Genomic DNA, 144179 nt, shown 5'->3' with positions numbered 1-144179 from the left:
TGCCCCTGGTCATGTGACTTGTGCTCTGATAAACTTCAGTCACTCTTTACTGCTGTACTGCAAGTTGGAGTGATATCACCCCCCTCCCGTTCCCCCCCCCCCCAGCAGCCAAACAAAAGAACAATGGGAAGGTAACCAGATAGCAGCTCCCTAACACAAGATAACAGCTGCCTGACAGATCTAAGAACAACACTCAATAGTAAAAACCCATGTCCCACTGAGACACATTCAGTTACATTGAGAAGGAAAAACAGCAGCCTGCCAGAAAGCATTTCTCTCCTAAAGTGCAGGCACAAGTCACATGACTTGGGGGCAGCTGGGAAATTGACAAAATGTCTAGCCCCGTGTCAGATTTTAAAACTGAATATAAAAAAATCTGTTTGCTCTTTTGAGAAATGGATTTCAGTGCAGAATTCTGCTGGAGCAGCACTATTAACTGATTCATTTTGAAAAAAAATATTTTTCCCATGACAGTATCCCTTTAATGTAGAGAGTGATATTCTGAGTCAATCTGCAATTGGTTTTCATTGTTTATTATTTGTTGTTTTCGGGTTATTTGGCTTTTTATTCAGCAGCTCTCTAGTTTGCAATATCAGCAATCTGGTTTATAGGGTCCAAATTACCCTAGCGACCCTGCATTGATTTGAATATGAATAGGAGAGGCCTGAATTGAAAGATGGGTCAACAAAAGTAGCAATAACAATAAATGTGTAGCTTCACAGAGCATTTGTTTTTAGATGGGGTCAGTGACCCCATATGAAAGATGGAAAGAGTCAGTTGCGAATAATTTAAAAAAACTATAAAATAAAACTAAATTTTGAAGACCAATTGGTAAGTTGCTTAGAATAGGTCATTCTACAACATACTAAAAGTTAACTTAAAGGTTAATCACCCCTTTAAAGGAGACATATAGGATAAATGAAAAAACCCTAATTTTGTAGGCAATTATGAGTAATATATGGTGTTGCTTTTACACAGTGCTAAAAATTTACATTATCTTTATAAATAGCTCCCTTTATTGGAGGTCCCTATAGATGTTCACTGGTCCCTTTCCCTGTTTCAAATGAGGGGTCGGCGTGTCCTAACGGTCCCTGCCAGAAGTACAGTAGGAGGGGGACAACCAATCACAGCCCTGCAGTCACACAAGCACAGACAGGCTTCAGTTTCCTATTAGGTCCTGCTAGCTGCTGATTGGTTCCTGTCCTACAGTGCAGTGAGCTGAGTGCCATCGGCTCCCCTGCACAGTCTGGGAATTCAGGGAGCAGGAAGTGGAAGGAAAGGGAGGGATTATTAGGGTTTTTGCAGAAATATTCAATAAATCAGCCTGAAACATTACTGTTTTAAGCACAGTTCTTTTATATCGAAATGAATATAATGCACTGGTAAATTCTTATTATTTACACAAAATGTCTCCTTTAAGGTATTAACAATAGTCATTGGGATATTATGAGGGCTGCACTGAAGAATTCTATAGAAGGGAAAATACACCCTTATTATTATAGGACGGGTATAATTATTCACAACTCACATATTGGTACAGCCCATTCTACAAAGGGAGACTTTTCTTATAAGACAAATTGATGCAAAAAATTCAAGTGTTACAGTATGTGTGAATTGAGATATACTGGTCAATTTTGTATATTAACTTAAAAAAACACTACTACTACACTTTATAGAAATAAGCTGGCCATGTGGTGGAAGCTAGGCTTTAGGACATACGTTTACATAGGAAACAAATTGTTTCCTATTCAGGAATACAGTGGGGATCATTTACTGTAACCCCGGGCTGCTGTAACTGGCTACTGTATGCACCTTGCGCTGGATAAAATAATCTGGTATGATGTAGAAGATGCAGCTCCTGCGGGCGCAAGGCATTCCTGTCCTTACTGTCATCAGACAGGCAGTGAGTACAGGGTTCCAATGTAGCTTGTGTCAACATCTAAGAGCTGTGGCACAGATTTTTGTTGCCCATGCTTAATCTCTCCCAGAGTGAGCAACAAAACAACTGAATCGCTGGTGTGAAAACATATGTATGACATATGATTCCTATAGTTACTCACAGTTGCCTCACAGTGCAACTAGTAGCTACTACAGGATGCCTATGTTTACATGAAAGCTGTTGGGTTGAGAACTTGAGAACTTTGACACCAGCGCCCGAATTTTTTCAGGCAAATTTTCGCGGGCGTTAGGCGAATTTATTCGCTGGCCGCGAATCGTGCTAATAATAAATTCGCCCATCACTATTATAAATCTATTTGAAGAAAGTGAAAACATTCTGATAAATCTGGAAATCATGCAGCTCAAGGTAAATTGCAAACTGCAAAAGCAAACGGCTCTGTATCTAATATTTGGTGTGAATTATTTCAAGATGCTTTTCAAATCACAAACATAAAGTTTGCATGCATACATATAATAATATCTTACTGAAGTAGATGATTACAATTGCATAGTGTTTAGAGACATTAGGGATGAGGGGCCTGCACTCAAGCCTTATCTAAAAGGTAAGGGAAGAGAGACATAGAAATGTGACCTGTGTTGTGGCAGAAGTCCTGTCTTTCTAGAGTCTAGTGATACCCAACCAGTGGCTCGTGATCAACATGTTGCTCACAGTGGCTTCAAAGCAGGTGCTTATTTTTGAATTCCAGGCTTGGAGGCAAGTTTTGGTTGTATAAAACCAGGTGTACTGCCAAACAGAGTCTCCTGTAGGCTGCCAGTCCACATATTGGCTACCATTTATTTTGCACCTTCCAAGAACATTTTACATGCTTGCGTTGCTCCCCAACTCTTTTTGGGGAGCATCTAAATTTCTTATCTTATCTTATATTGTCTATATTTTAGTCCTTTTAAAATTTTACAAAATGTGTTTCTGTTCCGCCCACTTTTGATGATGTCACTTCCGGTTTGCAGCAACATCACTTCCTGTTTGATGGTGGTCACCAGGTTGTGGATTAGGCAGTTGTGGGCCTGTGTTGGCTAGCAGATGAAAATGGGTAAATTTTGCAGTTGCGGTTAGGGTCGCGGGCTGCGGGTTCGGGTCTTAGAAATTGGTTCCGCGCAGGACTCTAGTTTAGCGAACATTTGCTACATTTGGAGGGCTGTTTCAGCATATTGAGGATGGAGATAATATTGTAGTGGGTCAAATAGAGAGTTAGATTAAAAAAATGGGACAATGAACTGTGTACATTTTGTGACAATGAGATGTTCCACTCATTTTGAGGAGAACTAAGGAAGGGACACTTGCCTTTGACTAGAAAAGGATTGAGAATCCAGTGAAGGGATTTCAAGGATACTATAAATGGTAATGGAAATATGCCAGTAGAAAAAGAAAGATTAAAAAGTGAGGCGAAGATTGAGAAAATATGGATAAAAGAGAAGGAATGAGATAGGAAGAAACAGGATCAATAGAGACAGTGGTTAGATGGGAGTTAGAGGAAAGATGTGATGGACAAGTGATGGAATATGATTGTTCACCAACCCTTGGGTTTGGTCTTATTAAATGATGGACTTTCTCAATTTTATCTTGAGAGTAGTTTGCCAGGATCTATAAATAATAGGGTTTTATCTAATAGGAAGGGGTAGAAGGTGGTGTAAGACAATGGAGGAGACTGAAGAGAGTAGAAACTATTAAATACTTGATTGAAAATGCAGCACTGACTGGGTACAAGGCAAGAGAAGTCTTGTTACAAGTTTGCATTGTGTGGTACCTTACATCCATATGGATTCTGACCACTTTATTTTTGAAAAGAGGCTGTAAGACAAGTAATGTACAGTAGTTTGTAGATCAGTCAGCAATAAACTTTGTTAAAGCAACTTAGTGGTGTAACTAGAGACTAATAGGCCACACAGCAAAATGGTTTTGAGGGTCATGCAAAGCTCTAGAAAGTTCATCTCTTCTACAAACATACAAATAGTTCCTATCTTCTTCTTCACTTGAATATCATAAATATCATCACTAATTGCAACCTTGCACCTTTCTTCCTGGTTTGCTTTCCCTTGACTTGACGTTGCATGTGGGTTAAATAAGTCTTTGTTGTAAAGACTGAAACAAAGCATTCACCGTGCTTAAATGGGAATACCAGCTTTAAATCTTGTATTTCTTCTCTCCGAAGAGATTTCTATTCTCTGAAAAAAACAAAGAACGAGAATCAGATGTGATTAGCAATTTTCTTTCTACAGGTTGCATTGTGTTCTAAGCAATTACATCTTGCCTTCCATAAATCAGTGGGAGAAGTTCATTTTCATTTCTCCTTTATTGCGAATCAGCATCCTGACAAAATCAATGGTTATAATACAGCCCAAAGCACTGAAAGAAAGGCCACATGTTAACTGTGACAATATTAAATGTTGAATCCTAACAGATATTTATTGCACATTATTATTTATTACAATGGGAAATGTAAAACGCCCATCAACATCATAAACGATAAAATTATTTTCATGAACAAAAAAAAAAAAAATACAGAGATAAAAAAAAACAATAAAGGGACTGTAGAATTGCAGCAGATTTATTTTTCTCTGGAAAGGTGGCGCTAGTGAAGTGTTATGCTAATGAGACCCAAAATGCTTTATGTTAACATAAAATGGTATAGGATAAATAATATGGGTTTTGAACATTGTCAAAGGAAAGATTTTTTTAACTTCATTCTCTGCCAGGTGAGGCTGAGTTAACTGAGAAAGGTTTGGTTTGTGTAAGCAGGGCATGCAGTGTATCAAGAATTACAAGTGTAATGCAGCCCACTTTTATTCTCCATGCATGCTTCTCCTAAGGAATGTGCCGGATATGTCCATTTAGTTTGCTCAGTAAAGAGCAGTGTGTTTCAAATCTACATGTTGCATGTAGGAATGGACTAAACAGAGCTTTAGGATAGAATTTGCAGTTGGCCTTAAGCGTATGGGAAGTTATATTTTACCTCCTGGAAAAGCAAGAATTGAGAAGTGTTTGTACTTTGCAGCTCTTCCTCTATCCTTTTTCCAGCAGTTTGCACTATTTATAATGGCATTCTGCCTTTCCCTGTGATGGAGGCAGCTTCTTCTCTTCATTTTTTCTTTTTGAGTTCCAGCTCATTTTCTTTATTGTCGTTATTTTCATTTATCATGTTAAACCTTCCCCTCTTTTCATGCTTTTTGGCAAAGCCTCTGACCCTTTACCTGTTGTAATGTGTCTCCTTGAGTGTGGCTTGCACCGTGGTTATGTATGGATGTAAAACAGTTAATTTTACTCTTTGAAAGGATGTGACATGGGGATGACCTGTGCCCTGTAGAAGGGAGGTAAATGCCCATTGGATCTGTGATATTATAAGAAGCCCATTTCCATATTTGATAAAAGAAGTGGGATCACCATGCGCTAGAGCTAGACTCTAGGAAGCATGTAGGAGCGATAAGGGTCCAGAGGCTAAAACTGGCCTCATCGTCTGGATTAAGTCAGGGCATCAAGAGCCGATGAATTAGTAATTGTTATTCAGACTCTGCCATACAACAGTAAGACAGGCAGTATAACCGAGCAAGGGTAGTTTAGTGCCTCAGCGTAGAATAAGTAGAACGGACAGTGCTCCCTAGGCAATACTCCCTAGTGCAGGGACCACAGTGGAAAGGGACCCAGGATATTCTCCCTACACATGGACAGTATTCACTGTGGGTATCTTTGAAGGTAGCAAGCTTTAACCTGTGAGAGAGATTCTACCCATTGTATGTGTTCTGCCTTATGTGAGTTCTGGGCGTTGTCATTTTGCATTGTTGTCTCCCCTCTCATGTGATCAACTGTATAAAGGCGTTAAATGATAAGCTGGCATCATTATCCTAAATCCAGATATTCCATAAAGCTCCAGTTAATTGTTTAAGAAACACTGATACTCAACTGAGTTATTCAAAAATTCTACTAACCCCTTCCTCCAACAAGGGCCCATCTGAGTACAAGAGTCACATGTAACGCCTGCTCTACTAGGAGTTGCTCCTCACTCAGCTGGGTTGAGGGTAGGTAAATACAAAGATACAGTGTCCTCTGTCCAGAACATCACAGAGTATGGCATTGTACTGTATTTACCAGTAGTGGTACAGCTACATATCCCTCTGTCTGTGCTTCCACTAATGACTTCTTTCTGTGTCTGTCTGTGCCTTGAATATTTCCTAATCCCTACTCCACCTTGTATCCTCCATGTGGTACAATTTATGCCCCATATGTCATGTAATCAGGGCTTCTGCGGTGGGTTTGTCAGTATTACACTGTCACAAGCCAATATTTTGCCTCCTCGTTGAACATACACTTGTTATCACTTGTATCTCACTAACCACTGGCAGCAAAGCTGAACCAACTTGCTGAGACTGTGTGCCACTGTGGTAGGTTGGAAAAAAAGTGATCTGTTCCACTTGTTTACAAAACACTTTTCCATAGTGAATTTAATCACTTAGATCCATCCACACGAGTGATCCATGTTTATTAAATATATAAGGACTTTGTTTTAGACATTAGGAGAGTCTATACTAAGTACTAAATGATTTAAAGCCCAATAAAATCTATCCAGCAGTGATATTTCATCCGCTGGGGATCGTTGCCAACACTGTGAAACACCTGAAGGCTGAAGTTAGAAGGCTGTACAGAATATTTTTTTAAAAATGAAATGAGTTTTAGCCTTACAAATGATTTGTACTTTTGCTGTGACAATACAAGACAGAAAGCTACAAATTCTTAGTCATTATCAAAACGGGTGGCTCATGGGGACAGTGGTCGCCAGTGCTGACTTGAAACAAAACCAGGGCACTATCCTTTCCAAAATCCACAACTCTCTGGAAAGGGTCGGCTCTTTTCATGCTTCATAATTTGAAACTGTCCAATTGAAATAAGAATAATTTACTTGACCATCACTGCACTCCTATTACAAGGGCTGCAAGGCTATAACTACAACACGAAACCTGCACCAGACATACACATGTAGCTTTGCCTTCTTGGTGCAGGTTAATTATTTCATTAAATCCTGTTTCTAGTAGACCTTCCATCGTCAAGGACTATTTCTCATGACACAAACAGAGCATAGCAGGAAAGTTGTAGCTTCTCACTTATCATGATTTCACTGTGGATTAGCATTATATAATGCCTCTGACCCTTTTATTTTAAAAATAGATTTAAAAAAAATTCCAAATAGTTAAAGGGATACTGTCATGAAAAAAAAAATTTTTTTCAAAATGAATCAGTTAATAGTGCTGCTCCAGCAGAATTCTGCACTGAAATTCATTTCTCAAAAGAGCAAACAGATTTTTTTATATTTTATATTTTGAAATCCGACATGGGGCTAGACATATTGTCAATTTCCCAGATGCCCCAAGTCAGACTTGTGCTCTGATAAACTTCAATCACTCTTTACTGCTGTACTGCAAGTTAGAGTGATATCACCCCCCTCCCTTTTCACCCCAGCAGCCAAACAAAAGAACAATGGGAAGGTAACCAGATAACAGCTCCCTAACACAAGATAACAACTGCCTGGTAGATCTAAGAACAACACTCAATAGTAAAAACCCATGTCCTACTGAGACTCCTTCATTTACATTGAGAAGGAAAAACAGCAGCCTGCCAGAAAGCATTTCTCTCCTAAAGTGCAGGCACAAGTCACATGACCAGGGGCAGCTGGGAAACTGACAAAATGTCTAGCCCCATGTCAGATTTCAAAATTGAATATAAAAAAAAAAAATCTGTTTGCTCTTTTGAGAAATGGATTTCAATGCAATATTCTGCTGGAGTAGCACTATTAACTGATGCGTTTTGAAAAAAACATGTTTTCAGATGACAGTATCCCTTTAATTTATAAATTAAAATCTGTACCACAGGTCATAAAAAACTTATGATAAGGAACAATGATTTCTATAATTATCGCCCATGCATTCCACCTCTGAAATATAACAGCATGGAAAGATATGTTTCTTATCTTTGGTATTAAATATCACATTTCATTTAGAAAACTGTTTCATAAGAATTTAAATAAAGGATAATGATCTTTACTATGTGTTCTATGCTGAACTCCCAAGTTGAAATTGATCTTGATCTATATAGTGTACTGGGGTGACCCTTGAGTCTATAAAGATTCACAAAAGAACAAAAAGCTAAATATGTACACAGATTTCGTCTAAGCATCTGTTTTAGTGTTGTTTGTTTGATGGCAAATACGTGTTCTTGGCACCATGTCGATTTAAGAACGAACATACAGTAAGTGTAGCTGCAATAACCATGATGCAGTTGATAGATCAAGCATTTGTGGTGTTTCAGATAAAACAAATTGTTTAAAGAGGTTTGCAGACTCATTAAAAGTTCCAGGCTTTTTTTTTTTTGACATCTGCCTTATCTATAAAGGTTTTTTTATTTTTAAGAGATTTTCCCGCCTTTTAAGATAGAGGTTATACAATATCATTTACTGGTCTCCACAGATGCCTTTAAAACCACCAAAAAGATGGCTTGTCATGTATGTACTGTATATATATGTTGTGTTATATCAAACCAGACATAAATGAGTTATTGTATCGGTGGAAACTACATGAATGAAACAAGTTATGGTTATTTCGTTAAATACCCATCTGTTTACATACTCTAACTTTAACCTGTAACAGTGCACCACAAAGTAACACAAAACAGATGTTTATGTATACACAGAGTGTTTAAATATTCCAGAAAACAGGAGAGGAAAACCAGCTGTCCTCCTGTTCTGACTGCCAGAGGGCATGTAACAGATTGGTAAATTGCTAAGATGGACAATGTTTTGAGATCCACACTAAATCAGGGATGTCAAAATCTCAGCTCTATCTACAGCTGTTCCCAACTACACTTCCAGCTCCGGGGCCAAGAGATAATCATGGCAGTGTACATTTACTCTGCAGTAAAAAGGGCACAGGGTTCTACAAGCAAGGCAATGGCTCCTTCCCCGTGTTCTTCTTCATCCTACCATCTAGCAACTTGGTGTAAATCTGCTTAATGGGAGTGCTCATTAAGGTAAGTGCTCTAGTTAAGGAAATATGTTTCCTGAGATGACTAAGTGGGACATATTGCTTATGTTTTCTACTTAGTGGTCTCAGCAACCACATAGGGGCAAATTCACTAAGCGCCGAAGCGCCTAACGCTAGCGTCAATTCGCTAGCGTTGGTCATTTTCGTTACTTCGCAAATTCACTAACGAACGCTGGCGTAAATTCGCTAGTGTTACTTCGCACCCTTACGCCTGGCGAATTTTCGCAACGGACGTAACTACGCAAATTCACTAACGCGCGCAGTGTACTGAACGCTACCTTTTACGCTAGACTTCCTTCGCCACCTCCGACCAGGCGAAGCGCAATAGAGTAGATAGGGATTGCTTCAAAAAAAGTTCACATTTTTTCTAAGTCCCAAAAAACGCTGGCGTTTTTTCTATATTATGGGTGATAGGCTGAAAAAGATCGAAAAAAATTTTGGGGTTCCCTCCTTCCCCCCTACATTTCCTAACTCATGGCAACTTAACTATACAGTGGGCACATGTGTAGGGCAAAAAAAAATTTTATTTGATGTTTTGAAGGTATTCCCAGGCATTTGTAATGATTGTACATATTCCTCCATTGAAATTTGAATTTGGCGCCGTATGCAAATTAACCATCGCTAGCATAACTTCGCTTAGCTTAGCGAATCAACGCTAGCGCAACTTCGCAACCTTACGCTACCCCTGAGCGCAACTTCGGATTTTAGTGAATTTGCAGAGCGCTGGCGAAACTACGCCTGGTGAAGGGTGGCGAAGTGCGGTGAAGTTACGCCTGGCGCAACTACGAATCTTAGTGAATTTGCCCCATAGAGAGGGAAGCGACAGCCGTTGACTAGGGTGGGTGGTTCATACACCAGGCTGGGCTATGAGATGCCTATTGTACCTTCTCCAAACTCCAACCATGTTTTGTAAGTGTCGTTTGTTGCCTACAGAGGGAGCAGACTTTAACTAAAACATCAGTCAACAAGACATCTGTCCCAGATGGATAAGATATTCTCCATCTGTATCTAAATATAAACTTCCATTGGACGTTCATTGACTCAAAATGAAAAGCTTCAGTTAAACAACTCCCTTAGTTACAGATTTTATTGAACCAAGTACATAACCATTAATAAAGCAAAGGACAGCAAATAAAAATAGCCGGTATGCTTACCCCATCCCCCATAGTCTTCATCCAGGTTAATAACATCCTAATGTTTGAACACCTGGTTCTATAATGGGTATGTATGGGGGTTGACTGAGCATTAATTTATTCCCCTAGACTTTGAGACATGCGTTATGCCATTAAATCCGCAGAATACACGCTCTAAAATTCAAAAGTCCAACGCAAATATGGTTTATATAATTTATATAGCTTGATGCCGCCCAAGAAATATTACTTTTATATAAAATATAAATATATATTTATGCAACTTTGAAAATAAAATTAAGGGAGCAACCATACATTGGCCAGCAAAACAGGCCTGATCCACCCTTATTTACTTCCTCTTACAAAAGTTAACAAAATCCTTTGGTCCTCAGATGTGCTTTTTTTTTATGTAAATGAGAGGAAAAAAAGTTACTCCCTTCATTGTTCAATCCCTTCTGCAATGCATGGGACCACTGCATGATAGATTGCAGCCATCCAAATTCAGATGTGGTGTCTGGAATCTCGCTACGTCATGTTCTACCACGAATAATGCACATTTCACGGCGACCGATACACATTTTTAAGAGGAAACCCATAAAATTGAAAAATTCGTTCCTTGATCATGGGCAATTTGGTTGATCCTCCCACGTACACAATCAAGGGAAACGGATATCTTTGTCCCATTCTGAACATCAAAGGAAAAGCGAAAGGACACACTCGTCCAAAGGCTTCCCTCCGGCATCTGCCCACCGATTTGTTGTGTGACTGCTGCTGAAGGACCTTGGTCACCAACCAGTTTATTTAAGGTCAATTTTAAGATATTGCAGGAATGAATTAACTTCAGGTGAAGCGAAATACTAACTGTACCCCGTTCAGCAAACATGAAATATTTATGGGCAAACTGGCCAGAGGTCACAAGCTTTATAATTCGGTCTTTTGAGGGATCCTGGAAGTGCAAGAGTTTATTTCTGACGGCACCTGTAGGCAGACCAGTACTGGACACTTTGGCTGTCACAGCAGTAGAAATTGCTGTTGGGATCCAAATCAGACTCAGAATACTTATGCCAGAATTTTCTCCAAAATAGCGGACGTTGCACTGTGCCGGAGATGTTATCTCAAAGCTTATGACATCTCCGGCGCTGACTTTTCCAGCTCCAGAAGCAGAAATCGAAGTGTCTCTGTAGTTTACGCCAGACTTGAAGATGTGCATTAGCTCAGAATTCGTGCCATTTCTATTTATGTAAGAGATCAGCGAAAAGCCTTCTCGGACGCAGGTTGGACCCATAGAATAGAGGGCTTGCTGGAAAACAAATTTTACAACTCCGGATTCGGTGAATTTGATGCTTCTTCCGTCATGCGACAAGCTTATCATATACGGGTCTGAAACGGAAATGATTTTAAAAGTAGGCCTATAGTTGGTCTGATAATGCATGGCAGTGGACATCTGAGCAGTCATTGCAACAGCTCCGGTGTCGTGGGACAACCAGAAGACGCTCAAGGGGGTGTTTAGATCGTAGATGTGTAAGTCTTTACTTTGATTACAGAACTGGTTGGGGCTCTTTAGAAAAACCGATAACTTGTGACCGGGTTCCACCTCAGCTGCACAACTGATACTGGTGCTCTGAAAGTATTTCCCATCAGGCTGTTCTATACGGGAGCCGCTTAACTCATACCCCTCCTCGCTATTGTTCATTTTCAGAGACAGTTGGAGGAAATTCCTGCAGTTATGCTTCACTGCAAAATTGAGGTCGGCCCATAGTAATCCATGTTGTTTGAATATTAACTTATTATCATCAGGGGAGAGAATTTCACATTGTTGCTTCTCCTTGATTTTCAGGTTCAGGCCCGGATAAACCTGGGAATTGGTCAGCTTTGCCGAGGGCAGGGATATATTTGCCGACCATGACTCTGATAACTTGCTCTCACTGGCATCGCTACAGACAGTATCACTGTCAGCCGTGCATGGGAAAGATACAACTCCTTCTTCACACTCTGAGCAAGCCTGACATTCCTGAAGTTCCTTGTTAAAAAAGTACTGTTCCCCACAAAGTCCCAGAGCTGCGTCCTTCTCTGCAACTCCAAGACATCGGAAGCCACCTGCAGATAGGATTAAAACAAAAAAGAATTAAATAGGAGAGAGAATTTAGGAGACAGAGAATAGAGAATTTGTAGAAGATGTGGATGGAAAGATCATCAAAACATGAAAAGCACTGGTAGGACTGGGAAAGTTCTACATAGATTACTATAGTTCAGCTAAATATTACCTGGGTCGCTCTGAAAATGAAAACTTAGTTAATGATTGACCAGAACTCTAATGAGAAAGACTGAAATCCCTGGTCTTTAACTGACCCATGATGATTCACCTAGAACCAGCCTTTGAAGCTGCCACTATAGCAACAAGTAACTTGAATAACTAAGTCAGTCAGAGGGAAAGGTGCAGTTAACCATTTTGCACCTTTTTTATGTTACAGCTGCCTGGATGTCTCACTCTACTGTGCACCTTTGAATACAAAAAAGGCAGGAGGTTTTCATGGTCATCAATACGGCATGCATGCAGTTCTTATAGCAAATGGTTACTGTTTCTCCATATCTTACCTGGAGTATTCAAGCACTTTATCTTTTCTCCACAGATGCTTGGGGAATCCATGCACTCATCTCTGTCCTGTAGATCAACAAAATCAAACTCAATGTTTTTATTTTAGAACATGCCACATTTCTAGCAAAATCTTAGGGTTGCCAGCAGTGGCGTAACTACATGTTACTGGGCCCCACAGCAAATTCAGTTAAGGGCCCCAAAAAATTGATAAGATGGATTATTCTAGCAAGATATATTAAAACTGCTCATTAATTAGGGCTTCATTGGGCCATCTACACTCCCAGGTCCCCCTGCAACCGCAGGGTCTGCTTCCTTTGTAGTTACGCCCCTGGTAGCCAGCATTTCTTCAATCTAGCCCTGGCTTGTGAAAAAGCACTGGTTGCACTGGATTCTGTGCAATTAACTTTTTTACTTTTGTAGGGAACAGGTAAAAAAAAAAGTTGCCCTTTATTTAGGCACTCCTCTAAGGTTTGGACAGCTAGGCAGGCTCTAGTCTAAAGTATAGACAGCTAATGGGAGTCCTTAGCATAGTTGGGAAGTAGTTTTAATTTTCTAGTTTGACCTTTATAGTTCCATAGATGGCCAGAGGGTGTCACTGTTCAAGAGTATTATAAGCTGGAGCACATGTGCTCTGGGTTCTTTCTGAGAGATTTCCACCTGAGCAAGAAAAGAGGAACAAGATTGGAACCTAGGTTGGGCTTAGTAAACTTTAGGATATACAGTACATAGGAGTAGGGTTATCTATCTGAGCAGTCTGAAGCTCCACTGAGGAGAATCAGAAGGATTATAGTGTCGAGTATACTACTGCCCAGAGCAGGGCCCATGTGTACAGACCTAGCGACTAGAGGAGTTCAACTAGGTTCCACTTGAGAGGAATCCTGCAAGTTGGGGGTGACTTGAGTTGAAATAATCTTCTGTTCATTGAGTGCTGAATTCTTGAAGCTGTTTTTGTGTGTATATATATATACCTAACCATTGCAAACTTCCCAACATTTTGGAAATGAAAAACAAAAAAAGTTGTCGTGTGCAGTGCAGCGAAAAAATTTTGACCACACGTTTTTGTGGCCACACCCCCTAATTAGCATGTTAATTTTTCAAAATTTGGCAGGTTATGAAAGTTTGAACATATTTCTGTGGTTTTTTTTCAGTTATTACAATTTTGTTAATGAAAGTGAATTGCCCTTTAAGCCGTGAGTCTAACTTTTCCCAGTGGACCTCCTAATCTAAATTGTTACAATTACTTATTTGTTTATCTCAACATTGTTATAAAAGTATCTTAATTGCACCTGGTGGCTGTTCTGGGCTCTCTGCCAAAAGCCAATTAAGTTAGAAACATTGTATCCTTTTTCTGGCTGTTCAGTGCAGAGAAAGTATGGATTTTTCAGTACAAATGCGGGACTGCGGGTTAAGCTGTCAAAAGCGGGACTGTCCTGCTGAAAACGGGACAGTTGGGAGGTATTGTATCTTGTTCTCCTGCATAGTTCTTTCAAGAGTCCTATGTGCATTTAGTTAATTAAGTCTTTACAGTTTAAGTTCAAGAACCATTGGTGCCCATTCTTTCTGTCTACACCTGGGGCACATAGTCCAGCAACACCCTGTCTCCAACATAATCAAGGTCCACACCTGAAGCTGGAAAGTCACATGCATGGTTTATTGAATAAGCTTATAGTCTCTCGAGAAGTGAGCGTCTCCATTTAACTATAGCCTTACACTTTTTTAATGTAGCTGACCCCAGCCCTGTCTTTCTTTTTTTTTCTTTTCTGTCTTTCCAGGTGTTGTGCTCTGTAGGGTGAGGGGCTTTGGCTTGTTGATTGCCTAAGAACACAATTCATTTCTGACAGTTAGAGCCTTGGCACATGGGACATTTTGGTGCCCGTGATAAATCTGCACTACCGTGGGCTGCAAAAGGTCCCTAATTTTACAGGTGGGAAAACATATATATCTCTTTGTCCAGGGCCCACCAAGGGGTATCATCTCAGAGGCCTCATCCCTCCACCAAGCCCCCAGCCCCGGCCATGAGGTCCACCCAACACTGCAACCCCCCTCCCTTCCCCTGGGTTTCAGGCAGGGAGCAAGGCCCCCTGCCTGAGGACAATTAGAAAGCCAAAATTGGCAGATCTATATGTAATGAGACCACTTGGAATGGGTATAAGGAATTCTAATTGGTACTGAGACATGCCAACTGCTTAAGCACTGACTGCCTCTCCCAGCACTAGTTAGCAAGATGCTTGGCAAATGCATAAATTGAATCTGAATCGCATTCAAGAAATGACAGAAATCAAGAAAAAAACCAACAACTGCCAAACAATGATAGTGTGCCTAGAAATTTCAGATGTTGGCAACTTTGCATTTCAGTGTAGTTTTCACTGGGCATCCTATGTTACAGTTGATTGTGATTGATACAGCTTATGCCTACATACAACGGAGCAATTTATTACAGTTGAGCAGATATACAAAGGGGCTATTATTTCTAAAGAGACCTCAGCGCGGGCTTTGGTTTTAATTACCTGGCAAATGCGATCGACGGTTTCAGAGCATTCGGAAAGCTGAAAAAATCCAGCGGGGCACAACGTGCATTTCTCACATTGGGGTGGCGTCTTCTGGATATTGCAAAATTCATCACTTTCACATTGGTCACAAGCCAGTAAAGGCCCTCCGACATCTATGACCTTTGCGTCCACGTCGACCTTGTGCACAGAGTAGGTCTTCTGCAGATGGTTCCTCACCTGGTTCTGTAATCCTTGAAGATGTGCTTCAAAATAATTCTGGATGTCCTCCTGCAGACTCTGAAAGGACATTTGCTTGACTGTATCAAACAAGATGCTGTACTGGACCTTAATCATATCCATTTGTTCATACATTTTCCTTTGCTGCTCTATTATTTCCCTTTGCTGGTTAACAAGAAGGACCTGTTGCTCGGAAAGCTTTTGCTGCAGGTCGGTGATGGTCTTCTGCTGACTCTTCAGCAACTCCACAAACTTCTCTTGCCCCTTGGCAAGCTGCAGTTGTAGAATAAGAGCATCTTCTGAAGGCACCTCATTTTCTCCTGAAATATAAGCCAATATAAGACAATTAATAGGCACCACAGTGTAAATCTTTCTAAAGGTTGTGTTTTGTTGGATATCTTCTTCAGAATGCTACAGCTTAAAAGCTTTTAAATGGAAAATGTATTTCCCATTTCTTATATATGCTCGGTCAGTTGGGCATTTTTAGAACAGGTACATAAACACTTTCCAAAAATAAATATAAATGTATTTAACTACACAGAATTACCTGATTACACAGATTAAAGGGAAACCATGACACTTGTGTGAACCATTCCCTCCCTTAGGCTCACAGTGTGATCCAATGCCCTACCTTGTTCCACTGTGAAGTGACTGGTTTTGGACACTGAAATCCCTTTACATTGCATAGTGGGTGGTTCACAGATTCTCTGGAAAGCTGAGGAACTTCAAGTCCCAGAATCCACAACCTCACAATGGAACAAGGTGACAAAGGGGCTGCATGATATTGAGAGCTTAAGGGGGGTTGGGAAATGTTTTGCACTAGTCAGTGATAGATTATACTAGCTTCCTTCCATCTGTGTAAAACAAAAATACATTTCTTTTGGAAGTTCACCTTTTTTACATATTTTAATTTCAATATCCTTACATGGTGCTTTCAGCCATACAGGTCTGCTTATAGACATGGAGATACAGTATGCCAGTCCAGTATAGGGTGAAGTCCTACAAAAGTCCTTAGGGGGTGTGTCTGTGCTGAGCATGAACTGTGCCTGTTGGGCCACCATAGGGTTAGCATTTCACATGAGCCAGAGCATGTGAAGGTGTCATTCATCATACCCAGAAAGAGAGAGGAGGCTAGGAGGTAATAAGGCCACTGTATATTCTGTAAGTGGGTTCATAAAGCATCTCTATGTGATGGGAAAGCCTTTGAAGAATCAATGCCCTTCATTGTTAGGTAACTGAGAAATGTATTTTAATGAGATATTAATGGGAAAATCCAACTTACATTAAGGGCTTTTCCTATTGCCATAAATTTTCTCTGATCCTCGTGTTATTATATGTTGTTTAACTCATCATGTCTTAAAATGCTATACCAGGGATAAAAGTCTATTGCGCTATTTGTAGTTTTTGGCCATGGGATAGTTTGGGTTTTATGGAATTTTGACAATGTCCATGCAGATATGATTAATTTATGGAATGCCGGCAAAACACATTCATCCCATGGTACAAAGGAAGATATCTTGGCTCATACGTGTGCACCATCATCTCAGCTCCTGCCATATGTATTTACACTCATTCACTAATACTCTCACTGTCTATTGTGCACAACTACATTCCTGCAGGAGGTGACTGGCCCTACTACCAGGAGTTAACAACATCAGACAGAACCATGCTGAGAGACCCGGTCACCCTAAAGAAGCAGTAACAGTATAGTATTACTGAACTGCGATCCTGCCCTTATCCGATACCAGTCCAGAACTAAAGAGAAACATTAAACAAACAGCCACTCAGTGAATCAGACAAGAAAAGGCAACTGGATACATCTGAAACAAATTTTTCCCTTCGGACAAGGTTTGATTCCAGTAGAAATTCACCACTGGGCCATGTAGGCAGCGTAATGCAGAACAGACGGGTATGCCAGGAATGGAATAACAACCATAGAAAATGCAGCCGCCACAGACGTGCGCCAGATGAAATCCAATCCAAGCACTTTCCCTTTTTTTACCAACATTATGTCATTGTGTTGTGCATTCACACCAGTGTTCACTGCTTACACTGGATGCTTGATTTGCACAATTCAAATGTTAATCATTTGTATATCTGACCTTATAACTGGTACAGCTGAAGGCAAAATGGAAACATGCATAATGAGATACCTCTTACTGGCATCCAGGGGGAACCTAGGAAATCACTTTGCACTGGGGCAAAAATACTGCTATAATGGGTATAGGTAGGAATATTGGGGAATGTATATCAGGGAGAGCAGGTCAAGAAGGCAACAGTACAATATACAGTGTAAATCAATGTAGCCCAACCAATGGCACAACTCCAAGGGGCAGATTTATTAAAGAGCGAACGCTAGCGACTTTTTGTCAGCGTTGCCATCCGCAGGGACATTGCCAATTCGCTAGCGAAACAAACTGTCACTAGCGATCATTTGCACTCTATCGCCAGGCGACTTTTCGCTCTGTCGAACGGACGTTACTCCGCAAGATTTACTAAAATGCGGATTTTACTGAACATGAGCTCTTTTTCCAGAGTTGCCTTCGCCACCTCAGACCAGGCCAAGTGCTATAAAGCAGCTCCTCTTCCTCAATCTTCTGTCACTTAAATTATATCCCATGTGCCGAAAATGCATCAAAGTTCAAAAAACCCTGGTGACTTTTCCTTTTTTCAGCAGGATTGCCTGCAAAAGTCCTAACAAACTTTTTTTGGGTAAGCGGTTTTCTCCAGACATTTCATAACATAAGGAACATTCATTTTACAGTGGGCTCATGTGTAGGGCATTATAATAACTTTCTTGTCTTTATTAAGGTTCCCTGGAAATGTGTTTTTAAAAGTATTTGCACCAACATTTAACATAAAGAAGTCCATACAACTTTAAATTACTGGCCGTATGCAAATTGACCTAAGCGCAAGATCACTAGCGAATTTTCGATCGGCACAAATGAACGCTAGCGCATCTTCACTATGAAATTCTCGCATTACCGAAGTACCGCTAGCGAAAAGTCACCAGTGTTCGGCGCCCAGGACGAAACTCTGCATACTAGTGAATTGGTCTGATCGTATTTGCGCCTGGCGAAGTGTTGCGAAGGCTGCGAAGCTGACGCTGGGGAAAATTCGCTGGTTAGTAAATCTGCCCCCAAGTATCCTTCAATAACTATTGGTTAGATCCCTCCTCCCCCAAAACAACCAGCATCAAATATGGCAATACTCCATTCAAAGCAAAGGAATACTTAGGGGGTTATTTACTAAAACTCTATTTTTCTGGTCGGGCTTTTTGGGAAAAAAGGGAAAAAACTGTCTTACTGAGAATTATTATACCCCGATGCTGCAAAAAGCCAGAATCTGAAAATCTGCCATCTCAGACCTGTCGAGGTCATGTATAAGTCAATGGGAGATGTCCCTATCCCAATTTGGTTTGCGCTGCATTTAGCCAGAAAAAGCATAAAAAGACTGGAAAAAAACAAGCCATTCAGGAGAAAAGTCTGCAAAAATCGTACGCTTTGGGTTTTTGCTTGCTCTCCGTTAGGGTTGCCACCTTTATTAAAAAAATTTATTGGCCAGTGGGGGGGCGGGTACCAAAATGGGGCGGTCCGTGGTGCTAAAAAGGGGCGGAGCTACACGTGTGACACAAAAAGGGCAGAGCAACATCGCACAGCGCTGGAAAAAAGGTAAGTTCTTTGCGAATTGGGGGCAGGCCAGGGGCTTTTTTTTAAATGGTATCACAAATTACCGGCAATTGCATTGCCGGTAAATTTGTAATACCGGCCCCGGCCTTGGCAGGTGTTTTACCGGCTAGGCCGGTAAAATACCGGCCGGGTGGCAACTCTACTCTCCGTCCGATTTTATTTTTGTTATTTTAATGATAAATATGGCAACATCGTGGATGGGAGTTTAGTCAAGCATTTTATTTTTTTTCATTTTATTTTTTTTGAAACAATGAGAAAAAAACGATTTTAGTAGATAACCCCCTTAGTGGTTAATATGCAACTAACCAAAAATACTTGCTCTATCCCCATTTGCTCCCATTTGCCACCTACTGGCTGTGACTGTGCATACATAATTCTTGCAGCAGTATCCAGACCAGTATGCACACACTATCGCAAGCTTTTGGTAATGTTCTTGTTTTAACTACCACAGAAGGAATTAAAAACCCTCCTACAGCAGTAAAGGATAGAAAGTCTCCCTGTGTATGGGAATCCTCATGCCAACTGTGTATGCAATACATGGAGGAACATCCTTTCTGTATATCTTATTTTCAGCAGCTCTCCAGTTTGCAATTTCAGCAATCTGGTTGCTATGGTCCAAATTACCCTAGCAACCATTCATTGATTTGCATAACAAACTGGGATATGAATAAAAGAGGCCTGATGAATGATTAAAATTAGCAATATCAATAAATTTGTAGCATTACAGAGCATTTCTTTTTTAGACTGGGTCAGTGACCCCTATTTGAAAGCTGGAAAGAGTCAGAAGAAGAAGGCAAATGATTCAAAAACTACAAAATGAAGACCAATTTAAGTTTGCTTAGAATTTCTATAACATACTAAAAGTTAACTTAAATAGAACCGCCGCTTTAATTCGTAGCAATGCCTGTCAGTCTATCATGATCTGACCTCTTTTTCCAGTTGAAACAAGTCTACTAGAGTGCTGGCAGATACGATAACGCCTGTATGCGCTCGGTTTATAATCCCTCCCCTGAGGAACACACATAATTCAAGTACCTGGTTTGATGTCGCAGGTGAGCTGGACTCCTAGGGGGGCTGCTCCCAGTTCCGACGTCCCGTGCTGAAAGTCCGGCACCTCCCCAATGAAATGAGCAGCTCTGTCAGACAGACGCACCATACCCTGAGAGTCTCGCTGCCCCTCCACCGCTGGGCACCCTTCCCCAACGCAGGGAGCCCTGCCACGTGACTTCAAGCGGATCCTCAGGGGCAGTTTGCACTCTATGCCCTTGCAGTCTCTGCTGTTATTTCCACTCGAGGGCTGGTGTACTCCCCAGGTGTCTGTAGGTCCTTGCCCGGTGCCCAGTGACTCCTCCCGGGCAGGGTGCAACAGATGAACTCTGCCACTGCTGCTGCTCGGGTGATGTGAGGGCCGGGAGTTTCTACTTGTCCTGGCCGGGCATCTGGCTCCCACACAGTGCTTGTTGGAATCGCTCTCAGGGGGGCTGTTGGTGCAGGAGGTGCCCTCTGGACATCCCTCTGGGGCAACCGTACAGAAGAACAGCAACAAAAGCAGCCACCTCAGCCAAGAGCCAGAGCCCAGCATGGTAAAAAAAAAACAATGTCAGGATCAGACAAACTCCAAAGTTTCTCGTTGGCACCCTAATTCTGTGCTGTATTTCCTATGCAACAACTGATGCCTGTGTGCAAAGCAAAACAATTCCCAGAGAGCAAGCTGCTGCCCTGCCTACAGGACCTATCCCTTCTAATCATCCACTTTCATGTGTCTATGAAAAGCATTCCAGCATGTGTTTGCAATTCCACAGCAGTTCTAGTGCCGGAGTTGCTGAAGAGACAGATTATGGTGGGTGCACCTTAAAGGCTTACAACTCCTCTGCGCCGCTAGGTCCCATTAATGGCTTGTCTGCAGTTCAGAGAGCTCAGACTCTCTCCTAGTTAGGGGACCTAAGCAAAAAAACTGCCAGCCAGGGGTGTAATGTGTAACATTCCTCAGACTTCATTAGCTTCAAATTTCTCAGGGACCTCCCCTTAACCCCCTGCTTGCCAGACAGTAATGCTATGTTTTTGTCTTTCTTATAGCACATAGCATGGAAGCCATATACACATATGTATGTGTGTGTATAGAATAATATTGTATGTATGCATGTGTACAGTATATACAGAATATATACCTTACTAGTTAAAGGAGAACTAATCCCTTGAATTTTAAGGGGTTAGTTCTCCTTTAACTAATAAGGTATATGAATAGGGCTAAAAATGTCACATTTTATATACTGAATTTATTGCACCAGCCTAAAGTTTCAGCTTGTCAATAGCAGCAATGATCCAGGACTTCAAACTTGTCACAGGGGGTCACCATCTTGGAAAGTGTCTGTGACACTCACATGCTCAGTGGGCTCTGAGCAGCTGTTGAGAAGCCAAGTTTAGGGGTCGTCACTAATTATCCAGCAGAAAATGAGGTTGGCCTGTAATATAAGCTGATGCTACAGGGCTGATTATTAAATTCTGATGCTAATTGCACTGGTTTCTGTGCTGCCATGTAGTAATTATCTGTATTAATTACTAATCAGCCTTATATTGTGACATTTCTATTCTATGTGTACTGTATATTGTGAGTGGGTCCCTAAGCTCAGTAAGTGACAGCAGCACAGAGCATGTGCAATGAATCAGCAGAAAAGAAGATGGGGAGCTACTGGGGCATCGTTGGAGACACAGATCTTTACTGCTAAAGGGCTGTGGTTGTCTTGGGCTGGTACAGAAACGCAAAACATAATATACAATATGTCTGGCTACTTCTTTAGTTAGGCTTAAGTTCTCCTTTAAGGACATGATTATGAAGCCTGGTGGTTCAGGGGTGGTTCACCTTTAAGTTAACTTTAAGTATGTTATAGAATGACTAATTATAAGCAACTTTTCAATTGGCCTTCATTATTTATTTTTTATAGTTTTTTTTAATTATTTTACTTTTTCTCCTGACTCTTTCCGATATTCAAATAGGGGTCACTGACCCCATCTAAAAAACAAATGCTCTGTAAGTCTGCACATTTATTGTTATTGCTACTTTTTATTACTCATCTTTCTATTTAGGTCCTCTCCTATTCATATTCCAGTCTCTTATTTAATTTAATACATGGTTGTTAGGGTAATTTGCATCCTAGAAACCAGATTGCTGAAACTGCAAGCTGGAGAGATGCTGAATAAAACGCTAAATAACTCAAAAACCACAAATAATAAAAAATGAAAACCAATTGCAAATTGTCTCAGAATATCACTCTCTATTTCATACAAAAAGTTAACTCCAAGAAGGATAACCCCTTTAAATACCACTAGAAATGACGAGATTCTGCTCCAGGTAAAATCCTAGGTACAGGGGAGCCCTTGGGACATTTCAGGGTTTTTTTTCTTTCTAGCCAGTGGAAGCTCTAATTTGCACTTACAATTGCTCAATTGTGACATCATTTTTACAGATTAATTTCTTCAAATTGAAGTGTGGCCAAAGATTCAGGGGGTGCTGCCACGTCAACTTTGCTCTCGGGGCTTAGTTTTTAAGTAACCATCATATATATTGGTGCAAATTTTAGCACAGTAGCAATAAAGTATATAAATAGATTTTCTACAGGTTTGGGACCTATTATCCAGAATGCGCAGGACCAGGGGTTTTCCATAATTTGGAACGTCATACCTAAAGTCTACTGAAAAATTATTTAAATGTTAATTAAACCTAATAGGATTGTTTTGCCTCTAATAAGGATTCATTATATTTTATCGGGGATCAAATACAAGTAACTGAATTATTATAACAGAGAAAAAGGACATTCTGTAATTCAGAGCATTCTGGATAATGGGTTTCCGGATAATGGATCATATGCAGCAAAATTGAGGTGATATTAGATATGACAAGTCCTCAGGCAATGCAGAATTTCTGGCTCCATACTATGAGATGGAAAGCAATACTTAAATCAGGGCTCTCTAACCTATGACTTTCAATTGCGATAGGGATGTGAGAGCTGAAGTTCAACATTAGCAGTCTGAGCACCCCTGAGGTGTATAGGATTAGACTGGCAGAGTACCAAGGGATTTCCTGATGGGCCCAGGCCCTAGTGGATCATCAGCCCATCCTTATTTCCACCATGCACCTATATAAAAAGCTATACCATTTGATACTTTCTATATCTAATTTCTGTGTGAGTGGGCCAAATTTGTCATGTTCTCTGATGGGTCCCAGAGTGTATATTGAAAATATATGTTTAAAAAATACATATATAATTTGTATTAAAAGATATACAGGTATATGATCCATTATCCGGAAAAGCGTTTTCTGGACACCCGTTATCCAGAAAGCTCCGGATTACAGGAAAGCCGTCTCCCATGGATTCCATTTTAATCAAATATTTACATTTTTTTTATTTCCCTTTTTCGCCGTACAGGTATGGATACCGGACAACGGATCTTTCTGCAATTTGGATCTTCATGACTTATGTCTACTAGAAAATCATTAAATAAACCCAATAGACTGGTTTTGCTTCCAATAAGGATTAATTATATCTTAGTTTGGATCAATGTACAATCTACTTGTTTTATTATTACAGAGAAAAAGGAAATCATTTTTTAAAGAAGTGGATTATTTGGATAAAATGCAGTCTATGGGAGATGGCCTTTCCGTAATTCAGAGCTTTCTGGATAACGGGTTTCCCAGATAAGGGATCTTTCCGTAATTTGGATCTTCATACCTTTTCTCTACTACAAAACCATGTAAACATCAAATAAACCCAATAGGCTGGTTTTGCTTCCAATAAGGATTAATTATATATAAGTTTGGATCAAGCACAAGGTATTATTTTATTACTACAGTAATAAAGGAAATAGTTTATAAAAATCTGGATTACTTTAATAAAATGCAGTCTATGGGAAAAAAGATTTACCGTAATTCGGAACTTTTTGGATAGACACCTTATCTTGAAAAAACTCAGGTCCCGGCATTGTGGATAACAGGTCCCATACCTAAAACTTGTGTCCCCTTTAATGCTGGGAAGCCATGGCAAGTGCCTGCTTTGTGCTAAATTTGTCTGAAATGTAAAAAAAACACAGCTTTTGAGCAATTCTTTTTTTTATTCTAAATATGCAGCTTGGATAACAATAATGGATTTTGCATTCAAAGCAGAATATCCTAGATCTTTGCATTACTCTGTCTCCAGGGAATCCCCCTCAGTGAATAGCTGGGAATGAGGTTAAGGGCAGTGACAAACGTGGAGATTCGGGGAGATTAGTCGCCGGCGACAGATCGCCTCTTCTTCGGGCGACTAATCTCCCCGAACTGCCTTCCTGCCAACTAGAATCTAAATCGGCAGCAGATCGATTTATTTTCCAAAGTCGCCCGAAGTTTCCTTGTGAGGCAACTTTGGGCACCTTTAAAAAACTAAGCGCTCCGAGTGCCATCCTGCAGGCAATTTAGATTCTAGCCAGCGGGAAGGCAGTTCAGGGAAATTAGTCGCCCGAAGAAGAGACGATTTGTCGCCAGGCGACTAAATCTCCCCGAATCTCCACGTGTGTCTCTGCCCTTAATGTGAAGGACCTGCACAGCTGAAGTCTTAATTTTTCCTAATTATAGTAAAAAAGGATGAAAAATGTTTTCAACCCTCTGCCTGGCCGATGATCCGTGCTGGAATTATTACAATTCGGTTCTGGAATTTTGATAGTCCTGATATTTAAATGTGATTGAATTCCAAGGCCGCTTCCTGCATTTTTTGCAATGAGATAGGTCACTTACTTACCAAAACAAAAACAGAAGCCAAGAATAGGTTCATGGAAAAGGCTCCGATGGCTTTGCATGTAAATGAAAACACGTTTCAGACGGGAAACATGCCGACAGATCTGCCCCTGGAAACACAGAGAATTTCCATTGTGTTTGCTTAAGGCTGAACTACGGAGCATTCGAATATTTCCAAGTATCATATAATCTGATTTGTTTAGTAAGTCTATGGCATTGAATGTAGTCTATTGCTCAGCATGGGTTTTTCTAAACATACCCAGCCAGGGGGTGGTCATCCTTCTTATAGAAAAGTACATTCCTTTATACACATTCTGGTAAGGAGCTGGTTAAAAGGATGTAGAATATGTTAAACTGCTCCTATAGAGCTTCTATCTTCCCTAAGTGTTTATCTAATGCAGTGCTGTCCAACTGTCAGTCCCCACATGGAAGTCTGCCTGCTGTGACTGCTAACCTTGTGCAAGCTTTAAAAGGTATCAGTACTGAGATTAACTGGCCCTGCATATAAATTGCTATATCCCTTATATTTAAAACCATAGCCCCATGATAGAATTTTTCCATCAAAGTACGTTAGCCAAGGTTGATAGTTCTACAGATGGAGCAAAATCTAAAATACAGCTACTCACAGAAGAAAAGTCTTCCATAATGATATATTTAAAGGAGAAGGAAAGGTTAAAAGCAAGTAAGCTTTATCAGAAAGGTCTATATAAATACACCAGTAAACCCTCAAAGTAATGCTGCTCTGAGTCCTCTGTCAAAATAAACACTGCATTTCTTTCCTTCTATTGTGTACTCATGGGCTTCTGTATCAGACTCCTGCCTTCAGCTTAAACCTCCTTGCCCCAGGCTAGAGCATGCTCAGTTTGTTCCTCTTCCCCCCCCCCCTTCCTTCTCTGCTGTAATCTGAGCCCAGAGCTATAAGTGAGCAGGAAGAGACTCAGGCAGGAAGTGATGTCACACCAAGCTAATACTGCAGCTGCTATCCTAAACAAACAGAGAGCTTTTAGAGATTTTAGGTATGGTAAAACATTCTACAGAATAAATATAGCATTCTAGCTTGCACTATTGCAGCTAATCTATTGGCAAAAAAATGCCTCGGTAGTTTTCCTTCTCCTTTAAATGGAGTGTTACGGTCTCAATAGAGATTGCTCTGTCTACAGTAGGGCTGTTGATTCTTGGTGCATTCCATCCAGTGGAGATCCTGTTTGAAGGGAAATGTCTCTGTAAAGCACTAGTCTATTGAGTTTATTTAATGTTTACATGATTTTCTCGTGGATTTAAGGTATGGAGATCCAAATTATGGAAAAATCCCTTATCCACAAAACCCCAAGTCATAAGCAGTCTGGATAACAGGTCCCATACCTGTGTAGGGATGTGAAAATCTTAGACACCCTTACACATTACAGACAGGCACATCCCTAGTAATATGGACACCTCAGTGGGTCCTTATGGGGACCTTGTGCTTATGTAACCCCTGTAGTTCACACAGTGTACACCAGATGGCACTGTGCCAGAGTATAAAAGGTTTAGGAACCATGAGGTCTGGGTCCATTGCTTTAGCCCAACCAAGCAGGCTGGAAGGGAATGGGTAGTGTCAACCCTAGGCGCCTTGGCCCTAGTAATTAGACAGCTATACTCAATTATAGATCACTCTAGGAGTGATAGAGAGGTTATTTAGTTGAGCAGCTCAAGGCTCCGCCGAGGAGATTAGAGGGATTAAGATCCCAGGGTTTTACTGACCCGGAGTAAGCACTAAAGTGTTGAGATAGGGATGATAGGAATTCCCCTAGTCTGCCACTGGAAGATATCCTGAAAACTGGGCAATACCCCTCACACGCTGCCAACTTACTCTCTGCTGTAAATTCCCTAGCCTGTGGGGATTCAGCCTATACGTGCTGTGAGTATACGCTTCCTTTATGCTGCTGTGTATGTTCTATACTCCATTGTGGATCAATGTGCTGAATGATCTATGTGCTATTGTTTAATAAATACAGTTCTATGTTCAACCGTTAAAGAACTACTGGCGCCCATTATTGTGCTATTGCATCTAGTTACAGTTACACTACACCCTGCCTCCACCGCAATGCGAGGGCTTGCCCCTGAGAAAGAGAGCTCATCTGTGGTATCAGCCCACAAAGGAAAGTAGCAAGAACTGCTAAATGCGAAGCAGTTTACTATAGCGCTACACCTGTAATCAGATGCTAACACAGTTACTAACACTGCCAGTAGTGAGCGAATCTGTCCTGTTTAGCTGTGCTGAACAAATTCACCAAACTGCAAAAAAATCTTGCGAAACACATTGAAGTCAATGGGCGTCTTTACGATTGACGATTTTTTACAATTGCTCTCGCTCAATGGGCGTTTTTTTTTTATGGCAACTTTTTTTGTCCTAATGCATTAAAGTGAATGGGCTTTTTTTCTTATGGTGACTTTTTTCTCCAAATGCATTAAAGTCAATGGGTGTTTTTTTCATGGGCATTTTTTCGCTGCAAATTTTCCGTGGCAGTTTCATGAAAAAAAAATCACACATGGTGAAATTTCGGAATTTCGCCGCAAATCCATAGCTGGTGAATAAATTCGCTCATCAGTAACTGCAGATATTCTGAGTCCCAAAGATTCCAAGCAGCGGGGTAACAGTAATGGAAGCAGAGCCTGTGACTCCTGGGGGGCCCAGGAGTGTAGGGAGTCAACTAATGGACCATTTTGTTATATATTAAGGAGAAAGGTCCAGGGCATTCTGGTATCTCTAGGCACATTCTTTGGAGAAATCACTTCACACTGAACATTAAACATTTGCGTAAAACCACATCCTCCCTCCTAAATTGTTATTTAGAATGTGTAAACAACTGGGTCCCAAAGCAATGACAGCAGCAACTCTTTGTTAACATGTAACAGACAGACCCAAACAAACATACTGAGCTCTCAGGGGTACGTATGCAACACGGCAAAGGAAATTAGCTAAATAATGGGACAATGAAGGTACTGAACATTTCCACTGTTTCAGGCTGGGAGAAAGTTGAGCAGATAATGAAATAGCAGCAGATGTAGAATTAAACATATGTAATGGGGGCTCCTTTAAATCCCCACGACCTGGCTATATACTGTGTTACTTTCCCTTTGGGTATTCTAAGAATGAAGCTTAACCATAGACACAAGACAAACCCGAGTTTTTCCATTATTTTACAGTGGACTTATGTGTAGGGCATTATAACAACTGTATTGATTTTATTAAGGTTCCCTTGGCATGTGTAGTTATCAGTGTAAATGTAATGTATTAGATGCACCATGTAACATAAAGAAGTGCATTCAACTTTAAATTTCCCGCCATATGCAAATTAGCCTGAGCGCAAGACCTCTAACGAAGTTGCGATAGGCAGAATTGAACTCTAGCACGCTTTGATTAGCTCACATTGGCGATGGAACGCCCAGCATTCGTTGGCTGCGACAAAACTTTGCATCTAAGTAAATTTGCTCAGACAATTGTCTAAGCAAATTTTCGCCTGGCGAAGTGTTTCAATGGCTGGCGAATTTTCACCGCTTAGTAAATTTACCTCCTTAAAATATGCTTATATTGGTGTTATCATGAGCTTATATATAAACACTTATTGCTTATAAGATATTCACAATTACCTTTTTTGCTGGGCTAGTGGAAAGGCAAAGTGGACTGTATTTTTTGAGTCCAATAATTAAAATGGAAAAACATATTTATAGCGTAGTAGATTCTGTACTAAACCACTAGCTAGGTGCTAGGATGTATTTTAGAGAGGGAATAATGTCCCACCTTTGGTACAGTTGAAGTCACCAATCAAAATCCCAACAAACGGCAATAAACTACAGATATAAGACAACATTGTCAAGTACTAGAACTTGAATACAGGATAGAAACGGGAAGAATATTATTCACGGAAGCCCAAAAAGTCTCCTAAATGTTATTTCCCCAGGTATGTGGGTTGGATTAGAGTTCAGTGTAGAGCATTGAATACTTTGTACTCTGTAATACATTGAATGCACCAGTAGCTAACAAATAATTTCATGCTGTGTACTTTTCACAATTTGAATTGAGTTGTGTAGTCAGGGCACCAAGACACACAGGAAGGAATTTGGGAATTTTTACTCTGTTGGCCAACTGTTATAGATTTAGCAGGGAACAATAACACAAATGTTTAGCCTACCAATGCAATACATGGAATCTGCTTTATTTTACTGAAGGCACAATAATCCCATGCTTGATGTATTAATTAACCAGAGCTACTTTGTATACACATAAGGACCCAAACCCTACTAAAGCAAGAGTAATATGTAAACAATTAATCAGATCTTTATTTAACCTAGCTATTGAGCCCCTAGCATTGGCTATTCGATCTAACCTGGATATTATGGGTATAGAAACAGGAGGTTGCCATCATAAAATTAGCCTTTTTTGCCAACAACAACCCTATTGAGTTTATTTAATATTTACATGATTTTCAAGTAGATTAAAGGTATGAAGATCCTAATTACCAACCAGAAAACTCCAGGCCCCGAGCATTCTGGATTATAGGTCCCATACCTGTATTATTGTTTTTAATAATTATGTTCACCTTTATATGAAAATCCATGCTGTTTTAAAATGTTGGCTTATAGGTTACATTGTACATGCATAAACACAAATTTTACCTTATGATGGAAATAACTCTGTACACATCATTTTTGGAAACAAAAAACATTTATTCAGATCACCATGTTGTTTTATCCATAATGCAGCATCCAGAGTTTCAATGCAATGGCAGGCACCCACTAAGGGTTTAATGGCAGGCACCCACTTAGGGTTTAATGACAGGCACCCACTAAGGGTTTAATGGCAGGCACCCACTTAGGGTTTAATGACAGGCACCCACTAAGGGTTTAATGGCAGGCACCCACTTAGGGTTTAATGACAGGCAACCACTAAGGGTTTAATGGCAGGCACCCACTAAGGGTTTAATGACAGGCAACCACTAAGGGTTTAATGGCAGGCACCCACTAAGGGTTTAATGACAGACACCCACTAAGGGTTTAATGACAGGCACCCACTAAGGGTTTAATGACAGGCAACCACTAAGGGTTTAATGGCAGGCACACACTAAGGGTTTAATGGCAGACACCCACTAAGGGTTTAATGGCAGACACCCACTAAGGGTTTAATGACAGGCACCCACTAAGGGTTTAATGACAGGCACCCACTAAGGGTTTAATGACAGGCAACCACTAAGGGTTGAATGGCAGGCACCCACTAAGGGTTTAATGACAGGCAACCACTAAGGGTTTAATGGCAGGCACCCACTAAGGGTTTAATGACAGGCAACCACTAAGGGTTTAATGACAGACACCCACTAAGGGTTTAATGACAGGCACCCACTAAGGGTTTAATGACAGGCAACCACTAAGGGTTGAATGGCAGGCACCCACTAAGGGTTTAATGACAGGCAACCACTAAGGGTTTAATGGCAGGCACCCACTAAGGGTTTAATGACAGGCAACCACTAAGGGTTTAATGACAGGCAACCACTAAGGGTTTAATGGCAGGCACCCACTAAGGGTTTAATGACAGGCACCCACTAAGGGTTTAATGACAGGCACCCACTAAGGGTTTAATGGCAGGCACCCACTAAGGGTTTTTTTTAAAGATAAAACTCACAAATTTGAATTAGAGTTTCAAATACTTGAATTTTACAGATTCATTAAGCACCAACAACTTGAATTTAGAAAATTGACTTGATAAAGGGAAATTGTTTGGTTTGAAAAGTTATATCTGTCCAGATTATGAAGCCAAAAAGTAACAAATAATTGAATTCCTGGATGGTGCTGTCTGCTACATTTTGTTTTGATATTTAAATAATTGACATCTAAGGGGCAGATTCATTAAAGGACGAAGTGGCTAATGCTAGCGACAATTCACCATTGTTGCCATCTGCAGCGACATTGCCAATTCAACAGTCACAGGCGCCAATTCACTAGGGAGAGAGAGACAGTGGCTAGTGTTCGTTCGCGCTCTATCGCCAGGCGACTTTTCGCTCTGGCGAAAGGACGTTACTACGGAAATTCACTTAAGTGCGGATTTTACTGAACTGTAAAAAAAGTATTAAAGTTCCAAAAACGCTGGAAACTTTTCCTTTTTTGAAGCAGGATTGCCTGCAAAAGTCCTAACTTAGACTTTTTTTGGGTAACAATTTTCTCCAGACATTTCATCACACATGGAACATTAATTTTACAGTGGGCTCATGTGTAGGGCATTGTATTAACTCTCTTGTCTTTATTAAGGTTCCCTGGACATTTGTAATAAAAAGTGGTAACTTCAAGCATTTTCACCAACGTTGTCCTCCATACAACTTTAAATTACACGTCCTATGCGAATTGGACAAGCACAAGATCACTAGCGAATTTTCGCTAGTTACAAACGAACGCTAGCTCATCTTCGCTAAGAAATGCTCGAACTGCCGAAGTAGCAAAAAGTCGCCAGCGTTCGCCGCCCAGGACAAAACTCTGCATATTAGCGTAGTCGTAGTGCATTTGTGCCTGGCGAGCTGTGCGAAGCGTCAATAGGGATCATCCCAGGCAAAATGTAAGCAATTTTTTTTTCAATCTGGGTTTTTCCGAATATTTTTTGCAGTTGTAAACTCGCAAATTGGAGATATTCAATTGTGGCCGATGCATGAAAATTACCACATTTGTGCTTGCACTTCACTGTAAATTTTTCCACAAAAGGTTGGTGTCATTTCTGTTGTTCGGCGCAAGATGTGCCAGACAAATGCACTGTGTCTATTGACGCGAGGCTCTGATGGTACCACGGAGCAACATCTGTTCTGGTTCCAGAGGCAGTTACAGGAACACAAGATTTAGTAAAATATAAAAAAAAATCACTGTGAGTCAGTATTTTTCTAATCTGATAATTCCCTGAGTTAAACTATTCTTACATCAAATAATTCACTGACATAAAAATCACCTGAGAACAAAAAGTTAGTGAACCTGAATTTTGAAGATTTCTATCCTTTAGTAAAACCTTTTAGTACTCCGACTGCCCCTGTGCATTCCCCTTTCTGTAACTATATTTAAGTGAGTGAATTAATAGACTTGTGGCATTACTGTCGGAAGCCTCCCCGAGGGCAGGGTAAATGGAAGGCGCAGTTAATGATAGTTAAAGATTTATTTCAGGTTTAAGGACATTCATCCATCAAGTTCAACCACTTAAAATGTCCCCTTTGTAGCTGTTATTCCAGAGAAAAGCAACTTGGAAAGAAAATAAGAAATAAATCAATAATTAGAACCTACTGATTCCTAAACAATATCTAATTTATTCATGAGCAAAAATTCTAACATTTCTCCTGATGGAAGGGACAGTGGGGGTCATTTACTACCAGTAGACAACCGCATAGACAGTACAATATTGTTATAAAATAAAATGATCAAAAGCCCATACCCTTCTAGCTATGGGGTATATTTAGCATATTTATCATGTGGTGTAAAAAATGGAGTGAAACATTAAGGTGATGTTGCTCATGGGAACCAATCAGATCTTTGCTTTTGTTTTCTAACTGTTGAAATCTAATTGCTGATTGGTTGCTCTGGCCAACATCACCGGTAATGCTTCACTCCACTTTTTACACAGCATGATAAATAGGCCCCTACGTGTTCTATGGGAGATGCGGAGCAAACTCATTCTGACCTTGCTGTCCTATGTAACTGTATTGAAGGGAGCAAAGTGGAGCAATCTACTGTATGCACTTTTAAGAGTGTGGGGGAAGGGGTTGATTGGTTCTTTGTAGACAACAAAGTCTAATTGAAGTTAGCTTCCTGCTGAATTGCACTAACTGGTCACTTCTCATTTTTTTTCTCAAGAAGTCCCATATTTGCTTTATAAGACTCTTAATTTAATTAATATTTTCTGTTGGAGGGATTGTGATGATCCACCATAATTTTTGGGTCCACTGACCCATAGTTTCAGAATCACTGTAGTAACCAGGGTTGGACTGGAAAAAAACCTGGTGGGGCCCCGCCCTTGTGGGCCCCACCGACCCAGACCCGCTTCCTGGCTCATACTGTTGGGGCTGCCCTGGCCTCCCCCCTGGACCCGATTGACACTGTTAAAATAGGTACTCATGGAGAGGGTTGCCGATGGGGTGTCGGTCCAGGGGTGTTGGCCCCTGAGGCAGAAACCCCAGTAGCCGTCAGACCAAATCTGGTAGTAACTACATATATACAGACTGGGTGGCCCATCCTGTGGGCCCCCCAGCCACAAAATCCTCTCTGCCACCAAGCCCCCTGCCGCATGTGTGTACCTTTTACTGGTCCATCAGTGTGACCGGAGTCAGGAGGGAGTTAAGGAGAGGGAGTGCAGGGAGTGGGTCTGGTTCACCGGGGCCCAAAAGAGCCAGGGCCCACTAAGTTTTTTCCCAGTGTCCCACCTGCCCAGTTTGACCCTGCATATATCTATGATAATCTTTCAATGTATGTGAATTTACCGGCTGTGTGAAAGCCATTTGCTGTGGTGCGGCCAATTTATGTTTCTGATCACAAGTCACTGCTGCAATGAAGTTATACCAACCCCCTTCAGCTGCTAGTTCCCACCCCATTCTGGTGTCTTGTTAGGGAATTATACCACAATAGGAGGGCAATGGGGGTAGTATTAAGGAAACTTGTAGGCAGCCAACCAAAGACAACAGGCTCATTTATCAACACTGGGCAAATTTGCCCATGAGCAGTCACCCATAGCAACCAATTAGCAGTTGGCTATTTTCATTTAGCTGCAGGTAAAACAATGAATGAAACGATTTCATTAATTTCTAAGGCTTACCCTAGTACACCCAGTGTTAAAGGACTGCACATTTACAAGGCAAAGCTAAACCTGCAGACTGAAATAGTAGTGTTTTAATAAAAGGAAAGGGGGGAAAAGCAAAGACAAAACAATTCTTAATATTTCTATTATATATTTCCATTATATTAATGTAAACTGAACATTGTAAAATGCACTTAATAATAATTAATTTTCTAGCTGGTAAAATGTCTTCTTTACTGTTGGAGTCTTTTTCTCCCATCTAGGGCTCTTGCTCCCCACTAAACTTTCAGTGCGTCTCGTGTTTCCATGTGCCAAAAATGGAGCATTCGAAAAACAGCTTTGCTTCTAAAATACCATTGTTGTGACTAACGAGGTGGATGTTCAATGACAGATGAAGCTTTCAATTAGACTTCAAAGTGTTTCTTGCCCCAAGGACCAATATTGTATTTCTAAGAGGAGAATAAATGCCGGGGAGTGAAAGGGCTTGATTTATACGTTTCACATTTACATTGAAGTTTAAAAGTAGCCAGGGTATCTCCATTAGATGGAAGCAATTGATCCTTAGCTGGAAGACACATCTATAATTTCTGTACAGGAGTGTATAAGGTTATATATGTATATATATATATATATATATAATATAGGAAACAAGTAGGTTATTTGTGCAATCTATTCAGTGCTTTAAAGTGCATTTTTGTTCTGCACTGAACCTCCAATCACGCATGCAAACTACATAACAGACTTAATGGGGGGCACTAAATAACTGACACATGCTGTGAAATGATCCATTATTTTTACACTATGCTCTTTCAACTTGAAAGGTCCCGGTCAGACGTCTGCATTTTATACTCCGGGGTTACCTTTTTTTCCCAAAAAAGTTTTTGCAAAATTTAGCAAGCGTAAACACATTTATTTAAAACAGATGACTCCTTTCAAACCTGCTATGGTCAAGTGAGAATATGTAACTGTTTTTTTTTTTTTCTTTCATCGTTGGTTCTTATTCGTTTTTTTTTTTACACTTTATTTCAGTGTTTCAGAAATAATGAAATGTTTTTCAGAGGTAGTCTGGAATGTTAAGTGATACTTTTTATTGGCTTTCTGTATAGGTTTTTAATTGCAACCTCTCAGGACTCTTGGGGCAGATTTACTAAAGGGCGAATTGCCGCCAGTGACCGCTTCGCACATTTCGCACACTTTGCACCCCTTCGCCAGGCGCAAATTTGTTACCGCTACGATAATTCACTAAAATGCGAAATTGCTTCCTGGGCGCCGAACGCTGCCGAATTTTCGCTAGCGATACTTCTTCAGCGCAAGCATTTCATAGCGAAGATTCACTAGTGTTCGCTTATGCCTAGTGAAAAGTCGCTAGTGATCTTACGCTTAGGTCAATTTGAATAGGGCGAGTACATTAAAGTCATATGGACGTCTTTATTAGAGATATTGGTGGAAATGCTTGAAGTGGCCACTTTTTATTACAAATGTCCAGGGAACCTTAATAAAGACAAAAAAGTTAATATAATGCCCTAGACATGAGCCCACTGTAAAATGAATGTTCCAGGGCCCTCAGATGTCTGGGGAACAATGTTAACCCAAAAAAAAGTTCAAGTTGGGACTTTTGCAGACAATCCCGCTTAAAAAAAGGAAAAGTCGGCAGAAAGGATATGATGTAAGTGACATAAGATTGAGGAAGATCTAGTTTCATTTTAGCAGTTTGCCTGGTCTGAGGCGGCGAAGTCAACTTTAGTAAATTTTCAGAGCAACGACCTTTCACCTGAGCGAAAAGTCGCCTTGCGATAGAGTCGAACGAACGTTTTTTTCCATAATTCGGATCACCATACCTTTAGATTTCTAAAGAACATTTAAACATTACAAAAACCCAATAGGACTGTTTTGCCAACAATGTAGATTTGGAACTTTCTAGATATAACGTTTCTGGATAGGAGTTCCCACACCTTTACTTAACGTCTAAAACTATATTTAGAGATTGCCTGTGTATGGTAGCAAGGTTGACCGTTCTAACACAGGTGTAACCAACTTGCAACTTTGTAGTAAGGTAGCAACTTGATTTGAATTGATTTAGTGAGTCTGAAGATCATTAAAGGAGAAGGAAAGGTTAAAACTAAGTAAGCCTTATCAGAAAGGTCCATCTAAATATACCAGTAAACTCCCAAAGTAGTGCTGCTCTGAGTCCCCTGTCAAAAGAAACACAGCATTTCTTTCCTTCTATTGTGTACACATGGGCTTCTGTATCAGACTTCCTGCCTTCAGCTTAAACCTCATTGCCCTGGGCAAGAGCATGCTCAGTTTGCTCCTCCCCCCCCACCCTCCCTTCTCTACTGTAATCTGAGCCCAGAGCAGGGAGAGACTCAGGCAGGAAGTGATGTCACACCACATTAATACTGCAGCTCCTATTTTAAACAGAGAGTTTCTAGAGCTTTTTACTCAGGTACGGTAAAACATTCTACAGAATAAATATAGCATTCTAGCTTGCACTATTGCAGCTAATCTATTGGCAATAAAATGCCTCCGTAGCTTTCCTTCTCCTTTAAGAGATAGGACATTCTACTCTTTCTACATATGTGCCAGTATTGTTGTTTCATTTCCTTAGAAGTGTATGTGTAAAGCTTTTCCATACAAATACGTGTAGGTGTAAGGTGATCTAAATACCACACTCTGGCTGAATCAACTACTCGCCAGAATGTGATTCAGCCAGAGTGTGGTATTTCGATCTCCTTACACCTACACATATTTGTATGGAAAAGCTTTTCACATACTCTTTTAAGGAAATGAAGCAATAATATTGGCACATATGCACTTTAATTAACTTGATTGAAGTATTGCACCAGAGGCTTGTTTTTTGCGCTTCCCTACAGATTTGTTGACTTTACTTGGAGGATCAGGCAGAGTGGATTTATTTGGGGAGCAGTCATTACACCACAAGATTGAGCTGAATGAACTTTTTTTTTCTTGTATTGTTATGGTGTGCATTTATTATTGTGTATATGGTACAAAATGTCTAGTCTATGGGGCCCATTTACTTAGTTCGCGTGAAGGAATAGAGGAAAAAAAGTTCGAATTTCGAATGGTCGAATATGGCTACTTCAACCATCAAATGGGCTACTTCGACCTTCGACTACGACCTTCGACTTCGAATCGAACGATTCGAACTAAAAAACGTTTGACTATTTGACCATTCGATAGTCGAAGTACTGTCTCTTTAAAAAATTCTTCGACCCCCTAGTTCGCCACCTAAAACCTACCGAGGCCAATGTTAGCCTATGGGGCAGGTCCCCATAGGCTTCCTAACAATTTCCTGATCGAAGGAATATCCTTCGATCAATGGATCGATCGAACTATTATTCCTTCGATCATTCGATCTTAGGAATATCGGTAAATCCTTCGACTTCGATATTCGAAGGATTTTACTTCGAAGGTCGAATATCGAGGGTTAATTAACCCTCGATATTCGACCTTAAGTAAATTTGCCCCTAACTGTCAAACTTCGAAATTCGACCATCGAATTGTAGTAGTTCGATATTCGAAGTCAAAGTTTTTTTGAACGAATATGGGAATATTCGATTGAAGTAAAATCATTAGATCGATCGATTAAATCCTTTGATTTGAAAGATTCGAACGATTTAATTGATCTATCGAATGATTTTCAAAAAAAAACCTTTGACTTCTAAAAACTTACCCAAATGTTGGCTATAAGTTTTAGGAGGTTGTAGGATATTCGAAGGCGAAGGATTTTACTTTGACGGTCAAATATCGAGGGTTAATTAACCCTCGATATTCGACCCTAGGTAAATGTGCCCCTAAGTGTTGTGTTCCTTCTAGTATGTATATGCCACCAGAGCATTCCATGGGCAGCATCACTGCATAATGCAGAGTGTGCAAGAATGTGCAACAATCTGCTCAGAGGCACAATACTTCAATGCTCATCTATGTACCAAGTTTGGCTATGCTGAGTAGGCTGTAAAGCAGAGATCCCCAACCTTTTTGAACTTTAAATCCCATTGAAATGTAAAAAGAGTTGGGCAGCAAAACAAGCATGAAAAAGTTCCTGGGGATGCCAAAAAAATGACCGCGATCTGGTAGTCCCTATGTGGACAGACAGCCTACAGAAAGGTCTTTTTGTTTGTACACATGGTTTTTATGCAACCAAAACTTGCCTCCAAGCCAGGAATTCAAAAATAAACACCTGTTTTGTGAGGTTACTGACAAGCCACTGGCTGGAGATCACTGCTGTAAAGTATTGATCACACAAGTGCAACCAACTTGTACCTGTATAGTAAAGTAACAAACACTTTTGAATTAGTCTACTGACTCTGAAGGTCATTTGTACATAGGACATAAAACATATTTCTACCTTTTCTGCAAACGATACAATGCTGAAGATGATTTCTTCCTATTGCATGTCCTTTGTGAAATTAATGACAACATCTGCTCTGAGATGACATATTAACCTTTTTATATTTAGCAGGATAGTTCAATTACGTTGTAGTTGCCGTTTATTTTGGGAGAATAAACCAAGTTAGGACAACCATAGCTGAGATCATCAAACCAGATGAAACATGAAATATTTCCCCTTTTCAGTTTCCTAATTTGACTTCTAGTGTATTTTGATGAGTAGGGCAGACTTGTATAAGTCATGGATGTTTAACTGGAGACCTGGGAGCCAGATGCAGCTCAAAGTATAATGTTTATAGCCTTCAGACCTTTCAAGAGATCCACAAACCTTTTTTAGAATATCATTTTAAAAGGATCTATTCTAACACCACATTATTATGACAGAATTGGCCTAGACGAAAGTAAGATAATTTAGTGTACACAATAGGCTCAGTGGCTGAAACTGATATGTTGAAACTGATTGCATGCCGTGTCAGTGAAGTCCAGTCTTGCATCTTCAGTAGAATTTGAGGTTTGCACTAAATAGATTTTCCATTTCTTCCTATTAAACTACACAGCCTTATACGGAAAAATTAGGCCTCTCCAGCAGCACAGGGCACAAAGATAAAATACATTTTTTTAGAGTATATATCAGCAGTATGTGAATTGCTACCAAATCATGTTTCAAAAATGAAAGGTGGTCTGTCTTTCACTCCCACCCTCCTCCTAAATAATGGTAAGGAGGTGGAGAATTATCTGCAGGGGATCCAAAGGGTTAGTTTCTCCTACTGCTTAGTAAGTCCCAGTTCTGGAGTGTGGTTTCTCCAGTTGGCCCATAAATCTTGTAACTAGTTCCCGTCCATATCATAAATGTATAAATATGATAGGCAACACATGGCTTTTCCAATCTGGTCTCCGCTGAGTTCAAGGAATGAATGTGCTGGGAGCCTGGAGGTCCAATACCAGCAACCTTACAAAATTGAGGAAACATGGACCAAATGAATGAGGTTAAAGCAGTGGATGACAGCTTTTGTCTTAGCAAGGGCAGTATTCGGCTCTACCGAAGTAAAGCAACGTTGAGTTAGTACTCCAAGGCAACACCTGCCTAAGAGTAGGGACCAAGTAGGTCTCAAGCTAGTGATATGCCTGAGAGGCTTCCACTGCATGGGATCCTTTACATGGAGGTGTGCCTGAGTGTTGAGACTTTGCAAGTCTAAGAGTATGACTGCCTAAGCCTCCATAAACTGCTTAGTCTTTGCTATACAACACACTCATTCTTCCCCACCCCATGTTGTATTCCCTATAGTTCAGGAATCAATGGTCCTCAAAATAATTTCTTAAAGGAGAAGGAAAGGTTAAAACTAAGTAGGCCAGAAAAGGTCCACCTAAATACACAAGTAAACCCTCAAAGTAATGCTGCTCTGAGTCCTCTGTCAAAATAAACACTGCATTTCTTTCCTTCTATTGTGTACACATGGGCTTCTGTATCAGACTTCCTTCCTTCAGCCTAAACCTCCTTTCCCCGGGCGTGAGCATGCTCAGTTTGCGCCTCTTCCCCCTCCCTTCTCTGCTGTAATCTGAGCCCAGAGCTATAAGTGAGCAGGGAGAGACTCAGGCAGGAAGTGATGTTACACCAAGCTAATACTGCAGCTGCTATCATAAACAAACAGAGAGCTTCTAGAGCTTTTTACTCAGGTATGGTAAAACATTCTACTAAATAAATATAACGTTCTAGCTTGCACTATTGCAGCTAATCTATTGGCAATAAAATGTCTCCTTAGCTTTCCTTCTCCTTATATGTTGAGAGTCAACTTTCTAAAAACTTGCAAGGGCCCAAATGAAATACAGGGTTCTACTGGTAAGCAGCTGTAGTTTTTGAAGGAAAAACATTTGGCCACCCCTCCTACCTGTTACCTATCTTTTAAAAGCCGATAAATCCTTGCATTCAGGTGAAACTTTCCAAAATATTTCTAAAAATTTTTCACTATTGCACAGGAGAAAATACAATAAAATGTTATCTATGGAGATAATCTGAATAAACCACAAATCTGCTGGGGTGCCTGGACTGTTGACACGCCCATTGCGAAAAAAGGATTCAGCAAAAAAGCAACAACGTTTTGGCATGTTCACACAAGCGATGGATGAAGATGGATGATGGGAAATGTAAAGTACCATGGGAGCCACTTATCATTTAGCCTGTATTTACTGGGAAATGTTATTTCATATTGTTCTTTAGGAATAAGTGCTTGAAAGACGAGATCAGGTGAGACCCATGTTTACTTCAAAAAGAAAAAACCTCTCCTCCCCTGTTGGAGCAGATATTATTTTCTCTCTAGGGCTTCCCTAAGCCTCTTCCATGGAATTAGTATTCTCTATTGGCAACAAAACTAAGGTTAATCCCCTTTGCTTAGAAATGTCAAGCACAGGGTCCTCCAGCTGGGAATTTTCGTTCACAACAGCTGTAGTTCGGCAACTTTGAAATGCCTCTCTCGAATAAAGCGACAATGATGGCGTTGAGCAAATATTCCCCCATGTAGAGAGATCTGCTGTTAATTAAGGAGATGCTCTCACTACCCAGGTACAAGAATGCTAACAAAAGCAAAAAGAAAATTCTCTTTTTATGGGATAGGTTATGTACTTTTGGAGTCTATTTCTTAAAATTTAAGATGAAATTTTCTGTGATTTGTGAAAATACACAATTTTGATTTCTCATTTTCTAAACTTGGAATTTCAATATTTATAGATCGAAAAAAAAAAGAAAAATACAGCAACTAAAACCTGAAAAGCTTTTATAGAAGTTGTATTTTATACATTCAAGCTATTTTATTTTGCATACAATTAAATGGAACAATACGATTTTAGTTAAATTCTATACTTCCATGACTTTCTACTAGTTTTTCTGATTCAAGCTTTTTAGAAAATGTATTAGTGTGATCAACGGAACAAACAGTGATTCAACTTGTTAAAGCTTTGCTTGTGATCACAATTTTTCCCTTCAAAATTGAAAATTAAGAAACATTTGCCTTTTTTGAGATATTTAATGGATACATTTTTTGGCAATCTAAGAGGATACTGTAAGGGCCCGAAGGCTCAAACTGGAGTAGCGGACCAAAGAGGAAGCTGAAGTTCAGCACAGTTCGCGGTACAATAGGATTAGGCAAAAGAATGGTCAAAGTCCAGGCAAATAGATCAGTTCAGGCGGCAAGAGTTCAATAACGATAAACAGGCAATGGGTCAAGATCAGGAACAAGAATCAATATACACTAGCACACCCAGGAACACACGAAGTTGAACCTATAATTGGGCAATGTTTGCAGACCTTTAGGCTCCTTAAATAGGCCTCCATTGGCGCCAAAAGATAACGTGATGACGTCACTGCGCTGGCGTAATTGCGCAGGCGCTCCGACGCTGGCGTCCATCCAAGCGCCGGCATCCATTCCGACGCTGGCGTCCATCCAAGCGCCAGCATCCATTCTGACGCTGGCGAAAACGCGCTGGCGTCACAGTGCCGCACCTGGGTAGAACCGCGTGGAAGGACTGGGCGCCGCCATCTTGGACAGCAGGGCAGCGTCGGCGTGGAGGCAGGAGGTAATTCTCCCTTACAGATACTTCTATTGAGCTTTCAGAAGATTTCTGTCCCTTTTGCAAGCTGATCACAATGAGGCTTAAGAAGGCTGGTTCCAGGAAAAATACAATCCGGGGACATAAAATAGGGGTTTTGCTAAATACAAAATTCAGAACATTGGATACGGTAATGTCAGTTAATCATTTATTCTGCTTCACTGGCTCAGCCCTTTCACTCTGTGACGTAGGTAATTACCTGCCCTATATGGCCACTTTGATTGTTTCATGTATTCATTTCAAGCTTGACCTGTAAAGAGAGTTTGCCACCTGCTCAGGAATTCAGGCATAACAAATAATATTTATATTTTTATTTATTTTATTTTTTTTTTCATATTATTGTATGCTTGATTTTTTAACCAGAAAGTTGAATATTTTAAAAAGTAGAAAATATTAAACAATGTAAATGCTTTTGACCAAACCGTATCTCTTGCTGATAATAAAATCTCAGACTACACCTCTTAGGATGGTGGCACACATGGCTACTTGGGGAGATTAGTCGCTCAGCGGAAAATCACTTCTTCTTCGGGCGACTAATCTCCCCGCAATGCCTTCCCGCCGGCTAGAATGTAAATCGCCGGTAGGATGGCACTCGGATCGCTTTGACTTTCCGAAGTCACTCGAAGTTTCCTCGTGAAGCAACTTTGGGCGACTTTGGAAAATCGATCGATCCGATGGCTAGAATGTAAATCGCCGGCGGGATGCCACTTGGATCGATCGTTTTTCAGGGGAGATTAGTTGCCCGAAGAAGAGGCGATTTGTTGCTTGGTGACTAATCTACACCCTTAGGGGCAAATTCACTAAGCGCCGAAGTGCCGAACGCTAGCGTTAATTCGCTAGCGTTTGGCATTTTCGTTACTGCGCAAATTCACTAACGAACGCTGGCGTAGTTTCGCTAGTGTTACTTCGCACCCTTACGCCAGGCGAATTTTCGCTAGTGACGTAACTACGCAAATTCACTAACTTGCGCAGTGTACTGAACGCTACCTTTTACGCTAGACTTCCTTCGCCACCTCAGACCTGGCGAAGCGCAATAGAGTAGATAGGGATTGTTTAAAAAAAAATTTTCTAAGTCCCAAAAAACGCTGGCGTGTTTTCTACATTATGGGTGATAGGCTGAAAAAGATCGAAAAATTTTTTGGGACTCCCCTCCTTCCCCCCTACATTTCCTGACTCATGGCAACTTACCTAGACAGTGGGCACATGTGTAGGGCAAAATAAAATTTTTATTTGATGATTTGAAGGTTTTCTTGGCATTTGTAGTGCTGATACTTATTCCACTATTGAAATTTGAATTTGGCGCCCTATGCAAATTAGCCTTCGCTAGCGTAACTTCGCTTTACATAGCGAATCAACGCTAGCGCAACTTTGCAACCTTACGCTACCCCTGAGCGCAACTTTGGATTTTAGTGAATTTGCGGAGCGCTGGCAAAACTACGCCTGGCGAAGTGCGGCAAAGTTGCGCCTGGTGCAACTTCGAATCTTAGTGAATTTGCCCCTTAGTGCCTTTTCTCCTTTGCCCTGGAACTTCCTTTTACATAGATGGATGGATAGATCAATAATATATTATAGATCAATGATAGAAAGATAGATCAATTATAGATTATAGAGCAATGATAGTAAGATACATTAATGTGAGATAAACAGAAACAGATATAAACAGATAAGGAGTCAATATACAGTACAGTCATTGTATATTATCATGGTATGATAATAAAAAACTACTGCAGAAGGTGTTTTTTTTTAAAAAAAAAATTTTTTGTCAAGTCAAAATTCCCTGCAGTCAAGGCCATATGAGTTTAAGAGTTGGTACATTCCCTGGCGCTGAGAGGCAGAGTTAGGCAGGCTCCATCTGTACAACAGCTGTTCTATCTTGACATGCAATCTCTTATTGTGAATGATGCAACTCTATCTTTCCCATTTTAAACTGACACTTTAAGCATGAAAAGATCCTTTTGCTCATTCCCTGGCAAATACCGACAACTAAATGAAAAAATAAATGCTGCATAATAACATATTTGTCTGACAAGATAGCAAAGCACAGATTTCCTGCAGGGTACACAGTACTGAAAAGAAACATATTTTATATTATCTGGGATGTTGTACTGGGGTCTGAAACAAGGCAATCTGCTATTGTTTGCCAGTAAGGTTTCAGGCATGAGGCAGAGGAAAAAACTTGCATATAAAACTCTATGGGGCCTGCATTTAATGTACTGTGAAAGACTCTGTTAAGCTTTCAGTGAAAGACCCCTTACTGCTATGGCAAATAATTAAATGCACAGAAAAAAAGGAGAATTGATAAATGCACATTCCCTGGTCCCCTGTCATTAGTAATATAGTATCTATGCAAGTGCATAGATACTATAGATACTAAAGTGTTTACAAAAACAGGGGTTTTAATTTACACAGTTATGATCATAAAATTGGTAAGCCACCATACCACTTCAAGCTAAACCCCATATGGCGGTCCCTAACTATTTACAGTACCTCTAATCACAGTGTTCAAAGGGTGGCACCTCCCTGCATGATAGCATTTCTTGGAATAAGTGTCTCCTCACCTGGGCATTGATTGCAGTCAAAGGGCTTAGTCCTCCCACCATTAGCTGTCAGAAGAGAGATTGCCAAAACCACACTATTGGTTCCACAGGCTTAATCCTCGCCTCTTGTGGCTTTGAAGAGCTCTATAGGAGTTATTCAGCTTATCTCTTATAAGATGACCCTTCAGAGCCCCTCTTCAAGCACAATTTTCGTAATCACTGAAGTTAGGGCTATAGGGTTTGTCAACGGGGTTGGCCCTCTCATCATTTATAAGGTGGATAGGAATAGTCTATAGCAGTTATCCCCAACCAGTGGCTCGTGAGCAACATGGTGTTTACTAAGCCCTTTGATGTTGCTCCTGGTGCCTCAAAGCACATGCTCATTTTTGGATTACTGACTTGGAGGTCTGTTTTGAAGCCATAAAGACCATGTGAACAGACAAACAGGCCCACTTGTATTCTGCTAGTCCACATAGGCGCTACCAACCCTTACTGGGCATCCCTAGGAACTTTTTTCATGATTGTGTTGCTCCCCAACCTTTTTTAGTTAAATGTGATTTATGGGTAAAAAAGGTCAGGTTCCACTGGTCTATAGGATTTGCCCCTTTCATCATTTATAATGTGGATAGGGATAGTCAGTAGCGGTTGACCTCTCATTGCTAACATAGGTAGGCATAGCCAATAGGAGTTGCCCCTCTCATTGTTTATAAGGTGGATAGAGATAGTCTATAAGGTATTACTTCCTCATCATTTATAACTTGGATAGGGATAGTCATAGTTGGCCTCTCTTCATTTATAAGGTAGATAGAGATAGTCAATAGTGTGTGGGTTTCTTATATTTTATAAGGTGGGCAGAGATATTCCTTCTAAACTTTTAGAAGTTGGACAGTGGGATAGTCTGACTCTCCAAGCTCCTTTTCTTAAATCACCAATATTAGTGCCCCACGTACCCTAACCACTACTGTAAGGTAATATATCCAATCACTTTCTGTCCTGTTTCTTTTGCCAGTGTTTATTTTTCTGACAAGCTCATATTAGCCATAAACAAATGTCTGAATAAAAATATATATTATAGGAACTTGCACCCTTTTACATTAGGAATAAAGGAACTTGGATGCACCCTCTTCGAGCAACCCAAAGTAGAAGTCTCTTCCTCACTAGTTGACTAAAAAAAAGATGTCAGTTACAGGCTGCATGGTTAATGAGTTAATTGTGGTTATAAAACTAAAAAGGTAAAATTAAAGTTAACAGTATGCAGGAAATTGGCTATTAGGGTATTTTTTTCTACTTGCATATGTACATAAATATCTGTAACTGCATCACAACTTACCTGCTAATATTACAGTTTCAGAACTGACTCGGTAAGAGAAGGTTTCAGCTGTTAGAAAAATATAGTGAAATAGCCTCTTATTAACTGTTCCTTTGATGTACACGATGGCTGTATTTTGCAGGTCATGTAATTATACACATTCTGACAAACATATTTATGTTCCTACATCCCGTACATTAGGGTGCTGTCCAAACATGCTTTATGTGAGCACATTTATCTGCCGGCTCCAATGCACATTGCCACAGAACTGTATTGTTACACTGGAATATAGAAATGGAAGGGGCAATTTGTCATCACAAAACATTAGGGTAGTTTTATAAAATTTTTTATAGTATTTTTTTCCCCTTCTCGTAAGATCAAGAAAAAAACATTCCTTGAATTTGTTAAAAACATGTGGAAAGTTTGTCAGTTTCGAAAGCTTTCAAACTCTAGCCCAAAATTCTTAGTAAATTACACTGTCTTTAAAAGAATCTTTTATTACCATAATGCTGTAAGAATCAGGGGCGTGACTACGGAGGAAGCAGACCCTGCGGCTGCAGGGAGGGGCAAGGAGGTACAGGGGGCCCAATGAGGCCCTAATTAATGATCAATTTCAACAATTATTTGTAAAACGGGTCAACCTTTTAATATGTTGGGTGAATCTGACCCGTTTCACTTCGCCAAAACATAGCAAAATGACAAAAAAAAACACCAAATGCATTAAAGTCAATGAGTGTTTTTTTGCACAACATTTTTGATTACACATTAGAGTCTATGGGTGTTTTTTGTGGCTAAATATTTTGATCATCCCCAGTATCATCTAGTTCCGCTACTGGAAAGAATGGAACCAATTTCACATTGGATATAATGATATCATGATAATGATCATTGTATAATGACATAAGGATCCTGATAATGACCATTCAAAGCAGGAAATTCGTTATGGGCTTTGAAAGCAAGTGAATAAACAAGTGACCTCAACTGCACTATAATGCTTAATAAAGATAATGCCTTTTATTATAAATACACAGGACTTTGAGAGAGGTGCCAACTGAAATAAAGCTGATGTAATTCATATATTTAAAAAGGGATTGCAATCTCAGCCTTGCAATTATAGTCCAGTAAGTTTGATTTACCCGTGGTGGGCAAATTATTTGAAGGCTTGTTAAATTCAAAATCTTGTCCTAGTGAATGACATTATGAGCAGCAATCAGCATGGCTTTATGAAGGGCAGGTCAAGTCAGACAAATCAGGGACAAAGCAGGGAAACTGTGATCTATTTGGATTTTGCCAAAGCGTTTGACACAGTGCCCCACAAACAACGCCTTTCTGGGCTTGAAGTCATTTGCAGATAGATAGGAAACTGGCTTCAGGAACAGGCACAGAGGGTGGTTGTTAATGGTACATTCTCTACTTGGAGGGCTCTATATTGGGTCCACTTTTATTTAACTTGTTAATTAATGACACAAAACTATGCAGCCCAATTAATTCCATCCAGGATGCAACATCCTTGCAGCAGGATCTTGACAAACTGGCAATCTTGGCAGCTAAGTGGTAGATGAGATTTAATGTTGATAAATGCAAAGTCCTGCACCTGGGATGTAAGAATATCCAAGCCACTTATACTCTTAATTGGGCTGCACTAGGCAAATCCATTATGGAGAAGGACCTTGAAGTCCTTGTAGATAATAAACTTGGCTGTAGTAAACAATGCCAGTAAGCGGCATCAAGGGCAAATAAGGTCTTGTGCTGTATTAAAAGGGGCATAGATTAGCGGGGGGAGGGAGTTATTCTTCTACTGTACAGAGCCCTGGTAAGGCCCCATTAAGACTATGCCGTGCAGTTTTGTCTCCAGCGCTCAAATGAGATAATATTGAATTAGACAGGGTCTAGAGAAGAGCAACTAAACTGATTAAAGGTATTGAAAATCTAAACAATGAGGAAAGGCTGGCCAAGTTGGGATTGTTCACGCTAGAGAAGAGACTTTTAAGTATAAATATATAAGGGGATTGTGCAATAAAAACTAATGCTTTATTTATCAGATGGTCCTTCCAGCTGACAAGAGGGCACCCGATTAGAAGAAAGGAGATTCAGTTTCTTTTACAGTGAGAGCTGTGAAGATGTGGAATTCTCACCCTGAATCAGTGGTACAGGCTGATACATTAGATAGCTTTAAGAAGGGGTTGGATGGTGTTTAGCAAGTGAGGGAATACAGGGTTATGGGAGATAGCTCATAGTACAAGTTGATTCATGGACTAGTCTGATCTGCCATTTTGGAGTCAGGAAGGATTTTCCCCCCTCTGAGGCAAATTGGAGAGGCTTCAAATGGGTTTTTTTTGCCTTCCTCAGAATCAACTAGCAGTTAGGCAGGTTATACACAGACTTAAATGGTTGAACTTGATGGACGTGTGTCTTTACCTAATACTATGTTACTATGTTACAGGACTGCACTATGGAGTTAAGCACTATTGTGGTTGCTTAAAAATGGATACAGTTGTTAAACCAAATAATGCTATTCATTAAAGTTACTTGTGTCCAAAGCACTTTAGTATAGTTGGGCTCGGCACTGATACATCTATTCCACCACCCGTTTCAAATCTGGTCTAAGTGCATGTATTGACAGAGGTACCACTGCATTCAAACTGGTGGATATAAACAAAATGAAGTTGAAAGTTTCCTTGGTTATTTCTTGTATAATAGGTTCCTTCAAACTAGTGGTATCTCCAGGGTTCCCACAATGGCTAGCATCAATACACATAGCAGACTAAAGCTGCCTATACACTATTAGATCCACCTTGAGGCTGTCAAACAAATGGATCTTTCCCTGATATGCCCACCTAATATAGACGATACAGGGCCAAATGATGAGATTACAACAATTGGAATTCAAGCCATCAGAGCAATGACCACATCAATAAGCTCATGCGGCCCTTTAAAATTAAACCTGCTGGATCGACATCTGCCCAATTCTAGGGCAGATATGGATTGAGTGGGCCGCATAGCTGCTGAATTGGTCTGAAGGGCCAGAGTTGGCAGATTAAATCCACCTGTCTATGGCCACCTTTAGGTCTAAAGAATCAAGTACAGATGTTTTGATGCTAAGCACCAGAAATTGGACAAACAAATTATGGCATCCAGACTAGCTAAAAAAACACGGGCAATTGCATCTGAAGTTGATGCAACACATCAAGGTCAGTTTTAGATCAGGCCGAAAGGGAACATGGGCTGTGTGCCCACCCTCAAGGGACCAATTAGCTGACAATACAGTATATATTATTACAATGTATAATTAGTATGATATATGTGCTTTATATTAAAAATAATATATATTTATTTTATGGATATTTGACGTATGGTCCTACAAGTGTTGGAAAGCTTCAAGTCACTTCCAGCAGGAGGTTGGTATTATCTGCTGATAGTCATAGCTTAAAAGCAGCTTGAAGTACTAGATCTTATTTTCTCCTTGATTACAGAGTCCCTTCTTTTTCACATAAACAGCTCTACTCACATTTAACACAATTTTTGACTTCCCATTAGGACTGTTTATTTGTCTAATTCCACAATGGTAAACAAGTTAGTATACATGTATAACCCCAGGCTGTAGTGATGTGAGTGTATACTATTAGTAAACTCTTCAGTATTATTTATTATCCTTTATTTATATAGCACTGACATATTACGCAGAATTATTCATCATTCACAAGTTCTGTCCTCATCTATAGATAAATCACTACGAGCTGTAATCTCTGTGAATGATGGGATTTTCCATTGCAACTTAATATATACAGTATGAGGCAAAGGTCCCAGTATAACTTGTAAATGGTTATTGGCACACAGCTGTAAAAGGAAAGGACAGACAAGAGAACAGCGTTATTACCGACTATCTTTCTGTAGGATCACTGCTATTGTCCCTAAGGAATTATCATTGCTCTTTGACCTTTGCCACGCCATTGATGATGTGATGAGTGACACAGGAATAAACTAAAATATTTTTCTTTTTAAGGTCTGCAGGGATCCATACAAGACCCTTGAAGCCCCAGAAGACCACACAGGTTAGTTTTCACTATATTTAAATCTAATTACCCAGTGGGATGTTTTCATGAATAGACCATGGATGGAAGATGTTCCTACAATATGTACTCTTAAAGCCCCAGATGTAAACATAGGCTAGGATTCACCATTACAAAACGAATTATCCTGTGAGACACACTCTATGCAAGACTGTAAATGGAAGATTATCTAAAATGTTCATAGAAGAAGAACCCTTGAGGCCCTAGAAGACCACACAGCTTAGGTTAAACCATTACAAAACGAATTATCCAGTGGGACACAATCTATGATTGGATGATTATCTAAAATGTTCATACAAGGCATATCATTGAAGCCCCAGAAGACCACACAGGTTAGATTCCACCATTACAAATCTTATTACCCAGTGGGACATTTCCATGGCTAGACCATGGATGGAAGATGATCTAAAACGTTATGCAAGACCTTTTAAGCCACAGAAGTCCAGACAGGCAAGGTTCCACATCACAAAACTATCCAGTGGGATACGATCTATGGCAAGACCATGAATAGAAGATGATCTAAAATTGTCTAAAATTGTCAAGCAAGACATACCCTTGAAGCACCGGAGGACCATACAGGTTAGGTTCCACCATCAGAGAACTAATTATCCAGTGGGGCATGATCTATGGCAAGACCATGAAAGGAAGATGATATAAAACAATCAATTGTGATGTCACTTTTGAATAACTACAGTAGCTCCCTGATACACCAGTTGTACAATCTTTTAAGTATGGACAATAATGTATGAAAGATGAAACTTTCTGTATTTTTACCAAGATGCACCAAATATTTATCAGGAAGCATGTATTGACTGTGTGCAATTTCCATGCAAAGTACTGTATTTTTGTTGGGTAGAAGTAAGGAAGGCAGGTTATGAATTTGTATTTAATATAACATAAGGTTCCAGTGAACAAACAAGGGGAGCTTTATATAGACAACTGATAATGGGGCTGAACTGCAAAAACAGGACAAAAAAATATTCAGTGTACGGGATAGAAGTAAATGGCATGTCAAGTCTAATTTTCATTGAAGTATTACCTGTCCTTTATATTGAATGCACCACTGGGAATCAGGTGTTTCTCAAAGCACTACAGGTGACATTTATCATTGAGTGCTGAAAGAATCCTACTGCTTCCTTCCAGCTTTCATCAGCATATTATTTTGAGATTCTGTCAGCCCTTAGCCTTCAGTGATTAATGAGAACCATTTGCTCTAATTTGTTATTAAGTCAGCATTTAGTAGCAAGTTATAGCATTTGATATTTCCATATGTTCCACTCTCCTTATTGAGCTGTGTGCCAGAAAGTCCATAACAAGTAGCCCCTGGATAAAGAGTTGATTGAAAGGGTTCTACCACCTAGACTGAATTTTTTGTTGATACTGCTACATCTCTGATACTGGATCAGAACATGTGCATTACTGTATTTAGTATAACTGAGCTTGGAGCAGAGATATTCTTCGTGGAAGCCTTCCTCCCAGTAGCTTTGCCTTAGCTGTTTGTTTCCAGTGCGAGATTGGAAAGGACATTTGGGGGAATCCATACAAAAAATATCACTGCCCTGCTACTGATGCCAAATATAAAATAAAAATTCCATAAAAACCTAAATTCATTGCCCGATCGTAAATCTTACTTGCTAGGCTCCTGCATGCATTCAGTATAATCTGTTAATTCTGACTATTTTCTTCCGGGCCTATTCCTAACTGTGCTGATTGTTACCTGCCTGATATTTGGACCCTAAAGGTGGCCATAGACGTTACAATTACAATCTTTTCTGAAAAATATTTTTCCAGGAAAGATCGTTCATTTCAATACACACGTGTAGAGCTAAATAGACAGATATACAGGTAGAAACAATAGAATTCTACCTGTAACTGACGATACAGCAAAAACAATGGCTGAAGTTCAGGTGCCTTCAAAAGCTCCTAATCAAAATTTTCCGGCCAGCCCGATCGACAAGCCGACCAATATCCAAGTCTTCAAGTCTGATATTCGCACAGAATATTGTATGAAAATTAATTTCGTACCAATATTATTGGTGTGTCTTCCACCTTTACTCTGTGCTTTACTCTTCAGATACCTGCCATGTTTGTCTTTTATGCCTATTCCCCAGTTCCCGCTTCCTCCTTCCATCTTCATAGTTCTGACAGCATTTAGGCCTTATAACACCATCCATGTAACTGCCACCCTAAGCGCCTGCCCATGAGGGCTGTATGTGAATACATATGGTTGGATGCCAAATCAAAATGTTTCTTTAGAGCCCTCATTACATAATATACAAAAAAATATAAGATTTTGACCATCATTTATTACTCCACAAGGTCCTCTTTACTCTTGGGTTCCCCAATAGCCAATTGTGTGCGGTTCTATGGCAACATATCCATGGAGTCCATCTGTATCCAGCTGCGTTGTGCACATGCATGGTGCCCGGATCTATCTATCTATCTATCTATCTATCTATCTATCTATCTATCTATCATGCTAAATACTACATCATAAAACCTAGGGAAAGAAGCACTATGGCTGTTTCCAGCATCATGCCCCCAGGCAGCACATGCCTACAGTGGAAATCCTAAGAAAAACATATTGTTCATTTACTTCCTGTTGGTTTTGCTAAAAACAACAAAAGTTCAAAAAAAGAAAGTTTATTCAGTGAAAGTATTGCTTTTTGCTTATTAAACTCAGTGAACTTTTTAACCTACTTTATGAGAAAATCCTACAGCCAGCTATCACTAAGTACCATAAAGGAGATGGTTTCCAAAACATATTCAAGTTCCCTAATGTACTTGTCTACACTGATATCTTATTCTTTCTTCACAGAGGCATGGAATGCGTAGAGTTCTTTATGTATTTTCAATCAGTGATAAAGGATAAAAACAAAGCCTTTTATACTAAGGAAACACCGCCATGTATGGCTTTACAACAAAGTAATGTGGCTTGACATTTTTGGGATGCCTTCAATAATCTCTTTTGTACGCAGCAACCCCGTTTCTTTCCCAGCTTTGTAACAAGTGAGAGATCCGTGCATAGGAAGCTTAACCAGCCAATGAATGGAATAACTACTTAATGAGATACCTCCTTTCATGTTCAAGTTGACTTTGTCGGGCAAGTCATGTTGTGGGAAAAGGGTTGGACACTAGGACAGCAGTTATTAAGTACAGAAGATACTGAGTTCAGAGAATAATACATGAATTATACTGTGGGGCTCATTTATAAACAGTGGGCAAATTTCTCCTGGGCAGTAACCCTTAGCAACCAATCAGTGATTTTTTCAGCCAGCTGCAGCTTGAGCACTTAAAGCAATCATCTGATTGGTTGCCATGGGTTACTGCCCAGGAGCAAATTTGCCCACTGTTTATAAATGAGCCCCAATGTGTTCTGTTTAGCCTATTAACAAAACCTATTAAAAATAATTGCAAACTTACATCATTATTTGTGCCATTTAAAATAAGATTTGCCAATTCCCGTATTTAAAGTATAGGGCACTCCATATATCTCCTAAATAATGATATATGTATATGGATACCTATCACTTTGCAGGCATCAGGTCTGGGTTGGAATGGGATGGCGGGACACTGGGAAAAAAACTAGTGTGCCCTGAGCCAGACGCTCTCTGTGGCCACCTGAGTGTGGGCTCTCCCTGAAAACAAGGCAAGGGGGAGTTGCGACTAGGGCAGGGGTCCCTGATGCGTCAGTCCGATGCTTGATCAAGTATAAGCAAACTCTATTGGAAATTGATATTAAATATGTTGGATTTGAAATTGGATGGGGGTATAGGAGTACAATTCAAAAAGGAGGTGTACAGTTTAGATCTGATCTTATATTTGGGGGTAGGTTGAATCCTCTAGTCTGGGGTAAGGTTGCATTTTCTAAAATGCCCATTGGTTCTTAGCATAAAGAATATAGGTGTCATTTACAAAGCGGATGGCAGTGAGTTCAGTGCAAAACAGCGTCTCAATGTGATTTTTTTTTGCACTTTGCACACTGCAACCCACTTTACCACTAGTTACTACTCTCTGTTTCCCTATGGAGGGAGGTAAGGGCAGGACTGGCCTGCACCCAGTGACACTAAGGGACTTATTTAAGAACTTCAAGCCTTCGGACACTAAAACAAAAACCAAAAAAGTTTCTTAACTCCTGTATGGATTCATCCTTCAAATATGTTGGCTTCCAGCTGAGACCCGAGCATTATTAAATTTGCCCCTAAGTCTGCAGAGCACTTTGAGATTCGGGGTAGAAAATCTCCCTGAATGAGCACTAAGTGGTGTGCACCTTGAACCCATTAGCACCTGAGGTCTAAGTAAATAAGTCCTCTACCTTCATTTTTAGTAAAGAGAATAATAACAAAAAAGGGTTCCAGGTTCCAGGAAATCTGGTATTTTAGTAGCAAGATATAGTGATCTGTTGAATGGGGTGAATGAAAGGAAGAAATACCAGCAAAGTAATTGTAGTTTATCAGCTACAGGAACATATAAATGAAATGAAAAAAAGAAGTGAAAAAGAGCACTACTGGCCCAGATTATGGATTAGGAGGAGATAAGAAACCATGTTTCCATTTTGCACAGTGTTAAGGTGGCCATACACGGAGAGATCTGCTCGTTTGGTGATGTCGCCAAACAAACGGATCTCTCCCCGATATGCCCACCTGGAGGTGGGCAATATTGGGCTGATCCGATTGTGGGTCCTAGGGCCCAACGATCGGATCCTAACGATGGGTAACGGCGGTTGGATCGCAGGACCACATAAATGAACAGATGCGGCCGCGATCCGACGGGATTTTTAGTCCCTTCCGATCGACTTCTGGCCGACTTTAGGCCAGATATCGATCGGGGAAGCCCGTCAGAGGGCCCCATACACGGGCCAATAAGCTGCCGACTCGGTCTGTTGGCAGCTTTTATCGTCCCATGTATGGCCACCTTTAGATCAAGGTTGGTAAAACTGGAGACAACATTTATGGGGAAACACAGAAGCAACAGAAGCACAGATTAAGCTCAGTGTTGGGCCTCACAGTAAACTGGGCATTCTGATTGGCACTAATGTTGATATAATACAAGGGTACACAACCCGTGAGCCACATTTACAGTGAATGTAAACAGAGTTGGGGAATAACACATGTATAGGGGATATAGTGGTTGAAAAAACCATTCCACACGTGTAGAATAAAATCAAAAATCCAGCTTTATTGGGGTGATTAAAACAACAAACAGGCATGAAGTGCCAGAAAGAGGCATGAAACGCATCAGGTGACCTAACATGTCATAATGTAGGAGTACATCTGTAATGGCATGCCTGTTTGTTGTTTTAATCACCCCAATAAAGCTGGATTTTTGATTTTATTCTACACGTGTGGAATGGTTTTTTCAACCACTATATCCCCTATACATGATGACTACTGGAATGGAGACCAGCATGAGGAAATCCACACACTGTTGAGAATGAGCACAATGGAGGAGTGGCCTTAGGGCACGGACATGTGAGTTTTTCTTCTAATCTCAATGGGGAGCAACACAAGCATGAAAAATACTCCTGAAGGGTACCAAATATGGGTTGTGATTGGCTATTTGGTAACAGCCATGTGGACTGACAGCCTACAGGAGACTCTGTTTGGCAGTACATTTGTTTTTTTTTTCAACCAAAACTTGCCTCCAAGACTGGAATTCAAAAATAAGCCCCTGCTTTGAGGCCACTGGGAGCAACATCCAAGGGGTTGGTCAGCAACATGTTGCTCATGAGCCACTGGTTGGGGATCACTGGTATAATTGGTGCTTTCTGGTACATATTAGTGCAAATCTTAAAGGTATAATAACTTGGGTGCCAAAATGTTAGTATAGTAGCTGAGGATGCAGAGCGGGGAAATTAGAAAAATGGAAATCCGTTATCCGGAAACCCGGATAATTTTGATTCTGTACATAACAATGAACTGGCATGTTCAATCTATGGTTTGTGCTAACTGAAACAATGGTAAAATACACAAAAGCAGGTGGAAAAAAACATTATAATCTAATCTTACACAGGACTAAAACAGCTAATTTCTGATCCACAAAGGCATGTCTTCCAGTACAGATGGTCTGCAAATTCTCCCTGTGAGCCTGCGGTTACTGGGCTATTTGCACCCCACATTATGTACACACGGCGGGGTTTTAAAGTGAGAACCATGCAGAACTCAGAACGTGTTTACATTTGTTACATGTATGTTTTATGCTGTTTCCAATTTAACGATTGTGGCTATAAACACAGGCTAGAAGAATGCACTTGATATAATCCATCTGAAATGAATCAACATGTGGCTGGATATTCACTGTGTTTCCAATCACTTTTTTCACTCCCAGTGACTGTGAATACGTCTGTAGACTGCCGATTGCTGGCACAAATATAATTGTGGGTAATCCCAATTCTTTCCATGCCTGTTTTGCTAATTTGGGGTCAAACTAATTTCATCTGTGTGAAAGAGAATACAATTCTGTGTATGCAGATTCCCCCATGAACCCCCCTGAATTGGATGGTTGTGTTCTTAAGCTAGCCTTGGTCACTAGTACTCTGGCCTTGAGGGCAGAGAAACCTGTTTGGCTGTAAAAGCAGTTCTTTGTTTTTCTGTGCTGTGAAGAGATATCTCTATGCTCTCCTCTCACACTGATCTTACACTCAGTAATGGAACTAGGTGGGGGTGGGCCCTTGTGCAGGCCGTGCAGCCAGGCCCCCCCCCCCTCATCCGTGCGCGGTTTCTTTGTGGCTGCAGCCGTCTCCTGTCGGCTGCAGCGTGCGCAATCCCAGTTGCACCCCCTGCTCCCCCGGTAGTTACGCCACTGCTTACACTCACAATGGTGCAGTTACAATATATAGTAAATACACAATGTTGCCACAAATTAATGTCTCACATACCGTGGCAGAGACAGAGGAGGTGGAATATCGCATCTTACTTAATATGCCTCAAAGTGACGTTATGGAAATCACTCAGCTTGTTCACTTGCAATGGCCACTTAGTGCACAAGATGGAGCAGTGTAGCACATTCATTACTCATTTGTTTGCTGTAAGGGCAAGTAACAACAGAAGTATATACGTATAACTTTATTTATAAAGCGCTACAAGGGTGCACAGCAACGTACAATGTACAAAAGTACACACAGGGAGGACAATTATTATAAAAATATAGTACATTAGCATAAATACACAGAGATAACATACGGTGTGGTAAGAGACACAGAAGGAAAGAGGCCTCTGTCCTGTAGAGCTTACAGTCTTGAAAAATCGTATCTGTCCATAGGGTTATACTCAGATACTCCAGTTTTTAGAAGGGCCGTCCAGGTGAAAACTGCCTGCGTCCCCCATCTCTACACCCAGGTAGGAGAGCGCAAGGAGAGGTGGCAACCGTAGGCCCCCTTACACTGGCCTAGGGTTGCCACCTTTTTCTAGAAAAAAATTCTGGCTGAAGCTGAAAAGGGCAGGCGGGACCAGTGGCATAAATGGGGCAGGGAAATGACATAGGGGGAGAGTGTTGCTACAAAAATGGCAATCACATGAGCAAACTGATTGGGGGCCCATTGCCAGAAATGTTGTGATTTTTCCCCTCTCAAACCATTTGGGGTGGGCTGGGGTGGAATAGCAAGTAGCTACAAATTTACCAGCATATATTGGTAAATATTAAATTACAGCCCGACCTTGGCTGGTATTGTATCAGCTATGCCAGTAAAAGTGGCAACCTTATCTACCCCCCCCACCCCCGGAGGGTCTACTTCCTCTATACTTATGTCACTGAGAACTAGTGATGGGCGAATTTCTCCCACTTCGCAGAAAAATTCAAGAATTTACCTCGAAATTCGCAAAATGACACTGAGAACTAGTTCGCAGAAAAATTAGAGAATTTACCCCAAATTCGCAAAACGGCAGAAAACTCGAAATTTTGCGCCCGCGTTAATCTTATCGCCTGTGTCAATTTATGTCCAATTGTCAATAAAGTCAATGGCGAAACGCGGAAATTTGCTGCACATTTGCGCCTGGTGAATTTATTCGCCCATCACTACTGAGGACAAATTATTTTAGCAAGAGTCTCTCTCTGGTGTAAGGCTATTTAGTGTATCTATGAGTGTATGGACTGTATACATTTTTAAGTCTTGTACTGAATATATTCCTATAGTTTTCAGTTACACTGCCTTCAAGCCTTTTATCCGGCACTGTAGAAAGTCTCGAGACAATTCACTTGCTTTTTGTGCTAATACTTTCCCCAGACATTATCAGTGCTTACTTTGCCTTGCAGCTTGTTATGTCTGGCACTGGTGCCTTTCACATAGTAGAGAATATTAATGTCATTTTAATTGCTGATTGTGATCAAACCGCATATAGTTATGTTGTGGTTCTGACGAATGCGGGACCCAGTTATTGTGTGCTCCTGGATACTCACAAAAGCAGAATTTTTAGATAGCGTACCAGAATGAAATACGTTTTCAGCATTATATAATTGTAAATTTTTACTTTGACAATCATTGGTTTCAAGAGATAAATCTGCTCCATGACTGCAAAGGTCATTTCTGAGCCAAGAATCCCGCTGTTCACATGTCATGTTTATACAGTAAGGAAATAGTAGGCAATGGGTAACAGCTAAACAGCATTTCCTTACCCTGCATGAAACATGACTGCCAATCAGATATCCCAAGCTGTTTTCCTAATGCTGTGCTTTTCTGCATACCAATGCTTGTCTGGAAAGACAGACCCGTATATATATTCAGAGTATTAGTAGCAGTAGCATTAAACCTACAGAATCATTTGTGGAGATGGAAAAAGACAGGGAAATATTGGTCCAAATGAGACACTACAGATGAAACTCTTGAAAACAAAAAAGCGGTTGTGGATTGGAAGAGATTATGATTAATGAGTTTCTCCTTCTCAGTGTAGATGATATTATTATTAATATTGCCCAGGAATAAATCCAAGTGTTCAATTGCATGCTGCAACTTCTTTTAAATATAAATTTCTAATATCACTTCCCACAAACACTGAACAGTTCTCCTTCATTCACTGGACATTTCCATTCTCTTCTCATCCGCTGGCTTTAGTATCTCTATCATGTCTGTTAGTTAGATACAGTGATCAGCATTGCCCCCTTCATGTCCCGTCTCACATCTCTCACCTACCAAGCTCAGTCGTTACCAAAATGGGAACTCATATTCCTCCATTTTTTGGGTACTTAGTACTTGGTGGGTACATCTGAAACCTGGGACCTATTTTGGAGCAATATGTCCAAAGAGAGGCTACTGCTCTGGGCCTGTTATATAGAGACTAACTGCACATATTCTAGTCGTCTACTTGGCCAAAAGTCTCCCATTACAATTTTCCTCTTCTAGTGTCTATTCTCCTCAAAATGCTATTCCACTAGTGATAAAGTGAATTGCTGTTGGTATTGGTAAAACATTTGCATCACTTTGTTTTTCCAAAGTCACCTTAAGTTAACGCTTTAGGCAACTTCAGGTGTCTTCAGAAAAATGAAGCACTGCATATGTTTTATCCCCAATGATAAAGTGAAAGCATTTGAAAGAGATGCCCACAGAAGAGGAGATTTGTTGCCAGTGGCTAAACTTCTTATGTGACATTGCCAGCAGGACATGGGGAAAAAAACCCGGTGGGCACCTGCCAGCCCAGACCAGCTCCCCCAAAAAGGAAAGCTGTTAACGACCATGACGCCAAAACGAAAGCACTGCATATGTTTATCCCCAACGATAAAGTGAAAGCATTTGAAAGAGTTGCCCAGAGAAGAGGAGATTTGTTGCCGGAGGCTAAACTTCTTATGTGTCATTGCCGGCAGGATATGGGGAAAAACCCGGTGGGCCCCTGCCAGCCCAGACCAGCTCCCCCAAAAAGGAAAGCTGTTAATGACCATGACGCATTGTGTCTTTTGCTTATGCACGGCACATCTTTTGAGCACGTAAGGCGCGTTCGTGGAGGCGTGCAGCACGGGCAGGGGTCTGGAGTTCAGGAGCGGCCCCCCAGGGACTGCCAGGGGAGTCCTTTGTTGTGCAGTCCCGGTGGGCCCCCAATGATCTAGTCCGACCCTGATGATAGTCCTGACTCCCAATTCTCTATTTTATATTTGCTTGTGGTCTACTTTGGGAGTAGCTTTCACAACTTGGAATATGGTGTAAAAAATGGAGGGAGGGAGAAGAAGGGAAATGTAACAGATAGGGAGGAAGGGGGGATAGAAAAGTATAAAGTAGAGGAGAAAAAAGGGAGAGGGAAATTATAGTAATGAGAACAGAATATAGAGAAGGAAAAACATAACCATGGTGGTGGAACACTGCACCACTTTTTATTTACTTACTTTATTATTATATATATTATTTAGGGATGCATTGAATTCAGGATTCGGTTCAGGATTTGGCCAGGATTCGGCCTTTTTCAGCAGGATTTCGGATTTCTATTTCGGAATCCTTCTGCCCGGCCGAACCAAATCCAAATCCTAATTTGCATATGCAAATTAGCGGCGGGGAGGGTAATTTTGTGAATTTTTGTCACAAAACAAGGAAGTAAAAAAATGTTTGCCCTTCTCACCCCTAATTTGCATAATCTTTCAAAAAAAATCTTTCACAAAGGATTCGGGGGTTCGGTCGAATCCAAAATAGTGTTTTTTCGGTGCATCCCTAATATTATTATATCCCTCATTTAAAGTTGGTTTAAAGAATTCTTATTTAATAACAAGAAGGAACCTATTATCCCTATTGCAAACTGGTTTCGACTTTATGTTATCTCTGCATGATTGATGCGGTATGACTTTTTTCTCTGCTTTTATTTTATGTTTTAAATGTGTTCAGTTCCTACTGAAATGCAATTACCGGGGGTGCAGATCTGGTGTCATTTTCACACCAAGACGACCTAGGAAACCTCCCTCGCTTGCACTACATTGGTACACATTTTCAGTTCCACCACTTCCTGTGACAGAGGGAGGGAGATCACGCGTGTGTGTGTTTGTAAGTTCAGGGAGAAGCCTGAGCTTGAAACAGTGAAACATTTGGTTCCTCTTCTTTAGGTGCAGTCACCTTCTCTATATTTTAAGATCCAACTGAGAGAAAAATACCGTAAAAAGATCTCCTGAAAGGTAAGGTTGTCTTCTTATACACGATAACAATTGATAAGGATAAAGGTGATTAGTCAAGTAATTAAAGACAAGAAGAGGGCTCTTGATTAGCCTACAACACCATATCACTCAACAGAGGAGGTTTACGTGGTAGGCATTAGAGTTATCGTTCTCTATTAAAACCGTAGAACAAATTTCTTTGCCAAATGTCCACTACACAGACGAGGGCAGCTAAAAATATCATCAGGCAGAAGTGTCTTTACAGGTATCTATTACTTTATTTTATTATTTGCTCAACAAAAATATGATCATCCATATGCAGCTATGGAATCCGTTATCCAGAAACATGCTATTCAGAAATCTCTGAATTACGGAAGGGCCATCTCCCATAGACTCCATTTTATGGAAATAATCCAAATTTTTCAAAGTGATTTCCTTTTTCTCTGTAATAATAAAACAGTAGCTTGTACTTGATCCCAACTAAGATATAATTAATCCTTATTGGAAGCAAAACCAGCCTATTGGGTTTATTTAATGTTTACATGATTTTCTAGTAGACTTAAAGGGATAGTGTCATGGGAAAATATGTTTTTGTCAAAACACATCAGTTAATAGTGCTGCTCCAGCAGAACTCTGCACTGAAATCCATTTTTCAAAAGAAATTTTGAAAACAGATTTTTTTTTATATTCAATTTTGAAATCTGACATGGAGCTAGCCGTATTGTCAGCTTCCCAGCTGCTCCCAGTCATGTGACTTGTGCTCTGATAAACTTCACTCACTTCTTACTGCTGTACTGCAAGTTGATATCAGTGATATCACCCCTCCCTTTCAACCCAGCAGCCTAAGAACAGAACAATGGGAAGGTAACCAGATAACAGCTCCCTAACACAAGATAACAGATCCCTGGTAGATCTAAGAACAACACTCAATAGTAAAAGCCAAGTCCCACTGAGACTGATTCAGGAGAAATAACAGCCTGACAGAAAGTAGTTCCATCCTAAAGTGCAGGCACAAGTCACCTGACTGGGGCAGCTGGGAAACTGACAATATGATTTCAAAATTGAATATAAAAAAATCTGTTTGTTTTTTTGAGAATTGGATTTCAGTGCAGAAGTCTGCTGGAGTAGCACAATTAACTGATGCGTTTTGAACATGTTTTCCCATGACAGTATCACTTTAAGGTATGAAGATCCAAATTACAGAAAGATCCGTTATCTGGAAAGCCCCAACTCCCATACCTGTAAACGTCAGAATATTTTGTAAATTAATATATTTGATTGGTGGCTATAAACTACTAGACTTGGAGCAAATGTTGAACCTTTTATTACTCTCTACCCTTTTGCTGCTTTAAGAAATGTGTTTGTTGTGAACCCAGACTATCACAGCGTATCATATCATACGGTTTAATAAATATACGTTGTAATGCTGTACCCCTAAATATCAGGGTAAAAACAAACTTGCTATGTTTAAATTAAAAAAAATTCTCTTGTAAGCATGCCTTCCCCTGGATAAAGCAAGGTAGGAATTATTCCAGCAGGATTCTGAACATGATGATATGTGATTTATTTGTAATCTCTACTACAACGTAGCTGTAACATTCACTGTAATAAATAGAAGTTATTGGGCTTTGCTAGGCCCCCCTAAGCATGAATTTGTATGTAAATTGAAACATATACATTTACTTATTAAATGCAACTTAGAAAGATGTCTGTCTTAACATAGTATTTTTCTGTGCATATTTATTTTTACATTTCTGTGCTCTGCTGTAGACAACACACACCAGAGGGGATTGGGGCAGGTGGTTTATTAAAGCTAAATGCTAATAAAAGTCAAGAAAACCGTAGTATGTTACTGTAATAGACCCCGTATGTAAGTGTGAGTTGTATGTAAGTCGGGTGTATGTAACTCATGGACTCCCTGTATAATACATTGTACAAATACAGTAAACACCTGCCATAAAGTTTTTCGGTCACAGTCATGTAACATAACATTCAGCCACCGTTCAAGATTTCCTGTTAAAGGAAATAGATGTGAGTCACATAGGACTTTATACGACAAGCATGGGTTACACAGGAGAAAACACTTCTGTAGATTCATTTAATCTAGTAAAGGCCATTCATATCTATCTATATATCTACTCATATTGTACCTTGAACAGAAGCTCTGATTTACAAATCCATTGTTAGCCAGTCTGTTTCTATATAGAAGAGCTTGTATTGAGATTGGGCAGAGCACAGGAAACGTATATTCTGATTCCAAAGAGATAAGATTGTTGTGCCTCTAAACAGCCCAGATAGGAGCAAAATATACAGTAAACAGAACTTGATTAAACTACTCTGTAGAGGAAAGTTGGATTTGATTTATTTTCTGTATAACATTTGAACAAACTGGCTTTCACTGTTACATTACTCTCACTTGTACAGGTATGGGATCCATTATGCGGAAACCCGTTATCCAGAAAGTTCCCTAATTTATGGAATGAACACATAGACTCCATTATAATCAAATAATACAAATTTTTAAAGATTATTTCCTATTTCTTTTAAGTAATAAAACAGTAGATCCAAACTGATACAATTAAAACCAGCCTATTGGGTTTATTTAATGTTTACATGATTTTCTAGCAAGGTACGGAGATCCAAATTACGGAAAGATCAGTCCCAGGCATTCTGGATAATAGGTTTCATACCTGTACATTATATGGGCTGCATCTATAATATTCAAGACATCCGAGAGTTGCTGTTTTTATTTGCCTGTTGATCCTTTAAATAGATTCTGTATCTTCATCTTATTACCCACCATTTGTATTCTGTAGAATCTAAATAATACAAATAGGTGGGTAATAACATATAGATTAATGTATCATTTTACCATTGTTTTCCCATGGTCTGTGGAGGTATTACTGGTTCATCTTGAAGGATTAACCATGCCTAAACTACCATTATCATAGGGTCAGGCCACAGAGGGCGTTTTGGGGAGATTTGGTCGCCTGGCGACTAATCGCCTCGTTTTTGCGGCTACCAATCTCCCCAAATGCCTTGCCTGAATCGGCGCTGGCTAAAATGAAAAAACGCCGACGCTAATCACCCGCGGCGATTCGTTTTCCGAAGTCGACCGAAGTTTCCTTGTGAGGCAACTTTGGGCGACTTCAGAAAATGAACTGCCGCGTGTGATTGGCGCCAGCATTTTTTTTTTTAAATTTAACCGGTGCAGATTCAGGGAAGGCGTTTGGGGAGATTGGTCGCCACAAAAACGAGGCGATTAGTCGCCCTGGGTGGCCTGACCCTTAGACTGGCTGGCCCTAAGCTTCCGTGCCACCCTAATAAAGCCCCCTATTGTGTTATAATCCTTTGAGAAGAAGTTGGATGGCGTTGTATCATATCAGATAAGGAGTTGTGGTATGATGTCATTGAGGACAAGGTCAGCCGAACAGACTGATGAACATTTCATAGGAGGGGACATACCCAATGTTTTTCATATAATTTACACAGAGAAATGTTATACGACAGATTGTTACAGGTTTGGAATCCTTTATAAGGAAACCCATTATCCAGAAAACTCTGAATTAAGGCAAGACCATCTCCCATAGACTCCATTTTATCCAAATTTTGAAAAATTATTTCCTTTATCTCTGTAATTATACATTGTACCTTGTACTTGATCCCAACTAAGATATTACTAACCCTTATGGGAGGCAAATCAATTCTATTGGCTTTATTTAATTAATGTTTAAATGATTTTCTAGAAGATTTAATGTATGAAGATCCAAATTATGGAAAGATCCATTTTCTGAAAAACCCCAGGTCCCAAGTATTCTGGAAAATAGGTTCCATACCTCTATTTAATTGCTATACAGAAATGGATTTACCAAAACTGTAGGACTGGGCCCTTCTAGAGAAATACAGATTTTTGGCTGGGAGTCCCAGACCAAAGGTCATTTTAGGTAAGATTTGGGCCAAACGCCTATATACTCTCCTACATGTTCATGGAAACCAGGGCTAAATGGTCAATGATGTCACTGATAGGGATAAAAGGTTGATACACTGCCATGGCAGGGTAGTGAATGAACCTCAAAAGGGAACCACAAAAAGTCTGTAAACTTCTGGTTTATAGTATTTCTCTCTGTACATGCTATGAGAAAATATAGTGAATAAAGTATCCCATCTTGTAAATTATAAGGATATTATAAGTTACCTTCGGCCTCTTGTTTTTATACAGGTCATGCAACTCTGAGGTAACTTCTAATATCCTCATATTTTGCAACTGGGGGTACTTTATTTATTATAATACACAAGTTTCAGTGAGTCATGTGACAGAAATGACATCAGAAACTCACCGTTTATAACTGATGACATCAGAACTCACTGTTTATAAGGATATAATTTACAAGATATTCATGGTTTTTGTGTATTATAGAGGACTCTGTTCTTGATAAACCTATGCCTGGAGAATCTCATTACCAACTTTATTGTGCACAACAAAATGTCTAACATTGCTGGTTCTACACAGTGGGAAAAGCTTTTAGCAGTTCCCTCCCCATGATTAATAAGCCCTTGCGGCTCTACAAATAATTAGGAAGGTTGGCCTGAGAAACGATTAGGCAAGATGGAAACTACCAGATCAGTCAGCAACGCCTTCCTAGTAAGGCTATTGTGAGGGGTTGAACTTGATGGACTTTTTCTGAAACCCAACTTCACTGTATAACTGGGCAGTATAGTGAGAGCAATAGTCATACATTCATCACTTAATCTTACAGTCATAGAAATGCAATGGTTTAGGCCTCGTCTGTGGTTTTTAAGATTTTTGTGATTTGTAAGCTAACAAGGCAGCTATAGTCTGCTCATCCATACTCTTTACAAGGCAATGTTTGGGTTTATCAAAGTTTGTAAGTCCCTTTTGGGGTAATACAAAAGTCCCAAGATTTGACCAGTTCTACTAATCCATAACAACCTCTGCTCCTCAGCTGCCACCCGACGTTCTAATGGCAGGCAGTGTAGAACCAGCATATTTGATTCTATTCTCTTCACTACACTCTGGCAGAGGATGCCATTTGGCCTTATTTAACTTAGCAGCCTCCAGGAACAAGAGCAGAAAAGAGATGGCCTTTCTGGTGTGGTTGACTAGGCTCAGATTGGGGCCCCTGGCAAGAAAATATCTTTAAATTGTAACTCTAGGGATCTAGGGAAGTCTATTCTGTACTTGAGCTGTTGCTGGTTCACAAACAATAATTATATTTGATGCTCATGGGGGGGGGGGGGCTCTGTGTAGTTCTAGAACCCCTGGATGGTGGTCACAGGTTGACATCCCTGATTTATAATAGCTGTAAATCTGAATTCCTGACTCAAATTATGACACAGATTTCTCTCTAAGAGTAGGGAGGGTAATTTTGGGTGGGATATACTGTATGTTCTAGGCCAGTAATCTCCAACCAGTGGCTCAAGAGCAACATGTTACACACCAACCCCTTGGATATTGCAAAGCAGGTGCTTATTTTTGAATGCAAATTCAAAGGAACATAGGCACACTCCACTCAATGCTTTTGCAAAAAGTTGAAAATGCTTCTTTATTTGAGTGAGATCCCAGCAAACGTTTTGGGGACATGCCCTTTCATCCAGCACTTGATGAAGGCGCATGTCCCTGAAACGTTTGCTGGGATCTCACTCAAATAAAGAAGCATTTTCAACTTTTTGCAAAAGCATTGAGTGGAGTGTGCCTATGTTCCTTTGAATTTGCATGTAAGAAGGCTTCGTTGATGCAGCATGGCCTACATGGAGCACCTCCCATAAGTCATAAAGATATATTGTTTGCGAGATAAAATTGCAAGGAAGGAGTTTAAGGATTTGGCTTATTTTTGAATTCCTGACTCAGAGGCAAGTTTGGTTGCATTAAAACCAAGTGTACTGACAAACAGAACCCCCCTGTAGGCTACAAGCCCACGTAGGGGCTAACAAATAGCCAATCATAGTCCTTATTTGGCACCCCCAGAGACTTTTTCCATGCTTGTATTGCTCCCCAACTCTTTTTGCGAACAGGTAAAAAAAAGTTCTGTAGGCCAAGGATTCTGGCTTAGTTGGAGAGAGCACATTGCTTTTCTGCAGGGTGGATCCAACTAGCTCAGCCAGAACTACCATTCAGCCACAGGTACCAAGTCCAGTCAGTAATCTCTGTTCATGCCCTAAATTCATTAGTGCAGAACAAGTCTAAGATTCCAAAGCAAACTGGGCTACATGGAAAAAGTGAGCCCAAATTTGTTGGAAGAAGGCAAACACTAGTGCTGAAGTCCACCTAGAAACTCTTATCCGGCCTATGGGGTCACCTTTAATGGAACGTATGATTAGTTGAGGAAACAAGGCAGCCACAAAGGGAAATGGGCTGCTGATTCAAGCAACTGTCAGATCTCCTGCCCACCCAGCACCAGTGTTGATCCCTTATTTCCATTTTAGTGATGCCTGGAAGGAGGGAGATGATCAGCCTGCCCAGCCTAGGATTTCAGAAAAGTCAAATCTTTGTCTGAAATCTTTAAGATGAACATTAAATCAAATTTGACGTAAGCGGTTCTTGTTTTTTATTTCTTTTTCCAAGTAGAATCAGCAAAGCAATTTGTTTCTGCCTGAATTTCTTTCCCTTCACTTTCCATATAAAAATATGCTATTGTGCAAAGATATATGAAGTATATAAAATAGTTTTAACAATAAATAAACATAAGGTTGCAGTCTATCTCGATGAGTCTATCTCGCTGATAACTTCAAGTTACTATGAAACAAGATTATGGCAGTTACAGTTCCCTCCTCTGCGTATTTGCTGCAAAACATAAACAGGCAGCATCTTTGATCGTTATTGAAGGGAGGAAACATTAGAATAGAATGCTATTAGCAATCCTAATCAAATGGAAACTAAAGTATGAGCTGTTCTCACAGGGTGGAGAAATGTTTAGAGGAAGCAAATAACTGTAACTCACTCACTTCTCACTCATGTTCTGCAGGTTTTGAAGTCTTTATTATAAGGCTAAAATTAAATATAGCACGGTAATGAACTGAGAAATATTTATAATTATGAGAGCTTTGGCATCAAAGGGGGTTCGGCTAATGTTTAGGTTCCAAACATAGAGAGTATAAGGCTCTCCCTGGATTCTATTTATGGAAGCTGCACTCACATTAAATAAAAAATTTGGCACGAGATGCAGCCTCAGATTTGATGTAAGACATAGGGCATGAGCCAATGACTAAGTGCCCCTTTTGGAACAAAACGCATAAGGCTTTTTTTCTGCACCATTTTGATCATGTTGGTCCAGTTTGTGCCAGCCTATCATTTGAGAAGTTAAAGTTTCTGCAACTTCCTCAAGCTGAAGGTCTGGGGCATGTGCACCTGGACCCCACATGCGTATCGATGAGTCCACTCCTTAAGCATATAGTTCAGAATTTGGTATTTTCAAAAATATGGTGGTAAGTACAGGTCCTGTTGTGAGCTACACCCACTGGTGGACCCTAATATTTGCCTCTGAATGATGTTTTAGGATGGGTAAAGGCCAGGTGTTCTGAGTTTACAACTGCACAATGCTTATGAAATTAATTAAGAAGCTTTAATGTAGGTACATTTATATCACAGAGCAGGATTAATTAAAACCTCACACTCAACCTTTAATAAATAAACCCCTAAGACAATGGACTTAATGCATGGGTTCATTGCAAGTCAGAAGTGGCAGGACACACGGTATCATTGGCCATATGATTATAAAAATGTTATCGTAGAAATGTAATAATAATATGATGTTTTACAATTTAATTTGTGTTTAGTTTATAACTAAATTGTGTTTTTGGGCCACATTTCACTGGTTCTGTCGGTTGTGCTATGGTATTATCCTCTCCTGTACTTCCTATGTTTATGTTGCATACAGACTAATTGCTGATTGGCTGCAACTGCATTTGTGCAATTTAGCACCTATGTTTAGAAACCAGCCCCATTATCTCTGTGTTCTTTCCAAACACATTTGTGTCCATTCAATCCCATTATTACAGCATAAAGCAACTAACAATGACACTCCTAGTGATCTTTAGTTAATAATCCCTGTATCTTCCACAATGAAAGAAATAAAGTCCCTTGACTGACTGATTATAGCAACCACGAATGTGATCATTTACTTGAATTGAGTAGATTGCTCATCCTTCATTTGTGTGTTTATTGTTTAGAGTTTATTGCATCACTATAGAAAGTGTTCAACTGCAAACCACTCTTCCCCCAATTAGCTGCTGACTTATATCCATTGTGTAATATTTTGTTGCGACATGCAAATTCTTCTTCTGTAGGTAAAGAAATTCCTTTGAGGTTTCCCCAAAATGCACTTTAGGCTGAACGGAATCAAAATACTTAGTTGTATGGGGTCTGGTGCTTTAGTGTATGCAACGTTGTGCTCTTTTATTAATAGTGAATAACTTTAAGGGGCCGATTCACTAAGGGTCGAATTTCGAAGTTAAAAATACTTCGAAATTCGACCCTCGGATTGAAATCCTTCGACTTCGAATATCGAAGTCGAAGGATTTAGCGCTAATCCTGCGATCGATCGATCGAAGGATTTTCCGTTCGATCGAACGATTAAATCCTTCGAATCGAACGATTCGAAGGATTTTAATCCAACGATCGAAGGAAAATCCTTCGATCAAAAAATCACAGGCAAGCCTATGGGGACCTTCCCCATAGGCTAACATTGACTTCGGTAGCTTTTAGCTGCCGAAGTAGGGGGTCGAAGTTTTTTTTAAAGGGGAAGTACTTCGACTATCGAATGGTCGAATAGTCGAACGATTTTTCGTTCGATTCGTTCGATTTCGTTCGAATTCGAACGAATTTAACCAATTCGATGGTCGAAGTACCCAAAAAATACTTCGAAATTCGAAGTATTTTTCATTCGAATCCTTCACTCGAGCTTAGTGAATCAGCCCCCTAGTATATAACTTTCAGTTCTTATGAGTTGCTGGACTAGTGAACAATGTGATAAAGGGCTCTGTAGTTCTGTCGTTTGGGCTGCCGAGGGGAAAACCTTTCCTGACTTCTCTCTCTCAAACACTTCTTCTGCCTTTAAAGGCCACGGACTTCTTCCACGCGATCTTCTTCCTGCTTTGAACGGCGTTTCGGCACATGCGCAGTAGGAGCATTTCACCGGTACGGATCTACTGTGCATGTGCCAAAAGTCATGAAGTTCTCCGATTTCGTGACTTTTGGCGCATGCGCAGTAGATCGTACCGGCAAAATGCTCCTACTGCGCATGCGCCGGTCAAAGCAGGAAGAAGATTGCTTGGAAGAAGATGGCGTCGGTGAACTCCGTAGACTGGACCTGCGCAGAAGGGTAAGTAACAAGTTAGGGGCATTTGCCCAGCGTGACGGGTAGGCCAGGGAGGAGGAGGGAGGTTGAGCAACACACGGGAGGGGGGGAGGGTTTTTGCACCGACTAGGTTTCCTTCTCCTTTAAGCCATGTGTTTTGCCTTGTGCCATGAACCATTAGCAAAATCATCAATGGCAGTAGAATTATAAGAGACTAAGGGGGTTACAGTATGTAATAAAAGGCACTAAGTTTGCCCAGGAGCAGTAACCCATACCAGCCAATCAGCACGCAGTATTTACTGGTCACATGTTAAAAAATAAACATCTAATTGGTTGCTATGGGTTACTGCTCCTGGGCAAACAGTGCCTTTTATTACATTTGGGGGTATATGTTCATTGTTATAGGTATTCCCAGTGGTGTAACTAGATATTACTGGGCCCCACAGCAAATTCAATTCAAGGCCCCAAAGCATTGGTACATTGACCTATTCTACCTAGATATTTGGAAATTGCTCATTAATTACAGTTTTACTGCCCCCCTGCTACCGCCGGGACTGCTTCCTGGGTAGTTACGCCCCTGGGTATTCCCACAGTTATACATACCTCCCAATTATCCAGTTTTTCGTGGGACAGTCCCAAATCTGACAGCTCAACCCGCAGTCCGGGATTGTTACTGAAATGTCCCGACTTTCTCTTTGATCTTCTGCCCTGAACAGCCAGAAAAAGGTACAAAGTTTCTAAAACTTAATTGGCTTTTGGCAGAGGGCCCAGAATACGTAGGTGCACTTAGATACATTTGTAACAATTTAAAATAAGCAAAGAAACAATTGTAAAAATTTAAGATAAGCAAGTCTCTTGGGGGTAATTGCCCTTCTTAGCAAAACTGTAATAACACATAAGAACCACAGAAATGTGTTCAAACTTTCATAACCTGCCAAATTTTGTAAAATGAACATGGTAATTAGGGTGTGTGGCCACAAAAAATGGGTGTGGTCAAAAATGTTGTCTCAGCAAATCTTTTTGTCCCTCTTTCTGTTTCCAAAATGTTGGGGGGTATAGTTATGGCTCATCCTTCTTACTGCTTCAGATGCCCATGCAGGAATATAAAGGTGGCCATACACTAAATATTGTGCAATCGGGGGAAAAGAGGATTTGACTGTAAGTGTGGAGGAACTGCAGATTCTTACATTCCCTATTATTTTAGGGCACATTGTATCTGCCAAGAAGGTGACATTTTTAGTTTAAATAGACTGTCTGCAATCTGATCACAGCATTGCCTGTTAAAATTGCCTCTATGGTTAAATTCTTGCCCACAAGATTGGGCACTATAGGCCTAATTAATGAAAGTGCCTGACCAATTTTGGTCATGCATGGCAAGCTTTACAATAGACACATCAGACCAAATACAGGTATGGTACCAGTTATCCAGAATGCTCAGGACCTCGTTTCTGTAATTTGGATCTTCATACCTTAAGTCTACTAGAAAATAATGTAAACATTAAATAAACCCAATAGGCTGGTTTAATTATATCTTAGTTTGGATCAACTACAAGCTACTGTTTTATTATTACTGATTTTTTTTAAAATGTGGATTATGTGGATAAATGGAGTCTATGGGAGATGGCGTTTCCGTAATTTTCTGGAGCTTTCTGGATAATGGGTTTCAGGATAACGGATCCCAAACATAAAAATGATGGGGCCTATCAATATAGCAAGCCAGTAGTGACGACACAAATTCGTGGCAAATCTCTGCATTTCACCGTAAGAGAATTTATTTGCGAAACTGTGGCGGCGAAAAATCCACACGCATAAAAATTGACGGGCATCAAAAATTATTTGGACACCCATTTACTTCAATGCCTTTAACGGATTTTTCGCCGTTACGCGAATTTCGCTGTAAGTCCACCAATTTTTGGGCGAAACGAAACTGCACAGATTCGCCCATCACTAGAGGCCAGTGATAGCAGTGATTGTTGCATTCAGTGTCGGACAAGCCCACCGGGATACCAGGAAAACTCCCGGTGGGCCAGGTGTCAGTGGGCCCTCTTGCTGCTATTCATTTGGCCTATTTCATGGTCATTATCGATTTTTATGAAAACTATAAAGCTAAATAGATGGATTAATAGATTATAGTATGTAAAGAAAAGAGACTAGGAGAACAAAGGTTGAGTGAGGAGAGGAAGAATAATAGTACTGAGAGTGGGCCCCTGGTCTAAGGTTTTTGGGTGGGCCCCTGGTGTCCCACACTGTGTGGGGGCCCCTGAGGTAGCAGTCCCAGTGGGCCCAAGACCTCCAGTCCGACACTGGTTGCATTCATATGTGTGTGCAAAATAGAACATAAGTGATGAGGAGCGCCTAAAAAGGTTCTGGAATGGTTTCCAGTCTGTTTCTGTTTTCTCTAGGCTTCCCACTTACATTTCTTACTTTAAGCTCTAAGCTAGAGCTTTGAAGTATTTTTCATTCGAATCCTTCACTCGAGCTTAGTGAATCAGCCCCCTAGTATATAACTTTCAGTTCTTATGAGTTGCTGGACTAGTGAACAATGTGATAAAGGGCTCTGTAGTTCTGTCGTTTGGGCTGCCGAGGGGAAAACCTTTCCTGACTTCTCTCTCTCAAACACTTCTTCTGCCTTTAAAGGCCACGGACTTCTTCCACGCGATCTTCTTCCTGCTTTGAACGGCGTTTCGGCACATGCGCAGTAGGAGCATTTCACCGGTACGGATCTACTGTGCATGTGCCAAAAGTCATGAAGTTCTCCGATTTCGTGACTTTTGGCGCATGCGCAGTAGATCGTACCGGCAAAATGCTCCTACTGCGCATGCGCCGGTCAAAGCAGGAAGAAGATCGCTTGGAAGAAGATGGCGTCGGTGAACTCCGTAGACTGGACCTGCGCAGAAGGGTAAGTAACAAGTTAGGGGCATTTGCCCAGCGTGACGGGTAGGCCAGGGAGGAGGAGGGAGGTTGAGCAACACACGGGAGGGGGGGAGGGTTTTTGCACCGACTAGGTTTCCTTCTCCTTTAAGCCATGTGTTTTGCCTTGTGCCATGAACCATTAGCAAAATCATCAATGGCAGTAGAATTATAAGAGACTAAGGGGGTTACAGTATGTAATAAAAGGCACTAAGTTTGCCCAGGAGCAGTAACCCATACCAGCCAATCAGCACGCAGTATTTACTGGTCACATGTTAAAAAATAAACATCTAATTGGTTGCTATGGGTTACTGCTCCTGGGCAAACAGTGCCTTTTATTACATTTGGGGGTATATGTTCATTGTTATAGGTATTCCCAGTGGTGTAACTAGATATTACTGGGCCCCACAGCAAATTCAATTCAAGGCCCCAAAGCATTGGTACATTGACCTATTCTACCTAGATATTTGGAAATTGCTCATTAATTACAGTTTTACTGCCCCCCTGCTACCGCCGGGACTGCTTCCTGGGTAGTTACGCCCCTGGGTATTCCCACAGTTATACATACCTCCCAATTATCCAGTTTTTCGTGGGACAGTCCCAAATCTGACAGCTCAACCCGCAGTCCGGGATTGTTACTGAAATGTCCCGACTTTCTCTTTGATCTTCTGCCCTGAACAGCCAGAAAAAGGTACAAAGTTTCTAAAACTTAATTGGCTTTTGGCAGAGGGCCCAGAATACGTAGGTGCACTTAGATACATTTGTAACAATTTAAAATAAGCAAAGAAACAATTGTAAAAATTTAAGATAAGCAAGTCTCTTGGGGGTAATTGCCCTTCTTAGCAAAACTGTAATAACACATAAGAACCACAGAAATGTGTTCAAACTTTCATAACCTGCCAAATTTTGTAAAATGAACATGGTAATTAGGGTGTGTGGCCACAAAAAATGGGTGTGGTCAAAAATGTTGTCTCAGCAAATCTTTTTGTCCCTCTTTCTGTTTCCAAAATGTTGGGGGGTATAGTTATGGCTCATCCTTCTTACTGCTTCAGATGCCCATGCAGGAATATAAAGGTGGCCATACACTAAATATTGTGCAATCGGGGGAAAAGAGGATTTGACTGTAAGTGTGGAGGAACTGCAGATTCTTACATTCCCTATTATTTTAGGGCACATTGTATCTGCCAAGAAGGTGACATTTTTAGTTTAAATAGACTGTCTGCAATCTGATCACAGCATTGCCTGTTAAAATTGCCTCTATGGTTAAATTCTTGCCCACAAGATTGGGCACTATAGGCCTAATTAATGAAAGTGCCTGACCAATTTTGGTCATGCATGGCAAGCTTTACAATAGACACATCAGACCAAATACAGGTATGGTACCAGTTATCCAGAATGCTCAGGACCTCGTTTCTGTAATTTGGATCTTCATACCTTAAGTCTACTAGAAAATAATGTAAACATTAAATAAACCCAATAGGCTGGTTTAATTATATCTTAGTTTGGATCAACTACAAGCTACTGTTTTATTATTACTGATTTTTTTTAAAATGTGGATTATGTGGATAAATGGAGTCTATGGGAGATGGCGTTTCCGTAATTTTCTGGAGCTTTCTGGATAATGGGTTTCAGGATAACGGATCCCAGACATAAAAATGATGGGGCCTATCAATATAGCAAGCCAGTAGTGACGACACAAATTCGTGGCAAATCTCTGCATTTCACCGTAAGAGAATTTATTTGCGAAACTGTGGCGGCGAAAAATCCACACGCATAAAAATTGACGGGCATCAAAAATTATTTGGACACCCATTTACTTCAATGCCTTTAACGGATTTTTCGCCGTTACGCGAATTTCGCTGTAAGTCCACCAATTTTTGGGCGAAACGAAACTGCACAGATTCGCCCATCACTAGAGGCCAGTGATAGCAGTGATTGTTGCATTCAGTGTCGGACAAGCCCACCGGGATACCAGGAAAACTCCCGGTGGGCCAGGTGTCAGTGGGCCCTCTTGCTGCTATTCATTTGGCCTATTTCATGGTCATTATCGATTTTTATGAAAACTATAAAGCTAAATAGATGGATTAATAGATTATAGTATGTAAAGAAAAGAGACTAGGAGAACAAAGGTTGAGTGAGGAGAGGAAGAATAATAGTACTGAGAGTGGGCCCCTGGTCTAAGGTTTTTGGGTGGGCCCCTGGTGTCCCACACTGTGTGGGGGGCCCTGAGGTAGCAGTCCCAGTGGGCCCAAGACCTCCAGTCCGACACTGGTTGCATTCATATGTGTGTGCAAAATAGAACATAAGTGATGAGGAGCGCCTAAAAAGGTTCTGGAATGGTTTCCAGTCTGTTTCTGTTTTCTCTAGGCTTCCCACTTACATTTCTTACTTTAAGCTCTAAGCTAGATGTCAGACATATTGACATGGTTCTTATCTGTGGTATAATGCTCTGCAGAAGCAGTTGCTGCAGGTGGACTCTGGTTCTGGTGGCAAACACTTATTTATTAACAGTAAATCCAACTGCAACTTAGGAAAGCAGAACTGTAGACGGCCTCTGCTCTGAGGCCCGAAATAGAAATGATGCCACAAGTCTGAATGGGATTTGTAAATAGTTTTAAGCAGACGCGCATGACAAAAGTGAGCCTGGCATTAAAGGAGAAGGAAAGCTACTGAAGCAGTTTATTGCCAATAGATTAGCCATAATAGTGCAAGCCATAACACTATACACTGTATTTATTCTGCAGAATGTTTTACCATACCTGAGTAAACCGCTCTAGAAGTGTTCTCTGTTTGTTTAGGATAGCAGCTGCCATATTGGCTTTGTGAGACATCACTTTCTCTCCCTGCTCATTATAGCTCTGGGCTCAATATTACAGCAGGGAGGGGGAGAGGAGGAAACTGAGCATGCTCAAGACCATGCCCTGGAGGTTTATGCTGAAAACAGGAAGTCTGATACAGAAGCCCATGAGTACACAATAGAAGGAAAGAAATGTGGTGTTTCTTTTACAGAGGACTCAGAGCAGCATTACTTTGAGGCTTTACCAGTGTATTTATGTAGACCTTTCTAATAAAGCTTACTTAATGTAAGCCTTTCCTTCTCCTTTAAACCCTGTGGCTTCCACACAAATTAGTTCTCCTTTTCAATTTGTGACACGGGGAAATTTACCATAATTAAAAGACTAAAATCTTAATTTCAGTAGACTCAGCTGTTTACCTTGGCCTCGTCACTTTATGCCGTGTCTTGCCGAATCCCTGTCTCTTGTTTCTCAAGCACTATTCTCTGGAAGTGTGCCAGTCCCTAATAATGTCACAGCAAGCCTTCCGGGCAAAACCCAGACTTCTACAGAGTTTCTGTAGCATATATAATTTAAAGTTTTCCTGACTTTGCTAAATGTTAGATGTTTAAAATCTGTGTGTCATTATAACTGGTTGGGGAAAGTTGCCTTCAGCATTGGAAATGTTATCTCTAATTGTGTCCCTGTGTTCTTTAGAGGCTTTATAAAACAAGACCAATAGCATGCTTGTCTGCTGAAAAAATGCACTATCCTTACAATATTGCTTTCTAGTAGTGACGGGCGAATAAATTCGACAGTCGCGAATTTGCTGTGAATTTTCACGTTTCCCCGCCGGCAAATAAATTCACAAAACTGCCATGAAAATTCGCTGGTGAAAAATCCGACACATCGAAAAAATGTGGGCGCGCATCAGAATAGTTACACACATAAACATTATCGCGCATCAAAATTATTCCATTGACTTTAATGCATTTTACCAATATAGGCGTGCATGTAAGAATTGTCGCGGGCGTCGAAATTGACGCGCATCAATATAATTTTGACGCCCATTGACTTCAATGCTTTTTGTAAATTTTTACGGACAAATTCGCCCATAACTACTTTCTACAATACAACTAAATTGCATATTTTTTCCAATTTTACCATTACAAAGCACCGTTTTCCATCAAATGTATTTATAAGTATTACAACAAGGAAATGGTACAGGTACAGGATCTGTTATCCAGAATGTTCGTGGCCTGTGGTTTTCCGGATAACAGATCTTTACATAAATTTATGATCTTCATACCTACTGGAAAATCATGTAAACATTAATCAAACCCAATAGGTTGGTTTTGCTTCCAATAACGATTAATTATATCTTAGTTTGGATAAATTACAAGGAATACATAGGTATGGGTTCCATTGTCCAGAAACCCGTTATCCGGAAAGCTCTGAATTACAGAATAGGTTTCTACCATACGCTCCATTTTATACAAATAATCCATATTTTAAAAATGATTTCATTTTCCTCAGTAATAATAAAACAGTAGCTTGTACTTGATCCCAACTAAGATATAATTAATCCTTATTGGAGGCAAAACCAGCCTATTGGGTTTATTTAATGTTTACATGATTTTCTAGTAGACGTACAGAAAGATGGAAAGATCCTCTATCTGGATAATAGGTCCCATACCTGTACTGTTTTTTTATTACTAAGAAAAAGGAAATAGTTTTTAAAAAATTGGATTATATGAATAATTTTGAGACAGCCTTTCTGTAATTTGGATTTCTGGATAACAGGTTTCAGGATAACGGATCCCATACCTGTACAAACATTCTCTTTCGCAGGGGACACTTCTTCAGGCCAGTAACAAGCATGGCTTATCTCTTGGTAATTTTTTATGTTTTGCTGTATCCGCTTCCTATACAAAGGCTTCACTTATTAACTGTGCTCATTTAGCACTCGGAAAGACCCTGGATTCACAAGGTAGTAGTGAATGCTGAGAAAGCTGTTGCTGAGCTAAAAATAATTTTTGAGGGTGGCAACAAAAATAAGATACAAAAAAAACAAATGTAACAAATTAAAGTTTACAGCTGAAGAAAGGGAGATTTCAAGGCTTGCTGTGCAACACTGTGGTAAAAACCCCAGCAAGAGTTCACAGGACCTAATCTTGTATAGGCCAACCCTCAATATGTTATCACTCAAGCTGCTGCTCTTTAGGGTCAGGGCACACTCTCAGATTCGGGGAGATTAGTCGTCAAGCGATAAATCTCCTCTTCTTCAGGGCGACTAATCTCCCTGAACTGCCTGCCGCCGGCTAGAATGTAAATCGCCGGTCAGATGGCACACGGAGCACATCGTTTTCCAAAGTCGCCTGAAATTCAATAGTGCAAGCTATAAGACTATATTTATTCTGAAGAATGCTTTACCATTACCGGGGTAAATAGCTCTAGAAGTTCTCTCTGTTTGTTTAGGATAGCAACTGCCATATTAGCTTGGTGTGACATCACTTCTGGTCTGAGTCTCTCCCTGCTCGCTCATAGCTCTGGGCTCAGATTACAGCAGGGGGGGAGGAGGGAGGGGGAGATATTAGCAAACTGAGCATGCTCAAGCCCAAGCCCTGGAGGTTTATGCTGAAAACAGGAAGTCTGATACAGAAGCCCATGAGTACACAATAGAAGGAAAGAAATGCAGTGTTTCTTTTGACAGAGGACTCAGAGCAACATTACTTGGGTTACTTGTGTATTTATATAGACCTTTCTGATAAAGCTTACTTAGTTTTAACCTTTCCTTCTCCTTTAAGACCCCACTCTGCACCGAGAGAGACTTCAAAGATGTGTATAAACTGTAAGATTTAAGAGGTCGGCCTCGGCAACACCTCAGAGAGGGTTAACTCTTTCACACACACACACTCACACACACACACACACACATATATATATATATAATGGTAATAGGACTTCTGGTTAGAAAAATAGATATTGTCAGAATGGAGCAAATGGCACATCAACTGAGAGGTGTGACTCCACGGCATAAATGTGTTGCTACCGCAACTTGTGTATATATATATATAGATTTCACTGACACATTTTTTTCACTGACATTTTTTTAGGGCCAATAACATAACATGGTTTTATCTGTAAGAACTTGCCCCCTCTGTTCGATCAGAGTCAGGAAAACTCAAGGTACCCAGAGGTCCACCAGAATCCTTAGGATCTTCCACTTTCTAGTACGCAATGGAACTCAGCAATCTGGTTGCTAGTTTCCAAATTCCCCTAGCAACCATGCATTCATTTGAATAAGGTTCTGGACTATGACTAGGAGAGGACCTGAATAGAAAGATGAGTAATAAAAAGTAGCAGTAACAATACATTTGTAGCCTTACAGAGCATTTGTTTTTTAGATGGGGTCAGTGACCCTCAATTTGAAAGCTGGAAAGTGAAAGAAGAAATAAAAATAAAATAATAAAAATAAAGAATAAATAATGAAGACCAGTTGATAAGTTGCTTAGAATTGGCCATTCTATAACATACTAAAAGTCAGACACTCCTTTAATAAATGAGCAGGAGAAACCCGTTATGTGATGGTTCACGACGTGCAAGAACTGAACGGAAAACTGAAACCAGAAATTCATTCAGGGAACTGATACCAGATAGGAAGGTGAGGGGAAACCACTGAAATGAAAGTTACGTTTATATCAGTTTGAAACTGCTTGACACAAGTAGACATTGAACAGCTACAAGGAGAATTAATACCTAAATTGTATGAGCAAATACTGGTGTAAAAAAGTACAGTAACCAGATACAGTATACAAAAAGGACATGAAATTTATATATAAGTCTGGAACCGGTTAAACAGAATGCTCAGTGCCTGGGGTTTTCTGGATAAGGGGTCTTTCTGTAATTTGGATTTTCAACTAGAAAATCATTTAAATATTAAATAAAACCCAATCGGCTGGTTTTGTTTCCAATCAGGATTAATTATATCTTATTTGGGATCAAGTACGAGCTACTGTTTTATTATTTTAGAAGAAAAGGAAAGATGTCAGATGTCCCTTTTACAATTTGAAGATGATTCTTGACATCATGATCTGCGCTGGTTTTTATATGATAATCCAAAAAAGTCAAGGCTTTCGGCTGACAAATCAAAAAAATTTTACGATTCAATTAAAAAAAAAAGTTGTACGATTCGAATTGTCGCACGATATTGGCGACACTTTTCTCACACTGGGGCTCATTTATCAACACTGGGCAAATTTGCCCATGGGCAGTTACCTATAGCAACCTATCAGTGATTAGCTTTTTAAAGCCAGCTGCAAGTAGAACAATGAAAGCAGCAATCTGATTGGTTGCCATGGGTTACTGCCCATGGGCAAATTTGCCCAGTGTTGATAAATGACCCTCACTGACTTTTTCAAGCTGATTTTCTTGATAAATTAGGTAAATTCACGGATGCGAGTTAGGTCAACTTTGTTTTAATTAAAAATGTGAACATTTCCAGTTTAGTAAATACCCCCCCCCCTAAATGTTGAAATTTAAAAAACGTCATCACTCAATCTTGATTGGTGCCGATTAGTGAAAAAACGTTAATATCAAAAAAATGGCTTCATGTTTGAATATACTTGCCAGCTTTTTGATGGTGATTTTTTTTTTCATCCAGGTTTAATTAATTTAAGTAGTAAATCTCAAATATATTTGAGTTTCCGGAACCATGTAAAAATTTTAGAGGCCTATTTATCTGAGTGTTTAGTCTCACAGTCTTTAGACAGGTTTTCACAGGTTTTAGAGCTTTTTCAAACCACAACTAGTGATGGGTGAATTTGGGGTGTTTCGCTTCGGCGAAAAATTCGCGAATTTCCAGCGAAATTCGTGAAACACCGAAAAATTCGCAAAACAGCGCCGACCTCTGTTTTTTGGACACCAGCACAAATTCGCTGGCGGTTTTGCAAATGTATCTCGGGAATTCGCCGTGAATTTGCGCCTGGCGAATAGATTCGCCCATCACTAACCACAACTAAACTAATTTTCTCTAAAATCGAAAATGTCATGAAATGTATTAAAAGTTTAAAATTATGAATGGAAAATAATGCCAAACAAACCATAAAAAATATGAATACCTCTAAAGCCTCTATTGAAGTCTATAGGAGCTCGACAACTTTTACCTGGCCAATTTTTGTATTTTCGTGGTTCTAACGCTTAATAAAACCATGCATTTTTAGAGATTCGTGGAAAAAATAGAAATTTGATTGTTGATGTTGATAGATCCGCTATGGGGTATACAGGCGATCATTGTTTGAGGCTCAAGCATTTAGTGAGTCTCCCAACAGTGTATTCCCTCAACAGCAGAACGAAGCACTTTCTATTCTGCAAATAATGTCGCATTTTCTGCCAACTCAAATATATCAAATGAGAATATACAGCCCTGAGAATTAGGGAGTCAGAACAGGAAGTTCCCAGATTTAGTCCTTTGCAGAGAGGCTTTAGCTTTGTTAACAGGAACATTAAACTGTCTTTCCCCTTAATGGGCAAATTCTATAAATATTAATGTTGTGTCTCAATATATAAGATTTGGAAAGCAATTACATGAGGTTTATTTCCTAAAGCAGGGATCCCCAACCTTTTGAACCAGTGAGCAAAATTCAGAAGTAAAAGGAGTCGGGGAGCAACACTAGCATGAAAAAAGTTCCTGGGGCGCCAAATACGTGCTGTGATTGGCCATTTAGTAACCCCTATGTGGATTTTCAACCTACATTGAGGTTCTTTTTGGCAGTACACCTGGTTTTTATACAGCCAAAATGTGCATCCAAGCCTGGAATTCAAAAATAAACACCTGCTTTGAGGCCACTGGGAGCAACATCCAAGGGGTTGGAGAGCAACATGTTGCTCACGAGCTACTGGTTGGGGATCACTGTCCTAAAGTAACAGCAGCCTTAAAACTTAAAATGAATGATTTGCATGAATCAGATGCTTATTTGTAGCTGGTAGTTGCAAAAATGTTGTAATTCTGATGACAGTATTATGGTTGGTCTTCACCATCCTTGATATGTGAAATAACAAAACCTTCTCCAATCAACCCGTGTGTCATTGTGCTTCATATTATATGTTTTAAAGACCAGTAATACCATTAAAGGGGTTGTTTACCTTTAAATTAACGTTTAGGGGCACATTTACTTTGCTCGAGTGAAGGATTAGAAGGAAAAATACTTCGAATTTCGAAGTATTTTTTTGGCTACTTCGACCATCGAATTGGCTACTTCGACCTTCGACTACGACTTCGAAACAAACGATTCAAACTTAAAATCGTTCGACTATTCGACCATTCGATAGTCGGAGTACTGTCTCTTTAAAAAAAAACTTCGACCACCTACTTCGCCATCTAAAACCTACCGAGCACCAATTTTAACCCATGGTGAAGGACTCCATAGGCTTTCCTAGCAATTTGTGATTGAATGAAAATCGTTTGATCGATGGATTAAAATCCTTGGAATCGTTAGATTCGAAGGATTTAATCGTTCGATCGAACGATTTTTCCTTTGATCGTTCGATCTAATGAATTGCGGTAAATCCTTCGACTTTAATATTCGAAGTTGAAGGATTTAACTTCGATGGTCGAATATTGAGGGTTAATTAACCCTCGATATTCGACCCATAGTAAATGTGCCCCTTAGTGTGATGTAGAGACTGATGTTCTGAGACAATTTGCAATTGGTTTTCATGTTTTATTATTTGTGGTTAATTATTTGTGAGTTATTTAGCTTTTTATTCAGCAGCTCTCCAGTTTACAATTTCAGCAATCTGGTTGCTAGGGTCCAAATTACCATTGAATAAGAGACTGAAAAATGAATAGGAGATGGACTGAATAAAAATGATAAGTAATTAAAAGTATCAATAAAAATAAACGTGCAGCCTTACAGAGCATTTGTTCTTTAGATGGGGTCACTGACCCCCTATTTGGAAGTTGGAAAGAAAAAGGAAGTCAGAAGAAGAATTAATTAATAATTTTAAAAAAACTATAAAAAATTAATACCTATTAAAAAGTTGGTTAGAAATTACCATTCTATAAGATATTAAAAGTTAACTTAAAGGTAAACCACCTCTTTAAGTAAAGAAAAGGTTACAGGGTTATTTATAAGGCGAGGGCGATGATTCAAAAAGTTGCTCAAAATGACATTTATTCCCACATAAGTCACCTATCCTCTTTTGTTACTAGACTTATTATACTATGTGCATAATTTTATTTGTATATTAGATCTCACTTCCTTTTACACCTGGGTGTAGCATAGGGTTGCCACCTTTGTGTGAAATCACAGGGGCAGGTCAGGGATGTTGCGGACGGGGCGTGCTACATCACAAGGCTATCGCTATGACGTGACGATCAGCGATTCTGCCCGGTTTTCTTTATTTGGAAAACCGGATAGACTGTGTTGACCCAAGCAACCCTTCTGAAAACTGGGCTGTGCGGGTCAAATCCAGACAAGTGACAACCCTAGTGTAGCAGGTCCCTTAAGATGACACAGAGAATCTGTACTGAATTAGGTGATAGTGTGAGTAATAAATAAGGCCGGAAAATGCAAGGCAAGATTTAGAATTAACTTTTCAGGGGTTATTTATCAAGGTCCGAATTTATCTTATATATTTTTTTAAGACAGAAATCCAAGCAACTCCGAATTTCCGAATGGACCTGGTTTATGAAGAAAAAATAGGGTCGGGTAAACTTCGGAGCTTTCTCCAAATTGTTCAGAGTTTTCTACAAAAACTTAAATGTTTTTGGAGTTTTCTATGTTTTTTACACCAAAACCCCGAAATCATCGGATATTGGTACGGACATCAGCGCAGACACTGGGACCTTCTCCATTGATTGATACAGGACCTCGAGCGCTTTTAGATGCCCGGGTTTCGGATTCTGAGTTTTTAGACCTTTAGACTTTATAAAATCTCGAAAAAATTCGTAGGTTTTTTTTTTTTTTTGCTGTGAAAACGACGAATTATTTGAGGTTCGGATATTCAGGCCTTGATAAATAACCCCCTTCATCTTTCCTTTATGAGATTCCAAGGTTGCACCAAAATTATCAGCCCTTTTTTCCTCACAAAACACTTGCCAGTTGCAGGATGAACTGTTGCATGGAGATTCCTTTTGACTTCTGATTTGACTTTTACATGACCATGCGACTGTTTTGTCCAGTCGTGCCGAACATATCTGAATGATAAGTGGCTGGAAAATGTCATTAGAAAGAGTTCAACATACATGTATGGCATCGCTTACCTGCAATTCAGAAAGACTGGCCAAATTGGGGATGTTCACGCTGGAGAAGAGGCGTATAAGGGAGGATTTGATAACTATATATGAATATATAAGGGGATTGTACAATAACATCTCTAATGCTTTATTTACCAGTAGATTTTTCCTGCTGACAAGAGGGCACCCATTCTGATTAGAAGAAAAGAGGCTCTGTCTAAATATTCGGAAGGGGTTTTTTTTACAGTGAGAGCCGTGAAGATGTGGAATTGTCTCCCTGAATCAGTTGTACTGGCTGATACATTAGATAGCTTTAAGAAGGGGTTGGATTGCTTTTTAGCAAGTAAGGGAATACAAGGTTATGGGAAATAGCTCATAGTACAAGTTGATCCAGGGACTGGTCCGATTGCCATCTTTGAGTCAGGAAAGAATTGAAATTGGAGAGGCTTCAAATGGGGTTTTTCAACCTTCGTTTGGATCAACTAGCAGTTAGGCAGGTTATGTACAGACTTAAAATGTTGAACTTGACGGACGTGTGTTGTTTTTTCAACCTAACTTACTATTTTACTATGTTGCTATGTAACACTGCACCCCTTGGTTTGAATCCCTCCAGACCACTGTACGTTGGCTCTTCTTCCTGTGTTCTCATGGGGTTCCCCTGGTTTCCACCCATCTTTCAACACAATACATGCAGATTAACTACCCTAATATTTGCATAAGAGGCACTTCAAGTCGTAACATCCACTGGAGCAGACACTGCTGTCAACAAAAAAGTTTTTGTAAACTCTTACTTACTGATCCCTGTCTATTCAGCATAATGACTTTGTTACATAGTGTAGAAAATGAGTTGTCCATTCAGCTGTATTTGCCTACAATTAGTAGTAATATAACTCTTATGAGCAAAGCAATGGAGTTTGCTGGAGTCTTCAGAAAGTAAGGGTTAACTTCACTTCTTCCTTCTTTTCCTTGAAATTGTTACTTAATATCAGTTCCCCAAGCACTATATTGTAAGGGTCACTCTCAGTTTGTTAACTGTTTATTTACCCTAAACCATGGGTTGTTGCGCCAATCCTTATTTTTTATTGGTTTGATATTATCAAATATCCCCATTATCTGCATAGAGTTATCACTACACAATAATAAATTAATAAGTGTTAATTCTCTGACGGCTTGAAATAATAATTGCCTAATGTCAAAGAGCTTCTCCTTAACGTGGCAGTATAACCCCTTGTGCAACATGAGTTCAGTGAATAATGCGGATCTACATTAAGGGGCAGATTTATCAAGGGTCGAAGGGAATTCGAGGGAATTTTCGAAGTAAAAAAAATCTAAATTTGAAGTAATTTTTTGGATACTTCGACCATCGAATAGGATACTACGACTTCGAATTCGATTCGAAGTGAAATAGTTCGAATATTCGACCATTCGATAATCGAAGTACTGTCTCTTTAAAAAAACTTCGATTTCAATACTTCGCAAAATTAAACCTGCCGAAGTGGTTTGTTAGCCTATGGGGACCTTCTAGAGCATTTTTCTAAATTTTTGGAAGTCGAAATAAAATCGTTCAATCGATCGCTGAATTCGAAGGATTTAATCGTTTGATCTAACGAATTTTACTTCGACCGCAGGATACTCAAATTCTATGAAAAAAACTTCAACTTCGATATTCGAAGTCAAAGTATTCCAATTTGAAGGTCGAATTTCGAAGTATTATTAACTTCGAAATTCGACCCTTGATAAATCTGCCCCTATAAGACCTATAGGTCATGTTGATTGTTTTTCACTGATAGTTCTGCTTTTGTAATAATCGTTACTTGAAGGTCCTAAATCTGGCTTTTTTGCCAACCTGTCCCTTCTTAACCTGTGAGTTAGAGATTCTAATACTAACGCACAAATATGGCAGCCCCCTCATACAGGAACATGGGGGGTAAGAAAGGTAATGTAAAAGCATCTGGCAAATACTTTTATGGCAAAATTCTAAATAGTATGCAAAGACAATGTTATGATGGATATTAAAAAAAAGGTTATTTTCTGGTGTCCGTATCTCTTTAATCATAGAAAATCAATGGTATTTGTTATTTCTTCAGCTAAACAATACAAACAGGGAAATTGAAGCCTCTCCATGTTTGCTCCTTGGGAGGTAGATAATTATATTCCCAGTATACAACCCCCTCCTTTCCCTTTGTTTTGAGTGTTTTGAGATTTTTGAGATGGATCCCAAAACAGTCACAACAAAGGAAAAGAAGGGGGTTTTTATCCTGGAAATCTTATTATCTACTTCCCAAGGACCGAACATGGAGTAGCTTCAGTTTCATTCTTGGCCATGCTTATCTTAAAAAATAACAAAAAACAATCGATGTTTCCTGGTTAAAACAATAAGCAAAAAGTATGTTCAGCACAAGCTCTATTCATTGCACTCATGTTGAACCAAGAGCTATATTGCCAAAAAGTGAACTGATTCAGCCTATTCAGAGTGGTGCCCTGAGCACTTTTGCAATTAACATAATTGTTCTATTTTAGTGGTTTCTGAGGTATGAGCAGCTACAGACAGTTTTAGACTGCTAATACCAGGCTTTTATCTCATACGTTCTCTTTGAAGGTAAAAATGTCGACCACACTAACTGTATGCACTTGTATGGCATTGTATAGGTAGTAAACCCTAGTGCTGACTCTCTGAGAGATGTTCAGTTACAAGCCTGCTATTAACAGCCTAAAGCACCTTAATCTCTGTAAAACTGTTTAAAAATAGGAAATCAGTGGGGGGACATTTATAAAAACTGGAAAAACTTGCACCTGGGCAGTAACCCATGACTACCAATCAGATGATTGCTTTCGGTGTTCAACCTGCAGCTACCTGAAAAAAGCTAATCACTGATTGGTTGCTATGGGTTACTGCCCAGGAGCAAATTTGCCCAGTGTTAATAAATGAGCCCCACTTATTTACATAGATTAAAGTATTGGGCTTAGAGATACAGGGCTGGGTATACCCTCAAATGTGTACATGGTGCAAATAGTCCTGTTCAAGGATCAGTGTAAAATTTGCAGCCCACCGGAACACCTGACCTCAAGGGCCCCAAACTGCCCCTGACAAGCCTGATAATATCCCTCACCCCTGCCTTGCTGCACCCACTGCCTCACAAACCTGCTTGATGCAGACACGGCTCCAACCTCTGTGGTGGGTCCCTCTTCAGCAAGTATCCTGATGGGCCAGTCTGACCATTTCAAGGCGTTATAGGATCTATAGCTAGGTTGCAACTTCAATTTGTGGGCCCCAGGACTACATTCCTCCGAGCCAGGCCTGAACTGGGATACAAAATAGTTCCTGGCATTTCAGCTACACAGAGGCCAGTTCTTGTATAACTGATACACTGTGACAACTCCATTTAGCAACAGGAATATTAACTTTAGTCAAATAGTAAAACTTCATCTTTCGATGAGCAAAGCCACATTTTCTTTCCATTTACTATATTTATTTTAACATGATGGAGCAGTGGTCCTACTGTCATCATAAATAATGTTTCTCTATGTGAGAGACAGTTTGTGGGTCTGCCACACCTTCCTTCCTATCCTCTCCTCAATCTGCTGACTCGCACCCCCCGCATTTAATGTGTTGCATTTGTACTTTTACTTCCCCTTGGCTTCGCTTGACTGACAGCTTGTTCTTTCTAAATGCAAACAAATAGCAGTATAAAAATCACAGTGCATGTGCTTTAGTATTCATACCATGGACAGAAACACATACATGATACAACCCTGTTTTTAAATAATAGAGCACGGGATTTAAGACTTTTAGATTCAAGCCCCCTTTGAGGTGCAACTTGCAGTGCCGGTTTCATATACATATAATGGGGGTCATTTATCAACACTGGGCAAATTTTGCCCATGGGCAGTAACCCATGGCAACCAATCAGATTGCTGCATTCAATGTTCTACTTGCAGCTGGCTTCAAAATGGTAATCACTGATTGGTTGCTATAGGTAACTGCCCATGGGCAAATTTGCCCAGTGTTGATAAATGAGCCCCAGTATCTTTACCCAGAATGCATGATGAGCTAAATATAGTGTAAATTTCATACATCGCACAACCATATATAATAATACCAGAACACATGGCTGTATATGGAGTTCCAACTTTCATGTCCAACACCTCCATTCTTTTGGTTGTAGTGAAATTCATAGGTATTGGTTTGGGGAGACTTAGCTTCCACGAGCATTCATTAAAATCCACCCAGGCAGCTGATTAACAGACTTGGGGAAGAATTGCCTTCAACAGAAGAAAAATACAAACCTGGCTTTCAATTTGACATTTACAAATATCTTCAAGACATTGGAAATCATTAGTGAATGTTTATTGAAAAGTTCCTTAGCATTATAGTTTCTTTCATTTTGCAAAAAAGTTGTTTTCTAGCTCCAATGGGGTAGGACCCAGCTGAGAAGAGGAAAGTTACTATATACATACATACTGTATAGTACATTTACTTCTTAAAGGAGAAGGAAAGCTACAGAGGCATTTTATTGCCAATAGATTTGCTGCAATAGTGCAAGCTAGAATGCTATATTTATGCTGTAGAATGTTTTACCATACCTGAGTAAAAAGCTCTAGAAGATAAAGATAATGTTTATGATAAAGTTGATGATGATGATGATGATCTACGGCCAAACAAAAAAAACAAATGTTTTCTTCATCATTACCACAACAAGTCATATTTTGGTCTTCATGACAATTTCAATTTAAACAGGGACAAAGGCTTTATGACTCATTTTCCTAAATAGTCTTTGCACATTTTTTATCATACATCTAATCTTGGGGATCGGAGACTCTTTCACCCAGACACCCCGATTTTTGGAAGCGTCATTCACTTTAAAGCCCTGTCCAGACTTTATTTGGAAATCCGGACAGGGCTTTAAAGTGAATTGCGCCGTGATCAACCAGTCGGTGAATGGCACATAATAACCCCTCCTGTAGATGTCACTGGCACCCCCCTGAAACGTCATATGTCTGTCCCTGACATCACTGGTCCCACCCTCTGCCCAACCTGCATAGGGCCAGATGGTGGCAACTCTAACCTCATGCCCCAAATTTTTCAGAGGGGCCCAGCATGCATTGAGCCCGCAATTGGGGTCTGCTTCCTCTATAGTTACTCCAGTGCAGGTGATAATACAATAACCAACAGCAACCAATCAGCAGGTAGCTTTGTTTGGCTAACTGCAATTTACTAATCAATCAGGGTTACCGCACTGCTGCAAAACTGCCCAGCTTTTAAAAGACAAATAGGCATATCCGTTATCTAACTTTTCCCAAAATACTATACCAACAGCTAAAGGAATATTTACTTATTATGTGCAGTTTGCAAAATGCAGTTTTGATAAGCAATTGGCCTTTCCCTGTCACTGCTTCCCACAGAGAATAAAGGGAAACATTCTCCCTATATCCCATGTAGCTCAGATCTGTGAGATCAACACATTTCCCTAATATATATTTATATACAGAAAATGGTGAGAGGCTCATTGAGATTTCCTAGAAATCCAATAACCATTCTATAGGGCGGCTATCTCTGTGACATCATACTATTCCATGTATTACGTGTGTGGATGAACTGAATCAAATTCTACAATTTATTTGGAGAAGGGAACTCAAAAAATCTTGTAGCAAAATCTCCCTTAGGAGGATCTCTTTTTCCCATGAACACATAAAACTGCACCAAGCTTTGACCAAACCATCCCATTTTCTCTTTGCAGATGGACGATATAGATGAAATGTTCAGCAATTTGCTGGGAGAAATGGACCTTCTAACACAGGTGAGACTGAGCGCTCAGTAAAAAAATATTTTGTGAAGAAGCGATAACTCTATTTTATTCTCCTAAATTCATCGTCTTTACTAAACTCCACATTGCTACCCAGCTCCACACTGAAACGTTCCGGACTGGATAAATATTGACTATAAGTGGTTTCAAAGGGGAAACAAAGAATCAGTTCAGTCTGTTTGGCATCCTTTCCAGATTGCCTGAGGAACAGACAGAGTGACATCATAGCAATTTACAGTACAGAACAGCTGCACCTCCATGTAACAAAGGAAATGACTCTCAAGTTCTTCCAGTTCTTTTCAAGGCTCCATCCAAAATAATGTCAGTGTGTTTTGTTCCCTTTAGTAACCATGAGAAAATCACATTCGATGCAGCGGGAATGCTTGTGTTGAAAAACTATTAGTTTCAGCACTCGTTCCTCGGAATTGCCACTGGAAATGATTCAATCAGTCCATTTCTTGCATGAAACATTTTCTTTTAAAATGTATACTTACAGCTGGGTTGATATCGAATAAAGTTATTTAAATGTAGAAGATCTACATGGACATAGGAGCAAACTGCATTTTATTAAGTCCATAAAACTTGGCTGTCCGTGGCTACCAGATCCCCTACACCAAATCCATGATTATTTTGATTTTTGTGCTTGGATCCTTCGTTCAAAAATCCAGTTGAGTTGGAAGAATAAACTACTTGGATTCCCCGCACACAACATGTTTCATTACTGGTCATGAAACAGCTTTTCATGTAGTTTTAGCTCCATGTATTGGTGGTTGCCCTGGTGTGATCACATCACAACTGTTTGACAAAATTTGAAATTGGGGTAAACCAGTTACACACTGCAGTGAGTGTATTGGGGTCTTCAGTTGCAGTGGCCTTCACTCCATGCACTTCCCAGGACCTGCAGGGTAGATCTGGCTATTCACATGTGGTCAGATCCCTAATATCCAGCCAATGGTCCTACAGGAAAGACATTGGGATATCCTGCTCATCGTGTAGCAGAGCAGAACCAGCTTCATATTAATTCTCTTGGTTTAGGAAGGTGACGTTGGACAGGCTGGTGTCTAGATACTTTTGGCCATGTAGTATATGAACACGTATAATTTAGGTCCTTTGCATGTTAATAATATACATTGTAAGGCAGAAAATTGTAGAGAGAATATGCTCAAGGTTCCCAAAAAGTTTTAAAATAACAAAAAATGTTTTTGGTACATGGAATTTACATAAAATTAAAGATGCTATACAATCATTCTGGGCTCATTTCCCAGTTCAGAAACCATTTGAACCTGGGAATTTATTATTCCCCTATAACCCAGCATTCCATCTTATCCTCTCTACATATTCTCCTGACGCTTCCTTTTGCTCCACTTCTTTCCCCTCCCAAAAGTACCCCTTCTAACCTCCTTAACCATGCCCTAAAATGATCATTAAATAATTAAAGAAACCCAGTTATGTAGTGATAAGTTGACCAATTACCCCTTTATATGGTGGATCCGGGTACTTAAGCACCAGACCTTTATCTTACGGAGCCAAACCAGAAAAAACATACATGATACCGACAGTCACAGTTCTGTACCATGGAAATATGACATCAAAAAGCAGCTTAATTTAAATTAAAAGCATTCTTAGTTTATTTAGTCCATACGCAATTATCGACAAACGGCCTTATGCGTTTCATGCCACAATGCCGTAAGACTACAGTATTTGTCTATGATTGTGTATGGACTAAATAAACTAGGCGCACTTTTAATTTAAACTAAGCTGCTTTTTGACGTCCTATTTCGGTGGTTCATAACTTTGCCAGCCTGTGTCCTGTGTGTTTTTCATGCCTTCCAATGACCTAGCCCTACCCTTCCTACCTTGATATTGTCTATTTTATTGTGTCTAAAAGACACGGGGAGCTTAACCTTATGTACTTATATATTGTTGGTGTTGCGTTTTAATGCATCATATTAATATTGTGTATATTGGGTTATTCCCACAGAGTTTAGAAATAGAATCCCTACCACCTCCCACTCGCAGTGAGTCAACAACAGAGATCAACTTCTCCGTTGGCTTTAAGGATTTGAATGGTAAGTAAAGTAGCTCTTATGGTATTGTACACAGATCTGTCACAAATACTTGCTCCCAGACTACCATATAGAAACATAAAGCTATAGATAAGGTTAATGGCTAAATACAGGATAATGCACATATACAGTTTGCCCAGTTGGCCCATGCCCTGTAACCCATAGCAATAAAGAAACCATTGGATTTAAATCTATCTGTATTGTATACATGCAATGTTGCTGAAGACTGGACTAAGTCATCTCCCTAGGCCTCATATGTACCACCAGTTCAAGTCCAAGTATGTGTTTTATCATATGGAATGCCTGGGACCTTGGACTTTCCAGATTAAGGGAATTAGGTGACCAGGGCATTTGTAGAATGTACCTTGTAAATGGCAAACAAAGTGCAAACATTAATTGTGCCATCCTGCTTTACAGAGTCGCTCAATGCACTGGAAGACAATGACCTGGATGCGCTGATGGCCGAACTAGTGGCCGATATCACTGACACTGAACAGTATGTTGCCACTTACAATAACAAAAGCACTGCACCATTTCCTCCTCCTGCAGACGCCAGCAACAGCTATCATTTTCAACCACCCCCTATGCCTAGCATAGTAGCATTAGACCTTTCTCTTCCACCACCCCCTCCAGAATTTGAGCCACATTATCCTCCTCCACCTCCTGATCCTCCTACGGAGCCAAAAACACAGGTAATTCTGAAAAAAACAAAGCATTGCTACTGAGATATTGACATATTGCAGCAGTAAAAAGAACCTACTGTAGATGCGCATGTAGGAAATCTTGTATTCATCATTTGGCCATATGACTGTGCTGGGGTTATATGGTTGCCTGGCTTTTTTTCTCGGCAAACAAGAAGGGGGGTGGATTTTCCTGTATTCAAGCCCGGATTTGTGGAGAGGCCACCAAGGCCCGGGCCTAGGGCAGCAGGATTTTAGGGGGCGGCATGCTGCCCAACCACATCCACATTGGTTCAGAAACACTGGGGATGCGCAATTGATAAAATAGTTTTTTACATTTCCCATCCGCCAATCCCCATCGATCCGGTTCCAATGAGCAAATAAAAGGGAGGGGACAGGTGCGATGAACAACAGCGAACCTAGGGGTTCCCACTATGTAAATCCGGCCCTGCCTGTATTAAGAGCTGTCTAATTTTAATGAGGAAAAATGTAACAATTCACACATAAAAACATTCAATACTATTGACCTACCTATTCATTTTATGAGTTTATTACTTGCCTGTGCCTCTACCATTACCCCCTTTTGCCAGTTGCATTTTGAACAGAGGGAAGGCTATATAGATTTCCAGTCTATTCCTGGCAATGAACGAGAACACTTTAAGCCGTCTTCCATATCAGTTGCCAAATGTAGGGGCTGATCTATGACATAGGTGCTAAATAGCAACAGGGCAGTTACCCTAGAGCAGCCAATCAGACTTTTCATTTCTAATGCAGTAGGCTGATCCAAATGAATACCTGATTTGTTGCTATTGATAATGGATAATTTAGCACCTACAGTATCAGCTTCATACAACAGGTAAAAGGAAATACAATCTCCATTCCAAAAACAGTGACCATGATGTTCAAAAATATTTTTTTACTCCAAAATGTACTCTAATTTTTCATTTCTGTTGAGTTTATGTCAATCTGCTACTTCCAGGTTATTTTCCCCATTTACTTCTAATGTGCCCATGCATTTATTTGCAGGCCTGGATTTGTGGGAAGGCCAAAAAGGCATAGGCCTAGGGTAGTAAGAAGGTTGGAATGGCAGGCTTACGGAACGCATTTTGGGACATCCTCAGGGAAATTGCTCTCCTGAATGCAATCTCATAAGGCAGAGGAATGCAGCATTGCCTGCTTTTTCTCTCACCCATCCTCAAAGGCTGACGTCACACCTCTGTCCTGGGTCCTCCCTCCTCAGCGATCAGCCCTCAGTCCTCAATACAAACGCTCTCCATCCTCAGCCATCAGTACAAACGCTCTCCATCCTCAGCCCTCCCTCCTCGGCCATCAGCCTGATTTAGGAGCTGAGGTCTAAGGCGGGAGGGCTGAGGACGGAGAGCATTTGTACTAAAGGCTGAGGAGGGAGGGCTGAGGACCGAGGAGGGAGGGCTGAGGAATGAGCCACGAGGGGAGAGATTGCAACAGCAAATGTGGGCAGCGCGGAGGTGTGACTGCAGCCTCTTCGGATCAGTGAGTAAAATAAGAGGTGAGTCTGCCTACTTCTTCATTAGAAGAGCGCACGCAGGAGAATGTGTTCTCCCAGGGTCATACTGGGGGGCCCATGCCCACCGGGGCTACTGCCCCATGGCCCCCTCCGGCCCCCCTTGCCGCACCGGTGCTAATCGGCATGCATGTGCGTGTGGCGTCGCATGCACACGCACAATCGGGGCGCCGCACACACATGCACAGGCACGATGCTTAGCGATTGTGCGCATGGGCCTGTGCACCCAACTGACTTGCACCAAGAGGATGGCACATCAATGCCACTTCTGCACCCAACACAATTCACACCCATTTCATTGTACATTATTTACTAATACAATGGTGCTTGAATTCTGGGAAATAATGTTGCACTGTGGGTAAAAAAGACTGCACATCACACGCTTAGTAAATAAGCCCCACTATGGGTAAACTATCAATGGTGTTTATGTATACCGTGATCTTCATTGTACACCAGGACATAATACAGCTGCTTTTTATGAACTGGACCTTATTACTAATATATTTTCACTTATTTGATACCTACCTGAGTTTTTTTTGAAGGAATTCCAATTAACTTATCTCCAAAGAGAAATGAAAGTGGCCATTATGGCATGCTTTTTCTATAAGGAGAAGCTGTATTTTGAAGCTAAATTTCGGTGGGTTTATGAAAATAACAAGAATAGCTATTTTGATCTGTCCTTTTTATAATCTGTTTAGATTTCCATTCTGCACTAATGTTACATTTTATTTCCTGGCAATTGTATCATGGTGGATGAGTGCCGCAGGAAAAGGAAGGAATATATATTAATGAGCATTTATGTCTTTGCCAAAACCTCTTTTAGGAGGAACTGGAGTCCAAGGCAAAAGCTGATAAAATTACACTTGCCCTGAGCAAAATGAAGGAAGCCAAAGTTAAAAAAGTAAGTAGCAGTGAAAATAATATTGTTCTGATCTCACTTAGATGCAATAACCGACATTTCTTTTCTGCATGTTCAGTTGCCAACATATTAAATCATTTAAATCAATGTGGTTTTAAATTTAGCATTTGTATAGTCTCAGTGGCGGAACTACCGGGGGAGCAGGGGGTGCGAGCAGACCAGGGCCCCCCGCACCCCCTCAGGGCCCCCCGGCAGCCCGCTCGCCAGTGAAATCCATCGTGTACGGAGGGGGGGGCAGGGCCCGGCTGCGTGTCACAGATACTTTGTACAACGTTCCCTCTAATTCACAGAACTCGCTGATTCGAGTTTTTTCCATTTGAGGTTTTTTTTTAATTAGAACCCATTCGAATTGTGCGTTAATTCGAGGTATATAAAACTCTAAAATTCAACCTAATAAATAATCCCTTAGGTGTCATTTATGAAAGCAGTCATGTGATTGCACTATAATAAATGTGAATGTTGCACATACAGATGCCAGCCATTAAAAATACTTGGGTCCTAGTGGTGTGCAGGTCGAGAAATTCTCTACCCACAACCAACCCTAACCCCACCCCTCCCAACCCACACCCAGCCGGCCCACCGTTCCCCCTCTATTTATAGACCTGTGCCTGCGCCGCAGTGACATCATAAGAATGGCGGATACGAGTCTATAAATTTAGAAGCCAGAAGCCAACAGTGCTAGGTCGACGAAGGTTTTATGCAAGACTCCCGAAACTGCACGACCCACAGGTTTTGGGCTGGCTCGCATATCACTATTGCATCCAAACACAATCTTGCAGTTTTGTTTAGTTGCACTAAGCGCCATTGGGATAGCTCTGAACCCATGATAGCCATCACCCTACAACCTACAAAAGCTATTTCTCAAACAGCTTCACCCAACTCAAAAGTACATGTATGGAACCTATTAGCCAGAATGCTCGAGACCTCGGGTTTTCCAGATAAGTGATATCTCTGTAATTTGGATCTCCATACCTTAAGTCTGCTAAAAATCATTTAAACATGAAATAAACCCAACAGGATTGTTTTGCCTCCAATGGCAAATGGAGTTAATGGTGGGAGAGCATAGAGATTTCCCTCCATATCACAGAAAAACAAAGAACTGCTCTTCTAGTCAAACAGGTGGCTCTGCCCTCAAGGCCAGGATATTAATGACCAAGGCTAGCTTGAGAATCAATCCAAGTCAGGAGGGTTCCCAGGGGAATATGCATACACAGAATGTTATTCTCTTTTACTGTCTTGCTGGACTAAAATGTTTTTCAATTATGAACCCACAATGGGCAGAGCAGGAGCTTCCTCTTTATCAGCGCCAAGCTGGCAGGCTCATGTTCATTGTAACAGATCTCCTTCCTGTTTATTTGAATAAATGCTCCACTTCTGCTTCCTGATGACTGCAACTACAGCACAATATAAATATTGAGTGATCATGTTACTTATTTGGCAACGGCTTGGCCTCCCTCCTTTGCCCACCACTGAAAACATTTTGCACTTAAGAGATAGGAAAGCATATGCTAGTTATCTTTACCATCTATATTTTCCATATAATAATAATAACAATTCTCAGTTTCAACATTTGACATGTTGTATTTGTACTTTTTGCAGTTGAATATAGGGTTTTAAATGATTTTCAAATCATTCTCTTTTTATTTACATTTTACACAGTGTCCCAACTTTATGTTTTCTATAAACGTTAACACATGGCCTACTATAGGCTTCACACTTCCCTAATAACCAGCAGCTCACTAACACTACTTTTTGGGGCACTTATTGCTGCTCTGCTCTCCAGCCCTCTCTTTCTTGTGCTGCAATATCTTACAACTGATGTCTGTCCCTCAGTTACAACAATTGTTCTCTCTTACTACAGCCTGCCCTCACTTACTATTGTCTCAACCTCCTGGCTTGACCTTGGAAACAAGTAGAATAAGATTACGGATATATTAAAAGGCAGAATAAAAATGTTGCTTAGAACAGGGTTGTTTAAACTACAAGTCAATTTAAAGTTGAACATCCCCTTTAACTCCTACTAGTATTTATTTTTACTACAAGGGAAAGTTCAGAACTCGCCAGAACTATTTGGACTGCTGATGAGGGTAACTCACCATTCAACCTCCATTCAACAATAAAAAGCAAGCCGTTGTATCTGCAAAGTTGTGTTTATTCATTAATCGCTGATTCTGACTGCTAATTTCTATAAAGGAATGGGATATGTTATCAGGAAACCTGTTATATGATATTGATGCATATTCCCAATGTTCGTCTGCACAGCGGATTGTTAAGATCCATATGACTGACAGCAGCACCAAAACCCTGATGGTGGATGAGCATCAGACAGTGAGAGAAGTGCTGGATAATATGTTTGAGAAAACCCACTGTGACTGCAGCATTGAGTGGTGCTTATTTGAAGTCATCCCTGAGCTGCAGATAGGTAAGTGCCATCTATGAATCTGGTAGGAACCAACCCTCCCGGCATTTCGCTTCCTTACATATACTGCATGATATGGGCCCGAACAGAGACTAGTTAATGCCACATAAAGTTTATGTACCACTCTCCATGCATGTACTGCTTCTATTAAGAATCCACTGTTATCATGTCGTTCATTTATTGGCATCAGTCTTCTCTAGTTATACCTAATGCAGGAGTCTTTACAAATGTAAAGTGCTTATATTAATCACAGTGATGCTCTTTGGCAGGGTCGGACTGGGACACCAGGGGCCCACCCAAAAGCCTTAGACCAGGGGCCCACCATAAAACCAGGGGCCCACTCTCAGTACTAATATTCTTCATCTCCTCAATCAACCTCTATTCTCCTAGTTTGTTTTCTTCACATACTATAATCTATTATTCCATCTATTTAGCCTCTTTGTTCTCATATAATAGGGTATGGCCATGAAATAAGCCAAAAGTATAGCAGCATGAGGGCCCACTGACACTTTGGCCAACAGGGAGTTTTCCTGGGATCCCGGTGGGCCAGTCCGACACTGTTCTTTGGTTTCCCAGTGCAGGCACTAAAGTAAGAAGAGGGACCCCTGGCAATATCTGAAGGCTGAGTCTCCAACTTTCCAACAGAATGAAACCCTTTTTAAAACCCCAAAGGCCTCACTACCCACTCCCAAACTGCACCAATGCCAAACCCCAATCACGCCATCTTGCCCGTTCAAGTGCAGCAAAGTTGGCAGCCACCATCTTGGGCTCTTTGATATTATATTCTGAGCAACCTTGTGCCAGGAGCATGTGCAGTGGAGGCCAATATGGACCTGATATTGGTTGGCAATATCTGAAAAGAGGACTTCAAGTAGCCACCAACTACTGCTTTTTATAAACAGATCATCAAATGGGGAACTATTGGGGGTCTGCAGTGGTATGGTATCTAACAGTATAGATAACATATTTAACATACATTTTGGGGGCCCATTTATTAAACCTCAATTTTTTTCTGGTCAAGGTTTTTAGGGGGAAACTCGTGGAAAAATAACAACTTAACTTTATTATATCCTGAGCTGCAAAAAGTCAGAACGCGAAAAATCCACCATCTCAAACCCATTGTGGTCATGTAGAAGTCAATGGCAGATGTCCCTTTTACAATTTGAAGATATGATGATCTGCTCTGGGTTTTGTACGATAATCTGAAAAAAAATCAGGGTTTTCGGAAGTTGAATCGAACGATTCAGATTTTTGTGGTGGTCCAGGGCAAATGCCCCTCTCACTGCCATAACCTAAAACCAGCCCTGTCTGGGTGGCATCAAAGGAAGGATAATATAGTTCCCAGCTGACTCCAAAAGGCCTCTATGATTTGGGAGTCCAGGACAAATGCCCCTCTCACTGCTATACCTTTAAACCAGCCCTGGTTGCAGAGGTGTAACTATAAAGGAAGCAGGTGGGCAGGCAGGACACTGGGCCCCTCCAAAAAATTTTTGGGGGGAGACCAGGCGATCACTAGTGATGCCACAGCCTGGCTGGGGGGCACCAAAGGATACAGGTATGGGATTCATTATCCGGAAGCGCATTATCCCGAAAGCTCAGAATTATGGGATGACCATCTCCGATAGACTCCATTTTAATCAAATAATTCGCATTTTTAAACTTTTTCTCTTTAATACTAAAACAGTAGCTTTTACTTGATCCCAATAATGAATAATCCTTATTGGTGGAACCCTATTGGCTGATCTTTTAGTGCACAAAGTATGGAGATCCAAATTACTGATCTCTTACAGGGGCGCTGTGCAGTGATGCGAGTTTAAAAACAGTAACACCCCCGGACCCCCACACAAGAAAGGTAAATGGTGAAGGGGGAGGCATTGCAGGAGCCGCCTCAAAAATGTGCCTGATCCCTTATCTAGGCAACTCCAGGTCCCTAGCATTCTGTATAATATAGTTCCTAGCTCACTCTTGCTGCATTGTTTCAGCAGTACATGTAGGCAGAACCAGCAGTTCAGAGACGCTGCTTTCTGTAGCAATTACATTGGCACAAAACTTTGTACTTTTGTTATAAAGTGGCCTGAACACAAAGTAGAAAAGAAAAACCTCGGACTTGGAAGGTCCATGTAGAAGTCTGAGCAGTGAATGTGATTCTAATCATAAAGAATAACTCGGGATAATGATGTACATGTGTATGTATCACAAGAAATACGGCCAACACACATTCCCAGAAGTGACGTGCTGACCATAATTATTATTCTATCAGAAAGATTCTTCGAAGACCATGAAAACGTTGTTGAAATTTTAGCGGATTGGACAAGAGACAGCGAAAATACGATTCATTTTTTGCAGAAGAATGAGAAATATGCAGTGTTTAAGAACCCCCAGGTAAGAATGGAATGTTAAAACATTGAGGAGAATTCCAAACTTGACATTTGGGGAGGTTAGAAATGATTGTTGCAAGGGATAGAATGTTAGCTATGTTCCTTGTTACACACGAGGGATCATTTAGCATCGGCACAGGCGCAAGTGCTGGAGAAACACAACGCGCACAGTTCAGAACCAGCTGCAACTCTAATCCGCCAACAGACAGAGCTACACAATTCTCAAGGGGGTGACATGTAAGGCTCAAAAAACATGGAGCTTGAGGCAGATTTATGAAAGATTAATTCAAGATTTGCAATTTGAAATTAAATATTTTGGGCACTTTGCACCTTCGTACTGAGACGGGGGGGAGGGACACAAACGTGAGCCTACTTTGTAAAAGCTTGATTAGTTGTGATTTACATTTAACGTGTTTTTTTCAAAACGCATCAGTTAATGGTGCTACTCCAGCAGACTTCTGCACTGAAATCCATTTCTCAAAAGAACAAACAGATTTTTTTACATTCAATTTTGAAATCTGACATGGAGCTAGACATATTGTCAATTTCCCAGCTGCCCCAAGTCAAGTGACTTTTGCTCTGATAAACTTCAATCACTCTTTACTGCTGTACTGCAAGTTGGAGTGATATCACCCCCTCCCTTTTTCCCCCCAGCAGCCAAACAAAAGAACAATGGGAAGGTAACCAGATAGCAGCTCCCTAACACAAGATAACAGCTGCCTGGTAGATCTAAGAACAACACTCAATAGTAAAAACCCATGTCCCACTGAGACACATTCAGATACATTGAGAAGGAAAAACAGCAGCCTGCCAGAAAGCATTTCTCTCCTAAAGTGCAGGCACAAGTCACATGACCAGGGGCAGCTGGGAAATTGACAAAATGTCTAGCACCATGTTAGATTTCAAAATTGAATATAAAAAAATCTGTTTGCTCTTTTGAGAAATGGATTTCAGTGCAGAAGTCTGCTGGAGTAGCACTATTAACTGATTCATTTTGAAAAAAACATGTTTTCTGATGACAGTATCCTTTAAGGTAATTTGGACTCTAGCAACCAGATTGCTGAAACTGCAAACTGAAGAGCTGCTGAATAAAAAGCTAAATAAATCAAAAAACACAAATAATAAAAAATCAAAACCAATTGCAAATTGTCTCAGAATATCACTCTCTATGTCATGCTAAAGGGTAGATTTATCAAGGGTCGAATTTCAAATTTGAAAAACTTCGAAATTCGAATTCAAAAAGACCAACCGAAATTTATAAAAAAAAAAAAAAAAATCAAAGTTTTATTTTTAGGCCGAATAGGTCAGTTTTCAATTGAATTGGTTTGTAATAGTGCATTCGATCAAATTCGATTAAAAGTTTTTCCATGAAAAAGTCCACCAATTGACTCCAAACAGGTTCTAGGAGGTCCCCCATAGGCTAAAACAGCAATTCAGCAGGTTTTAGATGGCGAATGGTCAAATTTTTAAAAAGACATGATAAATATCTTAAGTGTATAACATGTAAACGTGAATTTTCCTATGTGGTCAGGCACTTATGTGTTTGGCCAGTTCACCCGCTGAGTTACTGCATCTAGTTATATACGGATACAAACTGAATTCGTTGTTATTGTTTGGCTATAAACTGGAGTTCATTCTGAGGAAGTAACATGGTGTAATGAGTACAGTCATAGACGGACCCATTCGGCTGGTAAAAATCCCCTATTTATTCAAAATCTGAAATTAAAAAAAAAAATACTAAGCACTTTTCAGATACAAATGTACCCACTTGGGTTGTTTTCTCCCTTTAGTCTTTAATGCATAATTGCATGCATGTGTGGATTAGATGGAGCTGGACTGTTTAAAGGAGATTATTAGGTGTATTGGGAACACTGGAGTGTTTGACAATGCCCCCCGGTTTCTAATCTGCATAATACTGGTTCTTCTAGAGATGGCTTCCCCAAATATGTCTGCTTGACGTTCCTTTGAAAGCTGATATTTAAACAGTTCAGCAGAAAGTCAACTGCTGCGAGTGCTAAAGCCAGGAGGCATACGATTGCCACCAAGCGGGACCTCCTGGGACGTTAATTTGGCAGGAAATGGCTTATGAAAAATACATTTACTAGTTAAACACCAAAGCCATTGCAATGTCTACGGTTACTGAATATGACAGGGGCGTCTGAACGAAAGCATATGATCAAACAGGGTTTTTGGATTTGCATGGCTAAGCATCTGAATCCTCTTTTCGGCAGCTGTAAGTGATTCCATATCATGAAAACACAATTATGTTGCTTGGGGAGGGCGCGGAATAAGAAAGCAGCTAAGGTTGAGCATGAAATTCAACATTGCTTCCTGTATCAGATGCTTGTCCTCCTGCTGAGACCTTCCAGTAGCCTCCTGCCCTAACCCTAACCACTGATTAACAATGATTAAGTCATTAAGGGACTCATGAGTCTACAAGTGGAGGCAGGCGGCCTAATCAAACGCACATTGTTAAATACCACTCACACATCTTGCTGGAGCGGAGGTGCTCAGACATTACTCCTGTGGGGTCCTCTTTAACTTGTTATCCCATTAGGGTCAACCACAGCTACTCCGTTGTAAGTTACAGTGCCATTCAATATGTAATTGATCACATTCATCTGACGTTGAAATCAACAGCACCCAACCCCTAAGACCATTTCATTTTGCCTTTAAAATATGTAATCACTATTGGGGCAGGGTGGGAGAGTCACTCAGGTGTGATACTCTGGCCTTGTGCTAAAGCTCTACTATAGATCAGAATCTACCCATTATAATGCCTTTGTAATCAAACATATATTCTAGAATCATTACACTGGAACAATAATTCAAGGGGAAGTTCACCTTTATAAAAGAGTCTCTACTGTACACTATACATGGGAAGGACCTCTGCTTATATAAAAGGTACATAAGTAATCCTTGGGTGCTGTAGTGCTTGGGGGAGGCAGCACCTACTAATTCATTGACTGGGTGGTGAAACCTTTAAAGGAGCACAAATGATATTTTGAACATTAAACAGCATCAGTTGGTGCCAGCCAGCCCTGTCATTACCACTTACCAGCCCAACCCAGGTAGCACTCCTGCAGTAGCTATAGGTCACTGTGCTCAGAGCAGTTTGTCAAGGAAAAAGTGCAAATAAATGGAGAATTGTCAGAGCCTAGCGGATTTAAAGATTGGAGAGGGGACCAAGGAGGAAGTGGGTGTACAGGCTTGACAAGAAACAGTCTGATTTGCAGTGTCCAAAGGGTTAAGAAAGTTTGTGATTGTACCTATGAAAAAGATCAGGCCAAGCAGCAGTTATTCACAATCAGGAGTCAAAGCAGGGAGGTCAAGAGCCAGAAAACAGTCAATGAGGAATTATAGTGCTCCCAGGAACACTCAAAAGTAGACCCTATATTCAGGCACTGAATTCAGGAACTTCAGTGTAATTTTTTGTGAATTTGGCACCAAACAGTGGCATGATGGCATCACTATGTGAACGCCATGACGCACATGGACCCCATGGGTGCCACCTTCTTGGATTTGATGCCGAAAGATAGAGGAGCGCTGGCACTTTGCACCCTGCCTTCCAGTTTGTACATGAGCCCTGTGGCCAATCTTTTTCATGATGTAACATCAGTACCAGCGCTCTCTTTAGGTCTGTTGCCACCCTAGGCATTGGACATAAGTGCCTCCCCCAGCTCCACCACCAGATTTATGTAGCAAGTCTCCGGCGGTGGCTGGGGTGATTTTTTTTTATTGCAAACAATTTAATCTATTATATATAGGCATCCAAAGGCCACCCTCCTAAAGCTGCCGCCTAAGGCACAGGCTCTCGGTACGTAAATACAGCCCTGATCAGTGCCAGTGGCATACTACATGGTCAGACAGCACAAATTGGTATTACTTCTAGGGATGCACCGAATCCAGGATTCAGTTCGGGATTCGGGCAGGATTCGGCCTTTTTTAGCAGGATTCAGATTCAGACGAATCCTTCTCCCCGGCCGAACTGAATCCTAATTTGCATAAGCAAAATTAGGGGCGGGAGGGAAATTGCGTGACTTTTTGTAAAAAAAAATTCCCCTTCCCACCCTAATTTACATATGTAAATTAGGGTTCGGATTCGGTTTGGTATTCGGCCGAATCTTTCAGGAAGGATTCTGGGGTTCGGCCGAATCCAAAAAAGTGGATTCGGTGCACCCCTAATTACTTCATGCCATATTAAAGGAACTGAATACCGAAATAGATCATGTAAACCTCTCAGAGTGGTCCTCAGAGCTCTTTAGCATTTTATTTTGATTTTCTATTTTTAGTGGTTTCTGGCATAGTATGAGTTTTAGACCGTTTTGACTGCAAATACCAGAATTTTTACTGTATGTGCAATTTGTATGCACTTCCTTTATCGTTACCCTAGTCCTGCTGACTCTCGGACTTTCAAAAACAGCTGTTGGGCCAAAAGCCTGGTATTATCAATTTAAAACTACTAATGTGTAGAAACCACTAAAATTAGAAAATGAATGAAAATTCAAAACAGAAGCACCCTGAGCAAGTTTGCATCAATGTTTGGGGGTTTAGATTCCCTTTAAAGAAAAGATTCAAATACTCAATTTATGTGCTTCATCTAGTTTCATTTCAAATACTGATTTACGCTGATGGTCATCTTGAAATCTAACACAGACATTTGTTTAATCTTGCACAGAATTTCTACATGGCAAGAAAAGGAAGTGCGGATATTAAGGATATGAATGAGAAAAACAAGGTTTCCCTGTTGGAGGTAAGCGTTTGTTTTCCTTTACTTTTGACATCTCTCTTGCCAGTAATCTGCAATAAAGAGGATCCATAGACAGCTAACGTTAGTCAAGAAGCTTGGACATTCTTGGAGCTCAAGTTCTCTTCAGCTATGACTCTTCTTTGGATCCATGTCCTTCTTTTGCCTCTCCCTACCTGGTCTCTGCTATTATCTCTTCCATCCCCTTCCCCATATGTGCAAGCCTGTGATTTTGGTCTTCTTAAAAGCAAGCTGCAGCCCCAACTTCAAGGAACATGCCTAAAATGACTTCTTAAACAAGCTTTCCAACATACATTTATGAGGCAAATCCAACCAGTGTCCCAATGTACAAGGATCTAAGAAAGCTCAGGCCTCAAATGTCCATCCATACGTCTACCTTGATATGACCAACAACAGAAGGACATTGTCGCTGGCAGTGAATCAGAAGGAAAAGAACGTCTTTAGTGTCTATATCACACTTTCCCTAAATAAGTTCTTCCTTACATTATCCTTCAGCTGCTTTCTTACCCCTGGATCTAATCATCTTCTTCTGCTGGAACTTGATTCCCTATGATGCTTAGCATCTCAGCTGCTGGTAGACCCCATGTTTCTTTTGTGATCAAAGAGTCAATAGTTTAGTTGACAGCTGCCTTCTAGATATTGCTAACGTCTAAAGCCACCACAATGCATACACATTCCTGAGAATAATATTTAGGAGGTTATGCCGAGGAACATAAGGTATAGTATGTTTCTTTTACAGTACGTGCATACAACTTCCAAACGACAGGAAATAGCAAATACTTTTGAATGTAAATTATGGTTGGCTTGAGATATACAGTTGCATGGAATTATCAAATAAATGTCAGGGCTTTGTTGATTTTCACTAATGAACATATACAGCCAGGTTTCAAACATTTTGCTGCGGAATCAAATTCCAAAGCTCCTGCCTTAACATTTTGGGAATGTTATTTTTTTTTCCACATTGTTCCTGAGTTTGTGTCTCAGAGTAAATATCCTTCATTTTATGAATCCCCATTTTATATAAGTGTAGATTGTAATAACAAAGTATCAAAGACTCTTTCTGCAGTGAAAACAAGCTGAGCTCTTGGAAAAGCTTCACATATGTCGAGCTCAATTAGATTTGTTGACGTCTTTTGTTCTTGTTCCAAGTCTCCTGTTTCCTATATAGCAGCGTAGGCCAAGAAAGGCCTAATCAAAGCCTTAAACAATGGCAGAGGAGAAACTCATCTTTTGTTTGCTAAGCTAAAGTTCTCTAGAAGTTAATGTGAGCTCAAGCTCTTTTGTGATCTTTTCTAAATCGCGCATTTAAAATGTTCCCTTTGTGCTTGTTTTATACATTTTCTCTTCATTTATTCAGTTTTTCCTATTTAATTTGTGGTCGCTTCATTGGACATGTCAATGTTACAGTCTTAGATTAGAGGATACGTTCAGGAAATGAGTAGGGTTGAAGCTGAAGTCAAGGACTAAAAGAACTTATGCCACAGGCATTCGGGCAAGTCTAGTCAACTCAAGTTGCCTCCATCCTGAGACCACTGTGGCCTTGTGTCAGACATGAAAGAAAGAGAACAGTATATCATTTTAGTAGAATGTATTAACTGCCTTTTTAAAGAAAAATAGATCCACCAAAACATATTGCCACACCTTATAACCAGACAGTTGAATAATCTCCTAAAATGGGTCACCTAAAACATTTTAAATGGTGGGGGCTGCATTTAACTGTAAGACCAAGAAGTAAGAGAGCAACAAAAACAGTTTGGAATGCCTGCAGCATTCAGCTACTTGGAGCAGACACCACCAGGCTTGGACTAGGATTCAAAATAGGCCCTGGCAATTCAAATACACAGAGGGCCAAACAACCCCAACCAGGTCACTAAGTAGTGACTGTATATGGCAGTGATCCCCAACCAGTGGCTTGTGAGCAACATGTTGATCATTAACTCCTTGAATGTTGCTCCCAGTGGCCTCAAAGCAGGTGCTTCTTTTTGAATTCCAGTCTTGGAGGCCAAACAGAGCCTCATGTAGGATGACAGTTCCCATAGGGGCTACCAAACAACCAACCACAGTCCTTATTTGGCACCTCCAGGGACTTTTTTAATTATGTTGCTCCCCAACTCTTTTTACATTTGAATGGTTGAAAGGTTGGGGACCCCTGGTCTATGGCATCTTACAGCAGCCCCTCTGATATTTAGCAGAATCCACAGGTTGCCATTTAAGTCCTGGACACCAGAAATATTATGGTACAGTCATCAACAGTAGATAGATCCCCTTACCCAGCATTCCCTGGGGGACTTACCAGCTTCTCTCTTGGGAACACTGCCTTCAATGTGTCCTAATAAATGTCACAGCTGAACCCCACCCATAAACATAGGAAACACTGCCTCCCATCTGCCCCTGCCCTTTAATTGTAGAGGAATCTTTTAATTCCAGATGACTTTGTCTATTTATCTAGCCTTTACTGTAAACTGACTTCACCTAAGATGTGTTTATAGGGCAAGTTTGCCTTAAAGTTCACTTTGATGATTTACACAGTGATATTTTAAAACAACTTCCATTGTGATTCTGAATAATTTAGCTTTGTTGTACTGGTCTCCAGTTTTAGAAACTAGGTTTATTTATTGTAGCAACCAGCCAGTGGTGTGGGTGTTAAAATGAAAGACAAATAGGATACTCACCTTTATCTTTAGAGTTAGACAAGTGTAGCCCAGTGCAAGTGCCCACTATGCAATTGCCAGCAGATGACATTCTGATTTCGGATGCACCCAATCCTGGATTCTGTTCATTTTTTGTTTGTTCATATCAAAGCCAAAAATGAAAACCAATTGCAAATTGTAACAGATTATGACTCTCTACAGCATACTAAAAGTTCATTTTAATGTGAGCAGCCCCTTTAAACATTATTTAATTTATGGGTGGGATAATACAGCTGTGACATGCCAAGACCTCCCTTGCTTCATATAAAGGAGTACTAATGCCTAGGCTAAAAATGCTGCACATTATGTTCTGGGGGGGGACCACAGTCCTTTAGAAGTGAATATCTGTACCTCTGAAGATGCCCCAGTAGCTCTGTCATGCTCTGGGCTGCTGTCAGTTACCTGAGCTTAGGGACTGACTCAGGCCCGGACTGGCAATCTCTGGGTTCTGGCAAATGCCAGAGGGGCTGCTGTAAGGTGCCATAGAAAGTCAGTATTAAGTGGGCTGGTGGGGGCTGTTTGGGCCTCTGTGTACCTGAAATGCCAGGGCCTATTTTAATTCTCAGTCCAGACCTGGACTGACTCCACATATTTAGTATATATTGAATATAAATGTCACAATAAGGGGGTTATTTACTAAACTCCAGTCTGGCTTTTTGAGGCGAAACTCAAATTTTTAGTTGTTTTTTTTTTTTTTAACTCGAGGTTGTGTCCAACTCAGTGGCGGAGGTCCCTATCCTATTTTGATGTTTCTGTGGTCTGTGCTGGAAGTTGCCCGAAAATTTGATAATTTCTGACTTTTCGGGGAAAAATTTGAAAAATAATTCAGGCTTTACGGCAAACAAAGCTGAAAAAAATCATACGATTCTGGTTTTCGCTCGATTTTATCGAGTTTTTACCAAAACTATTAAATCAAGCTTTTTTAATAATAATTAAGGTAAAATTGGATATGGGAGTTTGGTCGTGTTTTTTTTTTATTTAAATAATGAGATACATTCGGATTTTAGTCAATTACCCCTTTAAAAGTCTGACAGTTAGTAATTCCGATTCTCATTACATGGCATCACTGAAATCAGTGCAGTTTACATCAGAAAATTATAAGATGAGTAGCATTGGCTTCTTTAACAGGCAAACTTAATTTTTTGCTTGATGATATGCGATGACCCCTAAACTCAGCTTCTCTTCAGCTGCCCAGAGCCTACTGAGCATGTGCAGTGCCATGGACACTCATAACAAGATCCAAGATGAAGAGTTCTTGTGCACAGCTTTGAAGGCTTGAATCATTATTGTCATAGAGATGCTGAACCTTTAAGGTGCTTTAAAGGAGAAGCAAACCCTAAAGTTAAAAAAACCCTACCCTATATAGATCCCCCTCCCTCCTCTCCCCCAGCCTAGCTGCTACCCCGGATTAATGCACCTAAGTCTTTTCTTACCCCTCTGCGCAGATTCTGTCCAGTTCACGGCAGCCATCTTCTTCTCTATTTGGTAATCTTCGGGAACTAAGTGCCATATCGGTGCATTCGTAGTTGGAGCAATTTTCTGTATCGCGACAACTGCGCATGCGTCAAAACTCACGAAAATTGCAGAAGCGCTCAGAGAAGACCCGAAGATTACCGAAGCAGCTGAAGATGGCGCCTGTGAACTCCGCTGGACAGAATCTGCGCCGAGGGGTAATTAAAGAGTTAGGGGCATTTGCCCGGGGTGGCAGCTAGGCTGGGGGGGAGGAGGGAGGGGGGTCTATGTAGGGTAGGGGTTTTTAACTTTAGGGTTTGCTTCTCCTTTAAGCAGCTGCATGTACATCATTAGACTTTCTTTTCTCATGCCGAACTGCTTCTAATGCAGGACTGGTGACCACAGCACCTGTTTCCACTTATATTATTAGATTAAATTGGACGTTTTAGCATGTCATGGAAATTAGTCATCGAATGGGCAGATTTACAAAGTATTGATATAGGGAATCTAATGAGATTTATTTTGGTTGTCAGGAAAATTGGGCACTTTCCAAATTGGTTAAAAAAAAGCAGTTATATTTACAAATACATATGTTGACTACTAATATGTATTACAGCAGAAAAGTTTTGCAAGCATGATGGTTCATTAGTAAATCAGCCCCCTTGTTGCTACAAATAGTGATGTGTTGAATACGTTGAGACTTTTTGCAATTACTGTAACTCCTGCTGCTTTCCAGTAAAGCATATCAACTACATGGAGGCCGCGATTCCGACACGTATATGTGTAAAAGGATGAAAGGAGTTTCACATAAATTATTTTGGGGTAATTACCATTTTCTGTCTCTAGATGGTATTATAGAGTTAAGTTAACTGCTTTGTTTGTGGATATTTATCTTGAAACCAGCTCTAGCAAACAGGCAGTATATCTAGATTTTATGGAGAAAAACATGGTGATATCATGGCATTGAAATTATTTCAGTAAAGTACTTAAAATGGAGTGTGAATTAAAACCAGACATTATTTTATACCTCCCAACTGTCCCATTTTTAGAGGGACAGTATCCCTTTTGACAGCTCAACCCGCAGTCCCTCATTTGTACTGGAAAGTCCCATTTTTTTCTCTGCACTGAACAGCCAGAAAAGAAACAAAGTTTCTAACTTAATTGGCTTTTGGCAGAGAGCCCAGAACAGTCACAGCTGCAGATAAGATACTTTTGTAACAATTTCAAGATAAGCAAATAAGTAATTGTAACAATATAAGATAACAGGTCCCTTGGGAAAAGTTAGACTCACAGCTTAAAGGGCAATTCACCTTCATTAGCAAAACTGTAATAACTGGAAAAAAACACAGAAATATGTTCAAACTTTCATGACCTGCCAAATTTTGTAAAATTAACAGGGTAATCAGGGGGTGTGGCCACAAAAATGGGCGTGGTCAAAAATGTCACTGCGCTACACGCACCAACTTTTTCTACCTCTTTTTATTTCCAAAATGTTGGGAGGTGTGCATTATTTGATCCATTGCATGATTACACATATATTGTACTTAATTTCTGAAGATCTGAATGCCATAAAACAGCCCCATATGCATAAGGTACACTGAATCCATCCTTTTTCCACAATAGATTTGGCAAAACAAAATTCAAAGCCAAATATATATAAATCTAAGCTAGATCTAAACAAAAATGTTTAATTCTCAGCATCCAAAGCTTTAAATACACGACTTTAAACTTGCTGTCGCACCAGATACCAACCCTAGAGATTCTGCTTAAAGACAATGGGGCTCATTTATCAACACTGGGCAAATTTGCCCATGGGCAGTTACCCATAGCAACCAATCAGTGATTAGCGTTTTAAAGCCCGCTGCAAGTAGAACAATGAATGCAGCAATCTTGATTGGTTGCCATGGGTTACTGCCCATGGGCAAATTTGCCCAGTGTTGATAAATAACCTGTGTTTTGATCTAAATACGATACTCTAGAACCCCAACCTTTTTTACCCGTGTGCCACATTTAAATGTAAAAAAAGTTAGAGAGCAACATAAGCATGCAAAAAGTTCATAGGGTGCAAAATATCAGATGTGATTGACTATTTTGCCCCTATGTGGACTGGCAGCCTACAGGAGACTCTGTTTGGCAGTACAACTGGTTTTTATACAACCAAAACTTGTCTCCAAGCCTGGAATTGAAGAATAAGCTCCTGCTTTGAGGCCACTGAGAGCAACATCCAAGGGGTTGGTGAGAAACATGTTGCTCTTAAACCACTGGTCAGGGATCACTGCTATTGAAAATAAAATGGTTTCGTCTTTTTTAAGTTAATCTTACATATGGAATTGTGTTTCCTGGTAGACACAGACCTACAGTACCTGCTTTCTTTCAGTTATGTAAATCTACACCATTCTCAACCAATAGTAAGTCTGTAATTCTGCTGCTACCTGGGATTTGGCTTGAAGCCTACGTTTGGTTAAAAGCAAATATAAAGCAATTGAAAAACATGATACTATAACATGTGACTATAACATTTTCAGAATCAATACTTTTTAAAAAATGTTTCTCGACATAAATAAAAAAGCCAAATTGTTTTACTTTTATATGTTTCTAATGTCCTCTGTTTATTTTTGCCCTTTTTTCTGAGAATGGACCAGTGAAATTTAAATTCCTAGTCATAGGCGGGTGATTCTTTTAGACAGTTCTAATTGTTCTAAATGAGAATCTTTCTGTTCCATTCTTGTTATGCAGCAAAGTTTTTGCGGAGCCTCTGTTATTGTGCCGGAGCTTGAAGCAGCCCTTTATTTGAAGGAAGATGGCAAGAAGTCCTGGAAAAAACGATACTTTCTTCTTCGGGCTTCTGGAATTTATTACGTCCCCAAAGGAAAAACTAAGGTCAGTGAATCAGAGGAAACCATTAAGGAATAAAGTCATTCATGAAGGTGAAAGGAAAGAGCTCCCCAGACAAGTTCTTCTGAGTGTTCCTTCTGCACCTGAGACATTCTCTCTTGGCTATAACCACTTGTGTAAATATTGAGACTGACTCCATAAAATTCTTTTTTGCTCTCTGCGTGTTTTGTTTGCGCACATAAAAGTATTGGGTTCTCTTGAAATTCTCCTAATAATGTAACTTAAGAGTCGGCATTCCCCAGTGGAACAGGAACCAACCTCACAGAGGATGCCATACACAGAGTAGAAAGAGTCAAGGAATCAACTCATGGCCATTGTTGTAATCAATGAACAGAGGACACTGTTATTTATTCAGAATATGAAAACATTCCCCTGTTTTGACTTAATAAATCAATGGGGGGCTACTGCCCATATTGCACCACCTTAGAGTGCCATATTCAATCAGAGACATTCATAAACATAATATTTGCATTCTTCAAACAACAGACGAGTAAAAACTCACCCTTACTTTCTGGACTTCATCACTTATGGTTTCCCATGAATGTGTCCATTTGATGCTGTTTCTATTCTGTTCTGTTTAAAGATTAATTCTAAAGACACATTTCTACTGTAGTTTTATTAGATTAGATGACATTTAATGATAGTTCACAAAACAAAAAGGAATCCACAGGGCTAAAACAAATAAAGTAAAAACAATATTTATTTGTAGAATTTAAAATTGAAATCTTCATGGGCCCTACGCATTTCATGCCCCACAGGCACTTCACGGTAGTTCATCAGCCTGAACCTGGAGAAATGTCTCTAGGTGAAAAATTCTTCATGTGCTCTTGGCAGTTTTGCACTGAAAAAAATTTATAAATGTTTATAAAGATGTGAATTTTTGCCAATATGAAACGAATGTTTGTCAATGTGAAGTTAATTTTCCAAAAACTTGTTGTGTTCTCCTTTTAGTAAATTGGCAATGTTATGGCAAATTAAATTTTTTTTGGTGAAAATAGTCTCAATTTAACATTAGCCCTTTCATAAATATACCCCATTAGTATCGTCTTAAAATATGGCTCCACGACCAAAATCGTTGCCCTGCACAAGGAAATACAAATAATGGGAGCTATACTCTATATAACACAGAGTTCTAACACGGTTGTTACTATTTAGTCTACCGTGGTCTTTGGAAGAGTAATACAAATATTTTAATATTACCCATGTAAATTCACTGTTAAATAAGCACTCCATTTGCCATGAGTCGAAAAAAATCAAGAAGTTGTATATTTTTGAATTTACATTTTCCAAACTCAAATTTTGGAGATTTATCAATCAAAAAAAATTCCATTGGAAAAAAATGAAAGTCAAAGGGAGGTGTTTTTCAACATTACGCTATTTTAATTGATAAACATTTTAGAGAGAAAAAAATGCGATAGAAAAAAATCTCAGTTTAATCCTGATTCAAAAATCGATAAATCTGTCTGTTATTCAGCATCAGATCATCAATGCTTTTGCACTGAAACTAGGCCATCATTGTTTTTATATGTGAGGCCACACAAAAACTCAGTCTCGGAGCCGAAGAACATTTATACATTTATAATATTTCATAAGAGCCAACTGATTTTTTTCTGTTCTCCTGCTACAAAATCCGGATTAATGACAGTACGGAATCAAGAGAAGACAACTGGAAATCCAAATGGAGCCTTAATTGGTGGGAAGTCTGGGAGTCGCTATTTAGATATGGAAATGCTTTGCATGAAACTGTTAGGCGTGTTGGAGCGTGAAGGAGCTGCTTCCAAGCAGCGTGTGGCAAGCAGTTATCTCAAGTTTCCATGGCAACCTCTTACGAACAAAAAAAGGAAACCTTACACTCACAAAAAAGAAGGTGGCACGTAATAGTCAGCCTAACCTTTCTTTGTAATGAAAGAAATCAATTTTTACACTACAAAAAAAGTATTTGCTTTGCTCTGGAGAAAGTCAATTTAACAGAAAAAGCATTGGGAAGATGTTTTTTTCTTTCTCTGAAATTGCTGTAATTTTACTTTAAAGCATCAACCACCGACATGGCATCTGAGACTTCCTTCAAGGTGGTTATTCACTGGGGTTTTCATCCAGCACTTACTCTTTAGATCATAATAACGATATCTCTGTACTCTGTAGCACTAGTCATTTTCCAACACATTCTACACTTTTTTCTTGTTGAGTGAGTTCCCATCATCAAAACCTTCCTGGAGCATACACAAGCTCAGCATCTATGGGGCCTGATATTCTTATGAGATATTATAAGACTCTTAATGACTAAATCCCACCTGCACAGCTATTATTATATTGTTCTGTTCAAAATAAATCACCCTTCTCCATACACTTTTATGCTCCATTGATTTCCAGCAGCTTCAGTCTTTAGTGCCTGCAGAAGGAATAATGGATGGATATTTGAGTAATTGATTTATGAGTATTATGTCACCAAGTGACAAAATAAAGGTGTTGAGCCAAGGTCCAGGGTAAAGGCAATCGTAATAAAGGTATAGGACCTGTTATCCAGAATGCTTGGGACCTGGGGTTTTCCAGATAAGGGATCTTTCTGTAATTTCTCCATGCCTTAAGTCAGTGATCCCCAACCAGTGGCTTATGAGCAACATGTTTCTCACCAACTCTTGGATGTTGCTCTCCTGGCTTGGAGGAAACTTTTTGTTGCATTAAAAAACATGTTTACTGCCAAACAGAGCCTCATGTAGACTGCCAGTCCACATAGGGACCTTCAAATACCCAACCACAGCCCTTATTTGACATTAATAAGGACCTTTTCATGCTTGTGTTGCTCCCCAACTCTTTTTTACACTTCAATGTGGCTCATAGTAAAAAAAGGTTGGGGACCCCTGCCTTAAAGGCACCTGAAAAAATGATTCAAAATATAATTTTATCACGTTAGTCAAACAAAATAAACTTGAATTACACTATATAAATTATTTGAATCTTGTTTCCTTCGGTCTTATAATTCATAATTATAGCAAGCAGGCAGGAGCCATTTTGTGGACACTGTTATTAAGGCAAGCCTTCCATCATCTCAGAATCTTGTTTGTGCAACAGAATGGAGGACCTGATGTCCATCCCCATGCCCTGGCTACACAATTAAATGGTAAAGACAGAGGGGGAATGTGGGGAGAGCAGTGACATCCAGGAAGTGCTGAATGGAAAGTGAAAGTAATTGCCTGCCCCGCCTCTATGCCTAAGGCATAGAGGAGGAGCAGGCAGTATTTGATTGACAGCTGATATTTTTAAATGAGTTTACAACAGCTATGAATGTTTTAGTAAAAAAAAGGACATTTTTTATACAGCTTTTTATGTCTGGGTGACAGATCCACTTTAAGTCTACTAAAAAATAATTTAAACATTAATTAAACCCAATAGGATTGTTTTGCCTCCTATATCTTAGTTGTGATCCAGTACAATATATTGTTTTTTCACTACAGAGAAAAAGATAATCATTTAAAAAAAATTTAATTATTTGATTAAAATTGAGTTTATGTGAGATGGCCTTCCATAATTCAGACCTGTAGCCGTAGTTCCCAACAGCCAGAGTGGTGCAGGTTTGATATATTTGCTCTGGTTTATGTAGAGAGCTGGACTGAGAGGCTATTGATCAAAATATAAATATTAGGGAAATGCATCCCACAGGTATCTGTTTGGGTTGAGCTAAGGTTTTTCATTAGATGTTGGAACATTGTTGGTGGGATTTGCTTCCATTCATGCATAAGAGATTGAGTACTGATTTTGGGGATCAGGTCTGTCATAAATATAGTTCATCCCACAGTTGTGTTTTGGGAAAGCTTTGCATTAGATATTGGAACATTTTTGTGGGATTTGCTTCCATTCATATATGAGAGATTGGGTACTGATTTTGGGGATCAGGCTTGCATCAATGTTCTACTTCATCCCACAAGTGTTTAGTTGGATTGAGGTTCAGGCTTTCCATTAGATGTTGGAACATTGTTGGTGGGATTGGCTTACATCCATACATAAGAGATTGGGTATTGATGTTGGAGATCAGACTTAGCACTCATCAGTGTTCAATGTCATACCACAGGTTTGGTTGGGGGAAGCCTTCCCACTAAATGTTGGAATATTGTTGGCGAGATTTGCTTCCATTCATTAATAAGAGATTGAGTACTGATGTCGGGGATCAGGTCTGGCACTCATCAGTGTTCTATTTCATCCCACAGATTCTTGGTTGTGGTTTTGGAAGGCTTTCCACTAGATGTTGTTACATTGCTGGTGGAATTAGCTTCCATTCATACAAAACAGATTGAGTACTGATGTTGGGTATCAGGCCAGGCACTCATCAGTTTCTATTTCATCCCACAGACGTTTGGTTGAGTTGAGGTCAGGGCCTTGTGCAGAACAATCAGGTTCCTCCCCTCCTATCTCACCAAAACCATTCTATATGGACTTCACTTTGTACATGGTGGTATTATCCCGCTGAAACAGAAAAGAGCCTTCCCTAAACTGTTGCTAAAAATACTAATTACAGAATTTTCCAGAATGGTAGCGTATAATGTACTGAAACCTGTGTCAGCAATGATGGTTGTGGCATACAGAGTCATATCCAATCATTATAAGTGGTGCCCAGTCTCTTTTGGGCATATCGACTATCTGTGTCACATAAAGACTGGTCTTGAAATGGTTTCTTCATATTGTAATATACTGTAATAGACTAACGTATGCAACAAATGCTTTTTACATTAAGCCAAGTCTGTTCTTCATTGACATGTTTGTGTTTGTGTTGCAGACATCCCGTGACCTGGCATGCTTTGTGCAGTTCGACAATGTGAATGTTTATTATGGCACGCAGTACAGGATGAAATATAAAGCCCCCACTGATCACTGCTTTGTCCTGAAGGTATGTTAGCTCATGACATAACCATTAAAATATTTGTTAGCAACAATAAATAAATGTTTTGCATATTGAATATATTCAATCTATTTCTAATAAACTTTACTAAACGTGACTGACCTATTTTGCTTGGAGAGCGGATTTCTCATCTCACGGGCTTGAAATGAGTCATAATGAACAGGGAACAGTATTGCTGGCTGATTGCTTTGCTATTGATTTATAGAACGGTTCCACTGTTGCAGCTAGGAGTAGGAAACTGAGATTATATAAGAAGATGACATAAAGCACTGACGTTGTTGCCTCTTTTAAGATTATTCCGCAAGTAGCATTGACTATTACTCTGGTTAACTGCCCTGCTGCTACTGTAAATGACGTGTTGCCGACAAACATGTCTTTGATGCAGAACAGAAAGTGACCTTCCCGCCATACTTGAAGGGTAAATCTTCTGTTTATTTACTCAGGCAAATCACACTCGGCTCATTTAATAGCAGAAGTGGGTGAACTGCCAGCAGATTGGCTGGTTTATGGAAAATAAGAGATGAGGTTGCAATGCTAAGCCCGGCTGAATAAGACTTTAATGGGGGAATGTAATAAAAGTCGGTAACGGGAAAAAAAATTCGCAATGCGAAATGTTATGCCTCTGTGCGAATGAATTTGGCTTTGTGCAAATTTAATATAGCTTTTGCGTACCCGGAAACTGTTTAGCGACCGCTTCCAACAGTGGAAGAAGGTTTGTGAATTTTATTGTTAGCGATAGTGAATGTAATAAAACTTCTTACTGAAAATGTTGTTATGTTTGCTCCAAAAGATTACGGCAATTCTTAAAAGTGGGCAATGCGCAATTAAAATTTGCAATGAGCAATTACAATTCGCAATGTAATAACGGTTTAAAGGGCATGTAAAGACAAAAAAATAAAATCCCATTTTTACTTTCTTTAATGAAAAAGAAACCTATCTCCAATATACTTTAATTAAAAAAGGTGTACCGTTTTTATAAGAAACCTGACTGTATGCAGTGAAATTCTCCCTTCATTTACTGCTGTGGATAGGAATTGTCAGATGGTCCCTAACTGCTGAGCAGGGAAACAATCATACTTATGAACAGCAGGGGGAGCCCCCGCCTTACTTCCCAGCCATGCAGAACTCAAGCAGCTTTGTTTATGACGATCCCTAAGCAGCCCAGACCACACTGAGCATGTGCACAGTCTTAGTCTTGCAAAGATGTTAAACAAAGTTACAAGATGGTGACCCCCTGTAGCCAACTTTGAAAGCATAAATTATTTGTTTGATTAGGCTTGTGGTGCAGTAAGTTCATGTTTATATTTAGTATACAAAATACAGCATTTCTAGCCTTATTCTATTTAAGACTTTACATGCCCTTTAAGGAAGAGTATTAAATTGCGAAATTAGACTTTTTATTCTTATTTGTGCTAATTTCTTAGCTCTTTGCGACTTTTATTACATTCCCCCATAAATCTATTAGGAATGGAGTTTGTTTGAGGCTCTAGGCTTCTTCTGCCTAGAGAATTGTTCTTCATAGTGTAAGAGCCCCAATGTCATCATGTCGTTCATTTACTCCTAGTGGCCTCAGAGCAGGTGCTTTTTGAATTCTTGGCTTGAAGACAAGTTTTAGTTGCATAAAAACCAATTGTACTGCCAAGTAGAGCCTCCATTAGGCTGTCAGTCTACATAGGGGCTACCAAATAGCCAACCACAGCCCTTATTTGGCACCCCAGGAACATTTTTAATGCTTGTGTTGCTCCCCCATTACTTTTATATTTGAATTTGGCTCGTGGGTATAAAAAGGTCAGGGACCTCCATTGTAAACCTTTTGGTTTGAATTTTGACTTCTTTGTGAAGGGCTTGGCCTGTAGGTTTTGATAAAGGGCAAAAAAGCTGCATCATTACACCTGTGAGTCCCATGCCAGGGAAGAGGACATTTTTTTTAGTGAAACAATATAATTGACTACTTGTGATGTCACAGCTACTTGTATATAGGGAATAATGTACCCCCTATTGTAAATTATAGGGATATCAAAAGTTACAGTGGAGCTATATGACCATATATATATATATATATATATGCTTTTACACAGGTCATGGATCTCTATTACTTTTAATATTCTCCTATTTTACGGCTGTGGTACATTATTCTTGATAATCCACAAGTTTCAGTGAGCCGTGTGAGACTGATAACATCAATATGCACTAATTACAGTATAACCAATGACATCTCTAGGCACTAAGATCTAGGATATCATTTACAGGAGATATAAGATACCAATACACAAAAGCAGTGAATATCATGGAAATTATATTTTTATGAACAGTGCTTAAAGGGGCAGTTAATCTTTAAGATAACTTTTAGTATGTGATAGAAATGCCAATTCCAATTTAAAACAGCTTTTCAACTGGTCTTCATTAGTCATTTTTCATCATTTTTAATTATTTGCCTTCTTCTTCTGACTCTTTCAAGTTTTCAAATGGGAGTCACTGTCCCCATTTAAAAAACACATTGCTCTTTAAGGCTCCAAATGTAATGCTATAGCTACATTTTATGAATCATCTTTCTATCCGGCCTTTCCTGTTAATATTCTAGTCTCTTATTAACAGGGTTGGACTGGGGGGGCCCGGGGCTTCTGCCTCAGGGCCCCCCTCCGGAGTCTGAGGGCTGCTGCCTCACTGCCTCCTGTCCTGCAACCCTCCCCCCACCAGCGCATGTGTGCACTCATGCATGCACTGTTTGATGCGCACCTGCGCACACGCGTGGCTGTGCGGTTGTCAGATGGGGGGCCCTGAGGCAGAAGCCCCGGGAAGAAATCCAGGGGGCGGATCTGGGCCAGCGGAGCCCACTACAGCCAGGGGCCCAACGGGATTTTACCCGCCGTCCCAGTCCGACCCTGCTTATGAAAATCAATGCATGGTTGCTAGGGTAATTTGGACCCAAGTAATCAGATTGCTGAAATTGCAAACTGCTGCTGAATAAAAAGCTAAATAAGTCTAAAACCACAAATAATAAAAAATTAAACCTTTTGCAAATTGTCTCTGATTTTCAATGTCTACATCATACTAAAAGTTAACTCAAAGGGGAACAACCTCTTAAATGACATCATAAGTTATAATCAGTGCTTAGTGGCTAACTTTAGGCACCCCCCAGTGAATGTTGGCTTTCCTTCTCCTTTAAATTGTTGAGCTAGCACTAAGGTCTAGGACTAACTATAGTGTAAAACTTGTCGGACAGGGTCCCACTCCCTACGGCCTGATTCCCCCTGCCCAGATCACAGCCGCATGGAGAGATATTAAGGTGGGGGTGTGGAAGGCACGTGGGGTGGCAGATATTCTTACATTTCTGGGATAAAATCATTCCATTTCAAAATAAAGCATCTGTGCCATTAGCTTCAGCTTGCAGGCATATCTGTTTTCTGTCTTTATAATATGATAATGTAAAGGCTATGCACACATTTGTCTTATCAACTCAAACTCATCTACTTCACAAATAAATACATTCCCAAAATGTAAAGTATTCATACAGGGCAAACAAGCAGCAGGGTGCGCCATCTGCTGGTTGAAATAGGGAACTGGCTCTGTATTACGTATTACGTAGACGTAGAGAGAAATTCATCCATGGCTATGGGTGAATCTGACCTGGTTCGCAAAGTAGACAAAATTCGCCAAAATGCATTAAAGTCTATCAGTGTAATTTTCTCTGCATATTTGGCGAATAGTTTTGCTCATCACTAATGCTAGTAATCTGGTATTTGAATAGTGCCAACACATTAATGCAGCTCCTTAATTAAACATTACTCACATTAGTCCCTGTCCCAGCAGAGCTTACAATTTAATGTTACTCTCACAAACTATGGTCAATTTGGAAATGGAATCAGGGAACAAGTTATAAGGTGAATACGAATGGCAATAGCACCAGCACTACAAAAAAGAAGGCCATGACAACCATGGCACTACCGGTCTTAATACAGTTCAGTGGCCTGGGCCTGTTTGTTTACTATTGCTGCAATCTTAAAGTGGATCTCTACTTAAAATGAAGAAAATGTCTAGTGATGGGCGAATAAATTTGGCAGGCATGAATTTGCGGCCAATTTTGGCGTTTCGCTGCCGGCGAATAAATTTGCAAAACTCCTGTGAAAGTTCGTCTGGGGCAAAAAAATCTAACTACACATCGGATAAGTCGATTATGTCAAAACCGTCAAGCATCAACACTATTCCAACGACAGGGTCGGACTGGGGCCTGCTGTCCAGGGCCCCCGACCCCCTACTGTGCCGCTCCTGCTCAGCGAGGGAGCCGCTCAGGGCGCATGCACAATGACATCACTCGGCGTGCATGCGCAGGGCCGGAATTTTTTTTCCCCCAAATATAAATATCTGGAGAGAGGATCTGGCGCCGCGGGGGCCTATGAGGGTCGGGGTCCATCGGGCTTTTACTCGGTGTCCCGTAGGGCCAGTCCGACACTGTCTGACGCCAGTGGGATAATTGACGCAAATTGACACAAATTGACGCGGGTGTCAAAATTCGAGTTTTGTGAATTTTTCGTCATTTCGCGAATTTTTATGAAAAACGGGAGAAATTCGCCCATCACTAAAAATGTCATATTAAGAAACTTTCAAATATACATTAATTTAAAACTTAAAAATGGTTTTAAAATGTATTTGTTGCAACTAAAAGCAGTATTTGTTTATGCCTTTAATTATCTTTGGTTCGGAGTCTTGAATCAATGTTCTGTTAATCAGAACAGTACAGACCCTCTTATTAAGTTCTTTCCTGGGAATGTGGGGCATATGGTAATCTCATAATAAATGTGCCCCATCGGGTCTCACTACTAAATAAAAAGTCCCATTGCAAAGATTTGTGTCATAGGCCTGTATTCTACTAAATGCACCTGGGCCCATAGGCTAATCCAGTACTAAATACATATGCAGGTATGTGGTCTATTATCCAGAATGCTCTGAATCTGGGGCTTTCTATAAAGGGGTATTTCCATAATTTAGATCCCCATGCCTTAAGTCTGCTAAAAATCAAGTAATCATTAAATAGGATTGTTTTGCCTTCAATAATGATTAATTATTTCTTAGTTGGGATCAAGTACAAGCTACTGTTTTATTATTACAAAGAAAAGGGAAATCATTTTTAAAAATCTTAATTCTTTCGTTAAAATGGAGTCTATGGGACTGCATTCCCGTTAATTGGAGATTTCTGGATAGCAGGTTTCCACTTAACGGGGCCCATGTATTCAGTAACTCTTCTAGCTCTTTGGACAGTATCTTGTGCATATTTCACATTTAATATGAGTAAGGACAAGACATAGATGCATTTCTGGACAAAAATATATATTTAAGATACAACATGTACAAATGCAGTAAATGCAGTAAATGAATTGTTTAGGAGCTTTTGAGGATATCTTGTTTTTAAGCCTGACATGTACAAATAATGTTAAATCTGTTCAGCTCTGATGCACCGGTGAATTCTTTTAACATTCTTTACTTGATGTTTTTTTACAGCATCCACAAATACAGAAGGAATCGCAGTATATTAAATACTTGTGCTGCGAGGAGCCCTGGCTTCTTCATCAGTGGGTTACTGGCATTAGAATAGCCAAGGTAAATATATTCTATAAGTGTATCCTCGACTCCAAAGGAGCTATAACACTATAGGGATAAGGCCATTTGAGTAGCGCTGAAATCTGGTGCATGTGCCGGGAGCAATGCAGGGGTTTTGGGTGCTGGCAAGGAGGAAGGCTGATGCCAGTGTAGGGGTTGATTCTCATCTTTCGGTTTTCCATGGGCTGAGAATAAGCCCTGTGTGACATTAGCCTACATTGTGCTGCAACATTATAACTGCTACAAGGCAGGTGAGACTGATAAACCAAAAAAATCTCAAAAACAAAAGGTACTTTAAATGATTTTTTAGAAACTCTAGTCCAAAGAGAACATTTTTATGGAAATAAATTTGTAAATCCGACCATAAAATCTACTTCACACTCTGCCTCAAACATTGAAGGCCATGGTCCTGGATTCAAGTGCTAGAGCAGTAAGGGGAGGAAAGAACTGTACTGGTGCCACCACCCCTGTGCTTACCTTTTACAGGGGCCGTGAGTACCACATTGCTACTGCAGTGAGTGCTGTTGTGCTATCTGCAATAGAAGAGATGAAATTCTGATTTAAAACACTAACTTTCTGCTTTTAATGTTACAAGGAGCAGCTTTTTGCTGTCCCTGGTAACCTGCCGCCTGGAGGAAGTTTCTCAGTTTGCTGCATGACAGGAGCACCACTGTCTATGTGCTTCCCCCCAGGGCCCAGGCCGGACTGGAGCACTAGGGGCCCACTTGGTTCCACACTTTCCGGGGCCCCTACGTGCATGCGTGAACGCCAGTGTGAACACCGGCACAAATGCCAGCGCGTACGAGCCGCACACTTTTTTCATGGGGCTCGGCAGATTAGGTTAGAGGACCTGGGCCGATGGGGACCCACCTGTTATATTCCCGTCCCTGTCAGGGGCAGATTAATGAATAGGCTACTTTAGGTTATAGCCTATAGGCTCAAAGTGATTAGAGGCCCAGCTAGCTTTTGCAATTATTATTTTTATCTGTGCTGTTGGGTCTGGGTCCGGTTGGGACATGTGTATGGTTGGGCACCTGCTGGGAGAAGAACCTGATTTGTTTTAGAGAGCTCAGATACATGTACCTTGCCTTGTATGGTTGCCTAATCTTCCCCCAGCATGTGATGACTGTGCACCCCCATCCCCCTGTCATGAACAGACCCAGGCCCAGCAGCGCAGATAAAAATAGATAAAGATGAAAATACAAATAATAATTGAATAAAGCCAGATCATGGGCCCCTTGTGTCTCCGGGTGATTAATTGTTGTATTTTTCTAAACTTTTGTGAGTGGGAGTAGCCTAGAAAGTGGAGCCTAGGGGCCTCACAACTCATTAATCCACCACTGCTCGCCCTCCTTACATCATGAATACAGCACAACTGAATGTTGCAGCACTGGGTTATGCAGAGACTTGCACTTCTCTACTAAAGGTGCAGATAGCAGGGCTGGACTCATAGTTCCAAAAACATGATGACTTGCATCTGTTATTTTGCACTTTGCACCCTGGCCTGCCATCAATACATGACTCTTAAGGCCTTTTACATATGAGAATTTTGTCATGCGTTCCCCTGTGCTGGCTTTTTTTGTGTTCCGCCAAAAAGGAATGCTGACGGCACATTGAGGCTGTACTCACTGCACTGCAAGGAACCAGCGATACCAGGTGAAACACAACTTGCCACTGCCCTAATTCTGCTCTAATGTTATTCTTCCTCTAACTCCAACATTCATGTGTATATTATTATCATACCCATAATATACTCAAAACACAATTATGCTTTTAGAACATTGCTTCTGATAAAGGGGTGGTTCACCTTCAAGTTATTTTTTGTATTTTATAAAACGGCTAGATTCCAAGCAACCTTTCAATTGGCCTTCAGTTTTTCTTTCTTTCTTTTCAAATTCTTTTTATTAAAGATTTTACAATAAAACAAGCTGACTTTTTTACAGCATGTAAAATATATGTGCAGATTCATATTTCAAATAAATAACATTAAGAATGTTACATGAACAATAAACAAATATTTTCACTAGTTGGACCTGTTTCTAATTTATTATTTGCTATTACTCAAACACAAAAATGTCAAAATCAGAAAGAGTCACTTAGCAGATACATGTTTGGCAATTATGTGAATGGAATAACTGCCAAATTCATTTCCTGAATTGGCCTTCCCCATAAGTTTATGCACAAATAAGAGTCCTGCGAGAGTCCATTTTTTGGAACCCGTACCGGACCCATACCCGCAACCTGCAATCCGCAACCCGGATCTGCATTCTTACCCTCTACCCGACCCGCAAGTACCATATCCGCAACCGGACCTGCTACCCGCTGACCATCAAGAATTAGGAAGTGCAGTCATTGTAAACCGTAAGTGACATCATCGGAAGTAGGCGTGATCAGAAAAAAGGATTAAAACAGGAAGTGCTGTCATTGTAAATCGGAAGTGACATCATCGGAACTAGGCGTGATCAGAATTTTGCATTTTGGACAAAAATATTTTGTTTCTTTTTTATAGTTTTTAAATAATTTGCCTTCTTCTGACTCTTTCCAGCTTTCAAATGTGGGTCACTGACCCCAGCTAAAAACAAATGCTCTGTAAGACTTCAAATTTATTGTTACTGTTAATTTTTATTATTCATCTTTCTATAAGGGTCTTCTCCTATTCATATTCCAGTCTCTAAAGATTGCCAAAATAGCAAACTGGAGAGCAGCTGAATAAAAAGTAAAAAAAATAACAAAAAAACACAAATAATACAAAATTAAAGCAAACTGTCTTAGAACATCACTCACTACGTCATACTAAAAGTGAACTCAAAGGCAAACAAGCCCTTTAAATGTAACCAGACATACTGACAACTGATGTATTTCCATCCTTTCCTTTCAGTATGGGAAGATTCTTTATGACAACTACAAAACCGCAGTACAGAGAGGAGGGCTGGCGTCCCATTGGTCAACTCTTGGCAGTTCCTCGGTTTCAACAGCCGCAGGTAAAGTGATTGAACAATTACAGGACACAGTGCCCGTAGTAATATGGGATTGTTGTGAATTCATGAATAATAATCAAATAAGTCATGCTGAAATTGGCACTGTGTGCGTTTAGGGTTTACGTCAATCCAATTACACTGTCAGAGAGAGAAATAAATTAAAAGTCCATTATGTATCCTCAGAACACTCTGGCCTTGAGATCTATTAGCACTGAGCAGTTTTCCTTGAGATAGAGTGGGAAACAGTGGGGAAATTGACATGACAGCAGCCTGTTACATTTCTATTAATACATCATATTGTGTGGCTGTTAGTACTTACAGGTAGAATTCATCCAGATAATCTTCTGGAATATAAATATATGGATATAATTAAGCAAGGGTGCATTTAATGCACTGCACCTGCTAGTCTTTTGAGTGTTTTGCTACTAAGAAAGGAGATTAATTCAACATCTAATGACGTGTTGTTACAACCCTGGACATTCTCTCAATAAATAAATTGACCTCAACCAATTAGCCATTGCACCCCAAATTCAATGAATTATATATCACACTATTTCCTTCTTTTCACTATTGCTGCTAAGCGGAAGCTGCCTAGTTACCCAAGCTCTTGGAATATATTATGTACAGTTACATCCCGGAACTTTTTTCAAGAGTGCCGGTTTCACTGTGTGTTTAGTTGCACTTCGTCTCTGCACTCTCTCCAGCTCATTTATATCCCTCTTAAGGACTGGAGCCCAAAACTGCACTGCATACTCCAGATGAGGCCTTACCATGGATTTATAAACAGGCAAAATCATGTTTTCATCCATCAAATGAATGCCTTTTTTTATTGCAACACTTTATTTGCTTTAGTGGCCACTTAGTGACTAGAGTTGCATCGTTTGCTATCCACAGAATTCCCCAGATCCTTCTAAATAAAGGAGGCCTCCAAAACACTGCCGCTTAGTGTATAACTAAGTTTTGTGTAATTTCTACCAAAGTGCATAATGTTGCATAATTTATCATTGTTGAACCTCGGGAAAAACGCAGGGGAATGCACCAATTATTTCCCCCTTTTAGTAAATGAGGCCTACAATGACTCTCTTTTAGACGATTCCTCAATATAACATTAGACTTGTTAATTTTCCCTGACCTATGGTTACCAGATCATGTGAGGAATCAACTTCTAGGAAATCCATCTGGAAGGTCTACATTGATTGCATTTCATTTACATACAAGCAATTTGCAATCAGTGCAGACAAGCAATTTGCATTTATTAGGTTATGATTATGTGTCAGATGATCTGCTAATGTTACTCTGGCCACTTAAAATGATAGCACAATTGAGCCAAAGGGCAGGGGGAGTTTATTTTCAGGAGGTGGGGTCTTCCTAGCCTGATGTACCCAGAGAGCATTTGTAGGAGACGGGGTTTTTGTTGCATGTTTAATATCTGTTGATTTTGTTTTACTCAAGCAACCCAGCCTTTATTAGATTATGATATTCCAGACAGCAGAGTGTTTGATGCCTTAAGCACCATCACTCCACAAACTACTGAGCAAATATTACACATATATTGCCCCAGGTTGCCTTAGACTTTATAAGTGTTCCCATGGGACAGAGGTATAGTGTAAACTGCCAAGGGTACACTGAAGGGTCCAAGTTGTAGGCAGAGGGCACTGTTTTTGTTTGAGGAGGCAAATGTAAGACCTTTTCTGTGTCGATTCATAGTGTCCGTGTGCCAGTTCCTTGTTTACCCCAGAATATAAATGCAGGGGCAATTTCATGTAAAATACCTCCCAAAATAATTTTAATGACAGTTTTATATATATAATACCATAGAAATAGTGATATGCGGGTCGACAAACTATTAAATGACCTTGCCGTGTCCTCTCAAGTCAAACACATGCGTTTTTAAAATGTAACCATGGCGTTGGTTTAGTAATTCTAATGTATTCTAATTACAAAGTGTAACCTTCTGAACGCATTCAATTTCTGATTAGTTTTTGCAAACTCCGCGCAAATAAATTTCCTGCAGGGCAAAGTATTCATTGAGAAAGCCTTGCTGTATTCCAGGTGCTCTACGTTATTTTAGCTTGGAACAATTATTTGCTTGGATAGTCCTGTTCATTTATTGAGATTCAAACGTGCCATTAACTGAGTACAATGGGCTTCATATAGTAGAGTAACCCTATACAGCCAGTCTTAAACATTGTCTATGGTTCAGGGCTTGGGTGGAACTGGTATTTGACACATATGTGCTACAAATTTGCACATTTAATACTTGAAAGGTTTGACTTCCTGATTTCTGCGTCTCTCTCTCACATACATTCTAATATTGCTGAAATTACAATATGGTAGCTAATCTTTGGGTGCAGAGTGAAATTTACTCAAATATGATGTGATCAACATTCCTCTAGTATAGGGGTGGAATGATCTCGTGAGTTAGTTGGTGGGATAGTTGAGACCACACAAGGTGGAATGGGTACAGGCTTACAAAGTTAAATTCGGTATTGAAATATAAGTAAGACTATGAAACTCATTTACGCCATTTTTGATCCTCAAGGTCGTATTGTTATTATTTTCTCTCCATACTAAATATGTTGGTAAACTAGTCAGCTCATAAATTCATATGGCTTCCAATACCAACTCAATGCTGATGATACTCAAATGTATCTTTGTTCTCCAAATTACTCAGAGTGTTCTTGTCTGGCAGTTCTTTTTACTAGGATTTCCAAACGCTACCCTTAATGAAAACAGACAGAAATAGTTCCCTTCCCCCCATCCAACACCCATAACATCCCAGAAGTGATTATTACCATTAATGACTCCATTATTACCCCATCTCTCCACAGACTCCATGCCTTGGGTTTATCCTTGGTTCTGTCTTGCACTTCCTTACTCATAACTAATCAATAACGAAATCCTGTTACTTGCACCTGAGGAATATTGAAAAAATATGATCATGTATTACACAAGATGCCACCAAATGCTGAATAGTGTAACTCTCTATTAATCGGCTTCCAAAGACTGTCACCTCTCCAGTTCATAATAAATACTGCTTCCAGGCTCATGCACCTCAGCAACTGCTCTTCATCCTTCATTCTACTGTGCCAGTCTCTACACTTTCTACCTTTCAGGAGAAAATGTTTCTGTTTTTGACCCTGCAGGTCTCAACTATTCTCCACCCTACATCTCTAAACTAATCTCCAAGTACTCACCAAAATGCTTTTTACACTTTTCTACTGATCAACTCCACACTCTCTTCTCAAATACTCACATTCAAGACTTTGTTAGAGGAGCACCGCATCTCATTTCCACCCAGAATCAACAGACTTTCTCCCAACCTCTCTGTCTGTAGACCGTCTCTTAAAACACATTTCAAAGTTTATTCCCATCTAGCCTAGTATTCCTTCAGTAGACACTATATGTCACTTCCACCCCCAGATTTTGCTGATCTCTGATCTTGCCTATGCCCAAACTTTGTAATCTTACCCCATCTCCTTTTAAAGTGTAAGCTGTATTTAGCAGGTTCAATATATACACCAATCTAATGTAGAGTGCTGTGGAATACATTGATTCTTTAGAAATGTGATAATTATAACAACAATTTTTGTTTTGTTCAGCAACTCTCTAGTTTGCCTCTGAAGCTAATTGTCTGGTTGGCAGGGTTCTACTCACCCTTATAACCAGCCAGTTGTTGGCATCACAGAAGATACAGTAGACCTACAGCAACTTTTGCACCTTAAATGAGAAATTGTCCTGCAAAAGTTAATTTTTATTTTTACATTACTATAAGCACCAGGCAACTGGACTGGTCATAAACTGCTTATAAATTGCCCAGTAAGGTAATTGCTGTCCTTACTTTTATTCCTGCAAAATGAGCACTCTCATACCCTCCCTTGACCTACAGCCTAGACCTGCCAGAGATGCAGCTCACGAGCTCTCTCACCTAAAAGCAGCCATAAGGTGTGGCTTGAAAGAAACACAGACTCCTGATTAAAAACTGGTTCTATATGCACAGCTGCATAGTAAGTTAGATAATGTACAAATAAATATTAAAGATATGACACTGTTTTTTCACATCTTTTGTTTTCGTTGTTGTCTGTGTTAAGTAGGTCATTCTCAACAAAAATAGTCTCCACCACACATTTCTAGGTTCAGGTTTCATGCGAGAAAATTCAGCTTGGGTGTGGTAAGATATTTAACGTTTAGCTGGGTTGTCTGTTATACAATTCCTACTAAGAGAAGAGATTTCATAAATGTCACTTCTTTTCTTTTATCAGGTTCAAGCCAAGGCAATGGTCAGATCTGCCAGAATGCAACCACTATCAGTTCCAGCTTTTCTGATGCCTGGAAGCGTGGGGAGGTATCTATTGCAATTTTTTCTTTCAGTGATACTAAGTGGGTGATTTAACATAGGTACACGTGCGGCTGCTAGAGCTCTAGGTTAGTGATGTGCAGGACGAGAAAAACTTAATCTGCACTTGACCCCAACACAACTCCTGAAAACCTGCATCCAACCCTAACCCGCCATGTTCTCCTATTTATATACCTGTGCCAGCCCCGCTCTGGCGTCACTGAAGGGGGCGGGGCACTCTGGCGTGCGAGTAAGAGGAGCTCTTCCAGTGGAAGTGGGGCACGAGGTCACAGGTGGGGAGGACGCAGGCTAATGTTCAGCCCTCATCCCCCACAAACTTTGTGTGGATGTCAACCCAAACCCGCCCCCCATAACTGCTCTATGTAGCCTCATAAGAGCATTGTGCCTATATGAATGGCAGGTGAAAACTGGGGGCCCAGATATGTGGCAAGGCCACAAAGACCTGGTCCTAGGGCTGTAGAATTTCAGGGGTGGAATGCCTCTCAGCTGCATTGGGATTGGTTACCAGTGATGGGTGAATCTGTGCCATAAAATTACACCAAAACTGCTAAACATTAGCGAAACACATTGAAGTCAATGGGCGTCAAAATCATTTTTACACGAGTCAATTTTGATGCGAGTGACAATTTTTATAACGCGACTATTTGGTCCAAAAGTATTAAAGTCAATGGGTGTCCGATTCATTTTGACGTGCGACAATTTTTATGTGTGCGACAATTTTGCCGCACGCCAGACTTTTTACTGGTGAATTGTCGATGCAGTTCTGAAAATTAAAACGAGAAAATTTTACGCAAACTTGTGTCTGGCAAATTTATTCACCCATCACTAGTTAAAAGCACTGGAGACAGAGGGAGATTTGCAAGCTCTCCTGCGCCCCAATCTCCAGTGCTAGTGCTCCTGACCTCACACACATGCACATGCACAAGAAGAGGAAGGGGAACCAGAAGTGGAAACGAGGGGTGACAATCTGCCGGCCTATGGGCGCCTGGTTTGTAAATCCGGCCTGGAAAGCTGTGCACTGTGTGAGGTCAAAAATCCTGCACCTGAGTGAAATTTGAAGTTGTATGTTCCCTACTATAGCATGTTATATGTGATCTGTAGACTTTGTAACTGTTGTTTTCAGCTGAATTTAAGTTAAAAAAAAGGCTCAAACCCCTTCAAAGTGAAAGGGTTTTTCAAAGACACATCTTTCCACAAAAAGGGGGAAATGCCTTTTGTTAACATTAGATTTTCCATAGATCCACTGGATGCAGTTCTTTGGTGCAAAGCTCCCTTCAAAGGAGAACTAAACCCTAACAATTAGTATGGTTAAAAATGCCATATTTTCCATACTGCAAAGTTTCAGCATCTCAATAGCAGCAATGATCCAGGACTTCAAACTTGTCACAGGGGGTCACCATCTTGGAAAGTGTCTGTGACACTCACATGTTCAGTGGGCTCTGAGCAGCTGTTGAGAAGCTAAGCTTAGGGGTCGTCACTAATTATCCAGCAGAAAATGAGGTTGGTCTGTAATATAAGCTGATGCTACAAGGCTGATTATTGAATTCTGATGCTAATTGCACTGGTTTTTGTGCTGCCATGTAGTAATTATCTGTATTAATTGCTAATCAGCCTTTTATTGTGACATTTCTATTCTATGTGTACTGTATATTGTGAGTGGGTCCCTAAGCTCAGTAAGGGATAGCAGCACAGAACAAGTGCAGTGAATCAGCAGAAAAGAAGATGGGGAGCTACTGGGGCATCTTTGCAGACACAGATCTTTACTGCTAAAGGGCTTTGGTTGCCTTGGGCTGGTACAGAAGCACAAAACATAATTTACAACCTTTCTAGCCTACTTTCTAGCTTTAGTTCTACTTTAATGGACATGGAAACCAAAATAACTTGTAGCCCTTTTTACGTGGCCTCTCCATTTGAATAATTTGTACATTTTCTTCTGCGGGTTAAAAATAAAAAAAATAATCTTGGTTGAGCCACGTGTCTACCGATGGCAAATAAATCACTGGTCATAATGATAAATTACCAAGATACGTAAAAATAATCGAAGTGTGAAGTTCTGCACACATTCTTTTGGCTTGAGCACTCTCGTTTCTCCAGCGATGGATCCAAGCAATTAACCGCCCTTCAAAATTTCATGTGTTAATAATGTTTAGACTCTGGCTCATTCACCCAGGAATGGGTGCTTATTATTCAGCGCGTGCTTCTATCACATAATTGCTTAGTACAGAAAGTGTCAGCATTTCCAGTATTTATCTGCAGTGTAGCCCTTGACATAAGAAAATTCCAGCTAAATAACCAAGTGAAAGATTATGTTCTCCTTATAAAAATTTTATACGTATATAATTTGTTTTTGACGCAAATTACTGCCCCTTTTTTGACTATCGATGGGTCAGGGAGGTACGGGTCTATACATGGGGGGGAGGCGGGTGCAAGTTGAGTTTCCTCGGCCCGCACATCACTAGTTCACATGGGTCAACCAACTAGACTGAACAACCTGGAGCAAATCTGCTCGGAAGAATAGGCCAAATTCACCCCAGAAGTACAAAGATGGTACTGTATATACTTATCCCATAATACCTAAATATATTTCAGGAAGACGTGGCTCTGCAAAATATTTACATTTGGGAAATGAACACTTGCCAATCAAGTGTTTTCTCAGTGCTACACTGAAACATAAGATTGAAGATGGCTGTTTTCCCTTTTCAGTGGGGCATTAAAATTTTCACCAGTTGGAAAACAGTATTTGGTTTTATCAAATTCAGAACAGAAACATTTTTAAAAGTTTTGTTCAAATCCTTCACCCTTCATATCTAAACATCTCATTATGTCTCCTTTACTCAAGTTTTTTATCCTAAAGGTTACCAAATCATAACATTGATTTCTCTTATCTTTCAGCAGGATAAAAAACTGATTGAGGTTAACAAACCTGAAACAAAAAGTGCCACGCCCACAGTGACCAAACAGCCACCCCCAACACCTAAAAGGGCATCATCCATCAGCCATGTGACAGCTAACCTGGCTATTCCACCTAAACCAAAGGCTATAAATACTGATATCATGCCAGAACCACCACAGTTTCCACCACCAGAACCACTTCAACCTGCTGATGAATTTTTGCCACCACCCCCACCTGACTTTTTTGATGCTCCACCTGATTTCTTGCCACCACCTCCCCCGAGCTTTATGTTTAATGTTGGAAATCCTCCACCCCCACCAGTTAATCAATTACAAGGTTCTAATGCACCAGCCCCACCACCACCTCCTCCACCACCACCAGCACCTGCAGCCAATGTACCACCACTGCCTGTGAAAAAACATCCTCCTAATCCTCCCAAAAGACAAAGCAATGCGGGACCTACGCCTGGAACAAATGCACACGCAGGGACAGGTGGTCAACCAGATTTTATGTCTGATTTGATGAAGGCCCTGCAGAAGAAGAAAGAGACTACAACCTAGAACTTAGGAAACCTAGAACACAGAAAAGACTTAAGTACCTACTAAATTATAGCATATCTGAGTTTAAAGATACTAGATGCAAACCCTGATACACCTTGTTACGTTGAATATCGCAAACTATGGCGGTAGATTTACATTTTGTATCTCTTCTCGTTTAGTTTTATTTACAGAAATATAAATGGGATGCAGGCAGGATAGGTCTGAAGTATTTGATTGTCAAACAGTAATCCTAGTCTTGCACATAAATAGCTCAATTGTTCTGGAAATGGTCATATGAAAGCAGCGCTATCTATAGTTTTACTATTACCCTATTTAGAGGTTTGTTGCATACTATGATTCAGAACTGAAGATTTACCAATATGATGTATTATATAATGTTTGATAAGCAAGATCCTACTCTCAAAGGTCATTGCCTGTACAGAGAAACACCATAAAACTATAGCAGTATTCATCCCTGTTTCTTCATTTTTTTATGGTAATTATGTCAAGTATGGAATCAGCTTTGAGATACAAGATTTGGTTTACATTGATTGATAATGGTGTTTTAACTTTTAATGTAAATACTGCTGCCTGCTGACTAAATATATATATATACTGTATATATACATATATATAATACACAAAAGCCATGAATATCTTGCAAATTATATCCTTATAAATGGTGAGTTCTGATGTCATCAGTTATAAACGGTGAGTTCTGATGTAATTTCTGTCACATGACTCACTGAAATTTGTGTATTATAATAAATAAAGTACCCCCAGTTGTTTTTATATGGTCATGAAACTCCTCTGTGACTTATAATAGCCTTATATTTTACAAAAGGGGGTACTTTATTCACTATATTATTCTGTAGATTCAAATATATATTGACCCATTGTGGGCCTTCACCTTTAGATTAAATAACCAGTAACATCAAAAACAATGTTTAAAAAATTTGTTTGTATATAATGAAAAAAAAACCAACAACACATATTTAACTTTAAAATCGCAAAGTCTTTGTTAAGAAATAACTTACTGAAACTCCGCTTGCGCTCCTCTTAAGGAAAGGCGTCAGGGTGACGATCCATCGTGCGGCGCTCGATTTCTCCTCTCTGCCTTCTATAGGAGATAGCCAGGGAGGAGAAATCGATTGCCGCACAATGGATCGTCACCCTGATGCCTTTCCTGAAGAGGAGCGCAAGCGGAGTTTCGATAAGTTATTTCTTAATAAAGACTTTGCGATTTTAAAGTTAAATATGTCTTGGTGGTTTTTTTTTCGTTATATACAAAAAAAATTTTAAAAAATGTTTTTGATGTTACTGGTCCTTTAAGAACCCTTGACATAGCTATCCCCTTCTACTAAGCACAAGTCTGCAGTAAAAATACTCAAGGTCAGAAAATATGTATAGAGAAGGAGGAGGATGGTTCACAACACCTGGATAAAGTTATGGCAGATGGGCCACAAAAGGTTCTTGCATTTTTTAAAGATTTCCAACAATGACCGATGAGAAAGTCAGCTCATGTATGGGGGTTGATGACTGACCACAACAGAACTACACTATTTCTAGAATGATAAGACCGATATTTTTTACACTGATATGGCATGGAAAAAGTACTGAGAAATGAATAGACAATTTAAAGGTGCAGTGATGCAGGCAATTGTAACCCTATCTGTAATATTATAGTCAAAATGGTCCTGGCACCGACTATGATGTGCAAGTGAGGAATTGTGGGAGGAAACTTAAAACCACACAAAAACATAACAGATATCCGTGTCATTAGAATTTATTATGTAGTGGCTAACAAGAGAAAATAAACTGTATATTATCTGATGTTTTTTAAGTGTAACTTTTCTATGAGTAATCTGTTAGTTCCAAAGGGATATGTACCTATATTTTCTTTGTTTTGGAGGTTCTCACCATCTCCATCAGTCCAAGACTCAATGTATCTGCTTTCACTGTCTTGATTGTTAAAAGAGAACTAAAGTCTAACTAAAGAAGTAGCTAGAAATGTTGTACATTATGTTTTGAGCTTCTGTACCAGCCCAAGGCAACCACAGCCCTTTAGCAGTAAAGATCTGTGTCTCCAAACATGCCCCAGTAGCTCCCCAACTTCTTTTCTGCTGATTCACTGCACATGCTCTGTGCTGCTGTCAATTACTGAGCTTAGGGACCCACTCACAATATACAGTACACATAGAATAGAAATGTCACAATATAAGGCTGATTAGTAATTAATACAGATAATTACTACATGGCTGCACAGAAACCAGTGCAATTAGCATCAGAATTTAATAATCAGCCCTGTAGCATCAGCTTATATTACAGATAAACCTAATTTTCTGATAATTTGCAACGACCCCTAAGTCCTGGATCATTGCTGCCATTGACAAGCTGAAACTTGAGGCTGGTGCAATAAGTTCAGTATATAAAATATGACATTTTAGTTAATCATTTTTAGGTTTTAGTTCTCCTTTAACATCTAAACTTTCCCTCTGCTGCACGATCTGTTGCTTGTACCTTCTCATGATATCTGCACATCCCCAGGATACCTTTGTTCCACCATCAAGGCGTAGATACACTGCTAGTCTAAGGAAACCCTCTCAAGCTGTTTCTAGAGCTTTAGACCACAAAATATGAAAATATACAGAGAAAATGTTTCCTTATATGGAACATTCAATATCTTGGAATGAAATATGGGTTATTTTAAGCCAGTCTGAGTGGACATCAGGGTAAATACTGCAAGTCTGGTCTCGGCCCAACAAGACCTGGAAGCTTCTGCAAACACAAATATATCGATCCATGGGGTAAAGAATTTTTAGAGTATTGTCACATGGTTTGTCTTCTCCACCAGCGTGAAAATTCATGCTTTCACATTCTCATGCCATAATCTTCCCCCCCTGTTCCCTGACAGGTGAATAATATGCTTGTCGGTGCATTTGTAAATACAGATTGAGATTTCTGCACCAGTGCAAGAATGTACCAATTGCTTAATAAAGGCCATGGAATTCCATGTTGATTCCTAATATTCTTATACTTTTAAAGGAACAGTTCAGTCTAAAAATAAAAATCTGGCTAAATAGATAGATGCTGTGCAAAATAAAAAATGTTTCTAATATAGTTAGTTAGCCAAAAATGTAATGTATAAAGGCTACAGTGACTGAATATCTAACATAATAGCCAGAACACTACTTCCTGCTTTTCAGCTCTCTAACTCTGAGTTAGTCAGCGACTTTAAGGGGGGGCCACATGGGACATATCTGTTCAGTGAGTTTGCAATTGATCCTCAGCATTCAGCTCAGATTCAAAAGCAACAGATATGATCCATGTGCCCCCCATCAAGTTACTGATTGGTTACTGCCTAAAAGAGAGCTGCAAAGCAGAAAGTAGTGTTCTGGCTATTATGTTAGACATCCAGTCACTCCAGCCTTTATACATTACATTTTTGTATAACTTACTATATTAGAAACATTTTTTATTTTGCACAGCCTATTTACTCAGTTTTAATTTTTATACTGAACAATTCCTTTAAGTAGGGGTAAATGATTTCTTACAATACATAAAACACAAATGATGCCATTATGACACACTGATGACAGATACAAGTAACCGCAGGTACAATTCAGCACATATGTTGCTAGTTTTCCGTTAACCCAGTAGCAATTATCCCAACAATTTTAAGCAACTTTTATATTTGTCTTCCTTATTTCTTTTTTTTTTATGTTTTTTTAATAATTTGCCTTTTTCTTTTGACTCTTTCCAGCTTCCAAATTGGGGTCGCTGACCCCATCTAAAAACAAATGCTGTGTAAGGCTACAAGCAAATGTATTGTTATTACTACTTTTTTATTACTGCATCTACGGCTGCCAAGAACGAAGGTGAAAAGGTGCATTGTAAGAATAATCATGGCCCTTCCATCTCTTAGTAAAGTAGCCCTTTCAACATGTAGTAATCAAGGGTGGCACCATAAAGGGGCAGTATAATTTAAAAACAGATTCTATAAGGACTTGACTATACTTTACTTCAGTTAATTTCCTTTAATGACTCCACACTTCACAGCAGGGACTGCATTTGTCTTCCTGACTAAGCAGCTCCAGAGCCCGGCCATGATAAAGTATGTACATTTGCAAAGACTGTTGTTTCGGAGAAGAAAAAAAAAAACAACAGGAATCCGAGAGATTGATTGGCAGCTGCAAATACTCAGGCAATTATAGCTCGGAGACCTGAGATCTGACAAATTCATTAACTGGAATAATAGGCACCGATTTTGTTTTAAATAATTAATTAGTAATGTAAAAAAAAAAAAGAGCTCCGCTGCTGTATGCATCATGAATTGAGACAGTTATAACCCTGGGCAATCAACGTGACAACTATGAACATGTTGTACTTTCATGCCGTTCTATGAAAATTGCTTGTATGTTGTGCTTCTGGGTCTTGTTGCTTCTGTAAATGTTACTTTTTTCCTGATTACACATTTCTCTTGCTCTCAGTTCTACCAGACACAGGCTAATTCTCTTTCCAGATGCCCCACAGCTTCAGAGCTCAGCATCTCTTTACACACAGTGTCGGCCTGGGGGGCCCAGGGCCCACTGGACCCCACACCCCCCCCCCGCCCATAAAGGACAGAGACACGTGGGAAGATTCGGGGAGATTTAGTTGTCCAGCAACAAAGCGCCTCTTCTTCGGGCAACTAATCTGCCTGAAAAGCCTTCCCGCCAGCTGGAATCGAAATCGCTGGCGGGATGGCACTCGGAAAACTTTATTTTATCCTTGTGAGGCAACTTCGGAAAACATATCGCTCCGAGTGTCATCCCTCGGCGATTTACATTCTAGCCAGCAGGAAGATGTGCTTTGTCGCCGAGCAACTAAATCTCCCCGAATCTTGGCGTGTGCCCTTACCCTAAATGCTGCCTGTAATGCATCCACATGGCCCAATTGTATAGAAAGAATCATCTGTTGGGTAAACTGGTACTTCAAAGGGAATCTACCTATGAAAAAATGTTTATGTAAATCTTCTGAGCGCTTCAGGGGTGATATGCCTCTCAGCTGCATTGGGATTGGTTACCAGTAGTGATGGGTCGAATCTGTGCCGTCAAATTACACCAAAACATTTGCATTTGCAAAACGCATTGAAGTCAATGGGCGTCAAAATAATTTTGACGCGTCAATTTTGATGCGAGTGACAATTTTTATAACGCGACTATTTGGTCCAAAGGCATTAAAGTCAATGGGCGTCCGATTTATCAAAGGTCGCATTGTTTTCAGTCAAAACTCAGATTTTCTGGTTAAAAAAATAACTTGAAGATTTTTTTAGATTTTAATATGCCCCGAAGCTGGAAATAGCTCGAATTTGAAAATACTCCAGCTAAAGCCTGTCGAGGTCATATGGAAGTCAATGACAGAGGTCCCTTCAAGCATTTTACAATGTTAAAAGCCTTCGTGATGTTTGGGTTTTTTTAGTGGTTTTCTAATTCGAGTGTTCAAGTTTTTCACCTTGAATACACAGCTAGAGGGAATACAATTCACTGTACTATTTATCGTAAATCATAAATCATAAATCATAAAACAGTTTTGGGGCAGTTTCTCTGTCTCAGGGCAGAGACACATGGTCAGATTCTGGGAGATTAGTCGCCCGGGCAAGAAATCTCGACTAATCTCCCTGAACTACCTCCCCGCCGGCTAGAATGTAAATCGCCGGCGGGATGGCACTTGGATCACTTTGTTTTCGTTTTTACAGTGACTACTAAAGAGTATAGAATAAATCAATGTATCAATTGTAATAGTGCAGGAGACATGATCTATTTGATCACTTGGCAGAAATGTGGCTGCACTTTGTGTTCTTTAAGACATCATATTAGAGAACATGTTAATCAGATTAGTAATGCTGAATACTGCAATTAATCGAATGTCACCAGACACTTTGCTGCATGTAATAGTAGTGACTAAGGGGCCCATTTACTATTGGTCGAATATCGAGGGTTAATTAACCCTCAATATTCGACCGTCGAAGTAAAATACTTTGACTTTGAATATTCTATGTCAAAGGATTTACCGCAATTCGTTTAATCGAACGATCATAGGAAAAATCGTTTGATCGAACGATTAAATCCTTCGAATTGAGCGATTCAAAGGATTTTAATTCATTGATCAAACAATTTTCCTTCGATAAAAAAATACTTAGAAAGCTTATGGGGAAATTCCCCATAGGCTAACATTTGGTGCTCGGTAGGTTTTAGGTGGCGAAGTAGGTTGAAGTTTTTTTTAAAGAAACATTACTTAAGACTATCGGATGGTTGAATAGTTGAACGATTTTTAGTTCGATTCGAAGTCGAAGTTCGAAGTAGCCAATTCGATGGTCGAAGCAGCCAAAAAAAAAACCTTCAAAATTCGAAGTGTTTTTCCCTTCTAATCCTTCACTCGAGCTAAGTAAATGTGCCCATTAGAGTTTTCTTCAGAGCAGGCAATTGAACAAGTGAAAACTAGTGTAGAGGGCGGTGGAGACATTATAGCTCTTTTACATAAACGTGAGCTTTATTGGAATTTCATGCCATTAGGAATGAATTTTACTTCAGTGGTGACTTGTTTTGTATGATGGAGCATTATGTGTTATTTGACATTATTATCTATCTACTTTTTGATCATACATTTTGTGCTAACTGTATTTTGTGTAACGTTATAACTTGTAGTCCACCCTGAAATATGGATAATTTACAACAATCTTGCCAACAATAATTAATTGGAGGGCTATGGGCACACAGGCAGTAGGCTGTTGCATGTGTATTTTTGCAGGCTGAGAAAAACAGAGCCCCTGCTCCATTGATTTGAATCTGATCAGCCTGTGTGCGCTCGCTAAGGTCAACTTAAATACATGAAACGAGGAATCTTCGGGCTGACCTCAGCTTCAGCTCTACTGTGTGTGAGTAGACAAATGCTCATTGCATTCAAATCAATGGAACAGGGGCAGGTAGCACATCTGCTTCTCTCAGACTGAAAATATAAGCAGACTGACCACAGCCAGAGCCTTCAACCTGTGTGTCCATAGTCTTAGGAGCTATTAATGCAGCAGTTGTGCTTCTTCTTGGTTTCAAGTAATGGGGGTTTGAATGAGAATATATATATATATATATATATATATATATATATATATATATATATATATATATATATATATATATATATATATATATATATATATATATATATATATATACAGTCATATCATATGAAAAAGTTTGGGAACCCCTCTTAATTCTTTGGAGTTTTGTTTATCATATGAGCTTTCAAAGTAGCAACTTCCATTTAATATATAACATGCCTTATGGAAACAGTAGTATTTCAGCAGTGACATAATGTTTATTGAATTAACAGAAAATATGCAATATGCATCATAACAAAATTAGACAGGTGTAGAAATTTGGGAACCCCAACAGAGATATTACATCAATACTTAGTTGAGCCTCCTTTTGCAAATGTAACTGCCTCTAGACGCCTCCTATAGCCTTTGATGAGTGTCTGGATACTGGATGGGGGTATTTTTGACCATTCGTCCATACAAAATCTCTCTAATTCAGTTAAATTTGATGGCTGCTGAGCATGGCCAGCCTGCTTCAAATCATCCCAAAGATTTTCCATGATATTCAAGTTGGGGGACTGTAACGGCCATTCCAGAATATTGTACTTCTCCCTCTCCGTGCCTTTGTAGATTTCCAAGTGTGTTTAGGGTCATTGTCTTGTTGGAATTTCCAACCCCTCCCTGCGTAACTTCACCTTTGTGACTGATGCTTGAACATTATCCTGAAGACTTTGTGGATATTGGGTTGAATTCATCTCGACTTTAACAAGGGCCCCAGCTCCTGAAGTAGCCACACAGCCCCACAGCATGATGGAACCTCCACCAAATTTGACAGTAAGTAGCAGATGTTTTTCTTGGAATGCGGTGCTCTTCTTCCACAATGCAAAGTGCTTTTTGTTATGACCAAATAACTAAATTTTTGTCTCATCAGTTCAAAGCACTTTGTTCCAAATTGACTATGGTTTGTCTAAATGAGCTTTTGCATACAACAAGTGACTGTTTGTGGCGTGAGTGCAGAAAGGGCTTCTTTCTCAACACCCTGCCATACAGATGTTCTTAGTGCAAATTGCGCTGAATTGTAGAACGATGTACAGATACACCATCTGCAGCAAGATGTTCTTGCAGGTCTTTGGAGGTGATCTTTGGGTTGTCTGTAACCACTCACAATCCTCTGCATATGCTGCTCCTGTATTTTTATTGGCCTGCCAGACCTGGGTTTTACAGCAACTGTGCCTGTGGCCTTCCATTTCTTGGTTAATTGATAATGAATTTTATCATGTTCAAATAAAAATGATCTTTTAATTGATTTGGGAGCATGAGTATATATGAGTTTAGAGCACCCCCTATGACTTGCCCTTTAGGGTCTCAAATCTCCTCACCACCACCACATGCAATGTGGAATGCTCAATGATTTCCAGAGCCTTTATTCGAGGTGTTTCAGTACTCAGCGCTTTACATGAGATATGAGCTTTAATATTTCTACCTATTTGCTACTGCAGAAACACAAGATGAATTAAGCATCTGGAATTACTTTACTTGTTCCACCGTGTAACCCAGCTCGCTGCCACGCACAATTACCTTAATAACAATGCAGATGGGAGCAGGTGATTTATGTTCGCACATTATCCAAATACATTAGTTCAGTGATCAATGAATGCATGAAGTGTTCAATAGATAGATGATATATTAGGAATAACATCATATAACATGAATTGTACCCCTAATTAGACAAGCAATCAGACACTTATGGTGTAACTTATGAAGCCAATTACTGAATCAATGGAAAGCTTCCCTAATTGATACATCAGCCTACCACAGACTGTAATTTCATATTAAAGGGGTGGTTCAGCTTTAAGTTTACTTTTAGTTTGTTATAGAATGGCCAATCCAAAGCAACTTTTCATTTGGTTGTCAGTATTAGTTTTTTTTAAAATAGTTGCCTTCTTCTTCTGACTCCAGCTTCAAATGGGGGTCACTGACCCCTTCTAAAAAAACATATGCTCTGTTTACTCATCTTTCTATTCAGGCCCACTCCTATTCACATTCCAGTCTCTTATTCAAATTAGGCATGCACCAAATCGAGGATTCAGTTCAGCATTTGTCCAGGATTCTGCCTTTTTTCAGTAGGATTTGGCTGAATCCTAGTGCGTGGCCAAACCAAATCCAATCCTTAAAACCATGTGACTTTTCATCACAAAACAATGCAATGGTTGCTAGGATAATTTTGACCCTAGCAAGCAGATTGCTGAAATTGCAAACTGGGGAGCTGCTGAATAAAAAGCTAAAGAACTCAAAAACCACTAATAATAAAAAAAGAAAACCAATTGCAAATTGTCACAGAATATCCCTATCTACATCATACTAAAAGTGAACTCAAAGGCAAATTACCCCTATAATACAGTAGAATGAACATTGTCCTTTTTTAATATTTAAGCAAGTGTTCCAAACCTGAGCTCCAGCAGTAGTTTTATTTGCTGAGGGAAGAACAGCTAAATTCCTGATAACCTCACGTTTTACTGCCATAGGCTGCTCCAATGTTGCTTATTGTTTGGGTGACAAGAGGGCCAGGCTTTATTAATTTACCAGGGGCCTTTATAAATGTAAGAGGGGCACTCCTTCTGCATATTTGCCAACTGTCCTGGTTCAGGTTGAACAGTCAAGATTGTGATTGGTTCCTTGTGCTGGTCAGGTCTATGGAAAGGTCTATGTGTCAGGGATACCCCTATATTCATTGGTCCTATATAAAAATAAATATATTGATATTTATGATATAAAATAAAATTTGCTTAACATATAAATACCTATTTTGACATGGACAATACCTATTTGCTACTTGAAAGCTAAACAACTGTGTAAACACAGGAACAGTATGTCTTATACAGGTATGGGATCCCTTATTCTGAAACCCGTTATCCAGTAAATTCAAAATTACTGAAAGGCCATCTCCCATAGAATCCATTTTAAACAAATAAAAACATTGTGAAATTGCCCGAAACCCCCGACACAACCAAAAATCAATGGAACTGTTCCCATTGACTTTAATGCAACCTCGACAGGTTTGAGATGCCGTGTTTTTATATTCTGGCTTTTTAGCCCTCGGGGTTTAATAAATTCCGAAAAATTTGTGATTTTTTTAAAAGTCTGATTTTATAAAACAAAATCACAAATTTTTTGGATTTTGGGGAATTTCGGGTATTCGGAGCTAAGTAAATAACCCCCTAAATGTAAGAGACTTTCTCCTTTTCTCTCACATGTGGCTTCTTGAGTTTGTTTTTCCAGATGTATTTACTATTTGCCTTATGCATTTTCTTGGGTGCAGAGACAGTGAGAAAATTCTCACAAGGTTCCCACAGGGCAGGCATCTACTGAATGGAATTACTAATCTAACTTCAAGTAAATCCATTGAATAATTTAGTAATTTAAACAGTCAGTTTGCCCGTTTATAGGCTCTGGTCTCCTTTGAGATTCTGGGAAGTATAGGAAGAAAACACTGGTGCAAAAATCAAGAGTAAATTGATAAATCATAGAACGCTAAGGGAGATAACTTGATCTTTGACAAATCTGCCCCTAAATACATACATAATCTGAAGAAATAGGGTGAGGTAGAGGTTATAAAGTGACTTTCCTTCGAGTTGGACAGGGAACAGTAAGCCTGACAAACAGGTCATTTCGTGTTTAGAGGTTTATGGTGCAACACGCAACTTTGTTGTCTGTGGATACACCATGTTTCTAAACATTAATCACAAAACTGTGAGTATAAGAATTGTATATACTGTATATATAGCTGTGTATGTATGCATATGTATATATACCGATTTGATGCCCCATTTTCATTTTGGCATCATGTTATTTTAACCAGTGACATGCTAATATATCTTTAATATGTTTCTAACCCAAGTTCTTTGTGTCTTTGTGCAGAACAAACACTCAATCATCATGATCATCTTTATCATCATAACTGGATTGTTTTTACATTCAACGTCAGGTAAATAGAGGCTTTTATTTCTTTTTCCAATGGCTGTCCCTTTAGAACTATATGAAATCCTCTTGCACAAATGCTTTAAGGAAAGGGTTTCAGCAGTGATGTAACTAGATGTTACTGGGCTCCACAGCAAATTAATTTTAGGGCCCCCAACATATCCAGAGGTTGTCCTGTTTTACCAATATTTATTGAAATGTATATGAATTAGATCCTCATGGGCCCCCTGCAGCCTCAGGGTCTGCTTCCTCTGTATTTACGCCCCATGGTTTCAGGCCCCTATAGGAATAAGTTGTCTGCTAGAGATTGTACTGTAACCTTCAAAAATGTAATGTTTATCCATCTCTTTCAGCTGTAATGGT

At 40.0% G+C, this 144179-nt stretch overlaps 2 protein-coding genes across 3 annotated transcripts; one reads left to right on the top strand and one right to left on the bottom strand.

Annotated features, from left to right (window-relative positions):
• Positions 1-10055: 10055 nt before the first annotated feature.
• On the bottom strand, positions 10056-21158 carry LOC108718785. Its single transcript, XM_018267240.2, has 4 exons — positions 20159-21158; positions 15216-15754; positions 12708-12774; positions 10056-12209 (listed from the first exon to the last, which is right to left on the bottom strand). The coding sequence occupies exons 1-4, from the start codon at positions 20703-20705 to the stop codon at positions 10693-10695; spliced, it is 2670 nt and encodes an 889-aa protein (XP_018122729.1). The 5' UTR covers positions 20706-21158; the 3' UTR covers positions 10056-10692.
• A 39385-nt stretch (positions 21159-60543) lies between these two features.
• Positions 60544-133236, top strand: apbb1ip.L (amyloid beta (A4) precursor protein-binding, family B, member 1 interacting protein L homeolog). Of its 2 annotated transcripts, none has more exons than XM_041565849.1 (14): positions 60544-60683; positions 89638-89697; positions 91685-91772; positions 92187-92461; positions 94816-94893; positions 97174-97333; positions 99591-99712; positions 104387-104461; positions 111355-111498; positions 116282-116392; positions 121901-121999; positions 124878-124980; positions 129240-129322; positions 132230-133236. In XM_041565849.1, exons 2-14 carry the CDS (start codon positions 89638-89640, stop codon positions 132785-132787), a joined length of 1956 nt encoding a protein of 651 aa, XP_041421783.1. In that variant the 5' UTR covers positions 60544-60683; the 3' UTR covers positions 132788-133236. The 2 variants fall into 2 exon arrangements, with proteins under 2 accessions (XP_041421783.1, XP_018122727.1); XM_018267238.2 differs by having other exon boundaries at positions 60546-60683; positions 132227-133236.
• The last annotated feature ends 10943 nt before the right edge of the window (positions 133237-144179 follow it).

The sequence above is a fragment of the Xenopus laevis genome, chromosome 6L, assembly GCF_017654675.1.
Source record: "Xenopus laevis strain J_2021 chromosome 6L, Xenopus_laevis_v10.1, whole genome shotgun sequence".
Classification (NCBI taxonomy): Eukaryota; Metazoa; Chordata; class Amphibia; order Anura; family Pipidae; genus Xenopus; species Xenopus laevis.
The sequence above is the reverse complement of the archived record's forward strand: the minus strand, read 5'-3'. Positions and strand labels throughout refer to the sequence as shown.

Excerpts from the sequence above, each read along its gene's own strand:
- LOC108718785 (XM_018267240.2), bottom strand. The coding sequence starts at position 20,705 with ATGCTGGGCTCTGGCTCTTGGCTGAGGTGGCTGCTTTTGTTGCTGTTC. Across the intron at positions 15,755-20,158 it reads CACCTGCGACATCAAACCAG|GAGAAAATGAGGTGCCTTCA; the intron begins GTACTTGAATTA and ends CTTATATTTCAG. Across the intron at positions 12,210-12,707 it reads AAAGTGCTTGAATACTCCAG|GTGGCTTCCGATGTCTTGGA; the intron begins GTAAGATATGGA and ends TCCTATCTGCAG.
- apbb1ip.L (XM_018267238.2), top strand. The coding sequence starts at position 89,638 with ATGGACGATATAGATGAAATGTTCAGCAATTTGCTGGGAGAAATGGAC. Across the intron at positions 91,773-92,186 it reads TGGCTTTAAGGATTTGAATG|AGTCGCTCAATGCACTGGAA; the intron begins GTAAGTAAAGTA and ends CCTGCTTTACAG. Across the intron at positions 97,334-99,590 it reads CATCCCTGAGCTGCAGATAG|AAAGATTCTTCGAAGACCAT; the intron begins GTAAGTGCCATC and ends TTATTCTATCAG.